The sequence below is a fragment of the Coloeus monedula genome, assembly GCF_965178545.1.
Source record: "Coloeus monedula genome assembly, chromosome: 17".
NCBI lineage: Eukaryota > Metazoa > Chordata > Aves > Passeriformes > Corvidae > Coloeus > Coloeus monedula.
The window spans coordinates 15,552,705-15,696,413 of record NC_138797.1 but is presented as its reverse complement, the minus strand read 5'-3'; the positions used below and the strand labels follow the sequence as shown (position 1 = coordinate 15,696,413).

General features: G+C 44.6%; 3 protein-coding genes across 6 annotated transcripts in view; 2 read left to right on the top strand and 1 right to left on the bottom strand.

Moving 5' to 3' along the window:
- Positions 1-57,863: 57,863 nt before the first annotated feature.
- On the top strand, positions 57,864-88,042 carry PTPN1 (protein tyrosine phosphatase non-receptor type 1). Its single transcript, XM_082293005.1, has 9 exons — positions 57,864-57,993; positions 79,900-79,990; positions 81,647-81,747; positions 82,991-83,089; positions 83,536-83,673; positions 84,123-84,332; positions 84,765-84,926; positions 85,543-85,778; positions 86,260-88,042. Exons 1-9 carry the CDS (start codon positions 57,931-57,933, stop codon positions 86,462-86,464), a joined length of 1,305 nt encoding a protein of 434 aa, XP_082149131.1. The 5' UTR covers positions 57,864-57,930; the 3' UTR covers positions 86,465-88,042.
- Positions 88,043-89,947: 1,905 nt separating this feature from the next.
- Positions 89,948-131,742, bottom strand: RIPOR3 (RIPOR family member 3). Of its 4 annotated transcripts, none has more exons than XM_082292702.1 (23): positions 131,690-131,731; positions 126,711-126,843; positions 113,882-114,000; positions 110,586-110,732; positions 108,243-108,321; positions 107,841-107,864; positions 107,652-107,705; positions 106,797-106,946; positions 106,258-106,321; positions 105,842-105,885; positions 105,042-105,167; positions 103,721-103,866; positions 98,577-98,706; positions 97,623-98,207; positions 96,452-96,588; positions 96,059-96,191; positions 95,500-95,608; positions 94,195-94,359; positions 93,881-94,039; positions 92,899-93,101; positions 92,615-92,698; positions 91,676-91,766; positions 89,948-90,896 (listed from the first exon to the last, which is right to left on the bottom strand). In XM_082292702.1, the coding sequence occupies exons 3-23, from the start codon at positions 113,980-113,982 to the stop codon at positions 90,799-90,801; spliced, it is 2,829 nt and encodes a 942-aa protein (XP_082148828.1). In that variant the 5' UTR covers positions 113,983-114,000; positions 126,711-126,843; positions 131,690-131,731; the 3' UTR covers positions 89,948-90,798. The 4 variants fall into 4 exon arrangements, with proteins under 4 accessions (XP_082148828.1, XP_082148829.1, XP_082148831.1 ...); XM_082292703.1 differs by lacking the exon at positions 131,690-131,731 and adding an exon at positions 131,502-131,634; XM_082292705.1 differs by lacking the exon at positions 131,690-131,731 and adding an exon at positions 131,502-131,634 and having other exon boundaries at positions 105,081-105,167.
- A 9,540-nt stretch (positions 131,743-141,282) lies between these two features.
- Positions 141,283-143,709, top strand: part of PARD6B (par-6 family cell polarity regulator beta) — a 12,531-nt gene continuing 10,104 nt past the window's right edge. The window contains exon 1 of the mRNA XM_082292946.1: positions 141,283-141,405. Coding sequence (XP_082149072.1) covers positions 141,340-141,405 — 66 coding nt within the window. The 5' untranslated portion in view covers positions 141,283-141,339. The remainder of the gene's footprint in view (positions 141,406-143,709) is intronic.

Sequence of the window (143,709 nt, the reverse complement as noted above, 5' to 3'; positions counted from 1 at the left end):
TGTGAAGGGAAAAGCTTCAGGAGCAGTGACCTTGTATTCACTAGCACAGAAAGCAGATGAGAGAGAACAGTAAATGCCCAGCTATGGGAAAATCCACTGGAGTTCATCCCCATCAGGACAGACACCACAGGGCATAAAGGCACAGAACAGCAAGACTCTCAATGCTGCTGCCTTTGGTACTTTATTTCCTGTGAGGCTGGAAATCCTCAGAACTTGTGAGACTGACTGACTGTAAATGTGCACCAGTTTAATTGGAAATAGTTCATATTTTGGGGCAAAGCAAAGTGATTTTGTTTAAGGTGATCTGCAGCTCTGCATCGCCCTTACTGGTAAGCAGAGAACCAGGAGAGTCACAGCCTCAGAAAGCTGAAGGCTCTGTCAGTGTGCTCCCGTTACCTCTGCTCCTCAAAGAAGTTCAGAGCTCCCTGGATGTGCCACAATTACACCTTCACAGTCACAGCTTTAGGCATTCCCTAAGATGTAAATTGTCTGGCATGAAAAAGCATCTTTTGCATATCTATGTGCAACTTCTACATGCAGTAAAGTTCCTGTAGTACCCCAGAACTTCAGCAGCCTCTGCAGATAAAGTGCATCAGACCAGGAATGACCGATATGGATGGCACAGAAGCACTGCAGAGGTGGGCCACTGCCCAGCAGCACCAACAGACTGGATATGACATGTACAAAAAGCTTTGCTAATGAGGAACCTTGGAACAGCTATGACAAGTGATGGCACATTTTAGGTGACGGCTTTGATGAACTCCAAGTGCTGTGGAAGCAGCTCCAGAGATTAGCAACAGTGATTTCTCTGAGTCAGCAATGAGCCAGCCCACCTCCCCATGGTAGGAGGTACCAGGATGTTTGGAATGCCATCCCTAGGACAAGAGGTCAGACTGAACTTCTGACCAGTGTGATCATTGAAAAATTTGAGGCTGCTTTTGCAAGAGTTAACACCAGTTAACTGAAGTCAGATCCCAGCTTGGGTAATTCCATTCTACCTCCCTAAAATTCCCCATTTATTTCAAACAGATGCAGTATTTTCCACTTCCTCCATTAAAGACTGCTGAGTAGTTCAGTATGTTGTGCTGAGCACTTGCTGTGTTTTACCCCAAGGGTAGCTACAGCACCCAGGGAATGACCCAGTGCAGAGCTTTGGTGTATTTGTTATATTTGAGGGGCAATGCTGGTCTGTCTGTTCAGTGTGAGAACTGCTAGACATTCTCCCACAGAGCCATGGTTTGCAGCAAACAGCCAACAAAAGCTAGCACTAAGGATTTTGTCCTGTGGACAGATCAGTAGAGTGTGAGCTACACACAGCCTCTGGTTTTAGCTCTTCTATTTATTTCAAGCAGCAACTCGGTCACTTTCTAGTAAGGCCAAAAAGCACCTTAATTTCACATCAGAGTAAGTTGGTCTGGACTTCTAATTTCTGTTCCTCAATACTCATTAGTAACAGTGAAATAGCAATGCTCATTAATATTTACTATAATGGATGCTTTATGATCACTTTGCAAGGGAGATGAATTCCTATTTCCCATTGCTTCTGATACATACAAAGTGAAGAATGAACAAATTGAGCCATTTGTATGCCACGCTGTGCTAGACACCTCGCAGTGCCTGATGGCAGTAGAAGCAAACACAGAAGTGCAGCCAGAAATGGTAACTGAAAGCATGTTCAGGGAGACAGAATTGCAGCTTATTCTTAACAAGTGTGTGGTAGAGATAATGTAAAAGCAATTACTTTAGCAAAGGCTATTTACTGAAAAATTCTTTTTTTACAGAGCACCAACTTACTCAGCTGGCAGGATTGCTGCCGGGAGACAGAGCCAATTAGTGCCACTTATGCTGGGGACACTGAGAGGTGGCCATCCGCCTGCTGAGACTGGTCCCCTGTCCTGTCCCCAGCCACACAATTCCTCGGTGTGGGTACACGTTCCCTGTCCAGGGCTCCTCAGCAATGTGTGTTCACATGGAATCTGTCATCCTGAATGGTAACCTGCACCCCAAGGAGGTAATGCACTCACCTGGAGTTTCTCTCTGCTTTACCAGGATGGGTGACCTGCCCACACGAGGTGCTACAGTCGTGTGAGACATTGGTGTAGTCTAGGATCTCTCTGCTTGTTTCTGAATTTCCGCCAGTATCACTGAGGCAAGAATATGACCCTTGAAATTCAGATAACCCTACAGTTTACCAAGAAGCTGGAAAGGCAACTGGAAAATGTAAATGGAGGGTGCACTCAGGTTTCCCTATTGAGGACAACTGTGATCTAGCAGTGACATGGAAATCAGCAGGAAGAAAAGATAACCCTGTGTGCTTCTGCTGCCATTCACAGGATTTCTAAATTCAAGTAACACTCACAAAGGTTTTTATAAAAAAGTCAATGTGTAGCCTTTTGGTTGCAATTCAAGTTCTAATAAAACTGTTTATTGAACTCCTTGACCCCTTCCTGGAATCTGCTCGAGCTTCCCAGAACTTTGTGTCATGTGGTTCTCGGTCATTAATAACGAAGTATGACACAGCAGTTTAGACGCACAGCAGCCTTTTCTCCGTGCGAGCAGGCGCCAGGACGGAGCTCAGAGCACACAAACAGCTCAGCCCAAGGCTGCAGGATCCAGTCCCAGAGCAGCAGTGCCGTGATGCAGCACAAGCAGAAAGGGCAGAGGCAGGAAGTGATTCATCCCAGTACAGTACAACGTGTGGGACATGATCAAAAAGATCCCAGCCTCCAGCCGGGAAAAGTACAGTACTGGGCAAGCGGCTCTGGGCTCCAGCCTGGATATTAGATCCATCTCCCAGTCTGTTTACACAGAAATACTCCTCCACCAGCCAGCTGTGCATTAAAAGCAGCATCTGGTGCTAAAGAGGGTCAGTGAATCGCAAGACCTCTGAATACATGGCTGATCTATTCTGTCCACCCACTCATTTACGTTTATACAGCCCTTCTGGCTTCTGCCTGGAAATCTTTGGCCTTCAAACCAGAGATCTCTCCAGCAGTTGTCCTCCAGCTCTTGGCCTGCTTTACTGTTCCTTGAATCTCTTTAGCCATTTCCCTGCCTGTTCCCAACCCTCAGCCCCCTGTCCCACTCCAGCTCATGGCTAATTAATCATCTCTTCTTATGACAACTGGACTGTAGCTAAGAAATTCTGAGTGTCACTTTCCAAGGAGCAGAGCTGTTGTGTCTGCTGCAGCAAGATACATTCCAGGTACGTTCTGCCTCACCAATTATATGCTTCAAAGAAAAAAAGGGCAGGGATGTTGCTATATGAAGAAGCTAATCACATTCTAGGGTGTGATGCTGTGCTTCAGCTACAGCGGAATGAATGAGACTCATTGTGAATTGATTCAAAAGTCTTATCTTTGCCAAATTTGGATTTAGTTACACATGTGCATTTCCTACAAATGAAAGAAAAAACCTGTGTGGGCCTACAGGTGAAATGGGTTTAATTTCAGTTCCTTGAGCTGACGATCATTGCAATTTCACTGGAGAGGCTCAAACTTGCTGTAGAAAGTTGGGTGGAGAGGGAGCTGGAAGAGAGAAAATTGAAATCTCCGTTTAGGTGGGAGCTACAATCAAATTATGTTTTTTTTTCCTTCCTATTTGTGTCCTAAGTTGCTTCTGCTTACTTCTCCCTGCCTCCCTCCATAGTATTTACAGTGCATATTGGCAAACGCTGGAGCCCTACGTGCTTGCTTCAGTTAAAGTTCATTTGTTAAGGAAACAGAGATTGTCCTACAGCCCTGGAATAGACTCACCAGCACCTGAGGTCCTACTCCAAGCATCAGATGTGCTTTGACCCACTTTGTCAAGTCAAGCACAGTGCAGGAATGTCATTTTCAACAAAAATGAGGCTGCAGAAAGGAAAACATTTGCCTGCAAACCCAGTTCTCCCTCTGGGCAGGGATCAAGAGGATGAACTGGACATGCCAGGCTGATCAGTGCTGCTTTGTGCAAGGCTGGCAGGAGTTCAGAAGGGATGATGGTGGGACTGGTATTGACACTGCTCTAGAAAGGACCAACATTCATTTCAGAGGAAAAAATGGCTCATCCAGACAAGACGTTTAATATTTTAGTGTATCTAAGTCCATTTGAAACAAGTCCGAGGCTCACTGTCTTATCTGCTCTACTGTTAGCTGGTGCTGGCCAAGACATCCCACACCGTGGTCTAGACAAAGCCTAGAAGCAAGGGAAACAAACAAATGACACAGAGAGTGAGGACTAAAGGAAGGGAGACACAGTGAGAAAAGAGTAGACAGAAAGGAAGACAATGGAATGGAAAAAACCAACATTATCCTTATACTGAACATGACAGCTGGGCTTTCGAGAGGTGCTCTTTTCCCTAATCCATAGCACATGCTGCTTCTTAACTCCGGTGATGTGTTTGTTTATTTGTTGTGTGTTTTGGTCAAATGAATCACCCGTAGGAAAAACCCATGGACTTAAAATTACCGAGGGCAAAATCTCATTGTACAACAGCTACTCTGGCACAGCTCGTAGGTAGCAAGAGGAAAAGGCACTTGGGAATTTTCTGGTGAAGAGTTTCTCTGTAGGTTTTCTTAAAGGACAATTACACTATGTTGAACCTGAACTGTTTAATGGGAGCGTGGCACTGGAACTGTCCTGTTTTGTATAAATATTAAATAGGCATTGAACTTGGTCTCCCACATCCCACAGAAGTACTCTGACCATTTGGGGCTCAAAACAATCCCTTTATTTAGGTCTAGCAATCTGCTGAATTTTTAATCAAAATAGAAGGTCACAACAGGAGAGCCCTAAAGCAGCCACTGCTCTGGTGAGAAATATCCTCACATCAGGCTTGGGGCATAACTTCTCCTGGGTTTGACTTCAGAAATCTCTCACATCCCTGCTAATTGTCCTACCTACTAGGCTGTTAATTATTTTGGGGTGATGCCTGCATGCTCTTCAAGGACAATTTGGGAAAGTGAACATTTGAACCCAGTGGAGAGAAGAAAATGTTGTGAGAACTTGAACTAACTTTAACTAGACCAAAAAACTGCTTCTCAGACTCAATGTGCAGAGGCTCCAACTCCGTGTGATGCACCCATCCTCCAGAGGCAGCGACTTGGTTTGGGGGGTTTGCGTGTGCCAGTTTGTTATGCGCAGGCTGCACCCAGGCATGTCCTGACCCAGGGTGTGCAGAGTGTGGAGTTTGGGGGCCATGGTGTGTGTAAGGTGTATTTCTCACAGCGTGGGTTATGTGTTCCCTGTTCCTTTGTACACAGACAGTTTCAGTGGATATGTATCACTTGTATAGTGATCATAGTAAATTAGTAAATACAAAGTACCTGTACATAAGGTCAACAAAACATCCCTCATATTTCTAGATCTCTGTTATAAACACATCTGGAGAAAATCATGCTTTATTTTGCCTCTTAAATGTCGCATGTAGAAATAAGTACAAACACATCATTCCATCCAGTGTCCTTGCCCAGCTGATGTGAAACGAGCACTAAAGCAACAAGTGTGAGGCATAACCACTATTTCTGTGTGCTGAAACCCTGCTGAACAGAAGAGCTGGTCTGCCACCTCTGCCTACCAAAGAAGAGTTCTGGCCAAATGCTCCAGCCCCTCTCCATCCAGAAGCAACAGCCTCCTTAAGAATACTTGGAGTCACAGAAATGTGTGTGGGAATTGAAAATAAAACTTGATCCAACAAATACTCACTGGTAGATACCAATGGTAATATTAAGGCTGAAATTCAAAGAATTAAAGATGTTTTTGCCCACATTCTTGGGGTAAAATGGGACATCTGCACTTTGGTCCTATGGCCATCATTTCATAGAGAAAAGGTAGAGAGCAGGCTGAAGACACTTGAGTCAGGCACTGGGCTCACGATGTTCTCCCTGGGCATGTGTCCCCTCGGGAGAAGTGGCAGCAGGAAGCAGGTAGGAGGGCACAGGAAGTGTTTGGGGAATTTCACTTAACAGTTAAAACCTCTACGTGAATGAAGCCTTGAGCCTGTTTTGCTTCAAACAATGTTCCATTCAAAGTATGACTCAACTTTTGGGGCCTGATCCAAAGCTCACTAAAGACAATGAGAGTTTTTCCATTGACTTGAGCAGCCTTTGGATGAGGGCCTTGATCCTGATCCTGGAAGCCTGATTCACATGAGAAAGGCTGCACAAAAAAGATCAGGTCTAGAAATCTGTGTTGAGATTGTACCCAATCCTTTCCTTGGTGAGTATTCCAAACTAAAGAAGTGACACCAATTTAGCCTGATGTTCTGCTCACTGTCCTGAACTTCACCTAACATTTGATGGTCACAGGGATTTATAAGGATAAATCCTTGGTCCTGTACTTCCACAGAAGTGTTCATAGCTGATAAAGAGTTTTTCTTCCCTCTTGACTTTGTTCTGTCTAACAGAATTCATGTCTCATGAATCATGGAGTGCAGACTTCAAGAGATGCCACATGGTTCACATTAAAGCCTAGGGTCCAGTTAAAATTAAAAGTGTCTTCAGTACTGAGACCTAAGGTGTTCAAACTATAATGAAGGGTAAATTAATCTGACGTACTTTTAGTAGTTAATGCTTTCACAAGCTGGTTTCCAGGGCACTGTTTTTTTGTAGAAAAGGTATAATCTTTTTCAGCCACTTTGGAAGATAAAACTCATTATGTTTGAATAAGATGTCGTCAAACGCCATTATTCAACCATAAAGGAAGAGAAAGACCAAACAATGCAACATTTGGACCTTGCAACTTCCTCCCTATTGGCTGTCTTTTCAAAGCAAGTGTCATCTGAAATTATTTTATACATTCCTATACCTTTCCCAAATTCCTATCCTCTCTACGAGCATCCTGTCCAAGGGCAGCTCTCTGACTGGGCTGTTATCTGCTGTGACACCTTGCTTACAAACACATCTGGAGAGCTCACTGTGTACCAAACCTCTCGGTCCCACTCTGCATGTTTGGCTCGTGCCTGACAAAGCTTTTCATACAAAACCTCTTCACCCTTCCCTTCAGTGCTCACCATACGGTGCATGAATAATATTTGGTTGTCCCGGTGGAGTTACAACTAAAAAAATGTTTTCACCCATCTGGTTTGCATTAACTTTACAAGGGAAATGCAGTATACAGGGGAATTTTTGTTTTTTTTTTTTTTTTGCTTGTATAACCATGTCTACACCCTGGCTGCTGCCAGGAGCATCCTGGGTCACCCAGGGAAAGCTACAGCCTTGACACAAACAGGGGCCCGTGTGACAGAGCACGAGGGACAGGGCCAGCAGTGCTGGTGAGGGCAGTGGAGACACAAGAGCTGCTTTACCTCCACACCCAACCTTGCAGAAGATCTACTTGGGCGATTTCTGTCAAAGCTTTTCCTTGCAAAGCTGTGCTGCTGCATTTTTAAGGCCAGCCAAAACCTCAGATTGCCTCACAGAACGGAGTGATCCAGGATCCATAAACGTCATTTCCCAGGATAATCCTTGACTTTTGTTTCAGTCTGTTATTTCCCACTTAATACCCACAGCTTTTTAATTGGTTATTATTATTTCTTATTATATTTGAAAATTTTAAGACTCTCTTAAGAAGCAAAAAAGGGACATAATTAAAGAAAAATGCAGAGAATAATTGAAATGTAGCATGACTTTACAGATGTGACAGACATTGATTCTTCTCGGGAGGGAGACAGGAAGCTGTGGTGGGCCAGAGCCCTCAGCCCTCATCTGACTGCAAAATATCCCCTCAGGACTAACTTTGTAAAGTCCAGTCACACAATAACCACCTGCAGCTCCTGCACCCAGCTCTCCAGCACTGCCCAGACTGTTGCCAGGCAGTCTTTTCCATTATTTTCATGTTGTAATACAACATTTATTTACCTGATTTAAAAGCAATCATTGTCCTACTACATGACTTCAGGCAGGTTACTTCAGTGTGCTGGTTTTTACCTTCTGATGGCCTTTCAGACCTTTAGTTCCTCTTCTAATCATAAATAAAGTATCAACAGTGATGACAAGAAAAGGGAAAGATGCGATATGAATTCTGACCATGAAGAATGAAGAAGGTGACACAGCATGTTCAATTTTCAAATGCCATCTGCACCCAGACTTGATCCAAAATCAGTCTCATTTTATACGTATGGCTTCTTTTGAACCTCGTTTTGAATGTTTAGCTCTTTTGATTGGTTTTCAATGTCAGTTCATTCATTGCCATTACAAGTAGTAAGTGCAAGACCAAACCTCAGCTTTCAGTTACATTATATTAAAAAATAAACAGAGATCAACGCAACACTGCTGCCATTGACTTTAGTGGGTACTGAGTTCATCTAAAAATGTCATCACGGCATCCAAATTGGTACAAAGCTTCCTATGCTGTACTACAAACTTAACTATAGTTTGTCATCATTAGACTTAAGGGTAGGCAGAGACACTTCCTTGAATGCCCGATGTCCCACTCAGGGGGCCGTGCACAAGGACAGCCAGACAGGCTGGACAGCAAGTGTAAGAAATCTTGACTAAAATTCAAGCTACCTTTCAAAATACAGCTTTGAGACTGAAATGTTGCTTATCACAAAAAGAGGATCTGTGAAAACAGAAATGGGAAGAGAAGGAGGATGAGACTGGTAAGCACAGAGTCTCCCAGTGACTCCCAGTGCTGGGATGACCCCATCTGGAACAATGCAAGATGGGTGACTTGATTATGAAAAAGGGTGGTAAACAAGGAAAGCTCCTGCATGGAAAAAATAAACATCAAGGGCTGAAATCAGGCTGTGCAGAAATGCTATGCACCAGCTGCTGCCAGCAGCGCGTGTGACACATTCACACCACGGCAGGGAGGGCGGGGTGGGTTTGATCTCTGCCTGATTTGCGCTAATGACATTCCCCCAGTGGCTGTGGCTTTCCTCACACCACACCCAGGAGGGTCAGAGGCACATTCCTCCTCAGTTTTAATGTGAAAAAACATATTTTGAGTCAAGTTAAATGATGCCAGGTGTTTGCTCTGATTGCCTTAACCAGAGGCATCGGCAGAGCTCAGCCTGCACTTCCCAGCAGTGTGAAACTCAGCTCTTCAGAATGTACCAGTTACCTGCTTGTAACTCCAGCCCAGCTCCACGGCCAGCTACTGATGGATGAGATCCACCCTGTGATAATGTGTCCTGTGCAACGGGAGACAGCGACATCTGTGAGTGTGGATGCCAGCCCAGCAGAGTATTGTGAACTGTTGTGTTTATTTGCGTTGCCTGGAAGCCCCATTTAGGGATCAGGAGTGACAGACACAAACCTAAAGCACTGCGCTCTGCATGGAGGGGTTATTTACCTCTGCTGCTTTTGTCCTGCCTGTCAGGAAAAGCCTTACTTCTGCCAGTGACAAAAATGCACCAGAAATGGAAACAGGAGTAGGTCCATTGCCTCAAATCCCACAGCACAAGATCTGAGGTGTCACCCAGTCCAGATCATCAAAGCATTCCGAAAAGCTGAAACCTTGCACCAAGCTAAACTCTGAACTTCTGAGCCCGATCCCCAAGGCCAGTGAACAAACACTTCTTAAGAAACAAGAGGTGCATAGTAAAGGCATATAAATTCACTGCTTATTTTGGCAGTGGAAGTTGAAGTTTTCAGATGCTCTGTATCTAAAGAGGTCACTGCAATAAACATTCAGCAGATCCCAGGAAAGCTGCTGGCGACTGTTAAAGCTCAGAATTCCTGAAAATCTGAATCTTTTTGTGTTAGGACCCTATTTCAGGAATTGCAGTTTATAAATAACTGCTTGATGGCACACCTAAATTTAAGAATGCCAAGGAATCTAGCAAAATCCATGTGCCGAGGACTTCCAGAGCCAGTTTCGTAAGAGCTCTGGAGGCTGGCTGTGAAACCTGTGTGCCATGGACTCACACTGGCTGTGTTCCTCAGCCTGGCAGGGCTGGTGCTTGCATGTTCTGTCCTGTTCTCCTTTCCACCCTTACAATCTCTCACTAGGATCAGTAACAACTCTCTGGAAGCAAAACACAGATTAGCCTGGATTGTTCCAATGCCTCCAAATGCGTGCTGCAGCAGTGGGATGCACGGCTGGAGGAGGAGGGGGAGGGGGAGGGGAAGGGATGCCTTTCTCCTCTCCCTCGTGCACACAGAGGTGATGGCTCAGCCCACACGGACCATGACAGGACAGGTTGCCACCTGAGCAGCATCTCACGCTGGCCAAGCCCATGTTCCTCACACCTGGAAAAGGAATGGGATGGGCATTCTCAGTTAGAGACATGGGAAGTCCCAAATTCCATCAGGCAGACCCTGCCCATGTGGCCTCGAGTCTGAATGACAGGTTCATCATCACATACACCCAACCAGGAATCTTTCAATAGAGACATTCCTTCGGGGTCTGAAAACCTGGCTGAGGGTGCGAGTGCACATCTATTTATAGGAAGGTAAATAATTGTGTAAACATGTAGAGGAAAAGAACAAAATCTTTACATTAATTAGAGCACACTCTGAGAAAGGGACATTAAATAGTGAAAAACTTCCACATAGATATTCTGAATTAATTTTCTAGATAATATTTTCTAGAACAGACATCTAGGTCACTCTTTTAACAGTCTATGTCCTTCCAAATTTTCCAAGAGCACTTTTTTGATTTTCTTCCATTTCCCTGGTGACCCAGTCTCACATATGCATTTTCTCAGGATTACCACAGCAATTCCTTTGTGATGATTGCTCTATTCTGCACTTTATATTAAGGCTGAACATTGAGGCTTAGGATGTTAATCATGAGAAGAAGAGTAACAGGATAATCAGTGGTTGCTTGCAGAGCAGCGAAATCGCAAACCAGCTGCTGAGGATAAATACCAAACACAAGAGGCTTCAGAAGCAGTCCTGAAATACTTAAACACAATATATTTCCCTTAACATAGCCCTTTGAGGTCACAGTCTTTTCTAAAACAAAGGGTCTTCCATGCAGAACACACTTGGCACCTCTGTCAGGCCTTTCCAGAGGAAAATGGGGATGGGGCACAGCTTCCCCTGGGCAGAGGCGTTCTTGCTGTGAGCAGCCAACTTCAGCAGGTGGCACACAACTTCTGTACACACCACTCCAAAAGGCAGCTGCAGGCATTTTCAGTTGCTTCATGGTAGTTGGTCATGTTTGATCAATTAAACTAAACTCAAAAAGTAGCAGCGCAATTTTGTGTTCATCCTGATATTAAAGAGGAAAAAATCAGGCTTTAACATTATGTCTATGGTAGCAGGTTCTGCAGACCATCAAAAGTCTGGGGACCCTAAAATGGTATTTCATGCACACAGGCAGTAGTAAAGAATTTCAGGCAGCTTTGCTTAGGGTGCAAAGGGACAGACATGGCAGCAGAAGCAAAATCACAAGAGCTGAGTGATGACTGCCCAGAGATTATAGCTCAGCAAAACAAAGCCCAGAGAGTTAAGTAGGTAGAAGCAGGACAGCCTGCCTTTAATGGCCTAAGATTTCTTATTTGTGCTCCAGGTGATCTGGGTCTCAGAACTTCTTACAGAGCATAACCAGAGCGTGCACTTGCGTCTTCAAGTGGATTTTGCTGTATGAGCAGGAAAGAGGCAGCACTGAGCAGGGAGCTCGGGGAGCTGGGAGCAGAGGGGGTTCCAGCTCTTGAACATACTCCTGCACCCCAGGAGCATTTCCTCTCTGGGCTCTGTTACAGCCATGTGCTGCACAGGACTGGGAACAGAAATGATTCCCATCCACCCCACGCTCCCTGAGCACGGCTTCTCTTGCACCCCAAAATCTGCATCTGACAGTTTGGGTGCAGCCACCTACCAGCTACATCAAGGGCAGCAGATTTGGGGGGTTTGTGATCTGCCTCTTCTCATTGCTCTGCAAATCTGAGTCAGCCACAGAAATAAGAGGGAGACAGGAAAAAATAGAAAGGGAGAAGTGGTTAAGGCATTCCTGTGTGACGCAAATGCAGTGATGTCAGAATTGGAGACCACAGACACCTCTGCCAAAATGAATGGGATTCCAGCAGGCTCCAGCTGGTCTCATGGTTTGTGCATTCTGCGTTGTTTCCTGGATACCAGCAATTCCCAGCTGTAAACTGAGCAACCATTAACCCTTCCCTGCTGTGGGTTTCCAGGCAGTCACTCACGGGGAAGTTTTTCCCTCTGGTGAAAGATTCCCATATTTCATAACCAGGCATCTTGTATGAATCAATGGCCAGCTTAAAAATAACCCCTTGACCCCAAGTGTCTGGGAGAGCCATTGGAATATGGAAAGGAGAACCTTTTATACAAAGCAGCATTTATTATCCGATCTTTCATCTGCATCTCTGTGCCCTTGAGCTTCATTCCCCAATCACCATGTGACTAACTATGTTTATCATTTTTCCTTTCCTACTTCTTTTTCTCTTCCTTTTTCCCCCCTCTTCCTTCAAGATAATTTTTCATTTTTTCCTTCCTAGTTCTGCAGTGAGAAGATGGCATAGCTTTAGTGCTGAACTTACTCTGGGAATAGACCTCAAATCCTGGATCTGACATACAACTCTCAGAAATTTTTGTGAGGGAAAGCATCCAAATTCTTAATCTAGTGGCTGATTCCTTCCTGGCACAAACTGAAAACCTAATTTTGGATCTCAAATGCCTGAACTTCCCGAAAGTAAAAATCTAGGCATGGATTTTTTTGGCTGAACTAGCCCTCCCACAGCTGGGAGGGAACAAGATCTTGAACTCAGGCCAGACCAAAATAATCAAATATCTGATTTATTAATCACTACTAATTAAATTGTATTTAAGCTGCATGGGCAGGTCCCCCCCGCTCTTCTCTCTGGGTACTGACAGACAATGAAAAACTTAACACAGACATGTCAGAACAAATCTCATGGACTGAGGTGACAGCAGAAAGTGTGAGTGGTTTTGGAAATTGGTAGTGAAAAGACAAATACATCCAAAATCAGAGCAAGTTAAAATGCAGTGATTACATTTTTCAACAGTATAGACCTGTCCAAAACATGAAACCGTGAGTAACTCCATTAAGGGCTAAACTGCATTTCCAGCCTGCTCAGCACAAAGTGCTGCTGTCACAGAGGACACTCTGATTAACTTATCTGACAAGAAAAGTGGGGCAGTGCTTCCCAGCCAAGGAGCACCAGAGGCTGGAGCCAGCGCTCCGCTCTTCCCCTCGCTCGTGGGACCTCCCAGAGGCTCTCCTGTGCCCTGCCTGACCTCCCTGCAAGGCTCACGCTGCCTCCACCAGCTGTGACTTTCACCATGGTGAAGCTTGGGCTGTTCTCAATTCCCTTCTAAGTTCTGAGCTTTTATGGTTCATCCATTCCAATTTTTCTCAACTAACATGAAAATTGATATTTCTCATCTGGCAGGAAAAGTTCAAGAAAAAGAATAAAACAACTACATCTAGAAACACTGATAGCACAGGCACCTCTTCCTTGGCCTGTGGTCAGTGCCCGTGGTCAGATCATCACTCACAAAATGGGCTCAGCCCCCAGCAGTGCATCACAGGACAACTTTTGTGGAAGCTCAGCACAAAGTGAGCCATTCTGGCCCCACTTCCCATCTTCCACAAACCTACCACACTCCAGCTCAGGGTACAGCTGCAGCACAGCCAGAGAGACTCTCAGCTTTCCATTCCAGCCTCTAAATCCCTGTGCATGGGCCTGTTTGCTGAGTCCAGGTCTTAGTCTGCAGAACATTTTATTTCTTCACACATTACAACACAGATGTATTATTTACCACAAGCTCAAGCAACGTCAAGGGAAGTATAATTCCAATCCCTCAAGTCTTCAGAAATAGTAAAGATCAATTTTCTTTGAGCAAGAGAGTGATACAAGAAAGAAGGTCAGTAAACTTAGCAAAATGAAGCGTGAAAAAAAAAAATGATTTATGGCTATTAATGCATCAAGGGAAATAAAGGAAGGAAAAGAACAGATTAAGCTAAATACTACTGTTGGAGTAAGAGTAAATAGGCATGAACTGATTACTAATATACTAAGGCTGAATGAAAATTAGAAGGCTCCCAGCTAGTTCAACAACTTGATTCCAGAGCTGTCAAACATGGGAGCAGCCCAGACCAAACTCTAGCTTAAGAATAAAACTGTTAAGGCAACAAAGGAAATTGTATAGCTTGGTATTTCTGAGAAGGGCCCTGAGTCAGCATCCCAAGCAGTCCTTTGTAGGCCCATCTTTCTGAAAGTTTCCCTTGTTTTTTTTAGCTGCTTTTGCATAGCAGACAAGCATTTCCCTTTCATTTCACTTGCAGGAACGTTTTGATTTTTCAGACCAAAGAGGAAGGGGAGAGGTTGTGTTGCAGTCCAGGCGCTAAGACATGAAACACTCGTCCAGTCGGGTTTCTATCCCCTCTTCCCCAGCCTCTCAGTCACTGATTTCTTGCCTGTTCCTTATCATTCTTCTTCCACACATTTTAACTCAGCTGAAAATAGATCCATCTTCCTTCTTTCTGCTGTAGTAGCGCTGCAGAACCAGCCCCACTTCTCATGTGGAATACAGTGCCCACCCTCCAAAGTATTTGTTACTAGGCATATATAATAAGCAAATGCTGTGAGGAAGCATAAGACACAAGCAGTTGATCCTCAACAGTGTGATAAGGCTCCCTTATGTGCTTTGAGAACATCTTGGGGACCTTAGAATCCCAAAAATGTGACACCATTGATACAGGTTGGATTATCTCTATGGCGCCTAAAGATGCACACATTGGGCACTAGTGGTAAATAACTAATATTAAACACAACCACGATATTGAAAACAGGATAAAAATCTGAGTAGAATTCTAGGACCATTTAGGCTGGGAAAGAGCTCAGGAGGCCATCTAGTCCAACTGCTTTGCTCACAGAGGCCCAGCTCAAATCACACTGGGTAGGAAGATCTCTGACAAGGCAGATGTGCCAGAATGGCCTTTCCCATTCCCCAATTGCCAAAGAACATGCAGTCCTGCATGGCCTCAGCAACTCCTCAGCCAAAGCCTTTGGAATGCTCACTGTGATGTTCACACAGATCTCTGGGTTTCCCAGCTTGGTAACAATGATTTTCATTTGAATCTTGCTCTTAGAATCGCTGGTGGTCCTGTGATAGTTATCAATGGAACCCCATCAGAAGACCATGGAATCACAGCATGGTTGGGGCTGGGAGGCACCTCTGAAGGTCATCTAGTCCCAGTCCCGTGCTGGAGCAGGAAGATGCTGCAAAAGGCCAGTCAGGTCAGTGCTATCAATGTGTTACAGAGCTGCCAGCCCAGCACACCAGGATTAGTCACAGCAGAGATGAAACAAACCTGCCCGGCCTCCTTCCCTTTGCTCTGTACTGATGTTCACAGATAAAGCCATGAGGGAGAAGCTGGAAAGAACTGAATGTCCTGTGGGAGCTCTTATCAAGAGGAGGAGTGAACAGCCAATAACCACTCAGCAAGTCACCTTCTAAGTTTAAAAGCAGCCAGTTGTTTTAAAGTATGTTAGCCATCAACAAATTGGCTGGGGTGTTCTTCACTCCCTCAGTTTCCCCTCTCCAGTCTCCCTTTGCTGGCATAAGCCAGCTGTTTGTCCTTATGATATTTTATAGAGAAGAGCAAAAGTCTTTTGCCATTTTTAGGATCTAAATTGTGTCACCTTGTTTGGAAGGCTGACATGTGTTTGTTCTACCGTTGTTTGCTCTGCCTGCTGTGAACTGTAACCTCTGGGGACAGGGACTTTTTGTGATGCAGTATTTGCCCAGCACCAGCACAACCCTGTTCCTCTGAGCCTCCCTGGCACAGCCACAGGAGCTCCAGACTACACAGGATTTGCTTCTGTGACTCTTCACCACTGGAAATAGACTCAACTCCTGGCAGCCAGAACCTGACTGGAAAAGCCCACCACGATGGTCGATGCGTGGAAATGTCAGGAAATGTCTCTGTGGGACCAGGTTCTGACCGTGCCCTTCTCTCACCATTCCCACCTGTGCACAGAGATGCAAAGATATATTTCCCAATACAGCACAGTCGCTTTTTTCTTTCCACATTTCATTATTTACAAAGAATAGTGCTCATGATCCACACAGGGTGGATTGATTAAGGCATCTCTTAAAATGTTTATTCTAAACTACAAATCTCAGTTTCTGGAATCCAGCCAAGCTGACCACAACCAGCAGGCCAGACCCTGCCCCACTGCCCTGCCCTTGCTTCCAGTATCAGCTCTGCTATTCCCAGGATAGGCTGTATTGTTAACAAGTACTATTATTATTCATTTGTAATTTCAGAAGTACAGATGGTTTGCTTAGCAAATGCAAAACATGGAATTGGTTGGGACAGTAGGAGGTAGATACTTAACAAACATCTCTACTCATAGTTTTTATCATGGTTGATTCTTCAGAGAAGCCTCTTATCAAGGCTGCAATCACTGATCAGGTTTTTAACATGTCAGTTTGTAGCGTTTGACTGCAACGTGATCGCAGGACCAACTCCTCCTAGGGAAAATGCCACCACTGCCCTCTCCTGTCCTTTCCTTGTCTCCTGTTTCCATTCCTTCTTTTCCCGTTTTTTTGTTAACGCTGGACCTACAATCTTCTTACGCCTGTGACACAGAAGAATGCCCAGGAGATCCTTTGTGCTCTCTTCTTTGTCCTATTTTGAAGCTCTGGAGACAAGAATTGTCTCTGCCCTGTGTTTGTTGTGTGGCACAGAGCACAAAGGTCTTGCCAGGGGCTGCGACCACCAAGGCAGTGACAGCACAGCCTGCCCGGCTCTCCAGCTCTGGAAGGGCAATGATACAGAATTGGCAGCATTAGGCTGTTGTTTTTTCTGGCATTTCATACCAATACCTACATCAGAAAACCTCTTCACTAGACGATGGAAGGACTTTGGGCAAGCCTGAGTACTTTAGGGAGCAAGAAGAGCATTATGAGAGTGACAAGGTTTGGGTAGTATCCCCTCTTCCCCTGATCCTTGAAGATTTGGGTCTGTGCTGAATACTGAATTTGGCTGAGAAATTAAAAAGTTATAAATCTGTGATAAATACAGCACAAAAATTTGAAAAATCACAGGCTAAATGTGCCACAAAAACAGAGGTCAGTGAGCATGAGTGAATACAGGCAGTGATCTAAACACAGCTAAGCACACAAACAGCTCATTCTGATTCCTTGCATGGACACAATGCCTTAGCTGCACAAAATCTGGGAATCACATATGAAACTGTGCCACAGGTACCACAGTGCATGTGCTGTGCCTGCCCAGGGGCTGCTCTGGGCAAGGGTGACCCTAAAAGTACGCAAGTCACAGACTCAAAACTCCACTGGAGAGCTGTTGCACAGACGACTGAGTAATTAGGAAAGTATTGCTCAGCCATAATACAACCAGAGTTCCATTTTGTCTTACATTAAAAGGAGACACTTAGCATTCAGCCTAGCCTTCACCAAAATAGTTGAGAAACAGCAGAATCCACATTCCATCTCTATGACACTGATGATAAACAAGATATAGGCATGCAGAAGGTGTGCAGAGATATGTCCCTTCTGCCTGTGGGAGGCTGGGCAAAACCATACAGATGTTATTTCGTGCTGGGACCAGCTGGAGGAGAGGACATACCCTGAATATCACACACTGCAGGGAGTCATTTCACCTGGAAGCAGAAATGTAACGAACAAGAAGCTATTTCTGGTTATTCTGAATTCCATAAGCTGGAGTTACTAAAGAGGAAAGAATGTCAAAAGATCATTTCTGACCACATGGACAGCAAAGCTCAGTAAACAGGCAGTCATGGGAAGGCAGCTAAATTCCCAGTTATGCTTCTTTTTCATAGAGCCCTATGAAACAATCCTGAAAAGTCACCTGCTCTTAGCACATTAGAAGCAAAGTGAAGGGAACAGAGACATCCTGAAACTCCCAGCCCTCCCAGCCCTTCAGCCTCCAGCCCAACAGAAGTTTTTCTGAAGTAGATTTATAGATCCAAATGCTGAAAGACATGAAAGGGAATATTATGGTCCTTTAATTTGACCTGAATACAGAGGCTGTAATTCTTTCTAAGGCCTAAACTAACACACATGTTCTTGAAATGGATCTAATTCCATTGAGATTGTTCAAAACCTGGTGAAGCCACTGCTGTCCCTGATAAAACAACTGCAGTGTTTAATTATCTTCACTGCTGGTAAGTTGTATATTATCTATTTTAAATATACCTGGTTTTTTACCTTTGCTTCTAGCATGAAATCTTTTCCTGTCTTTGCAAAACTGAAGTGCCCCAACTATCACATGACTTTGATTGCAAAGATCTACTCAGGGTGGTCAAGTAATTTTTAAAATCTTTCCTTTGAGATGAATTTAGCTTCCAAAATTTGTTTACCAGCTACTGGATTGTTTTTGTCTTCTCAATCCCCTTTGGAATTATTGCGTCCTGGTTTGAGTAAGCGGACATCAGACCAAGACATTGTCTTTAACTAAGAGCATTACTAACACGGAATCATTTTCATTTTTCTGGAGGTCTAATGGCTTTGTGGCCCATGAACAACTGTGTAACTTAAAGCGACAGCCGGGCTCTTCAGCCACTCCTGTTTCCTGATCCTGGGTGTTGAAATTATGTTGTTTTGGGGAGTTTCTTTGTTGATTTTTATCTTTCTTTTCTTCTCAGACTTTTTTTTTTTTTTGTGTGTGCTATGAAAAGAAGCTCTTCATGAAAAGTTAGAGGAGAACAATCTCCCCTGGCCTTCCTCCAGTTCCTGGAGGTAAAAGCATGACAAGAAGCTTTATTCCATAAAACTGACAAATAATCTTTGCCAGATTTTTCCCAATTAGGACCTATCAATCTTTACAATGAAACCCTTTATTTGCCATAAACAAAGTCCAATTATACCTCCCTAGGAAAAGGAGGAGCAGGTGCTTCCACAGGCAGAATGTGAGCACAGGTAAGGTGGAAGGGCTTTGGGTTGGACTGCCTTAACTCTTTGCATTCTGCAGTTGTGCTGCAGTAATGATAACTTGGCTTTGGATAACTGACCACTGAGTCACTGATGAACTTTGATGATCCCTTCACCCAGAACCAGAGAATAGCCAAACATTCCTAGTCAGAGATTCTCCAAGAGGTTCTGGCACCATTTACAGTCAATAAATACCCATGCAAAGCACAGCTGAAAACATAAACAGGGCAGTTACAAAGTTCTCTTTCTCCAGGCACCACCAAGCTCTTCATCACATATTTGACTCCCCACTGCCTTCAGGGTGGATGAACCCTCAGAGATGGACTCTCCACCCTCCAGGAATATAACAGTTCTGGATGCCACGGGAAAATCAGGGAAACAGACTTCAGAAAGTGGCCAGGCTCACGGCTTCTCCTAAAAAGCACCTTCTTTCTGTGTTATCAAAAGCACGCCACTGGACTGGCCCAGGAGGGAATTTCCTATGCTTGAACATTACATTCTGAGGTTATTTATTAAACACAGAGTATCCAGAGAGCTTTGCATCATAGCTGTCATTTTTATGTCCAATAGTTCCACTGTGAAGTTATTTTTTATCAAAATACATTGTCACAAAACTTTTAGGGACTCTCTTCTGTCACAGAATGTGATTCATGACTCTACCCATAGAGGCCATGATTCATTTGGGCTGGTTTTTATTATTATGAGTCTTATTTTAGCAATTTGGCTGTCCTTAATCCATTTGGATTAGATTTGCCTGCAAAACTCATGCATTGGATAACTATAACCTGTCACAAAACCCACTCATTCACCCTTATGGTGGTGGGGTTGGTTTTTATTTCAGCTTATTGAAAACTTACAGTGCATTTTTTCTCATTTTGTATTTTCTGTTTCACACATTATAGAAGTAAACATTATGTTCCATGTGCTTTTAAATAAAATTCTTCTTTTTCTCATTTATATTCAGAAAGAAAGTCACTTCACTGGAAGCGGAATGTGTTCAGTGCTCCTGAGGTGCAAGGCCACAGGCTGGCATTACGCACACCAACATTTCCTGAGTCCCTGTGGCACTGCAGATTTGCGTGCTAGCCCTCTACAGCTGGAACCACACATCTGGGAGCCACAATTAGAACCAGAAGTTAAGCAAGTTGTAGCTTCCCAGCTATGTAGCTAGAATTTCCAAAGTGACAGGATGTTGTGGTATCTCCCTGAAAGCTGTCCTCACCTTGCCGATGAATTACAGTTCCTGTAATTTTTGGCCACATGGCATCAGAGGATCCCATGATGTCCAATAGAGTCACCAAGAGAATCACAGTAGGATAACTCATCTTGGCTTGTGGGGACTCCAAAAAAGCTTGCTAATCACTGGTTTACAGCGTGCATGTCAAAACATCTACTGCAGATGGGATTTGTGTGACTGGGCTTCTCCTTTATAAGAAACTAAATATAGATTTAAATGCACTGGGTAATGCACTGAGCCAAAGTAAAAGTGTTCTGAATCAAAAATGGCAATGGAATTGGAAACATACAGTTGTTCCCACTGATACAGTTGGACTTCTGTTCTTACTGGCCTAGTGAAAGGAATAGTAAAAGAGAAGTGGTCAATGCAAGCAGCTCATGTATTGCTTATAGCCTCGTGGCAAGAGTTTGCACACATTCTAAAGACTTCAGGAACTGGCATTCCTTCCCTTCTTCTTTCTTTCTTTTTTGTTTTTTTTTTTAATGATAAACCCTAGAAGAGGAAAAGGAAATTATAAACTGTGTATTTAATTATTTACTTGCCTTAGCAAGGTTCTAATAGCCTGGTTTACCTGGTTCAGAACCTGACTGCTCAGGACAGTTTGTTATAAAAACTGGACTCTAGAACTGCTTCTCTAACCATCACACTGCTGTAACCAGCTGTGTGACACCTCATCAGGGCTCTGGGCACCATGAAAGAACTGCAGCAGCCCAGACAGCCTTTGTCCAGGCAATAGCAGGAGGGGATGCCTGAACTGGAACAGGAATGGAACACCTCAGTAGTTTCATAATTTTGACAGTCTCCTTAGGAGCTGGAGCACTTTTCCACCAGGACTTTGAAATCTGGGCCAGATGCCAGGTTAACTGCAGAATCCCAGCTCTTAAAATCTCAGGCTTGTTAGATTTCATATTTTTCCTGTAAGGAGTGCTGGTTCCGGGGGGAGTGATGAGATCTGGCAGCTCACCCGCCAGTGTGGGAGCTGGCACAGGGCAGTCTGTGCCCGCTTCCACCCCTGAGCACAGCTGCACAAGTCTCTGGCCTCTCCAGCCCTGCTTCCTCTCCCAGTTTTTGGTGCTCAGGCAGATGATCGTCTCTACTCAGTTTTGATCAATGCTGAACCTCCTGAGGACAGGTCCTGCCCGGGTCAGCTGGGACTCACTGTCATCAGAGCACAGAAAGTTTCAGACTCGGAGGTTTTGCTGCTCTTTGTTGCTGGTAGCCCAGCAGAAGCAGCTGCTCTCCCCACAGCCATAGGCAGTGAACAAGCCAGGAGAGTTTAGCCCAAACAAACCAAGGTTTGCAGTACAGCAACATAAGCTTCACTTTCATTTCCCTAAGAAACCAAGCTCAGACTTCATGAGGTTTCCCACTCTTGCCAAAGCAAGGTGTTTATACCATGGGTGTTCTCATTTTGTACAGAACAATGGCCAGACCATTAGGACTGAAGTGCTGGATGTCCTCTCTCGACATGACGTGGACATTGCAGAGTGTCACAGAACATAATGTGAATAATTCCTACAGACTTCCCAATGAAAACAGAATTTACAAAGAATCTTCTCGCTCTCAAGCACTCCAGGCAAGAGTATGGCATTATTCAGAGAGGAAACATACCCACAAACCAGACAAAGGATACTGGCTTTAATCCTGCTTATGCCATAAACACCCAGTGGGACTTCAGAGAGGTCATTTAAATCTAATTTTTATTCAGCTTGCTATGGATTTCTGGGACAGCCAGTATCTGTTTGATTTGTGGCTAGTTTGTGTGTTTTTTGCCTTTAAAAAACAAGTGACTGGGTCTGAAGAAATCCTGTGGAGGGAGTGAGAAATTGTTTCTTCCCTTGAGGAGCAATTGAGACTGCTTGGGACAGAAGCTTGCAGGGCAGAAGAAAGAACATGACAGAGAAACGGAGAGAGACAGGCACAGCGAGGAGCTGCGAGCCCACGGCTCCAGCAGCGGGACCCTGAGAGGGACGATTGAGCAAGCACCAGGCTCAGAGATGATGGGAAGAGAGAGGAGGAGCTGCTGCCCAGGCTTGGGCAGGGGAACTTGTTTATAAGTTCTTTTATTTCTATTCTGTCTTAGCTAATTTGGAGCTTTCCTTGTTGAAAAGGTTAAGCATTTTAATTTCTATTCTAACACGACTTGGCTTTTTTAGACTTGTTTTGTTCTGGCTAGTCTGGGTCACTTGGTAACAAGTTCAAAGAAGTTACCACACTTTGGAGAATAACTCGAAGGATTCATTGGTGCTTCAGTGATGTCTGAGTTCTGCAGATGCAAGAGCCTGACTTCTCTGGCTTCGGCCTCTTGCTGGCAGGAGTACAAACTCAGAATGCTGCTCCTTCTAAGAAGTATTAGTTTGTATCATGATAAGAGTCTTCAGTTTTAATTTCTTTTCTCTGAAACTGTTGATTTTTGGTGCTGGTTTCAATTACTGAGATGACATGAAAAAGCTGCAATAAATTTCTGACGGAGCTGAGTGGAAGCGAGGTCGAGGGTCTGGGCTTTTCAAAGCCTTCCCTCACTGCTCTGCTCTCCCTTGGTCTAGGAGCTGGCTGAGAGTCTTGCACTCAAATGGCCTGGAGCATCCAGCTATGGCTGTCTTTTTTCCCTCAGTGACAGAGGGCATCATGTTGAAAGACTCACCATAATTTTACAATCCAGACCAAAAAATGAAGCATTTGAAGGCCAGATCTCCAGCTGATGTTAACAAGTGGCTGCAGGCACTGAGGAGAAGCAGCGCCTGTTCAGGGGGATGGAACTAAATCCTGTGAGATGATTCATCTCTCCTTTTGCAACTGCTGTGTCAGATCACATGTTCAGGCTCCCTGGTGGCCCTATGGGTTATTCCCCACACAATTTCTGGAACACTTTTCCTTGGTTCTACATTATTATGTAGAAATCCACCACAGCTTTCTTACAGGACACAGACACAGTCTAGTTTATGCCACAGTTAAATAATGAAAGTAACTCAAAGTTCACATTATGCTTACAAGAAAAGTCCATTGTGCTATTCACTCATCTGATATAAGTCCTGTTACAATGTTTTTCAGGTTCTTGTTTAAAGACTGCCCACTGTGAACCAGTATACAATGAAGCACTATGAAATAGCAGCAGGTTAGAAACTGCACAGAGAGCTGCTTCACAAGCTGGCTCAGATGCCTGAAAATCGCTCAGTTTTCAAAAAACAAAGTCTCATTTTCCTGCAGAACACAGTGCAATGATTTCCTCCTCTAGCTTTCCATAGAATTCCTGTAAACTCTTAGCTTTATAAAGTTCTTTTTCCAGCATAGCAAGCATTAGGGTGAACTTGCAAGAACAATCAGGCTTGTCTTGCCAATCAGTATGAAGACAGCATCAAAAATTCTAGCTCCTCAAATCTGCAAATATTTTTACAACATGAGGAGCCAAATCAGAGTGTAACTTCTAAAGAAATGACCTGAGGAGAATTCAGCTGTATCCTTCCCTATCTTCACAAGAATCTTATCATGGCATTCACCACATTCCAGGTTTTTGCACCACAAATGACCTCAGCTGATATTTAGAATATCTGACTCTTTATTCAGCAGCAGCCCTATTAAATGTAGCAGTGTCAACAAATATGGCAGCCTGTGCACAGTAATAAGAAGGCCACTGTAATTTCAAATGCACAGACAAAGCAGCTGTTCATGGTCAATACCAATCTCTGCATAGAAATGCACTTCACCCCTTGCTTTCTGATCAGAGGTGTCGTGGATCCCTTATTCTTCTATTCAAGATGGAAGCAAAAAATCAAACCCACCTTGATAAACTGAAAAATGAGCATTGGATAAAATTAGAACAACTTCTGTTTATTCTTTTATTTTTCTCAAACACCTTCAAATGTGGGCTTGATCCCATTGCACAAAAGGGAATGTTGAGACTGTCTGACAGGTGCTTTTGCCTGTTACTCCTTCTTGCCTGTCTGTGTTCCCTGGGAGCCACCCACACACATCCTCCCCGCCAGCAGGTGCGTTAGAAAGGTGTGTCTGAGTCCCTGCCATCGCTGTAGTTCAGTACAAGCTCTGGAGATGGAAATCCCACCAGAGCAGGGAAACAGCCCTTGCTGTCAGCACAGCAATTAGGCTGTCAGGATTCTGATGTCTAACGCTTCTACACGATCATTAACTCTTTTGGTTCCTCCTTGCATAAAATGTCAATGTCACTGTGAACAGTAAAACACCAGAGGAAACTTTACTAGCCCAGACACAACCATTTTAATTTCAGGTGGCATTGCTTTCCCCTGACTACAGGCTGTTGTTACCTGGTTCACCTTTCACTTCTAATTCCATTTCCCCTGTAGTTTAACAGACAAGAAATCTTCAGGCTCCCCCAGAGTAAACTTTTCAGAAAAACTGTTTTGTAATTTAGATTAGGGAATAACAAACCGGGAGAAAACAAACAGACCTGTATAAGGGGACGGCACACATTGGATACACATTTAACATGTTACATCATAAATGGAAGTTACAGACCAGTCTTGGATCATAAGACATTTTATTAGGTACAAACAGGAAAAAAGTCTTCTGTCTCCAAAGAGTTCCTGACATAAAGCACAGCATCCATCATATGGTCTCTCTATGGCCCACACAGACAATTCATCTTTGGGTTGGGAATTTCCGTGGCAGTGGCAGACTCCTCCTGGCCACAAGATTTCCCAGGTGCTTTCAGAGCTCAGCTGGAGATGTGTGTGTTCCCTACAACCCACATGGGTAGTACAGCTGCTCTGTAAACAGATGCACAACAAATTGGGCACTTCATACATATCACCCACTTTGTAAGCCTCCTGACCACAGGGACTGTTGTATGATGGAAAAGCCATGGGACAGAGCCTGGCTCTGCCACCAGAATAAGGACACAGATCCTTAAGCAAACCCCTGAGCTTTAGCTCCCCAGTGAGCTAAGGAAGAGCTCTGCCTCACAGCACAGTGGCATCTGATGGAACACTGACCATAGTGAGGGCAACGAGGAAAAGGTGCCACCCTCTGTTCTGCAGTTGCTATGAAATCTGAAAAAGAAACATGCATTTTTGCCTTACATAAAAACACCCCTAAATCTCAGAGTTTGACTTTTTTGGTTCTTTTTTTTCCTAAATATCTGGACTAAAATGTCCATTTAGAGATGAAATCTCAGTTCTGCAATTTCAAGTGATGCATACATAGCCAACCTGTGGGAAAGGAGGCTGCGTGAGAGGAATAAAACATCAGGGAGAGTAGCAGGAGCATCCTATGCGGCTGCACAATTATCACCCATCAGGGAGTGGAAGGGACCAGCAGTGCACTCTTCCTGGAGAAGGGAAATGGAGCAGGTCCCATTCAAAGCCAGGTCTGGTACAGCACTCTGCTCTGTGTCAAGTGGAGCAGGAGGAACTTGTACTTGTGCTTTATCCATCCCAGCTGAGAAGTGGAATGAAAGGATTGTACAGGGAAGATAAACACCAAGAGCAAACATTCCCCCCTCAACTCTCTCCCTCTGTCAACTAACAGGTTCCATGAAACGCTTCAGTCAGCATGTCACCAAGATAAACAGGCATTTAAGCTAGAGCCTGATCCAACATGATTTATAACAGTAAGTATTCATTACTACCCTTCTGTAACAGATCAGGACAATACCTTTCATTCTGGAAATATTTTAGATCAAAAAGTCAAAGTGCCAAAGTTGATCCTCAGCCAGAGTGAGAAAACATTGCTGCAGTAAAGTCAAAGAGCTAAACCACTGGACTGGTGGAAAATCTGGCCACAGCAAAGCTACAGCTGAATAAGAAGATTGTTTTTCTACACAAGCTATGAGAAGACTAAGATCACTATCTTTTTCTAATAGAAAGAAACAATAGTTAAGGATCCACTTGCAAAATGAAACACACAGACTGATGAGCTATTCTGTGGAGGCGGAACTGACTTTCGTGTCTGACTTCTGACCTTCACTTTCACTGCCTTCACTTCATGAAGTGCTGCTTCTTCCTATATATATATATACACACATATAAAGAGTTTATAAGTGTAAGACAGTCATATGGGCACACATCTGCTTCAGCAGGCTGGGGAACAGATCTGGGTCCTGCCAACCAGCCTTTTTGTTCCTTTGAGCACTCTCCCAGTGCTCCTGAGTTGTGAGAGTGTGATTCCTTCGTGTCTGCTCTACTTTCATCATTAATCTCCTGGATATATTTACTGTTGACTCAGCCTTGTATTTATCTTATTAAACATAGAGACCCATTTCTAAATTTAGACTTTCCCTCAAGCTGTTTTTCTCCCTTAGAAACTCCATTCTTCTTTTCAAATCCTGGCAAGACCTCTCAATAACTCTTCTCTCTGACTTCATGCTGAGAATTTTCTACTGTTGCATTGCAACCAAATTTATTGTTTGCACAACGGCAATAGATGTGCATGTCAACAACCATAAACTCCAGGTGATAACATCTTTTCATTTCCACAGGTTCCCTATCAACACAAAGTGTTTGTCTACTGCCCTGAGCCCTGCTGGGTTGTAAGCCCAGCAGTGAGTCCATTCCTTGAGGCTGGTCAGCGTTTCTGTGCCACTGGGCTTGCCTTGCAGCTGCCACCTGAATTCAGCTCAAACCTGCTGGCCACAGATTACAGAGCCCAGCTGCAAACATAGGAATTGTACCACTGGCACCCTCTTTGGGACTGCCTGCTCACTGGCAAGACTTGGATTTGGTGTAACTATTTCGGAGATAGTGTTGCTTCATGGGAAACTCTGGGATTCTTGGTCCTTGGGCCTGATGCTGCTGTGGCACTGAGACATAACACAATATAATATGATTTTCCACACATTTTGCTGGTGGGACAAACAATATTTGCACTTTCTAACCTATTTCCTATGGCACACATGCCAGACCACCATGGATGCTCTAGGATGAAGCCTTTAAAAGGTCCTGTGCTTCAGAAAGTGTGGAGCATTACAGGACACCAAAGCACCAGTATGGTTACAGTGGGGCCAAATCCTGATTGCAGGAACTTTCACTGAGACCAAACCTTACCCATGAAGTTGAAATAGGTGTACCTCGGGATCTGGCTGCAATTATGCACTGAGAAAAACAACATTCCAGGAGTCTGAAGTTGAACATTTTGAACTTTGGGAGACAGAGAAGCTGAAATGTGGGTGTATAACTAAATTCAGTGTCACTATTGAGGGAGCTGCAGAAGGCTGGAAACTGGCACAGGGCTGCCCTCTCCATAATCATTCCCTGGTTCCTGGTTTATTCTTTGTCTTCGTTTGAAGGCAAGACCTTCCACCTCTGTGCCAGGACTGAACCAGTCCATGATGGATGCCATGCCTGAAATGAAGGAACCCCCCGTTCTCTCTGTCTCCAATGAGAAAGGGATCAACAACCCCAACCAGTAACACTGAAAAACTATGATCACAGTTAAATTAAAGAAAGATGTCTTATAGCACAATCTCAAGCATCAATTCATCCTTGTTTGAACCAACTGTAGGTAAACAATTGGAGTATTTGGTGGGGAGCTGCAAGGAGAAGGAAAAACAAAAACCAAAACTAAAAAGCAAAAACTGAAGAGGTTTTTTTAAACAGCAATTTATAAGCACAAATTCTAATTAATAAGAACCACAGAAAGCCTGAAGGAAAGGGCAAGGCAAATCCAACTGCTCCCAAAAGAATGAGAAAAAATCCGTAGAATGCAGAGTGTCAGGTCTGGCTTTTGATTACATTTGCTGTTCTTGTTGTTTGCATCAGCTTATTTTTAATTGCTGGTTGCTGTGTTACTGTGGCTTCAGTGTGATTTCCCACAAACCAGGATTTCACCTAAAAGGCTTTTTAGCCAGGTGAAGCAGAAGGAATTCTATTAGAGAAGGCAGGAAGGGAACTATACAGTTTTAAGGAAATAGGCTTTCAGTAATTAAAGACAAATTAAGTATAATTTGTGTGTATGTAAACGAGATGTTAAATAATATAAATCTAAACTGTCTGAACCCATGTGTATAATAAGAAAGCTAGAGATGAGGGCTTTAGAGAGTTGGGAACTGTAGATATACATCACACAGGTACACGTGTATATATGTGCCATATGTATTTAAGCACATATGTGATGACAGAAACCTGTGCTACTTTTAATTCTTTTTTATTGCCTTAAATGCAGCTTCAGGTTGTAACAATGCACAGAATGGATCATATTGAAATATAGATAAATGAGAACAGAATATTGTTGTGAATCCCTGTTGCTTGTGATGGCTTTTCATACCAGCCTACAGGCAGTAAAACAAAAAAATTATCCATTGCATCAGTTTGTCTGCTTATATTCTCTCCATTATTACAGGTGAATTTTCAGGAGTGACAATTACAGCAGCAATTGTCAAAAAGGTAAAAACAGCACTCAGATTCCAGGCAGTTACAAAAATGATGCAAAACCAGGAAATCACTTTTGTTCAGCTTCCAGTTTTGATCTACCTACCTTTTGATTATTAAAATCCGCCCCCTCACCCTTCCAAGTTTTGCATCGCATTTCATATTGTCACCCCCCCCAGGAGATTTTTTCATCCCTTTTCCTATTGTTGGCCCCCCAGGAAATGCAGAGGGAGGGCTGTATTATTCTGCAGGTGCTTATTCACACCTCTGTCTGCTTCTGATTCTCCGAATCAATCCTAGTTTTGCATTTTCCCAGCGAATCAGCTCTGCTGTATCCCATCACATGCTACTCTTCCCACAGCTTTTCTGTCCTTTGGTTCCATTAATCCTCTCCACATCAAGTGTTGCAATGAGGAGGAACATAAAAAGTGACCCCAGAAAATCTCAGAAGTAGGGAAGGGGAGAAGCGACCTTGCCCTAGATTCTGTTTTCCCTTTCTCTCTTCATAAGTCCCCTGATGGGATGTTCCTGAAGGAATGTCTGCCTTCTCATTAAGCTGAGAGTTTACCCCCAGGTAGGTCTGATCTATTCCAGAGGGATAGCTTCTAACGTGACAAGTCCTGACTAGGTCCAGCCACTCACAAAACAAGACAGTAAATCATCAGCGTTTACAGCAGTGCTGTCATTCCCTGGGCAAGGACGCTGTGGATCATAAACCACCCTGCTGGAATCACAAACCACCATTTATATTCCAAATACTGAACAAACAGAGCAACCTCAGAAATGTCAATATCACTGGCTCTATCAGCATAAATAAGTAATGTGTACGGGAACAAAAGTTAAATAAGCGATGTTAAAAAGTATTGAATTGACTAGAGAATGCAACCAGATGAGGAATGAAGACACAGCACACATGACTCAAAGCTGATGGAAACAAATTAGTCAAACGAATGCTTGCCAGTGGTATTCACCCAGCTCTTGGCCAGATACCTCATGATTTTTGTTCTGTTTGGCGATATTTTAGTGTTTCTCTAAACGTGATCCCTCACAAGTGTCCAGCTGGTTCTTGGACATGAACTACTCTTTCAGTTCAGACTCCATCCTGCACGAGATCTGTCCAACATGTGATGAACACAGCAGGGGCACATTTGCTTCCATCAAGCTGGTGCACATTTTGCCCATCTTCAGCCATTCTCACAAACCATATCAAACTCCTTGGTCACCCACATGGCCAGTGAGGGATAGATTGGCCTCTTCCACCATATAAATGTAGAAACCAACAGAAACCCTCATGTTTCCTGTAAGAAATCCAGTCTTCATGAAGGAAAGGTAATACTTAGAGGCAGTTTTAAAACTCCAGTTACAGAAGGTAAAAACCAAAACCCCATAATTACCACCACTGAAATACCTTAAGGCTTTGAACCCAATCAAAATATGATGAACCAGGCCCTTCCAATTGGAATGGGGGCTGGGTCTCCATATTTCATCCCTGCCTTGGCTACACCACTACGGGGCAACAGCAAGTCTTGACACACGTCTGATTCCCGCGGCTGTTTTGCTCTCCCTGCTGCCAGCAGGTCCAGGCATGGGCTGTTTCTTTGTGTACAAAGGGTGGTATTGATGGAAACAAACAGTTGAGGCTTGTGGGACAAGTTCTTCAGGTGGCTTATGGGAAGGTGCTTGGGATTTTCCCCGTTCCTCTTCCTCCTCATTGTTAGAACTGATTCCCAGTCTCCTCAGCAGAATTTACCTGACAGTCATTCCATCCCAGAAACACTCATACTGTGCCTGCTGGAACTCAGAGGTGGCTTGTGACACTTACTATCGTTTATCCAGGCACGGCTGAATTAGCAATTTAAACCAGATGCCCACTAAATAGGGTTTTCTCTTTCATCCTGTTAGGATGTCTCTCACTGTAATTCTTCTATCTGTAATTTCCACAGATTTAATTTCTGCTCTCCCAAATGAAACCTTTTGCATAATACATTATTTGTACCTTTAAATTGTTTTGCTGTAAATTCCAAACTCTAGTTTTATTGGTTTACATTGACATGACTCAAAGACAGAAAGGGCTGTCCATGTTCTGGTCTGATCCCTTATAAACCATGGGTCCTTTGATATTACCCCAGTAACATCCTAAAGTGACCAGTAATGTTGTTTGGCCACAACATGTCCTTCAGAAGGGTTCCAGTACTCCTCAGAGGACAAGTCATGGAGAATCTTCCCCTGTGTTTGACAGTTCCAGTGGTTTCAACAGTCACTGCTAAAACTGTATTTCTGTCTTAGACCTGAGTGTCTGCTTTAATCTTTTATTCAGATCTTGTTTTAGTTTACTTCACATCTTAAATATTCTACTACTGGCTCTTTTCCCTCCAAATTGCTCCTGTACCCTGTTTGGAAAGCAGGGGAGGAATATCCAAGACACCAGAGGTGTGCACCAGCCAGCCTGGACTGTCAGCCTTCTGCTGAGCATCTCGAGCAGCGTGGAGCAGTGGGGTAACCCCCAGGGCACCACATCTGTTCCAGCTGCTCACACACCTTGTGCAGTTGGCCCGGCTGCCCCCCTGTTGCAGCTGCAGCTCTGCTGTGAAACGCTGCCCCACTTCACAGAGCATCTCAGGAGGCAGTGGGAACAGCCATCCCACTGGTGTGACCAAGGAGAAGCCTGGACATGCTGCAGGTGTGTGCAGGGGTGTCCCAAGGACACACAGGGCTCACCTGTCACACTCCACAAGTTGGATGATGTTTGATATGCCAACAGAATACTTTTTTCAAACAGAGCCCTTAGAGAATACACAGGCTAAAACATTCCAAACCTTTTCTTTCAATGCTACATGACCCTATAAGATCTTCCATATCTCCTGAATTGAAGTAATTTTCACTTATTAAATGATGCTTAATCATACAGATACAGTTTTTTGGAGATAATGTTTATTCACTGGGAGTTACTTTGGAGTTTTAGTATGACATCATAAATTCCAGTGGTAAGAGACAATAGACCATGCCTTTTTCCTTTCTCTTTTTTAATGTGGACATGAGATGTCTAAGGTCAGGTCCTCTAAGGAGAATTTGGCCTTTAATGTTTTTGTTTCAGACTCTGATTCCAATTATTGTTGTAGTTCCACCCTACTTGAATATTTTTGTGTTTAAAAAAAGTGATAGGCTAAATTAATTTCTGGTTTAAATCAGTGTACATGCATTGGGACAAATTTGGTTCAGTGAAATAATGATGGCAAAGCAGCTGAGGCACATGATTTACTATGCTAAATACAAAGGCTGGATCTAACTGTTCCTCTAAATCCTTCTTTCTAGACATGTGAAAGTAAGGAAACAAACAAAAGACCTGCCTGGCAGAAGAAATAGAGCTCTAGCAGAGATGTCACATGCTGACTGCGAGGTGATTTTCATAGTCTTTGTATCTGTTTTTTCTATTTGAAATATATGTAGAGTATGGTCGTCTCTGCCTTGATCCCCAGCAGATTATGTTAAATTATCCGTATTTCTAATAGGCAATATAAATAATTAGGCAACAGTACATGACAAGAAAATTACATTTTGAGCTACTGCTGACAAGCCTTTGGTAGTGTTGGCAGAAACACATTATTGTGAAATGGAAATGAAGTTGAAAACCCCAGTGAGAAGCACTGGAGGGAGCACAGCACGTCCCGTGCCAGGTAGTGGTGCTGCGAGCATGGATTTCCTGGGAGCCAGTCCCAAAGTCCCTGCTGACCCCCGGCAGGAGCACAGAGCCCAGCAGAGCTGCCCTGCATGGCACGGGGTGGGCAGGTGGGGACAAACCCTGCCCGGGTTCAGCCCCTGCCACAGGGAGCAGGACACGACCATTCCTGTGCCTGTCACCGGGCTGCTGGCAGTGAGGTGGGCTTAAAACCCTGCAGGTAGCAGAGAACAGTGGATATGGGAGAGAAGAGAGAGATGTTTTCCTCTAAGCAAATACTGCTTCTGTTTCACCAGGGCGCTACAGCTGTGCTCTCTCCAGGGCTAGCTGCACATGCCGGCTGTGCTGTGGCTCCCTCGGAGGCCTGGAGTGGGGCATTACCACACAGACACAGGGCTTGCCCCAGAGAGCTCAGCACTCAGAAGAGTGCATGAAATCTGAGAGAGAAATGCAGAGCAAGCATTTGTTCCAGAAAGTTCTGTTCTGTTTTAAGCCACAAGGCCACATTGCAAATAAATAATGAGGACAAGCCAAGGTTGTCATTACATGAGTAAAAGTGTATAGAACTGGGTCTTTCTACTCATGACCTTACATAACACCACTACCCCCCCCCCCAAAAAAAAAAAAAACCAAAACTAACCAAACAAGCAAAAAGAAAAAATCAAAAACTAAAAGAAAAGTTGTAACAAATACAAGATCAAACACTGCAGCTACCAGTCAGCAGGGCAGTGGACAATTACCCACTGCATAGCAGTCCTGCTTTCAATCACCAGCAGTCTTATGAATGCTGGCTACAGTGTTATTCCACTCCCCAAACTGTCACGAATGTTGATCCTCCAAGTGTGGTCAGCAAATGGTACAATTCTTTCCCACCCCAGGACCAGAAGGGATGGTGCAGCACAGAGGGTGTCTGCAAGATGCGACATGGCATTTTGTGCTTTCCTCTGCTAGGAAAATATCCCTCTGAGGCTTTCAAAAGAGCAGGAAAGGCTGAAATAATCTTTTCTCTGTGCTGGTCTGAAGAGCAAGCCAGAGAGATTGGCCAGGGCCTGCCACAGATGGGCAGGGTGCTCCATTCTGGGCTCCCAGCAGCCTCATGGCGCCCTATCTACAGCAGAGCCCCAAAGCATGGTGAGCAGCAGCAGCAGCACAACTGGCCTAAGGCAGGACAGGGTTCATGTCACTGGTGCTGCCACAAGGCACATTTACATGGCTCAGTATCACATCATGCTAATGAACTGCTTCGGTAGTTTTTGGGGAAAAACAAAAGCCAACCCTCCCCCATGGAACTGCGGGGGGTGAACTAGCTGACACTTAAGGTCTCTTCCAACCCAACCTATTCTGTTTCTATGGCATTTCCTCATGTTAAGTGAAAGAACAGCTCAGGAACTGCAGTCCTGCCTGCAGCCTAGTATTTCACAAGCAAGCCCCTCTGAGACACCTTCAGGCATCCAGTACTTGCCAATTTGGTACTTTCATCTGTCCGAGTCATCTCTTCCACTGAATGTGCAGAAAGGTATTCATCCCACAGGGATAAAATAAGGCAGGGAAGACTTTAGAAGAACAAGTTTGTTTCTTTTTCATCATTATCAGTTTCAAGACAAGAATAAGATTAGCATGGAGGAAAGGAGTTCATAACACCCATTGTAAGCCCCTGGCTGCACTGGGAAATAGTTGTAGTGTTGTTGTTTTGGAAAGGCAGAGCCAGTCACTGCTGCCGTGCAAACTGCACAGGTAACCTCAGCCACTGATGGCAAGTTCTAGCTCCCGAGGCACTGGAAGCAAGGCTTAGAAGGCAGTTCATAAAATCATCTAGCAAAGTGTTAAAGTGGGACTGCTTTCCCATTTACCATCATAATGAGAGAGGGTGCAGAGCCAAGCTCCTTCCAGGTGCTTGCCATCGAGCCCAATCATTTACCATTACTGTGCCACTCTATTCTCTGGCAGATGTTTTACTTTGCTTTGCACCCACCTCTTCACACCTCCAACGAATTTCCTCTTTTTCACAGAGAACACAGTATCACAGGTTTCCAAGAATTAATGATTTATGTTAAACAAACAAGATCATGTCACTGGACATCTTATCAAAAGACCTGAAAAATGCCATGCACATGTCAGATTGTTGCAGAGATCTGCTTGAATGTGCTGGGCTTTTGGCATCAAGGGTGACCTTAGACAGAAGTCATATGTAGCTGTCAGACTACAGCAGTGGTGTGTGACACACAGGCTTCTGGAACACGCTGCAAGTCCTGACATTTGGCACACTGCTCACCTGAGGAGCCCTTGCCCAGTTTAAGGAGTGGCTGAGGGAGTGCACTTCATTCTGTTACAGCCAACTGATTACTAAATCTTATTTCCCAAACCAAATAAAAACAAATGTTTCATTTTCAAATCATTACCACAAGTGTCATGGCTCTCAAACAAACTTCACTGAACTTTTACTCTGATCATTGTGATTAATGCTAAGGACCTTTGCAACTGGCCTGAAACTAAGCATAAGGACAATCTAATCTAAGCCTAGGATCAAGATACTCACAGGCTTCAGTGGTGTTTCACTACACTCAGATGAATGTCAGGTTTAAATCTTCTGTGTTTATTAATGCTCCCTATGAAGAACACTCAGATTGACACTATGTTCCATAGTTTTCTACTTTCATTCCACTTTTGGAAGGTAAGACATTTGTCAAACACCTTCATAAAGTTACTGTCAATTTGAGGGTTCATTTTTTGTTTAATCTGAGTCTGTGGTGAGGTTCAGGCAGAACAGGTCTAATGAATCCAAGGCTTCCTCTGGTACTGTTGCCTGCTTGTCAGCACACAGCACTCACAAGCCAACAAATGGCATTTATTTACCTAAGAGGTGGCCTCCAGAGGGTAACATCGACACATGCTGTGCACACACACAGCTAGATTATGGTGAACCTACGTCTCTGTGGTTATCTCTGGTGGAAGCTGACTCCCGGTATCACAAGCTGACACTGCCCCTCTCTAGTATAAGGTTCCTATGTTGATACTGATGATTTCAGATTTTATCCCACATAAACATTTAGGTTCTGAACAGATGTGGCCTCAAGATTTACAATTTACATCAAAACAATACAAATTTGAAAGGTTTCTCTATTGGTTTTCCACAGCTTCACTCTTTTGTTTTATCCTTTCCCGGTTTTCATAATGAATACTTAAGACCAGTATATGAAAACACAGCCACATAAACAACTGGAAGTCAGCATTAGCTGTCACAAATTAAGTAAACAGAAATATTTGTAAACACATGTGAGCAGTCTTGAAAAGCCAGCTCAGACCATCTGCTTATCTCATGTATCAGTCTCTCTTGGATAATGAAATCAACACTTTACAAAGTCAGTTATCAAACCTACCAAGGACCTACCAAACGAAACCCCACAAGGGTGAAAGGCAGCTAAAAGGTTTTAATGTGACAAGAATAGCAATCATTTAAGCAGCTTGCCTTTGCTGGTGGAGCCAGTTTTACCTTGTTGCGCCTTGCTGTGAGATTTTGGGTTCCATCCCCACAGTGGTTCTAGAGCTTTTTCCTCAAAAACTTGTTATATATGTTTAACATATTACTGTTAAATGGGATTGGGAGCTTCTAGTTAGTCCTGAAGTACTTGCAAATGAGCTTTTGCCATTGAGTCTCCAAACCCAAAGATACTCATCTCTGAACCTTATTGAATCAATTTCTATTTTACTAATTTGTAACATCTGAAGCATTTGTATTTTCCCAGACCGGGCAATCTGGCTCTGTTCATGTGCTGCCCTGGGCTGACGGGGTGACTGCACACAGCATTCCCTGGAGCTGACCCGTTCCTAAAGAGAAAGCCCACATTCACCAAGCCACCTCAGATGGCTCTCATTTTTACCACCAACAGGATGGAGAATAACCTTGCAAACAGACTAATTAGTGGAAGCCTCTTTTCCTGTGGTATCTTATCCCAGAGCCTGTAAATGTGTTGTTCACTGCAGACACCACGCTGCTGCCCTGTCAGATTGAACAGCTGAGTGTCCCTCAGATCTGGAAGGCCACACACGGCAGGTGCAGACACAAACCATCAATCCAGCAGAGCTGCCAGCTGAGGGACTGACTAAAGCTTGACTCATTGTGCACTGACATGGATTAGCACACACAAACAGCAGGGCAGAGCCTGACTTCCCTGTCAGCTGCAACAGCCTTCATTCCCCAGTCCTGCTGCAGCACTGCAGAAAGGTGTGGGAGGACCTTCTACACATTCTGGGCACAGCACGAGGTGTGACACCTCCCATCACAGAGACGTGCAGTGAGAGGAACCTCTTCTAGATGTTTCTAAGCATATTGACAGTCACAGGGACATACTGCATAACCTGACCTGCTACAGAAAATCAGTTACTGGATTTCTTTGAGTTTGTTGAATACATCTATTTTAGAAAATATTTAGGAAAATATTTCTAGAACTGTGTAAGCAAAAAAATCTAATAAAATGCCGGGCAATTTTTTTGAACTGTTAAATATGTTTTTCATTGCTCACTGAATGTCTGACTTCAGATCCCAATATTGATTCCTATTGTGTATCATATCCAACAGTGAGGGGTCCTAAATCAGATCTGGTCTGGTTTGGGGTATAAAATAAAAATAAATACATCTCTGTGAATTTCTCCTTTCAAATACTTCAGTCCTCTTCTCAGTTCTTTCTGAATTCTCTAATTTTTTTCAATCTAGAGCTAGATTTAGAAAGCTGAATTTGTAATACAGACACCTTTAGCCTCTAGAAAGAGAAATGAGTCACACTGTCTCATTCTGCAGGCTCCAAAAGAGCTGTTCAATTAAGATTGCCATTTAGGCAGTAACTGCCTGTTGGATTGAAACTGATAAGCTACATACAAAACTGCTGTCCAGCCCCTTATCAGGACTACTGTGCCAGTTGTTCCACAGCAGAAATTTATGTTTATTCTGTGAAAATCTTTTTCTTCTTAAAGCTTTCATTGTAAAATACTTATTTGTGAACTGAAACAACTGAAATTGGAATAGATGAGGTTCCAAGCTGACCATAAAACTGTCTTTAATTAAGAAATTGGTTGAACTCCAGAGCCAGGGCATGTTCTTTTCATCTGAGACAAGCAAGAGAAACAGTTTTAAAGCCACATGCCTCTTGTGACAGATAAGCATTTCACTAGAAAGAGCAAAGTGCTTCCTTCCTTTGTTCTAATTTCAAACCAGAGCAACACTAAAAAAAACTACCTGATATGTAGCTCCTACACTGAGGTCATGATCAGAGCCTGTACCTAGATTCTGACCTGAAAAGATGTCACACATGTACTCTCTAGAGAGCAGGAAACTGCATGAGTGCTTCCTGTGGGTTTGAACCTCAGATCACACTCTTGGCAATGGAGCAAAGACAAGTTGCCTTTACATTATTTGGGTTTTTTCCAGCCAATGGCCTATTTTCTCTAGCAGGGCAACTGAGCAGCTTTATAGAACTTGTGCACTGCTGTCAGAGGCACCATTACAGCTGCGGTTAGTGACAGCAGTGGGACAGCAGGCACCTGAAATTCAATACAACCTGTCACTGGCATACCTGCCCCGAGCTCCCAGTGTGCTCAGACAATCTTTGGAAAGCTGATGCTGCCATTCCATCACTGCTGTTGTTTCAAAGCAGCTCACCCAAGCCTGTACATGTCACACTCCTGCTCTGATTTAGTGTAGACATACCCCCAGGGCTTGTTTGAATTAGGATCCCAGCTGTGATTACAGCTGAGTAAAGTCCAAGCACCTCGCACAGGCGTGACCTAAAATCGTGCTGTGCTGGCTCCAGGTGCTGCAGTTATCCTGACACAACTCTACCTGCTGATAAAATCTGGTCCAGGGACAGAGCACCCTGGACTGAAGGACCACTGAAGCCAACTGCAGTGTGGCCTGAGCAGAGACTAAGGCTAAGCTGGCTAAATATGACTGGTTACAGTGGGAGTCCATTCTGAATAACAACCACTGTCTCAGTGCTCACAAACTGTTTGGATGTTTTTACTGGAAATAACCAAGCAATATCTTTGGCAAGGATTACTACTCTGCATTTTCTCATGTTCAGAATAAAATTCCAGAAGAACATCCCCATCCCATCCTTCCCTCTTTGCTCCTAATTCAGTGAAAGAACACTCCCTTGCCCTTCCATGTACAGCTCGTTGACGTTGTCATTTCTGGTGCCTTCCCGAGCCCTGGCACGTGCTCAGGTCTCCTGCCACATGTAGAGCAGCTCTCCCTCTGGAGTGGCAGCCTCTGCTGGCCCGGGAAATGCAGAGCACGAGGCTTTGGCAAAGCTCCACAGGAAGGACAGCACACAAGGCAGAGAGCAGTAGACACTACTCACAACTTGCTCTGTAGGGAGCAAACTGAGAACACAGACCCTGCTTGGGTAGGGGTGGGAATTTTTGGCAGGTAACCAAGAATGAGCCAAACCAGTTTGCAACAAGAAAGTTGTTACAGCCAGAAAAGCACTGGTTAGGTGGAGAGATATTAACTTCCCAGCTTTTTAGTCACATCCTAAAATCTTCATGGGGCTGAAAACTGCACCCCTCTCTATGCTCAGAGCCCCTCATTTCTCTACACTAAGATCCCACTCCTCTATTACCCTGGATTGCTACCTCCCTAAGCCCCACATTCCTGCCCCTTCAATTCCTTGCGTCTGAAGACAATTCCTACCCACAAAGAAAGCAGGAATTCTCGGGCTGTGAATCACATATTCCATCTGTGGAGGACGATGTCAATTTAGTGCATAAGTCCCTGATTGGAGGTTAACTCTGCCCCACCTGCCAGGTGCAAACTCAGCACAGGAGAGGCCACGGCCCCTTGCCCCCTGTGCTGGATCCCAGAAGGGCCATTGCCACCCAATGACCCTGAGCTATGGGTTTAGGAGAAGAGCTGGAGCACCCTGTAGAAAATTCCTAGGAATCACATAACCCAAAAAGAATGTGATTTTACAATCTTTTTTACCAGTGAGGGAAGAATTTAATGGCATCAGGATTTGAACCCAGATGTTTTCATCAGGCACAATTTTGTTTTTCTTTGCATTCAATCATGACATTGAGTACAGCCTACAGTTGTGTTAAATTAATGCACTTACAAACGGGCAGCATTCCTTACACATTTTCATTTACTTTGCAATATGCATCTACTTAGTTCCAGCAACACAACAATTCATTCTGGCACCAGTTCAGCTTAACAGTTCAAAAAGACTCAAATTTAGCTGATGGTAGATTTACAGCACAGTAATTTCTCCTGCCTTTTCCCTTTATGTCAGCCCCACTGGTGACCACGTACAGAGGCATACAGATGTGCCTCCACACTCACAGATTTCTTAACTGATTAGGCATTTAAAACTCAATAAAAATGAATTCTTGTTCCAAAATCCAGCAGCTGGCCAGTGTAAAGTACATCTGATAAACCAGAAAAAGAGGCAGTCAGCGAGTGGCATTACCTGTACAAAGGTAAACACAAACTCTCTCAGTCCTGAGAGAATAAACTTCAAATTCAACTCCCAAATGCACCCAGACTAGTAAATTTCCATAGAAAATCTTCTCAGGAACCCTCACTGAATAAGCATAAACCAACCAACTGAGAGATATTTAATGACCAAACCAAATTAATTCACAAGTGTTGGGGAAAATATACGCAAATATTACATAGTTTTGGCAAATATGTCATAGTTTTGGTTCAGCTAATAAAAAGTCAGGAAAAAATCTAAATAATTAAATATATAAATAATTTTTTCTTTTTTTTTTTTTTTTTCCCTCACAGAACAGCAGAAAATTGTGTAGAATTCAATGTGCCTTTGAGAAACATAAAACCAATGAAGACAGCCAAGTGCAGGAAGCTGCTGCAGCTCCTGGAGAAAGCAAAGTTTACCCTCCCAAATCTGTGTCGTAAGCACAAGGTCGCAGTGGATGTTAGCTCTGCAGTAAGACCTGCTGTTGCAGTTTTCCTGTACTGTGTGAAACATTAAACAGGCCCCCAGAGAGGGATCAACAGAAAAATGATGTTTTATTGAGGGGCATGAAGATGAGTGGAGTTGAATGCATCACCCACTTCTCTGTCTCTCACTGTGTCTGTATGGTGAGTCACGTGGTGTAACAGAAGCAAGTCAATTAGTGGGGTAATTAACAAAACCGTCGGTGCAGAGCACCTGGAAGTCACCCTTTGAGTGTCAGGAGTGTCCTTGGAGGGATGAGATGGACAATAAAGTAAAAGCAATCCTCATTTTAGAAAGCTTGGAACTTGTCCACCTTTAGCCTGAATTTTCAAGCTGGACCTTGCACAGGGTATGGTCCCAATTTTAGATCAGTTCTGCAGAAGGATGTTCCAGAGCATGGAACTGCTGCACCAGGGCTCCCTGGCATTCTGTGGAAGCTCTGGAAGCAGCACTGTTTGTGCAGTGCTGCCAATCCACCTTCATTTCTCAAAGATCCCAAGAGTGTATAAACTGTTCTGATGGCTTCCTCAAACTAGTTGCAACTAGTCTTTCATGAGAGAAAAAAATAGGTGTTAATAAATCTAGTGTTTATGCAGAAAATAACTTCACTCTTATTCAAGTTGTACCCTGGCTGATTCCAGAACTGGTCCGTGCTTGTGCTAAATGCACTGAGAGCTAATAAAAACTGTCTTGGATTAGAAATAAGACTCTTTATTCAGCATTCCAAATGGAAACACTGAGATGACTGAACAGTTCATTTAACATTCTGATTTTATTCAGAAGCATTGTTTCCATTGCATGCATTTATGAACTGGCAAAACCATCCATACCAGAATCATACAACAGTGTTTTCATTGCTGTTTCATCCATACCAGCAAAAATGATCTCTTAAATGCAAATATCCACAATATATAGTGGAAATGGAAATGTCACCATTTGGGGTGTGCTCAGCTGGATCATGGTGTGCTCCTCCCATGCTGGGATACCAGATGTACTCCATGCCGTGGGTAGAGAGTCAAGGGAGTTTACTTGAACTTAGTCTAGAACTAGACTTTCATTTTGCATAAATGCAGGTTTTTAGATCTATTTTTTTCATCTTATTTTATGTTTATTGTAGCATCATTTCTGCCTGCAGAAACTGAGCACCCCTGTAGACAATCTTAATATTTCATGATAAATTTTCCAAGCAACCAATGTGGTCCATTTCTCCTCTCATTTATAGTGGTGTAAATAAGGGTGGCTTCAAAGTAGCAGCTGAAGCAATACATGTAGAAATGCAGCAGAAGTGACTGGAAAATAAGTCCTCACAATTTGTAACTGTTTGTAAACTAAGGAGTTTCGAATGTATATAGTTTAGAGCAGAAATCTTTGTCTCAGCTGACAGCTCTGTCTCAAGTGACAGAATCAGTGCTTATACTTCCCCCATGACAAAAAGCAACATAGAAATGGTGCTTTACCCCCAGGGAATTTTATCAGTCAGAATGAGTTTGCTATTCATGCAAATTAAAGCTCTGCTCCCACCCAGCACTGTCAAACAGCTCCGATTTTCAGCTGTACAGCGACTCCTAACTCTGACTTACACAGTGCAGTGACCCAGCTCACCCTGTTTCAAGCAAAAGTTTGAACAAGTTTTCAATAAAGGCCCCCTCCAACCAGTATGTCTATCAGTCTCTTAGATAAACACTACACTGACATCTTGAAGAAAACCCCAAATGTTCATGTGTCAATAGAAGGAAATGTTCACTATCGATATGTCAACCCCAAATCAGGTGGGCAGTGGGCGTGCAGCCTGATTGCAGTAAAACCTGGATAGTCTAAAACCACATGGTCATAGCTACTGACATCTCCCATCTGCTCTGAGAGGCAGCTGCATTTTTCCCTCTCTTAAGGCTAGCTATGTTGCAAGTCCTATTACTTGCATTTTGCATAGGCAAAACCCCCTATTACTACAGTATTCCACAATTACCATAATGATATATGTTGGTATTTGAACACTGTGAGTTCACTTTGCACCAAACCTCAAAGCACCCAGCTGCCCTTCTCTGCACTGCAAACCCTTGCCATGTTTTTTAAAACCATTTGGGGCTCAGTCAAATCTTCCCAACACAGCACTCTGTTCATTATCATCCTACTTCTTAAACATTCCCTCCCTCTCAGCCCCCGCCCTCCGTTATCTTCCCACACGGGACACACCTGTATAAGTCCTAAGATAGAAAAGCAAAGTAAACAATCATCCCATCGTGACTGCGCTCCCAGGGTACGGCATGTGCAGCACTCGCCAGAGCTGACAGCTGCCAGCGCTTATTTGGGACACATTTGCTGATAAGGATGAATGAGTTTGTACATTTCCTCAAAAACTCCAGGTCCCATTAATCAGCACCTGAGAGGAACGACTGGTCTGGCAATAATCTTGACACCCACTCCTCTCCTCAGCTTCTCCAAGAACATATTCCAGAGACCTGTGTAGTTATCCCATCAAGATCACAGGAATGCTCTACTTGGATACCTTTGGTGCTGTTTCTGGCTAAGCACAGAGTTCAGCTTTTCGTTCTGAAGCAGCATCTGCCATCAGAAGGGGTTGGGAAGTTGTAACACATTTCAGGCATGTGGTCTAATCTATAAAGGTCTCGTGTATATATAAAATCACTTCACATTTTTTACCACTTCAGAGCTCCAAAGCCAGAAGATTGTTTTTTTTCCATTAATAATTAAAATAATCAGTACAGTCCTTGATAAAGCCAATTCATGTAATATACAAGTATTTATCTTTCAGTGCTCATTTTTCTCAGGACAAACGTCAATATGCAGGGTTTGCTTTTGAGCTCTACAGCAGCAGCAGCAGGAGGTATAAGACAGGAATTTTTCCTTATCTCATTTATCATCTCATTATCAATGACATTTACATTTTTCGGTAGAGGTTGTTAAAGCAGGACACGTTAAATGCTTTGGCCTTTTGCAGGACCTGCCCAGCTAATTTTTGCACAGCTGGTTTGAGCACACACGTATGTGAGGTTCATGTGGTGATAAGAACTGAATGTCACGCTGGATGATCAAGGAAGGAAAGAATTCTACTTTGGGCGAGAAGAGGTGAAACCAGGATGCAGTGTCAGAATCCAGGCTGGAGAAACTAAATTGCTTCTGCTGGGTCTCCCTGGGCTCTGACTGGGTCCCTGCAGGACATGGGCACACTGGGATCAAGCTCATTTGGCTGTACTGCTGGAGAATTCCATGTCACGCTGAGGCCCCCTCACAGCATTTCATTTCTGCAGCACCTTCCCTTGGAATCGTACAAACTGATTGCTCCTCTTCACACTGCAGTGACACAAGAAAGGGGATGCTCCTGGACAATGTTGTTTTAGGTAATTCAGCCCTCTGTGAAGTGAGTGGCAAGGGAAGTTTTATATCTGCCCCTGCAGGAGTCTTCTCTAGTGCTGATTACCTGACCTGTTGCACTACTTAGGATTCAGCTTCCTTGGAGCCAAACCACAGAGCATTCACCGAGCAGCCAGCAGTGCAGACTGACACAAGACACTCAATCTGAACATGGCAGCCTCAACTTCATTGCCAAGTTTATGAGAGGCATTTGAAAAACAGAAATAATGGTACATGCACTTGTAAGGACTCTGTCCCACAGAAAGCAAGCAGCAAAAGGATAAATAATACCATGAGTATCTTTTACAAATACAAAATGATGAGACAATGTAGAGTTAATGAAATCTCAATCAGCTATCTCTCTTAAAACATGTTGCAAACACTTGAATTTCTTCTTTTCCCAGCTCTGCATTCTCTGAAGAATATTATAATTTATTGTCTCAAGCCATATTTGGTATTTAGTGCCTCAAGAAGCTTGTGAAAAAGGATCTGTTTGTTACATGAAAATGAAAACATGTTGTGGTTTCACCTCAATTTCTTTCCTTCTCCCCCACTTTTAAAGAGAAGAGACAATTTTAAGAAGCAGGAAAAGTAAACAACTAAGATACAAAAAATATACAAACACAAATACAAACAAAAACAACTCATAAGTTAGGAAAAAACTGGAACTTGTGCCTGGGGTAAAGCACATAAAAAGTGGTGATTTATTCAAGGGCAGAATTTTGGCATTTTCTTTAGCTTCAAGTAAATAAATAGGACAAAGAAAAGTCTTTTCATCTGATTGTTTTACAGTGCCTGGGGCTATGTACGTTGGACACTGTTTGTAACTGTTTTCATTTAGGGATGAGTGAAGTGGTTCAATTAAAACATGAGCAGCTCTGAACCTTTGCTATGAATAAATCAGGATATTTCTGGGAAGGTTCAAGGAAGTCCAGTTAATTGTCATTATTTACCTCTTTGTAGTCATGTGTTTTGACACTGTCTGATTCAAAAGTGCCACCATATAGTCCAGCCCTATTTATGCTTAATTCTGCTGATCAAAACAGTTTGAATTGGTTGGGCCAGCAGCATGGAAATTTTGGGGAGCTAACCCAAATAAAATACGAAGTTTTGAGGTCCACGCATTACAAAATTCCCACACCCATTACTGTGCTCTTCACTTCTGTGGGAAAAAAAGAGCTGTTGCAATCTCTAAGGAGAGGAGGCCTGGAGCATTAAAGCCAGAGGCTGTTGCATGGAAGAGAATGGTCTCAGACTGCACCGTACTGCATGTGAAGAGATCCTCCACCTCTGGGAGGGCTCCTGGCCTCAGCTGTTTGTGGTGCAGCACTCTTTGTACACACACTCACATCCACGAGAGCTGGAGGGGAGCTCTGATGGCAAAGGTACACGCTAGACTCACATCAGAGAATCGTGCTGGGCCAAGAAAGTAAAAGTATTCGTGGCAGTCCTACTTAAAAATTTGCAAAACAAGATGCCAAAGCAAATGGTATCACTCCTTGCTTCAGGGACTATTGTTCTCTTCATTATTATCCTTTTATCATCCGAGTTAGAGGAAAAAAGATCACAAAATAGCTTTTTCCTCCATGGTCCTGACTCATCAGGTGGATACTGCAGAGCACCACTGTGCTTTGTAGAGGCTCGTGTTTAAACCCAGACTTTTCCAGCTCACTGCCACAGATGCTTACGCCTGTCCTTAACTCTGTTGTGAACAATCCCTGCTTTCAAGAGCGCAGCCCAGGTGAGGGAGGCAAGCACACACGTAAATGTGCATTACGCCTCAATTAGAGAATTCAGTCACTTACGTGGAACAATGAGTTTTATGTATCTCTGGATTTATCTGCCATGAAAAACATTTTTGTCACTTTACACAATACCCAGGAAGTCACACTGTCTCTGAGATGCATGAATCCTTTCAAAGAAACATGTAAATACGTCCAAGAATACAGGTATTTTTCTACAACAGGGTATTGTGCATCTCTTCGGTGCCAAAATAATTAAAATCGTTTTACTGCTTCCTACCAAGCAGAAGATTTAGAAGCACGCCTTTATATTCATGGAAGAGTAGCAGCAACTGGCAAAATTAATTTAAAAGTGTGAATTCTTTTTCAGTCTGGATTACAGTGTCTTTTAACTATGAAACAGTAAAACCTCTATTTTTACAACAAATATTGAACATATTCAATAAATGTTCAACAAATATTGAACATTTGTTCAATACTGTTCTTTACTGTGTGTCATGAAGAACTCTGACTACTACTAGACAGCCCTAAATTCATCAGTTCCTGGTTTTGCACATCAGAAGGACCCAGCTGGCATGTTATGCCACATCATCCATCCGTGTAGCTTCCATATGTGGATTCCCTTATTCCTTATAAATTCAAGAGTGTGCTCTGTTCTCCTGCCAAACCTATGCAGTGGCTAACTTCTGAGGATGCTCTAAACATTCCATTTACTCTTTCTGTGCAAGCAGCTGTTGAAGAACTCCAGATAATGAAATTGAAGGCCAGCAGGTACAGCATTGTCATAGAAAGATTATTTCTTCCATGCAAGGCTGGGCATTAGAAAGGACATGGAAACTGACTGCAATAACTAGAATTTCATGTAGACAATGCTGGCGAATTCTGATTTGAAGTTTGACCGTTTTGATCCCTCAGTTTTGCAAATGTACAGGTAACAGAAGTGTATTGTCATGCAGAGAGAAGGATATTATTTTTAAAAGAAATGCAAGCTACATGAGCTCGCAGGAATGTTTACAATTTGGAATGTGTGGTCTGTTTCAGTTTCTGAGCACTAGATAGTAACTGTTCCAGGCTCAGGGTTCTTCCATTTACTATATTTAGAATTTAGCAGCCACTTTGTGCTGAAACATCTTTCTTCCTTCATGCTTCTCCTGAGTATAACCAGTTCTGAAGTTGAAGTTTATCACAACATTTTTCCTGAATTGCTGCACTATTGTGAATCCTCACTGAAGTTCCTTGCAGTTCTATTAAGGAACACTGATAAATGTACATTAGCCAGCTGACTGAACATTACATGAGGATTCCTGGCTCCAAAAGAGGCAACTACAATGTGAGTTGAAAATCCATTCATTCATTCACTCCTTCCCAGCAGCATTCCCTGGCCTGGAGCCAGATGCCATTTGACGTCATGGCTCTAACCAGGAACATAATGTGCTGGCACTGGGACAAAAGTTTTACTATGGAAAAAATCAGCAACAAGTAGAAACTTATCACAGTGGCTGGGAAGAGGGAGTTAAGAGAACGAGGTTGAGGGCAAATCAGCAGAAAATTAAATTAACTACATCAGGTCCAACACTTTGCTTTTGCTTTTCTGCACAGCACCTTCTCAGGTTACTACTCCAAAGTGCCAATCTTGTTAACACAGACAGCACACAGCAAAAAGATGTCCTAAAATACTTACTACTTTCCATTCTACTCTTTGCAGCATTTGCTGAAGTATTACAAAAGGTCTGTTCTTTCTTGCTTCTTTACTTTAAATTATTTGAAGCACAATAATCAAAAGATTTTTTTTTTTTGGTCTGCAATAGATAGTTTTGTATTAAAAAAAAATATGTTCTGTTTATTTGAGTTAAATATTAAACAGGTCTTTAAGTAGAGACTTTGCAGTGTTAGTACACAAAACCCAGAAGGTGGTTTAAGGACAGAAAAACAGTCTTGTAAGTCTCTTCATAACCATAATTAAGGTGCTGGGTAAAAAACAAAGACCAACAAGCTTCCAAACTAACTACTAAGCACAAAAATAAAATAATGATAAACAAATATAAAAGAGACTAGGAAATATTTGAATAGCAGCAACTGCAATGGGCATTGCTGATACAAATTTAGAATGCCAGATTGACAACCACCAAACTGTAAGGGTTTCCATGCATGGCACTCTGGGATTGTGAGGGCCTGCTGAGAACTTTCAGGATCTTCCACAGAATTGCACAGAATGGATAATGAGCTGAGCAGTCACAAAGACTGCTGAGCTGGTAAAGTGGAACTGGGCCCTGCATGGGAATTTTAACAGCACCAAGGTCTTAACTCCAAGGTTCTTTTGAAAGAGTTCTACCACTGATACCAACAGCTGTAGCATTCCAGCCATTGACTTGAAGAAGTTCATAGGAGAAATTTCCTGTCTATGAATCTTACGGTAGTCCATCATGGAATTAATTTTGGAAACAAATGTATATGCCAGTTATTTAAAATGTAATCCTCAAGAAAATCTTCTGAAGATGTCCATCACCTTCCTGATTGTTGGAGTTCTTGGGCTCTTCACAGAAAATGCTGAGATTCAGTTAGACTGGAATTTGAGGCTGCTCAGCAAATGCCACCAGAACTCTCTGAATTTCAGTGCCTCTTCAAGGACTCTGTTCCTGCTCACTTCAAGCAGGAAGGACATCTTGGGAAATGAGCTATGCACTTCCTTCCACAGTTTGAGGCTAAACTAGAATCATGAATATCTCATGTACACTCCAGAAGCCAATTTCACCAATTCCTTTTGGCCCAGGTCATGACCATGAGACTCACAGGATTAGTAAGTGCAGTGTTCAAATCCCTTTTCAGCTGAATATACCCGGTCATCAGGGACATATGAAGTGGAAAAAGTTCACAAACATTGTGTTTCATTGAAATCTGGAACTACTTAAGCTGAAATGAGACAAATCTGGACAATGGCATACCCACACTGCACGGAAAAAATGCCCTGTCTCAAACCCACGTAGCTGTTCCATGGGGAATTTTAGCTGGGGTGCTAATGTCTAATAAACCTCTCATATCTTAATTATCTTACTATCCAAGTAACTTGCTAATCAGCAGGAGCAATATAGGCATATTTCATAATGACAACAGATAAAACCAAGCACTGCTGAAGTACCATGAGACAGCATCTATGGTGAACTACAGGCTGCACCTACCCACATTGACACATGGATTATTGAAAGTGAATTTTTGTCAAGTCACGTTATCACTGAAAAATTGTCCTGACTTCAGAAATATCAGTTTTAGTTAAAACCCTGACATGGAGAAAATATTTTCTATCAATTTGACATTATTTCATAATGACTAAATTAGATGTCATTTTAGTTTTCTAATCTCATAACATTTAAACCATAATTGCAACATTATTTTTTCCATCCCCTTTATAAGTTGTTCTTATTGACTGCTCTTAGTTTGAGCAATAAAGAATATTTTCAAAGTAGCCACAGATTTATCTCTTAACTTGTAATGGATACTCTACCAGCTTCACATCTCACTGAGCCACTTCTCTTTGACCAAAGCTTCACTACTGAGCATTTACCACTCTTTGGTCAACAGCAAGTGCCCTCAGGCTGATATATCCATACTTCGCCCATGCCTGGCTTCACATTGATAAAAGCTGCTTTGCAAGAGAAAAAAAAAAATTGACAATTATTCAGTTCAACACTTCCCACACTTCTAAGCTCTAATGCAAAATTTTGATCTCACCTCAGATGGATTTTGCCTGCCAAGAGTTTGGATTTTCTCTAATCCCTAAAAACTGCTGTATTGCAAAAACAATTGGTTGGATGCTGCTTGTGAAATCATTCATTTGACAAGTTCTATGATATTTTGAATAACTTATTTAATGGATTTCCTCTTGTTCATTATTTACTTGGGATCAATGGCTTATGTGCAGAATGTGCAAACCTAAACACAAACAAGCCCCAACTGTTTTATTGTCTAAAGACACAATTTTGGTTTTGGGTGTACATAGCCCCACCTATTCCAAGCAAGGACACAGTGCCAGAATTCCAGGCCATGAGGTGGATCACGCATCCCATGGCATTGCTCATCTGGGCAACACATGCAGGACAAGCAGGGTGGGAGCACATCCCAAAGAGGAAGAGTGAAACCGAGATGCACAGTAAGACTGCACAAAGCCATTGTATGCAACCACTGTTTAAACCACTTGAGGCTGGTCAGGAATAAATATTTGAGAAAAATCCTGAAGTATCAAAATCTGGCTGCATTCCAAACTGGAACAAACTAAAGATCTTCCAAATCTTATCTGAGAGGAGAACATGAGCACATAACCCCTGTAACAGGCACAGAAACCTCAAACAGCCAATTCTTTAAGACACTTCTCCGAGACACAGGAGGCACAGGGCAAAGCTGGGACTGCCAGCACTGACCACCAGACCTCTCCATTTTCCAGAATGGGAGAGTCCCTCCTATTCTCTTCCTTTGGCTAAAAATTCCATCTGAGGCTCAGATGTTTTTTGTAAAAACTACACATCCACAAGTGTTCTCTCTTCTAACAAAACAGCATTTTTAGACAAAGAATGCTTTGCTAAAACATTCCCAACCAGTGCTCAATCCCCGCTCTTCCAAGCTCAGCTATATATTTCTATTTCAGATAAAGAAACCAAACACTGAACCCCAGACTTTTGTGATTCACTGAAGTGTTGCATGGTGGAATGAATTTCAGAGATCCTTCTTCACTGAAAGACTGCAATTTGCTGTGAAGACACCGCCTTTTCCTGCACTTCAAACTATTCTCTGGCAGGAGAGATTTTTCACCTCATAAAACAAGATGTTCTAATTGAAAGCACTGAAAATGCTTTGCTGTAGCAGAAATGAAGTCCCTTGTTCCATCTTAAAAATTCCTTGTGGAAAGAAAAAAAAAAGCCACCAAAAAGTGCTAAAATGACCCTGAAACCAACTGTAAAATAGTATAGAAATCATCCTGTTGGGAACAGATCCTCTGTGGATAAAGGTGGTTTCTGTTTTTCTAAGGACCTTAGTCCCTAAAATACATATTAGTTTTGGTTGCCATGCAGACCTGCTCCCTGAGAGGTCACTGTGACCCATTCATATTGATCTACATGCAGACAGGAACAAAATGTTGCTATTTTGTACGTGTTCCATGTTTTCACAGACAGTATTTTTCATAGGAACCAGAATAAATTGGTTTGGTTAAATTTTCTCCTATTTTATCAGCTACAAAAGAGGGATTCATTCCTGCTGGAAAGGCTTTCTTTATAAAGAAAAGCTTGTGATTTAATTCTTTATCAAGAGCACTCAGAGGATTCATATGTGGTATACCTGATGCCACAGACTGAGAAAGTGACTGATTTTTAAAGACACTAAGCAGGCACAATCATTCTTGGAGCTTCCTTTGGAACAGAGCAGGTCTGAAAGTCAGTGGTGACAGGTCCCTAAAGAATGCAAGCCCTTACATTCAATAAATAAGGTGTTAATAGGCTGAAAGAGAAAATACAGGTGAAATACAACCATTTCCATTTCCATTTGGCATTAAGGTAGCTCGATGTCTGGGCTGAGAACACCCGATTCAGGTGGGAGGGTGGAGGCACAGAGCAGATAACTCACCTCTATCATCAGTCAGATCTGGATGACAGCAACATCAAGGTACCCCTTCCCAGATGACAAGACAGGGGGAAAGATCACAAAATGTTCCTGAAATTCCAAGGATTTTGTTGTGTCTGGACCGGCATAACAATGCACACTGTGAAGGGGTTTGGTTTCGGGGTTTTTTAGTAGCTTCTTTTTAGTGTTTTAAAATACTAACAAAGACCTGAATGGCCTGTTTCTGTTTTACACATTTCAGAAGACATTTTCCAGGCTTCGTACAATCAGATCACTGGCACTGAGCAATGACACAGCTGTTCTTTAATTTATACTGACAATTGTTTCACCTACCTGGCAGGTCAGAGAGAGCACCAGCAGCTCTCCACCACCACAATTATGATTGTGCAATTTCATTGTCATTTGAGAAAACAAGGGATACTTCCAAGAGGATTTCAGAAGAGCCAACGTAGTTTAAACCATTCCCTCCCCAATCCCACCACCCCGTCCATTCTCCACCCCAAGGCCTCCTCCTGCACACACACAACTTCTCCCTTCTGTTTACTTTTTGTTTTAAACACTCTAAGCAAAAATTGACTTTGGCTGCTTTTCCTGAACTCTGAAGTGTTTGAGCAGATAAGATTCAGATAATACACTAGAAGAAAGCTTCATAGGTCCCTCTTCTCCTGGCAGGTGGTCACCAAGGCCAGCCATGCACTGAGGTTTCTTTGCCCTGCAGAAGGATTTTTCTGTCTCATTTACTTTTCAAACTGGGCCAGATTTGAAATTTTTACTGTATCTCACTTGGAAAAAATGTTTCAGCTGAAAGATACTTGTTTATATACAGTGCTGGGGAAATACAACATGTAAATCTCCCCACTGTCATCCCACATGTGGCGGTAGTTTCCCAAGCAGTTGAGCCCCTCGGACTGAGCAAACAGGAGTTGATTTGAGCTTCTCTTGCTTTATGGGAAATAAATAAAGAGTGATAAAACTCACACTATAAAAGTACTAAGATGTGCCTCCAGAAATAACTACTCTTTAGAGGACAATATGAAAATAGTCCCACTTGTTTCAAGGAAATACTGGTTAGAATGGATAAGCTTTTATTTTCCTATCACTATTTTTTCCACTTAAAGGCTTACCTGAAACAAGAATGCTTTTGCTCTCCTCCTAGATAAAAAAGAATTCAGACCGTTCTTTCAACATAAGGTATTTGTTGTAACTACGGTCTTACTTACGGCTGGCATGAATTTTGTCACAAATATAATAATGATAATAATAATAATTATTATTACTGCTACTACTACTATTACGACTATAAATAATAACATTTTAGAACGAAGTTTACTGTGGATCACTGAAATTGTAGATTTAGCTGGGGTGTCTCAGGATGGAGTCTTGAGTGGTAATACTGGTTTATGGTACTGATATTCATCTTTTGTTCTCTTCCTGCCCCCATATCAATGTGTTCTGTTGTTCTAGAAAAATTGTTTATGTGCCATGTGGTTCACTGTACTGGAGACCTAATCTTGCTTAAAACTAATCCAGAAGAAAACACTTTTTTTTTTGTGGGGTGTGGTTTTTTGGTGGTGATGGTGGTGGGGGGGGTTTGGGGGCTTTTGTTGTTGTTTTTTCAAATTAGCTATGTTCCCAACTCTATTTCCAAGTGAAGCTGCATAAACACTTGGGCTGGCACAACTGCAGGGGTGGGATACCACAGAAACCAGCAGCAGGTGGCAGAGGAGGTGAGGCTCGGTCGATATTGCTGCCACACGCTTTGCCTTGGATACCCAGCCTCAAGCGTATTTAGCAGTTCATACACAGAACTCACTTAGCTCCAAGCTAAGGCTGCTGGCAGCAAGGAACTCAGGACAGACTGCAAAAACCTGTGGGAATCCCAGGTAAACTTCATCTGGCTTGCCTGCCCTGACTGCGGTGCTGTGCTCATAGTGACACCAAAACTGTCTCAGTGGGAAACTAATGCCGTATCAAGAACTCACATTTGAGCTTATGCTTCCTTGCATTTGTAAAACCATCAGTCACAACTTTGAATGAAATGCAGACATTCCCTTGAACATTTGTATCTTGTGTGAGGGGAAAAATATTTATGCTTGCCAGACTACAGATGTGCAGGCTGGAGCACTCACCATTCTGCAGCCCTGGGAAGCAGAGGTGAAGGTGATTCCACACTCAGGTACGCTGTATCTGCTGCAAGTAAAAAGGATTGTTTAAGGAAAGGGTTGCTGAAAACATTGTCTCATTAATCTAAAACACTGCATAAAGCATAAAACAGTGAGTGAAAGCCTGGGGATAAAATACCTCCAACTCATGAACACATGCACCATCTCTTCTGACACTAGAGAGTACATCACACCTGAGTCCCTTGTGACAGAACCAACTGCATTTGGAAATCTTTATTTAGAGAAGTAAGTAATCTGACAAGATTTCAACACAGACCTCCTAAAATCTAATGCTGTGAAACTAAAGCCAGCTCTGCAAGTGTAATTTTACTTTATTATTACATTAGCCATAAAAAAAGTCTTCCTATTTGTTGCTACTTGACTTAAAAATGCTATGCACAAGTAAAATCCAGGCTGTGATTACCACGAGCAGTAAGGACTGGAGTGCCACCCAATGGTGAGATAGTCATTAACAGCTTTGATTAAAGATTCCTGCCTCTACCTGCTCCTGCCACAGCAGAATGAGACACAACCTGCAAACCCATGGGGGCTCTAAAAGATCCAGACCAGCAGAAGTTGCCCAGGCACGAACATACACAAGTTATTTTCCTTTGACAGAGGCAGTAAGCAGTTTTTGGTATCCTAGTCCTGTTCACAGCATTCAGGTTCTCCCATCCCATTCCAGGACTTCTGTTTCCCAAAAGCTAAAGGACAAGCCTGACAGCTGACAGAGCCATGAGTCCTGAGGAGCCACATCTTGCCACTCCACTGAGTGTAGTTTGTTTACTTGTGTATTTGGAACTTTCTCCATCAAGTTGCTTTGAATTATGGAAGATGAAGAGAGGATATGAAATATAGGATTGAGTTTGGACAAGCACCTGCCTTTTTTATGAAATAGAAATAAGTAACAAGATCCAATGCTTTCCCTTGGCTTCTCATTGTCATTTCAAGTTCCAGGTTCTAATGGACAATTTGAAAACTAAAACCTCTGAACCAGACTATCCTGGAAAGAAAAAGCAATGTGCCTTAAGTTGTGCAGGACTGCCTTCGTCTGTGCAAAGTGCAAGAAGGGTTGTGTCCTAAAACCACAGAACATTTTCATTTACTTAATCCTCCATTATTATAAGGATTTAAGTCACCAGTAATACTTTTAATCTCTTCTGTGTTTTTTTTTCCTGCATTGCTTTGCAGATTTTGCAACTTTCAGTATTTTGTAAGGTAAATCATAAATTTCATAAAGTCTGTTAGGAAATTTTTTGCTGCTCTGCATTTGTGTGGAGGCACAATTTGAGGACTAAGTATCTATTAAAGGGTTGAACACATTTGTAGGGCACAGATGTCTGATCCAGGAGGCCCTTTTCAGCCCATATTCTTGGTTGGAATATATTTCAGACCTTCAACTCTACTGGGACAGGCATCCAAAAGCGTGGAGCCAGTTGAATCCAATTCAGCAGTGGGGTAAACAGGTATTGCCCCCTCTGGATTCAGCTGAAGTTATAAATCCAGAGATTAATTTGCCCTTTTTCCATTGCAAGCCAGGACTGGAAACATCATGAAAACAGACCTTCCTGTAACAATTCCAATCCAGACCTTCCTATTCTATCCTGTTCATCACTAAATTGTATTGTAAGATTTTTTTATTATTATTATTATTATTTTACTGCTTCCTACTAAGAAGGAAATAGTTCAGAAACCACTGAAAAAAAAAAAAAATCTTACAAAACAAACCAAACTATGCCAGGGCAAATTTTCCTTGCAGAAGCATTTTAGACTGAAATATTCTGCCAGTGGAAAAGTACATCTTCACAATGGGGAATGGATGGAAATAGCGTAAAAACTCGTCTCATTGCACGAAGAGCTTTGCCCTTGCTCACGTGCCTCCGGCCCCGCGGCCGCAGGAGGCGCGGACCGCGGGCAGGGCTCGGTGCCGGCGCTGCCTTCGCTTCACGCGGCACTCGCGATGGAGGAGTGACACCCAGCGGCTCCTGCCTGCGCACTCGCGATGGAGGAGTGACACCCAGCGGCTCCTGCCTGCGCACTCGCGATGGAGGAGTGACACCCAGCGGCTCCTGCCTCCGCTGCGGCTCCTGCCTGCCTCCGCTGCGGGCCCTGCCTGCCTCCGCTGCGGGCCCTGCCTGCTGCCGCGGGGGATGCTCTGCCGGGACCTCTCGCCCCGCCGGAGCTCCTCTGGGGACAGCAAACCGGCCTCGGTGTGCGGAGAGGGACCCTGGTACACCTGGGGGAACCCAGCCCTGGCACACCTGGGGGAACCCAGCCCTGGCACACCTGGGGGACCCCAACCTTCACACACCTGAGGGACCCCCTCAGCCCTCACACACCTGAGGAACTCCCAACGCTCACACACCTGAGGTACCCCAGCCCTCACACACCTGAGGGACCCCCTCAGCCCTCACACACCTGAGGAACTCCCAACGCTCACACACCTGAGGTACCCCAGCCCTCACACACCTGAGGGACCCCAACCTTCACACACCTGAGGAACCCCAACCTTCACACACCTGAGGGACCCCCAACCCTCACACACCTGGGGGACCTCAGCCCTCTCACACACCTGAGGGACCCCCAACCCTCACACACCTGAGGGACCCCAGCCCTCACACACCTGAGGGACCCCCTCACCCCTCACACACCTGAGGGACCTCAGCCCTGGCACACCTGAGGGACCCCCTCACCCCTCACACACCTGAGGGACCCCCTCAGCCCTCACACACCTGAGGAACCCCCTCACCCCTCACACACCTGAGGGACCCCCTCAGCCCTCACACACCTGAGGGACCCCCTCAGCCCTCACACACCTGAGGAACCCCCTACCCTCACGCACCTGAGGGACCTCAGCCCTGGCACACCCAAGGTACCACTGGTGTTATGTGGCTCCCTGACCTGCGGAGCCCCAGCCTGGCGGGGAGCCCCAGTCCGATCTCTAATGTTGCATCTCCTTGTCCTCACTCTCATCCCCACTCATGTCCCCCCCGGCAGGTCTGACCAGGTGAGTCCCACTGCAGGCCAGGCCGTCCCCTCTGCCGTGTGCCGCTGCCCAGCTCCTGTGCCGCTCCCCATGCAGACAGCGAACCCGGCCCCTCACAGCTGCTGCTGCTCCCTCGCTGATCAGGTAACAAACCAGGCCACCCCAGGAACCCCGTGAACATCCCAGTTTCCTCTCCAGGATTGGGCGTCCGGAGATTATGGGTGCCAAAACAAAAAGCTTTTATGCGGGAGCATATACACAAAGCTGGGGAAGGGTCTGGAGTGTATGAGGGGCAGCTGATGGAGCTGGAAAGGGGCTGGAGAATTCCTGAAGGGGCTGGGAAAGGGGCTCAGCCTGGAGCAAAGGAGGCTCCGGGGGGACCTTGTGGCTCTGCACAAGTCCCTGACAGGAGGGGGCAGCCGGGGGGGTCGGGCTCTGCTGCCAGGGAACAGGGACAGGAGGAGAGGGAACGGCCTCAGGCTGGGCCAGGGGAGGCTCAGGGTGGACGTCAGCAGGAATTTCCCCATGGAAAGGGTGTTCAGGCCTTGGAACTGCCCAGGGAGGTTTGGAGTGCCCATCCCTGCAGGTGTCCAAGGAAGGCCTGGACGTGGCACTCAGTGCTCTGGGCTGGCGACAAGGTGGGGATCAGGCACAGCTTGGACTTGATGGTCTTGGACACTTTTTCAACCAAAATGATTCTGTGATTCTATGATTTGGCATAAATTGGTATCTGCATATTGTGAGGGTCTCTGTTTTCTAGCCCTGGATATCATCGCACGTAAAAGGAAAGCCAGAATTCCGTAGCGCATACATCAATTTGCTGTCCTTCAGCAAAACGAGAGTCACGATGTATGTCACTGCTGCACATTGCTTCTTACTTCTTTTATATAGGCATATACAGGTAAAAGCAAATACGTATTATGTAGTCTACCTGCTCAAAAACTTCGAGTTATTTAGGAAAATCATTTATTGAACTGACTGACACATTTAAAATGTTACTTGTCACACATATTGCCACGGTGATGGACAGATTTACAAAGAAATGTAAGATACACTGATTTTCTAGGTTACTCTGTGAAATCTTCATCTGAGTATCAACTTGTTTGGGAGATGTGACTTGGGATATCTATGTCTGTATGGTAGGAATATCTGGATTTCACATCCAGGAATAAGGATGGGGGGTCTCTGAGATGTGTAGGCTACAACTCCATTTGGAAATGAATGGCCTTATGAAAAAGGTGAGGTAGACTGACAGGTTTACCTCCTGGGATAGGACTATAGCACCTGGATAGTAACGGCCGCTCCGGAGCAGGAATCCAGCCGCCGAGGACAGATGATCAAACACCGTCCAGAGCTTGTTGATTTCCCTAGATCAAAAGGAATGGGACAACTGACACAAGTACATTTCATTCTGCAGACTGCGTAAGGGGAGAAACTCTCTCCATCTTCTGACTGCAGCAAGAGAGAATATGCCTTGCCCATCGCTAAGCGAGCACATCCAAGCACTCGCACTCCCAGATCAGGCACTGCCACCACTCCGCCGGTTTCCTTAGTACCCTTCCCTCGCAACCAAATGGCCGCAGGAGAATGCAAAGATTGCTGACCCTCCTGCCGCAGATGGAGAGCCCGAGCACATGACTCGAGCGCTTCCTCACGGCTCAGCCGCCCGGACAGGCCAGTCCGGGGGCAGGATGGCTCCGCTCGGCCGTGTCCTCGCTGCCGCCCCCGCCCTGCGGCCCCTCCGCCGGCCCGGGGCCGCCGTGCCCGTGCCCGGGGCTCGGGCAGGGACGGAGGCGGCCCGGGGCGAGGGCGCTGCCCCCGGCGCGGCCCCCGCAGCCCCCCGGCCCGCGGGGCGGGCGCTGCCCCGCTCCCCTCCCGCCGCCCCGGACGTCGCGTCGCCGGGGCGGGTGCGCAGTTCCGGCGGCAGCGGGAGGGCGGGGGTCGGGCAGAGCCGCCGCGGCCTCGGCAGCAGCTGCAGCCGGAGCTGCCGGAGCGGCGCGGGCGGCCAGGCCCCCGCCATGGAGATCGAGAAGGAGTTCCAGCGGCTCGACCAGGCCGCCAGCTGGGCCGCCATCTACCAGGTGAGCGGCAGCGCCCGGCCGGCTCTGCCCCGGCGCCGGGCGGGGAGCGCTCCCTCCCGCTCTCCGCGGTGCCGCCGGTGATGCCCCAGCCCCGAGGGCTGGCCCTGCCCTGCCCGGGCACCGCTGCCCGCCGCCCCCGCGCCCTCGGTCCGGCGCTCGGTCCCCGCTCGTTCCCCGGCGCTGCCGCGCCTGCAGCGAGGCACAGGGAGCTGCCCCCGCTGCCCGGCCGAGCCGGCACCCCCGGGCAGAGCGGGCGCTGAGCGCGGCGGGGGCCGCGGCCCGGCCCGGCCCGGCGCGGGGCTGCCCCGCTCGGCGCTGCCCGCCTGCAGGGAGCTGCCGCGGTCACATCCTCGGCCGCGCTGCCGGGCTCTCCCCGCGGCCGCCGGAACCCAGCGGGGACACCGGTTCTCAGGAGCTGTTAGAGCTGCCCCTCCCGAGCCGCGGGGCAGCCAGTCCGTCGGATTTGTCTTTGGGTTAGAACAGAAAAGCAGCGAAGGCGGCATCAAATGCATTTAGCTTTTCAGTCACCTTAACCACAGGACAGAGCCTGGAACAGCGTGCTGGTAATACTTGTGCAGCTAGCTGGTACTGGGCTTTTATTGTGTCATAAACTGCATTTAGATTTTCTTTTTGTGATATTTAAAACAACTGTGTGACAAACGTGACTTCTTGCAATAGTATTTGCCTTCTCGATCCAGCTTCACATGCAAGCCACAGAAATTAGTGCTATTCTCTTTAAAAGTTTTTCACATCTTTATCTAAAATGAAGTTTAAGAGAAGCTGAAATACATGAATGGCTGGGTGGATGTGTTCAGTCAGATCAGTCAGCATTGCTGTAACATCCATTTGAATGTTTGCACTGGTATATTGCATAAATGAATGACTTGAAATTCATGTTTGCAACATAGACGTTGAGCTTTGCTTCCTTTCAGTGTGAATTTCTCTGGCAATAGACCATTGAGAGAAGGAGTGAAGTTGTATAAAAGTGAAATAAATGGACTCCAGTTTCAGAATCGCAGCAGGCAAGTTTTAACAGCAATAGCTTGCAGGGTGAACATGTTCAGTTGCCTGGCATTTAGAGAATAAGCATGAAATGTTGAGCATGCTTCTCAGAAGGTCCATTTCCTACATTTCCCTTCCCTGCAGAGTGTCAGTGCTTGCTGACTGGATCAGTTGAAAGTCATGTGGATATATGACGTTATGTTTTTGCTGAACTGTTCTGGATGATTTGGTATGTTGCAGGCTTAGTGCTCAGGAAATGATTTTGAGTAATAGAGCTTTGTAATTGAAGTGGTACATTTCTACAGGTACAATTTAATTACAGAACTGAAATATCTAAGTAGAATGAGGGAATGGCCCATTTTCAATGAGGGATCAGCATTCAGTGATATTTTTGTCCTGCTCTCTTTGAATGATATGACTCAGTAGCCTGCTCAAACTGTGGCACAGCGTGAGCTTTGATTGAGGACTAAAATTCAATTAAAAAGAGGACTAAAGCGATTCTTTGATTTGCATCCAGCTATTGACAAGCACAGGGGGTGGGTTTTTACTTGTTTTTTTTTCCTGGTTGATTAGTAAATATGTGCATCTATGTCATGAAATTCAGTTCCTCAACTGGATCCTGCTTTTAAATAAGCTATTGAAAATGGCATCTTGGCAGGTCATGTGCCTCTGGAAGAAAATGTACTTCTCTATAATCTGTGCTTTTGATGTCTGAGCTGTGACATTAACAAAACAGTTTTCCTACGATGCTGGTTTTTGCTTGAAGAATGCAGTAAGTAGAATAATGTATATATGATTGGTGCAGAAAAACATCTTCCTTCAAGGTAGTTGTACCACAGGCTTCTGGTACCTAAGTGCTATGATTGTAACTACTGAAATCCAGAAATGTTCACCAGTATTCCAGGTGAGGCATACTGCAGCTTGCTAGCAGTCACTTCCTCTTGTTCCTTGTCTCAGTCTGTTATCTGGAGATACAGCACTGCACAGCATCTCCAGGAGGAATTAGCAACAGGCAAGGAGGTGTGGCAACAGGCAGACTTGTCTGGGTGCCACATGACTTGGAAGGGTTAAAATTGTCCATGCTTCTTTTTTTTTGGATGAGCGGAAGCTGTTCAGCTATGATAGTACAGTTGTGAAAGAACAGAATTTAGATTACCTTCTTTTTTTCAGCATAAATAATCACAGGATGGGGACACAAACATTTCGAAATGAAGACCTTGTAAGGTGATTTTATGACAATCATGTCTTGGGCACTGCACAAGTGGTGGACCCATTCTCCGTACAGCTGGTCAGAACAGTGTGAACAGTGATGAAGTTCTTCGTGTTTTGTTAGGTTGGGGTTTTTTTTGAATATTTGTTTGGTTTTTAATACCTATTTCTATCCCTTACCTTCCTCTAGATTTATTTGCTACAAGAACTATGAGCCATGAGATCCTGTGGAGGTTGTTCAGGGACCCAAGTGAGAAAAAGAACTGCTCAGGTTCTGGCTGTTGCTTGTATTTTAGAGACACATAAGCATAAGAAAGGCACATTCAAATTAAAATCCTCTTCAATAAAACAATAACTTAAAGGAACGTAAGCTTTGCCATGTGCTAGCTGTGGTAAAGGTGTGCCACAGAAAACAAATGCTTAAGGGTAAGTGAATGATAGCCACCCTGCATAAATATCATTAGCAGTCTCTATTGGAATGACAAGCATTCACTCTGGAGATGTCACAACAAAAAACCCATACCCCAAAGCTAAGGAAAGCACAGTTTAGGCTTCTAGAGCAGGGAAGAAAAGTAGATATTTGTCCAGAATATCAAAGCAATGCTGGATTATCGTTTGCTCACAGTGAGTGCAGTATCAGATTTTCATAGTAATTTTACATGCAGAAGTCTTCCTGAACTTTAGGCGATATTTTAGTTTCTAACTTCTTACACGGGGTGATAGAACAAGATACTATCTTAAAAACACAACCCTCAAATACAGGTAGAGTTGCTTCTTGTGTTGATATAAACTAGATATGTTGACTTTAGTATGTTGGCCAATGATATTAACTTTGATGTGCTTATCAGAAGCAGTAAAAATACCTCTGAATTATTTACTGGCATACCACTCAACTGGAGATTCCATTCACTATGGATGGAGGCAGAGCTGACATTGGGGACAGCTCATCCAGAGTTTTCCATGTGAAGGTAGCGAAATGAAACTAAAATGTGCATCTTTCCTAGTTTTTATAGCTAGTGGAATATGTAATAAGAAAGAACTGAATATAGTTTAGATTTTCAAGCGTGTTTGGAAGTGAGTATCCTGAAAACAGAACTAACTATGCTCTGGAAAGCTGAAGTGTAGTTGGAGTTGGGTTTGAGGCCTGTAAGAGACACGTAACTGTTCTCAGTTTCTTTATTAATTTTTGAGGGTCTTTTAACCAAGTATTAATGTAAATGTTAGTTTTTCCAAACCTCTCTAAGCTAAACTAAAATACTGTAAATTACGGAGGTTAATGAACTTCATTCGATTATGGGAGGAAGATAGAAAGGTGTAATTTTGGATATCCCTTTGTCAAGAGGGAAAAGGCATGGGGAGTTTTTTAGGTATTTGCTGTCTCTGGAAAAATATTTGTAGAATATATAGATGGATTTTGATGTTGAAAGTAAACTGTGAAATGGTTCACCCTGAAGACTTGTATAGTGTGGTTGTGTTGTGTATTTAAAGTCAATGGACAGGAAGCTCTACAAGTGTTTTTGGTTTATAAGCTGCAGCAAGAGTGCAGGCTGCAGTCTGAAAGCATTTGGGTGCTTTCCTCTGGTGCTAAGCAGCAGATAAATTGTGGCATGAACATGACTTATTATAAATGCATCTTTGTGCTTTATTCTGCCAGTTCTAGCTGCAGGTCTCTGCATGCAGTGCCTTGCCACTGCTTAATTCGTGCTCTGTTGATTCATTCGAGGCTTAGTGTAATTGGCTCTGGTTGTGGAAAGCTGGTTTAGAACTCAGAGTTGCAGGGAGTCTCTCTGTTCCTTCCATAAGGTAAAGATATTCCATGTTTTCCAGTGCTGTACAGTCACTGAGTCTTGCTACACGTGTTCACGGTTAGTGATGGAGAAGCAAAGTGTCTGTGGCTCACAAGGTCAGGGTCCTCCCTGAAAATCAGAGCTGCTGTTCAACTGCAGGTGATGGTACCTTTTGTGTACTGTGTCTGGCTCAGGGCACGCTGCTGCATGGGTTAGGTTTTACTGCTGGCTTTTTCACACCAGCACCAGTTGTGTCTACTGATCTGAGATTGGGCAAGTACCATTGTATAAAGCTACTGAGCCACTTACTCTTGCTTGTTCTACAGAGTTTAAAATCTTAATACTTGAATCCAGAGCTTCTGTGATAGCCTTGCTGGAAGGAGAGCATGGAAAAATGGAGCCTGTTATGGTTATCATTTGCTGAAAATTTAGAAATCATACAGTGTGCACACAGTACTCACCTGCTTCTGAGCATTTTTGGAAGGGTTTCATGGTGTCAGTGTGTTCTTCCACATGGTACTGATGGCTCCTCTGTGTGCTAGAAGCACAGATGTATGGAAGGAAACTGTGAAGGAGAGAGCAGTTTTGGCAACATGCCAAATGATGGTAAATTCAAATAGAAATAGCCCTTGCAAGCAGAGAATAAAATGTAGTAGTGGTAGACCAAATATTTTTCAAACTAAAATAACTTTCTAAATATGCTGGGTAGGTTTGAAATAACAGTTCATCCTGTAGTTACTAAACATTAAAATTAAATGTTTTCCTGTAATACTTGCTTTGCAAATGGACTTTCTCCAAGGGCTCTCTTTAGCCGTGACTTTCTAAGATGTGGCTTACACTGAAATATCACTGCTACTTTCTTGTAAACATGAGAACTGCCAGGTTTTAGATCAGTGCCACTTGCATTACTGAAGTATCTGTTTGGATTGTGAATTTAGCCTCATTAAACACCTGAGGATACTCAGTGATTCCTTACTAAGCGATTGCTTCTCGGCAGTGTTCATAATGTACATAGACTTGATCTGATCTCTGAGCTTGGATGTTTGCAGCGCTTACCATTGAGGTTTTCTGGGATTTTTTTTAGTCATTGGTCAACTTGTTTCATGTTGATTTGCAGAAGAGGTGGTTTTTTTTCTTTCTGGTGCCAGGAGACATGCCCTTGCTGGTTTGACTGGGAGAGGCACTTTGATAGAGCATCCAAATGCCTTTGTGTGTTCACTTTGTAGATCATGTAGTACAAATGCCAATTCATTTTCTACCAAAGCCTGTGAATTCAGATGTGCTTTTTCTCTCACCCACGCAGAATACAGCTAAGATTCAACAGCTTGCCTGTCATATTATACCAAGAAAAACCGGTAAAAGTGATTCTTGGAAATTCATGTGATTCTGCTAATAGTGATAGCTGATCTACTTTCAAACTGGGTTGTATTTTCTGCATTTAAGAAAGCAGGTTCATGGAACAACAGTGAAAAAATTATATCCTTGTTGGGAAGGAAAATGAGCTGGCATAATATGAAACTTTTAGAAATGTTTTTAATTCTATTTTTTCTTGTTTTTAATTCTGTACACTTTCCATGTGCTTTCATCTTGGACGATACTTTATCCTAGAATATGGACTGATAAACACATTGTTTCAATAAATGACTGGGGTTTGCATTTGTATATAGTGGAGTAACAAATTGGTAAAGGGCAGCTGCTTGTGAAAGTAACATCAATCCAGCTTACTTCAGAGATCTGTGGTTTAACTGTTGCAGTTAGAATCTTTACATTTTTCAGTTCAAAACATTTATCATCAACACCAAGTCAGATGTGATTCCTCCCAAATTGTATGTATTCTGTGTATTTTTTTCCAGTGATTTTTGGTTTTGGAGGATACCCTCCTCCTGTGTCTTACCTGTCCTTGCTTGTGTGATAAGTTACATTATTGTTTTAGGCAGAATTCTTTTGGTGCCACTGATGCTGAACATGTACCTTATTTAGCTGCTGATTTGTTAACCTCTGGAATGAAAAAATATTTGGGCAGTCCCACCTCCTAGTTGGGCATATCTTTGACGGAAGAAATGAAGAGACCCTTTCTGCTGTGTCCAACATTAATGGCATGTGTGATCTGCCTAAATAGGGTACTGGTACCTATGTTAAAGACCTGTTTCCATTGTTAGGAACTAAAGCTTGACTGGTATATGGAATATCTTGTTTCCTCCTGTGAGGATCCAGGCCTTTAAGGAGCTCCACAGTTGTCTCAGCTCTTGGTTGTTGTGGGTGCTTTGGGAACATGTTGTTTAAGGGGTCAAAAGTCACCTTCAGCACTGAGGTTGAAGAGATCAGTGATGAAGATTTACCTGTTTCACTAATGATGATGATGATCATTTAATCAGATTTGCATTGTTCGGTGCAGTCTTTTTCTTCTCCTTAGAAGGTTAAAACAGTTTCTACATCAGTAGAAATAGAAAAGAAAGCAACAATACAGCAGGTTTTACGTTCTGCCAGTCTATGCAATTACAGAAAAACCTCTGTGGAGTACAGGGGTGAGTGTGGAGCTGGGCAGACCTCGCTGCAGGCAGAGGAAACCCTCCCCTCTGGGCTGAAAGCTCTCTGTACTTCATGTGCTAAAATAATTGCCAGTTCAAAATGCTACTACATAGTACTATTCTGAACTTAAAGTAGCTATTATATTTGTGATCTGTCAGGTGCTTTTTCTCGTATCTGAACTTCCCAGAATTTTATGCTGCTTCTGTCAAGTACTTGATTCATCAAGTACTCGATGCTGAGAGCCATCCTACAAAAGACACTCTGTTTCTCAGATTCTTTATATGGAACAAGAGTTCTGCACATAAAAGAGGAATGTTCTCATAACCTTCTTCCCTTGTGCACAGTTCAATGAGAATTGCTTGTTTATACCATTCCTGATCCCACAGTAACAGGTTACAGTAACATAAACAGCGTGACCTTTTAATGTGATGGCAGGAAGTAAAATGTGAAATCTATTTTAAAAATGCATCTTTGACTAAGGAAGAGTATACTTCCTTTTTCTAACAGGAAAAATAACCCATGCTAGTTCAGAAGATCTCGATTCCATTTTACTGTGTGGGACCTGTTTTTTCCACTGTCTTCTGTACAGTCATTGCAGCTGCTTGAAGTAGGACTAAACTTCTGCCATACTTGTGTGGAATTGTATCTCCTTCCTTAACATTTGCACAGCCATCAGTGACTAAAGTTGGGGGCTACAGGAAAAACACAACTCTTGACACAAGCAAGAGGTTTTAGTAAGAGGAACTTCTTTTGGAAAGGAGGAAAGGGTGGGTCACTGGAGCAAGAACTGGAAAAATACTACATAGCTTATTAAACAGCTAAAATACATATTGACACATTTGACAAAATTTCTGAATATTTCCAGAAGTGGAAGAGAAATGGGGAATTTTACCCAGTAAAGGAGGGGGGATGGACAGCTGCCCAACTCTGGAATATGTTTTTGTTTTCTTCCTTAAGAGTTTAATTAAATTGAAAATCAACATTGTCACTTCTTTCTTAAACTTCTGGCAATGGAGAATTTTCACAGTAAATTGCAGTTGCTATCTAGAACTTCACGGTGTCTGTGAGATGTCATGAACAAGAATTGTGTTTCAGTCTGGACTTTGTTTTCATTCCCAATATTGAAACCTTCTCAGAATTGGCCTCAAGTGTTTCATGACCAGAGCAGATCTGCCCTCATGCTGTCTCTCAAAGCTCCTGTAGGACATGTGTGAAGGACAGTGTGTGTCTGGAACCAGCAAACCCCTTCCTTTGATCCCTGCACATCCTCGTGTGAGCTGGGGTGGAATTGGTAGGGCAGTAAAGACGCGGGGCTGGGGGTTGGTGTGGGCACTGGGACGGTGGTGTTTGCCTTGAGCACCATTACCTGCTGCTGGCTCATTAATGATTTCCCCATGCATAACAGTTGCCTTCTGTTCTCCAGCAATCCCTGATAACTGGCACACCTCCTAAGAGATAAACCAGGAGAGCATGTGGCAGCTTGGCTCTGTTTGGAGCAGCAGGGCAGAGCAGGTGGTGACTTTGGGCAGCTGCAGGTACAAAGCCCACAGTGCTCAGCCCTTCTCTGGAGAAGGGCTCAGGAACAGGGCTGTTTTCAAGGGGGCCCCCACTTCTGGAGCTTCTTTGTCCTGTGTCCATCAGACTTGTCTGATGTTCAGTAGAGGCAAAAGATCGGAACAGGAGGTTGAAAATATGTAAAATCTTTACAGCTGCTAGGTTCCTGGATTTATTAGCCCACATGAGAGCATTAGTGGAGAGGTCTAATCTTACCAGTCTTTTTAGAGCCTGTCATGGAGCAGAAAGGTTTCATGGAAACTACTGACTTATGTCTTATTTGTCATTGATTTCATGTTTATAATTTGTGTAAAGCTGACCATCAGGAGCCTCCACTGGGAGCCAAGCCTGACAGACAAGACTTTACTTGGTCACCCACACAATCCAGTGTACAGGATACTCTCTGTGACTGGCTGACAGCAGGAAATTCCTTGTGTGCTGCTCTGCCTGCTGAGTTCTCTACCACATGAAATTTGGGGTGGTAAAACTGTTACATGCTTATTATCTTTTAAGAGTAGTTAATTGCTACCCAGTTAGGAGCAGGCACTCAAACATTTATTGCTTTCATGTAGTAACATCTACATCTTTGGGTTTTCTTGTACCAAAGTCTTTGCTAACAATGTGTTCTGCATATAAAACTGTCTCTCTACAGGCAAAATTGTGTCTTGAAATACTTACAGAAGAATAATCTAAAAATGCTTTGCCCTCAGCAGCATTGGTGTTAGAGGAGGCACTTGTGTATGATTCTGATAGTTGGTAACCTTTATTTGTGGATCGGTGCTCAGAAGCCTTTGCTGTAGCTGTCTTTTGGGGGGTGGGGAATGGAAAGGGATGTGATAGGTGTGAAGGGTTTATTTAAAGATATTTACTGCATTTTTTAGTATTCTTTTTTCTGTAGGTGTTCCAGATCTGTTCTACAGCTGCAAATGAGGATTTGAGGTAGACATTGAGTGATAAAGCATGTTTAGTCACAACTGATAACTGGCAGGAAGTGGAACATGATGAGCAAGAGTCTGGTGGAGCCTGGGGTGTGGTGGGTTCAGTGCAGCACTGTCTGGGCTGGCAAGGAGTTCTGGAAGTAATAGGAGTCATGTGTTTCCAGAGAGGATACTGCCACTACAAGAGGTAGAAGTTGTTAGGGTTGCTTGGCTTTGCTAAATCAGTTGGTTTAGTTCTCAGAATTAATTATTTTAAGCCAGCAGGATGAGTAGATTTTTGAAGTGGCAATACTGTTTATCTCATCTGCTCCACGCAACTGACTCTCGCTCAGCAGTCTGTTCCATTAGCATGGGGAGCATTCACCAGTCCTTTGAAGGCCTGGCTTGTCAAGTTTTGCAGTCTTTTTTATGTGCTGGAGTGCAGAGTGCTAATCTGTCCTGCATTAGGATGTCTGTGAGCACTTCCCTTGATTATGTGATGTCCCTGCTTAACGCTGACATTTGTTTTTATAAACTCTCAGTTGCTTTCAGATGAGAAGATGTCCTGTACAGCTGGACGTGAAAGCTCTCTGTCCTTGTAGTGACAGTTAAAACATCCTCTAATAACACAGGATTGGTTCTGTCAATGTCTTGAAGCATTGCTTTTTAACTTGGAGAACTTAAAATGTATTCGTATTTTAGCATGTAAGGTCTGTCTGGTTTGGGGTTAAGGGAGGGGCTGTCTCTACACCAGTTCCCAGGCTTGTTGGCCATCGGTGGATTTTCTTACACATCTACATCTCTGCTCTAAGTATTTCAGGGTTAAGTTTCTCTTTCCAAAAGCATATTGGCTTTTTCTCTCTTACCCTTAGAGCAGTTTACTACTCTGGAAGTAGTTGCATAAACATTTTGCTTTTATGTGCAACTTCTTCTTTAAACTTTGGTGCAGAACAGAGGTGTCCAGGCATCCTGCCCCAGAGCCATGTGGAGGCTGGACAGTCTGTCCTGTCCCCATCACTGCCAACGTGCCTGTGCAGCCCTTGCAGGACACGCCAGTCACACAGGCAGGGAACACGTGTGGGTTGGGGAAATGGCAGCAGGGTTTGATTTACCCCAAAACTTGTGTTTGGGCCGTGAACTGGGAGCTGAGCAGCTCAGGTTCAGAATGCTGTAAGGTTTAATATTAACCTAGCTTAGTTAGATTGCTTTCCTAAACACCAGTTAGACAGTCATGTGAAAAACCAGGAGTATCCTAATTCTGCTTTATCTAACATCTGTTTTCAGCAGCACTGTTTGTTCTCAGCAGGTTTTTGTGTGCATTGCAGTAGCTTGGCAACCTGTAGGTTGCACCATTCAGTGAATTCAGTATGCTTTTAATCACCACTACAATTTTCCTTTCCAAATTTGAATATTCTAAGTACACTGAAGTGGGCATCTGTGATTATAACAGCAACCGCCACGTTAAACAGATCCCAACTGAAACAAGCTGTTCATGCAAATTTGTAATCCAGCAAGTTTCTTCAATTTCAGTCCAAAAGTCCTTCTTAAGAAAAGATACTTAAAACTTCTTTGTGGGAATGGTAGTTAAGCTGTTACAGCTACTTCAAGTTCCCAAAGAGGGATTTGGGCAGTAAGCTTAGAAACAAAACTACTGAAAGCAGGACTGGTTGCTGGTTCTGCTGTAGGAGCAAAGCTCAAGTTTGACCTTTCCCTGCATGCAGAGACATGAACTTGCATTGTGCAATCCTGTTAATTGTACATTCTCTTTAAACTCTTGGAATCTTGTTAGGTTAGAAATGATAAAAAGCTTTTAGCAATAGTGTAATGAGCATGCTTTGGCAGAATGAACCTGTAGTTCCATTGCCTGTCTACTTACTAATGGCCAACATGGCGAAACATTCTTCTGCCATAGATTAGAACTTGCTGGAATTTGGTCTTATACCCTTAATTGTAGGAAACAAACAGAACGCAGGAGGGAGACCCACTGACATTATGGAGCTGGTACCTGTGTAACATATGGGTCATCATTTTGAATGCATGGGGTTCCTTGGTACTAAATAAATTCAGTTTTCCTCTTCATACATCTGACTAAAAAGCTGCATCTCAAGAAAGCCAGTAAAGCAACACACAGTACAAACATCTTCAAGGAAATTAAGTTTGCCACTAAATAAGATGTAGATGATGGTGTATTTTTAATAGGTAAAGCGGAGTTCACAATTTCCTATATAACAATTCCTCCACTTCCTTTCTCGTGTGTTTTAGTACTTCCTCTACATACAACCTTATAACTTGGAGAATTTTGATGGAATTAGTAGGAAGTTGGAAATATGGCTGTTGCTTGTCCCATTGTATTCTAAATGGAAACATAACACTGACACGGTCTGAACATGTGCCCCACTGTAGTCATGGTGTGACTGTTTCATTAACATGTGCATATACATTAGAAAGTTCAAGTTAGCTTTTAGATTCACATTGGAGTACCCAGTGTGAATGAAATAATTTCTGCAGAAGGACACCCCTTAGCCATGAGGGAAGAGAAATTTGCTTTAATTTCTGACTGTGGTTGCTCAATGTTTCAAAGTAATGAACAATTTACTTGTGTTAGAACTGAGACCTTTCTTATCTTAAACAGCTGGGAACTGGACCTTGTCTTTACCTTTCAAGGCAGACTCTTCTGAATCTTCAGATAGAAGGGAGATGGCCTTTACCTTATCAGATGAGAATATTTGCCTTTATAAATGAAACATTTCAGAAAGAATAGTGGGAAGTCTCTAAAGTCTGGATATTCTGTTGCATTTGGTGCAGTAACAGCATTGTGCTGTGAAGGCTAATTCAGTAGGTTTTGTAGAGGGAAAAAATCTTCGGGGCTCTTATAATATGCAAACTAATTAGAGGTAACAGTGAACACAGCTGTTTCTGGCCAAGCTGACTAAGCCAGGAATTCAAATTACTATTTTTAGTCAGCTTACAAGGTCTCTAGTTTTCAATGGTACCCATGTTATTACTTCTAAAAATTACATTGTTGTGTCTTTATCACCCTGACAATAAGCATTTTTAGTGCAAGCAGTCCATTACTTTTTAAATGGAACAGTGTTCACAGTTCTGTGAGATACTGTGAAGATAGCTTCCAAATCACATTCTGAACTAGCTTCTTTTTTCTACTAAGCTTTGTTTGGAACTTTCTGCAGAGATTACTGGATGAGAAAAAGGATTCCTCAAAAATCCCTGTGTACTGAATAGACCTACTTCATACATAAATGTGTTGCTCTTTTAAAAAAAATCAGTCTAATTTTAACACAGCATATGGCAAGCTGGTGTCTAAAACTGCTTTAACTGGCTGTACTTTCTAAATGCATATATAACTCATTTAGCTCCAGATAAGTATTAAAGAAAAACCATTGTAATTCGTATTTGCTTCTGTGAACACCAATAGCTTGCTTACTCTAGCCTATAAATTGTATTAGATAAGATCTGAGTTTAGTTTTAGTCAGTGTTGGGGGTAGAAAATGAGGTTTGCAAATTTATTCTGTTTTCACAAAATCCTGTTTTCATGATGGTAAGAGACTTTCAAACCAACTCAAATCAAGAAAACAAAAATGAGGCAAACTCCAGAAGTTCTGATTCCTAGGTAAGAATCTTTTTGTTCCTGGCTTTGTGTCATTATGGAAAATACACCATTGAGAATTAATCTAGAAGTGCTTTTTTATTTAGGAGTTTCTCACCGAAAGTGCAAGAGGAATGCAGGGTTCCCAGGCCTGGCTCCCCTTGCTCCCCTGGCTCTGAACTGCTCCCTTCTGGGGCCACTTCTTTTTTCCACAGTGCTCATGATGGGGTAGAGGAGCTCATCTAAAGCTTTCTTCCCTTGCCTCCAGGAACCAGGGAAGACAAAAGTATTCCTACAAGAGCCTAAAAAACTTGCCCAGAGGAGCGGCCTCCCTTCTGAAAGGAGAACAGCTGTTGGTTACAGTGAAGGGCTGGATTCCTGAAATGGCAGTGAGAAACATTGACTCCTAAGTTAGAAACTAAGGAGTTGGAGCATCCCAGCTGGGAACTAATCCACGTGGAGGACACAAGTAGCATCCCTTACAGCAACCAAGAGGTGTCTTCTGCCTGTCCTTACTGGGGACTTCTTGGGGCGTTGGCACCACTGCTCAGGGAGGACACAAGTGGCTATTCGGAAGAGAGAGTAGATCAAAATCCCTGCTCTAGAATAAGGTCTCGTTCTCATTGAAACCCTTTAATGTTTTTGCAGTCCAAGAAGACAGAGATGTTTATTTTGGAATGTAAGGACAACAACAAACTTGACATCAGGGTATTCAAAGGACAATAGCAGTGATGTGAAAAAATGTATGGTATTTTGCTTTGTAAACCCTAGAAGTATGTTTTTGTAGCTCTAAGTCTCTGATGAGCAAAGGATTATGTGTGTGCATGTTTTCACAACCAGCCCATCTTTTACCCGTTGCAGCAAATGCTGATGTCGTGTTAACAGCATAACAAAAAGGAATTGATGATAAGTCTTGGAGTGTACAAAGTCTCCTGCTTCTCCTATTACTCACTGCATTGCCTGTGGTTCTGGGAGGTGTTGTGAGGTGCCAAGTCAAGTTGTTGAATTTGTAAGGAGCTTGATAAGTAAATATGGGAAGTGTGGAGCTCTTTGACAACTCAGATTTTGTGTTTTCAGGCACATGTGGTTCTGTAAGGCCTCTCTGACATTGATGAAGTTTTTTGCTCTCACACTGTCTATGTGTAGACATCTCTCATTCCATCTAGCTTGTAATTTTGTTTTGAGCACCCACCAGAATTTCTGAGGTCAGATTATTTCCTGTTTTCAAGGAAATAAACTTCTTTGGTCTCTTTCAAACTTCTTTGGTCTTCATTACTGGTAACCCCTGTAATGTAGTCAATGGCACCTTGAGGAGAGGTGTCTGTTTTCTTCTGTTGGAACCTCCTCAACTCTCTGTGACAGAAGCAGTGCTGCAGATCAGGCTGAGAAGCATCCTCCTGTTTGCTAAATCCAGGGTTAAAAATCCTTGTGATCTTATTCACGGAATCACATGCCTTCCAGGGAATTGTCCTGGTGCTAAATGTATGGGTATAAAACCAAACTGAAAAAAACCCCAACCTCACCACTAGGACACCATTTAAAAAACCTTTTCTTTTTTGACTTCTTAGGATTGCCTTGAGGATTAGAACTATAAAATGTCCCAAAGCTTGACAAATAATTTATCTCTACTGGATAAGCAAGATGATGGATTTAGGAGAGATTATGACTTTGTAGTAGCTGGAAGTTTTAGCCGCACTGCAGGTGCTGCTCAGGTCTTGTGTATTTTGTCCTGTACCTGTCCCTGGAGGAGTCATGGCCTTACTCCTGACTAAACTCCCTGGTGCTTCATGGCTGCTCCCTAATTAGTTTCAATTAGGGACAGAAGGGAAAGCTAATGAGTTGGTGAGGTGATGTTCCCAGGTATGTGTGGCTGGTGTTTGGGAGTGCTTTAGAAACACTTGTCATTTTCCTTCAGCTCCTTTCCCAGAAGAGGCCTCCGGTTCAGCACTGGGCTCGAACTCTGTGCTGGCAGCCCCTGCCCTCCAGCTGTCCCTGGGGAGGGAACATGATAGTGTATCATACCAGCTGGAATGTCTGGGGAATCACCCTTTGGTTGGGAGCTCTGCTTCGTGTTATGCTTTCATGGATCGTTTCATAACAGGAAAGTGGCTGGAGCTTGTATGGACCGTGTTGTGGGAATGCACCTCGTGGTGGAGCTGCCTCTGGCCACCCTGGAGCAGGGCTTCACTGAAATGCTGTTCTCAGGCTGGATTCGGTTTTCTCTGTGCCATCTAGTCATGGTGTGTGCCAGGCAGTTAGCTCTCTCACATACGGTACCTTATGTTGAAAATGATCTTGACAAAATTAAGATCCCTTGAGAATTGCATTTTTTCTTTGACATTTCTGGTATTTTAGCAAATTCTGCACATCACAGATCAGCAGATATCACTGTAGATGGGGAATACTGGACTTGTCTAGTTGTCTGTTATTGTGACCAGTATTTTTAAGATACCAGTTTGTAACCTAGATGTGTTTAACTCATGTAATCTCCAAAAGGATTAAAAATAATGCTGTGGTAGTTCTGCAACTGTGTGAGTTTAAACTGCTGATGTGACGACTGCATGAATGTTGGCATTTCTTTTGTGAAAAATATATCGAACATTTGCAATCTTACTTTGTTTCTTTAAAATATTTGTCCTGAGTGAAATGACTGCAGTGTTTGTCTGTTTAGCAGCTAAAGTGCTGTGCTGTTTGTTTGGCTTTTAGTCAACACACTTTCCAGGAAAAGGTGAAAGGACACAAACACCACAGACAAGTTTCGGTTGTTGCTCAGCACATGTGAAATGCCCCTCTTAATTTAAAGTGAAGGCTCTTTTAAAAAACTTCGAGGCTTAGTAGGAAGAGTCAAACTCAAATACTCAGGGCTGGTTGCTCTCAAACTCACTTGTGATATTACTCATGGAGCCCCAAGAGCTTGTTCTGCGTTTGCGTGCTCCTGCTCATTGCAGCGGTGCTGGCACAGTTCATTAGATGAGTGTCTTCCCAACTGATTTAGGGGGCCTTAAACTGTGACAGTAGATCCAGCACTAAACAACTGCCTGGAATCTCTTCAGGCAGCAGAATATGATGTCCTTCTCTGCTGGTACAATACCTAGTTCTGCAGTGGCCTTTCAGATTCCTCCTTACCTGCAGGTAATGCCAGATATTCTGTAAATTTGTGTTCTATCACTGGGCAGTGTGCCAGCATGCCCAAGTGAATAGAAGAGCAGGATGTGTTTGAGCTAAGAGTCTTGGAGCAGATGCATACACTGGCATCAAAAATGGGACAAAAGGAAAAAGAATCTGTAAAGATCTGTTCAACTTTTAGCTGGTAAAATTTTGAATGTGTTGTCTGGTGAGGAAGCAAGATTTACATTTTATTATCTTATTTACTTATTAATCAAATTAGTTCATTTATCTTAAGATTAAATGGTGGTAATGGATTATGGAAGATTTGGGGGAATGGTGATAATGGATTATGCAAGATTTGGGAGAGATAGTACAGTCTTGCTTCTTTGTTAAGATTAGCTGAGGTTATCAGCACAGTGTCTCTGAAAGAGAGTAGAGCACTCTGAGTGAGTATAGGTAAAAATTCCAGGGTAAATTATTCCATGGTTCCTATTTCAGGAAGCCAGGGATCCCCTTGAGAAACTGTAAACTATCTGCAGTGGGGGGCATCTCTTGTCCTTTTGTTTCCAATTTGAAACATACTATTTGCAGCTTGTCTAAATTCTAGAAAATACCTCAGTTATGCAGCACATGGAAAGGTGTGAGAAGTGTTTCTCATCCCTGCCTTACATTCTAGCATTTGCAGGGTTCATGTCTTTTTCTCCTCTCTGAAGCCTGCAAGGCCTTGGATTTTGTTTGTGGTTTTTTGGTGGTGGTAGCTCTGTAAAAGCTATAATGCTCTTAGATGGCTTGTGAGATGTCAGAATGAAAATATTAGGTAACTAAGAAAGCAGGACTGTTTATAACCACAGTTGTCAGTCTGTGAAGCCTGGAATATCCTACAGGCCAGCAATGATACATTTTTAAACTCACACAAAACCCATACTGCAAACAAATTAAGGTCTGGATTTGCTACACAGACTTAATTCCTTTAGGAGTTATGTGGGTATCTGGTCTGTGGGATGCACCAGTCTATTTGAGATGAGGTTAAGCCAAAAGTCTTTGTGTAGAGACCCCTAATGTTTGGGCAAATCAAGATCTGGATCTCATCTCAGTGGTTATTTTTCTTAGAGAAGAGCAACTGAGTTAGAACCTCTTGACACTTTAATGAGAGTGTGGTTTATTTCCTGGCGCTGACTTTATTTGATGATACAGATAGCAAAGCTTTGCTTTTGCACAGCAGCTGTCAAGAAAAAGCCATTTCACATTCTCAAACGTCTCTATCCTTCCAATAATGTCCAAGGTGCACTTCTGGAGCAGATTGAGTATCTGGGAGGAAAAATAGAGATGGATGTGAAGAAGGGAACTTGAGTTGTTTTCTTACACTGACGCTCCATTCAGTTGTTTCCTGTTTTGGCAGTGAGTACATGGCTACAAAACAGCAGAAGTAGAGTGCTCCTGCCAGCAGCTCTGAACTTCTTCTGTTATGGGTCATAAATTTCAAGGACAAACTGTATTTTGAACTTACTGAAATTTGAGAAGTCTCATGTAATTCTTTAACCTGGTACTAAAGTTTGGCTCTTTGATTTCCCTGGCTCTGCTGCAACATTCAAAAGAACCAGAACTGAAAAATCAGTTTTTACCCATTGCAGATGACACTGAAGCAATATGGGAATCTGAGCAGCTGAACTGTGCAGTAGTGCTGTGGTTCAGTGACAGCAGTGCCCTCCTTCTGGGAAGATGCAAAATAAATACCCTGGTAAAGTTTGGAAGTGATACAAGTCTGTGTCTTTCTCCCTTCTGGAAGTATACAGCCAAGCCCTGACAGCCATTCAGGTGCAGGTGTTAAACTGAGCATTTGCAGTGTTCGGTTATCTCCCTGATGAAGTGGGTGCAATAAAGGCCTGCGGGGTTTGCTTTCAGAAGTCTCTGCAGTGAGGCATGTTGGAACTAGGCAGTGGTGAGAGACAAACTATAATACCTGCTAGCTGTGATAAACATGGGCCTGGGAAAAATGAGCCCACTTTGCCACGTGTTTCTATGATTTAATATGGCAATCATGCCCAGTTTACATTCTCCTGGGGGGTTATTTCTGTGCTCCCAGCAGCTGACTGGTGTCACAAACCCTCTTACGCCGCTGTGCCACAGCCTGTTCAGAGTGCCCGGGCGGTGCTGAATTAGCAGGGGGCTTTCTAGGAAAACCATGTTGCAAGTGTGTCATTTCTTATTTACTTATTTATATTGACCTCATGTAATAGTGGTGTTGAACTTTAAACAAGCCTGTCTGTTCCTCTCTGTGCTGCTTGACCTCAGGAAGAAGCTTGACATAGCAGGCAACTGGTTTCTTTTTTTTTGAGGGAGATTAATAAACAAATCAATAGTGCCATCTCTTAGTTGAAAGCAGAACTGGGAGACTAGATAAAATGTTCTCAAAGGATATTAAAATCTACATTTATTTCACTTAGCTGGCTAAAATTCTGCAGCTGCTTGTTAAGATTTATATTGTGTGATGCAACCATCTGTTCATTTGTATGATTTTTAATGACCTTCCTCTTACCTACAAGTTACATCCTCATTTCTTGTTCTTGCCCAAATATCCTGATGTAAAGCTTAATGTAGGATAAGAAATGAAATCTTCCTTGTCAAAGTGGGTTACATGAGCAGTTGTGTGCTTTATATCTTTATGAGGTTCTTTTGTCGGGGAGTTCAGGCCCTCAGTTTGTTCCTCCCATGCTGAATCCGAAGACCTTTTCCCATTTGTGTAAAGTAGGTGTTTATTGTGGATCCCTTGGTACTTGCTGGTTTTCTTGTGCTCTTCTCTACAGGTCTTTGCAACCTCATTGAATTGCAGGAGTATTTCCATTCTGAAATCAGCCCGTAGTGACATCTTGGGAAAAGAGCACCTTCCACTTGACTTTATTGTAACTTTTTTACTCTTCCATCTTTTCCAGCAGTGTCATGTGTTATCATTTTTTTCAGTGCCAGCTTTAAGAGGAAACCTGGTTTTTAAGCTAAGATTACTTTTTTGTATAAGTCTTTATATAATTTTTGTGAATTGCTCTCCTTAGTGTGAGTGCCTCAGTAGATGGATTAGGAGCAATTCTGTAGCCCCTGATACGATCCTGGCATTTGCTGCTTCCCGTAGGAGCAGAACTGTTAAAATGACAGTAAATCGTTATCTCTGAGTCTGAGCTGCTCCAGAGTTTATGGTGCAATTAAACAGCGTGATCAAATTGAGCCCTGCTGCAAGGCTTCCCGGGAGTCTGTCTGGCGAAGCTGAAGACACTGAGACTGCACCTTCAGTTTCTGTTCTAAATACTGATACACAAATCTACACAGTGTGCTTGAATGGCTGATGGCATGGCAGCCTCTTCCTATGGTCTTACCTAGTATTTACTTGAACATTTTGGGATGCATCTTCTCTTTCTGAATCTCCTGCTGGTGTCTGAACAAGATGGGGAAAGTGTAGCCCGGTGTGCTGTTGTGCTCAGAGCTACAGGAACTTCCCATTTGAAGAACAGGGCTTCAGCAGACTTCCTCTTTCCACCCTCGAAGTATTTGGGGGACAGGGCTTAAAACCAGGAGATGAGTGGCATGAAGTGACTCATGCTCCAAACCCAAAGCATTTGCTTTGGAAAACTGACTTCAGTTCTAGCCCTTCCTCTTTCAAAGTTTTATATTGCACGACCTTTTAAATGAAATGTCGAGCTTCCTTTTTCACAGGCAGGATCTCTGCAGTGTGACTGAGTGTGATTCAAGAAGGTGTTTTGTAACTTCATAAATCCCTGCCTTCATCCACTGCCTTCAGTTCTCGTGACATCACTGGCTTCAAGTGCCTCAGAGCACAGTATCCCGTGCTGTGAATGAGTCTGATTTCCCCAGCATGGAGACCTTGTGGTACTGTTATGGGGATGTTGTGAACCTACCCTAACAGCAGTTGAGTCAGTAATTATGTGACTCCAGCAGTAACGGGAACCAGAAGTGTTTGACAAGGCCCAGGACGTGGCCACACAGCTGCTGTGGGTAACCTGGCACTGGGTTGTTTCTCTCCAGTCATTTTCTCTGTTGAAGGCAATTGCGTTTCCACTGAGGTCAACTTCACATCCTGGAAGAGACCTTGGATAATACAGTTTCTTCAGTCACTTTGGATGTTATAGCAACTTCTATATATAAAAAAAAAAAAAAAAAAAACCAACCAAAACTCCAAACCACTTTTCTCCCACGTTGCTGAGGACAGAATGCCCCATCTGATGTCCAGGCATGCCTGCTCTCCAGGATTTTCTCTTTCACCATGTTCATCACACTCAGCAGTGAAGTGCTGGGTGCTGGCTGGGTTTTCATACAAGGCAGCAGCTTGCCTGTTGCGGTATCTCCATCCCTCTTTTGTTACCATCCCACCCCCACGCCGTGTTTTTTCCTGTTTGTTGAAAAATGCTCCAGAAATACATTGCTGTTTTTAAATAGTCTGCTGAAGGCACACAAGTGGCTTCTTTCTTTCCATTTTCTCTGTGCCTGTGGGAGTTCAGCATCTCTTAGAACTCCATTATTCTCCAAGTACCTTTAGGCACCATGGCAGCTTGAAAAAAACCTGGTCTTTGCTGGTGAGGTAATAGCCAGCTCTCTATTCCCTGCAAAATAAATTGCCACTTTCAATTCCTGAAGTACTGATGTTGGTGTTTGAATCTGTGGAACTCCTGGAGACTGGCAGTAGTTTGTGTGTGCACATACATGTGGATGCTTAAGTGTAATATTTTTGTATTAGAATGCCTTTGTATAATTCCTTTTCTGTAAAGAAGCACTTGATCAATTTCTTTTTAAAAGAGGGGACAGTTTTTTTCAAATTTGTTAATGCTGTGAAACAAAACTGTGTATTAGTGCTGCTACTAAGTTAGCCTGGTATTTACAGAAAAATTCCTTAGGGATCTTGGTTTGGTTTGCATTTTGATGTTTTTATGATATGAATCTTTGGGGGGGGAGTTGGTTTTGGGTGTTAGGGACTTTAACACACATTTGGGAAATGTGGTTAGTGATCTAGAAAACCATTTTTCATAATGCCCTGGTTTTTTTCTTTTGTTAATCCTGTACAGTCAGTACAGAAGAATAAATCCCTGTAAAGTACAAAGTCACCAACCTAGTGTCAGAGACAAATTTCTGAAAACACCCATTTTAGCTGCCTCATGTTTGAGATATTAGACTGTGGCAGTCCAGATCATATTCTCCAGACTGCATTCTTCATAAGCAGAAATACTGGCAGCCATGTGTTCACTTATAAAAAGCTGGCAGCTGATGTCAGGCCTTATTTCAGTGAGGAGCTGGTTTGGAATACTGTGCTAATTTTGGGCAGGTTTATGTAAATCTGAACTCTTCTCGTGATGTGTTACATTCAGTGTAAATTGGTACATACCTGAATAATGCAGCAGAAGAGATAAACAGGTAATGTGCTGCAGTCCATGGCCCACTTGAAAAAATCTTAAGCACTGTACATGATTCTTTATATGCAGAATTGTGCTTACACAGTTTCTATTTACAATGTGAAGTTCTGTTTCAACAAATGGGGACAATGTCCAAGGACAGCAGGATTCTTTTTATTTTAACTTCTGAAATTATCTCACATAGCTGAGCTATTAGATGCATCTGAAAAGAACCCAGCTGAGAGAACCCTAGTGATACGTTTGAGATGCTGCATGTATTTTAGCTGAGCATGTGAATTGGGTACAGCTGACTTCTACCATTGCAGCTTTGTGACACCTTGCTGATAACTCAAGATAATGATGAAAATGATCTTAGACAAATCACCTCTGTGTGTGTGTGATGCCAAGCAGGGTAGACAAGTTTTTTCTATCACAATGAATGTTTTCACTGCTGCTGAGTCAGAAGCAGGGTTGATATTTTCACTGATGCTGCAAACAAAGGCTTAAAGCAGTTTATATGGAAGTGCTTTGGGGCAGAGACCCTGCTCCTTCACGAGCTGAAAGGCATAATGGCTGATGAATGTTCTGCTACTTTATTATGCAAACTAATGATATTTTAATAAGTAATGTTAGTGTTGTATTCTGATAAATTTAAACTCAATTCTTAATTTGACGCCCAAAGTGCTTTCTATCCAGAATTCTCTCACATGAAGATGTGAAGTCAAATGGGTATTTGTCTTAAAATAGCTAATGGGATGAAATTAGATGTATTCATACCTAACAGTTTTGGGTTTTTTTTGTTTCAGGACATCAGGCATGAAGCCAGTGATTTTCCGTGTAAAGTGGCCAAACATCCCAGAAACAAAAATAGAAATAGGTACAGAGATGTCAGCCCCTGTAAGTACACTTTCTTTTCCATTGTTTGTAGGACTGTTGACCTCTAATGACTTCTAACAGCTAAATGTTCTTTGTAAGGACAAGATTCTGTCAGGTGGATAAGCATCCAAGACAATTCTCTTTGTTAATATATTTATTTATTTGTGAGATTGATGTCACAGGATGCTTTTATATCCATAGGATTATACTAGAGCAGCATACAGTAGAGTCTGTATTAGTGGGCAGAAATCTGAAGAAACTAACTTGCCTTACCTTTGAGTTCTGCTAGGGAAGAAAGGTGGCTGAAGTAGCATTTCTAAAATCGCAGGGGTGGTTTCTGTGCAGTGTTCTCAGCTAGCAGAGCATCCTGCCAGGCAGCACAGGTGGCAGCAGTGCCCCTTCTGGGAGCTGGGGAGCAGTCTGGCACAGAGCTCTGGCTGCCAGAGATAAAGCTAAGCTCATAAGCTCATTGGAACAGAGAAAGAGCAAAGGTGATGCTCCTAGGCCAGAGCTGGGATTTTGAAATGGCTGTGTCCCCTGGGCTGGGGGAATGCATGTCTGAGCACGGGTCCTGTACGAGCCCAGCTCACTGTGCTGGTGCAGCCTGGCTCTCCTCCTGTGATCCCAGGGCCACGGACAGTCGCTGCCCACGCCTGGCATCCAGGGCTTTGGGCTGCAGCAGGGACAGGGCTGCAGTCACACGGTCAGAAATGATATTTAATGTGTCTGGCACTGCAGGGAGCTGCCAGGGGGTCTCTGAGCAGCCCTCTCTGCACAGGATGGTGCCAGTCCTGGGCCATGTGTCCCCTGGGGGTGCAGCACTCCTGCACTCAGCGGGCGCTGGCCCAGGCCAGAGTGCTGCTCTGTGGCAGAGAACTTCTGCCTTGGTGCTTAAAAGTTACTGAAGCCTTTGGGGCAGTTGAGCAGAGCAGTAATGTTGCACACAGTTTGCTTTAGTAAGCAGTTCTAATATTTGAGATTGTGAATAACAAATTCCTTCTTGCCTGTAGATAATCCTGCTTCCAGTCTGTTTGCTTTCTTGAAAAATGTGGGAACCCTTCTATGTATGGAGTTTTTTTAGTTGGTGGTTTGGTTTTAGTCCCAAGTCGAGCAAGTGACTAACAAAAGAGCAAAGAATTTGCATTTGTTGTATTTATTGAATTTTGATCATTTTTTTCTGTACATTAAAGGGCGGTTGGGTTGGGAACAGTAGCTAAATGTCTATAAAAATGAAAGGTGTCTGTCCTATTTGCCCAATATATGTTTAGACAAACCTTTAACAACCTTGAACAAGCTGGATTTGAATGTTTAAGCTGCAAAAGATAAGCAGTTGTGTAATTAGATTTATTTAAAACCACCAACTTGATAACTGTATAAATAGGTCAGTGTGATCTGGTTTGCAAATTGCAGTGGGGATTATTTCAGATGCAAATGCTTCACTCTTGCAATGTGTTCTTGGAAGGTGAAGTGTGAGCTGTGCTCACTGCTCTGCTGTTCTTGCAGTACCTGTGCTGTACTCCAGAGTCCCCAGCCCCAGTGAGCCCTGCCCTGTCTGGGATTGAGCTCTTTTTATTCGTCAGGACAGCTCAGCTTTCTGACCCTCACATCTGATGAGGATGTGCCTGGATTGTGCTGTGTTGCATATACATTAACCAGTGTTTTCTAATTATGCTGCAGTTGATCACAGTCGAATTAAGCTAAACCAAGGTGACAATGACTATATCAATGCTAGTTTGATAAAAATGGAAGAGGCCCAAAGGAGCTACATCCTTACCCAGGTAATTGCTGGCAGTGGATAATAAAAATCTTATGGTGGCTGGAGTTGTTTTTCATGGGTTTTCTGTTTGGGTTTTTTTTATTGTAAAGTTACTTAAGTGCATATAAATGTCTGTGTGTGTATGAAAGTCACTGCTTTTCCCTGAATCTGTCAATTCCGCTCCTATCTGTATAACAAATTTAAAAGTACCCAGATACCCTGTTGTCTTATTCTGAGAGCCAGCAACTGTGCCAGGGTTCTTGTTTGTCCTGAAGCCCTGGAGACTAATCTTGGCCTTGTTTTTACCCCTTCCTCCCACACTTTAGATAAAGGTAGACTGGGATTAATATTTTCAAGTGACAGCTCTTCCTTCCCGTTTCTAAAGAATAAAGATAAATCTTCTCAGGAAGAAATGGGCAGTGCAGTGTGCAATGTGAAAGTGGTCCTTTGAACACAGCTCTTACTCCCCTTACTCAGGGCAGGAGGGTTGATCACAGCAGGGTTGTGGAATAGTCACGTGTGCAGCTGACTGGTACTGGTTACCTGTCCTGAGCCAGAGTTTACTGGGTTTGAATGGCTTTATTTAAATCTAGTTGTTCTTTCTGAAGACCTGCTGCTCTGTTTGAGCACAGGAGTGGATGGACGGCAAACCCAAACTTCAGAGCAATAGCTTTGAGTAGAGAATAGCAGAGGAACATAGCAGAAATAGGAAGTTACAAGGAAATGTACTTTGGGAATAGACAGAGGTCTTTAAAAGGAGTTACCATTTCATTCAGTCCCAGAGCACATCCTTGAAGATTCTGGAAAACCATGTAATTTGTTACTGATTGGGCATCATTTCAGTCTTTTGGATGTTTATCATTTAGTCAAGTAATTTTCAAGTATCATAAATAAGGATGAGGTATTGCAGGGTAGCTGGACACAGATGTTATTTCTGCTTTTATTGAGGGGGGTTTATTTCCCCATGACCTTTGTATACCTTTCCTGAGAAAATGCAGCATTTTTCACTCCCAGGTCCGTTCTCACAAACGAGACTGTGTCTCTCTTCCTCTTATGTATGGGTGGAGAAGATTAACCATGCTTTCATGGGTAAATTCATAACATGAAACTTAACAGCTGTCTCACTGCATTTTTTTACAGTTTTAAATGAGAAGTTGCTTGTTAGTTGTTTAAATCTATTGCCTTGTGCAGAGACTGTTAGTGGGGAAGAGTGCACTGACATTTACAAAAAATAATGCTTATTTCTGGGGATTCTGTCTCTGCAGGGACCTTTGCCAAATACTTGTGGTCACTTTTGGGAGATGGTTTGGGAACAGAAAAGCCGTGGTGTTGTCATGTTGAACAGAGTGATGGAAAAGGGATCTGTAAGTACTCACCCAGTTCTTGCTATGTGTTCATCACATTTATGGTTTTCTGTAATGAAAAACCCAAGTAAAACCAACCCAAAGAATGGGATGGGATGACTGTAAGTTTTGTCTAAGAAATTATGCCTGGAATTGAATACCTGGTAAACTGAATTGAATACCTGGTGCAGGCAGAAAATCACTCGGTTTGTAATTGTGGGTCTTAATTTTGCATTAATTTGGCTAAAACAGGGCACAAACACAACATGACTCCACATAAATGGAAGTCTCTGCTGCTAACCAGGGGGTCTGGAGTTGTTCTCAGTGTACACAGATAGATTGGCTCATTAAGGTCCTGGCATGCAGCAGTCTTTGCAGAACTCATCTCTCTGGAAGACCTTAATAAGAAAATGGCAATTCAGTCAGAAGGAGGTAATGATATTTATGTGTCTCCTGCTTGGTTTTAGATAAAGTGTGCACAGTACTGGCCACGGAAGGAGGAGAAAGAAATGTTTTTTGAAGATACAAACTTGAAATTAACATTGATATCTGAAGATATAAAATCCTACTACACAGTACGACAGCTGGAATTGGAAAACCTGACCGTGAGTACAGGATCTCATCCAGTCCCAGCCCTTGTTCTCCTTGGGGTGAAGTTCATCTCCACACCAACAAGGGCTTGAAATTGGTGGTCATGAATTGGTCTAGATTTGATGATTCTGCATGAGATGTCATGGAAATGAAACTTGGATATTTCTGAGACGTACCTGGGGACACTCCAGGCGGTTTCATGTCTCAGCCACACCCAGAGTGACACAGGCTTCTGAACTGCACTGAAATAACTAAATTGTAGATAAGTAAATTTACGTACCCAATTCCCTTTGGTCCCAATGGAGACCTTCACAACAAGAGACAATTACTTGTAATTAGTTTCTTGGCCGTGCAGCTATAAAAACTCCCTGAGACTCCCTGAAACTTTGTCCTTTGGAATTCAAGTCAGTCCTTCTGACTGGTGTATCCAAACTAAAACTGTTCCCAAACGCTGTTTTTGCAGACCCAGGAAACTCGGGAGATTCTGCACTTTCACTACACCACCTGGCCCGACTTTGGGGTCCCAGAGTCGCCGGCCTCGTTCCTGAATTTCCTGTTCAAGGTGCGGGAGTCGGGCTCGCTGAGCCCCGGGCACGGCCCGGTCGTGGTGCACTGCAGCGCTGGCATCGGGAGGTCGGGCACCTTCTGCCTGGTGGACACCTGTCTGCTGCTGGTAAGGGCCACCTGCAGGGCCACCTCTCCTGCACAGGCACCTTCAGGGGAGCTTTGGTGCAGCCTTAAAGGAGCTGGAGCAGGGGCTGGAGGGGTTCCCTGTGATTTCCTGTTGTTTTACTCTGCTGTTTTGGGCATGTATTGAAGGCAGGTCTCGTTCCTAAGTGGCCATTTTGAGTTTGGGGAAGAAAAGTCTCCAGTTTTCAGAGTGATTCACAAAGACAGGCTTTGCCTTCAGGGAAAGCAGCATTTTTGAGGCCCAGTGTTTTCCCCTGTGTGTTTTTGGAGACCCAGTAAAGAGCTGCTGATACCAATTGTATGTGAGTTCATTCGTTCTGTAATGTGGAGGGTGGTGTAAAGGCCTTACCACAAAGTGAGTCATTGTAGTGAACCTCATCAGAGCAGAAAACGTGTTTCACATTTTTATCTGCAGATGGACAAACGGAAAGATCCTTCTTCTGTGGACGTTAAGCAGGTTCTCCTGGAAATGAGGAAGTACAGGATGGGGCTCATCCAGACTGCAGATCAGCTCCGGTTCTCCTACTTAGCTGTTATTGAAGGGGCAAAATTCATCATGGGAGATGCTTCAGTGCAAGTGAGTGCTCCTGGCAGCTCCCAGGGAACTGCAGCAAGTGGGTGGAAAGAACAGGATGGAAAGAAGCTTCAAATGTGGTGCTTGCTTCAGCTTCAGTACATGTTTATGTTATGTGGCTTTTAGGTACAGTGCTTTACAATCTGTCACAACCTAAAGTGTTGTATTTTATTTATTTCCAAAAGTACCTGTGATGTAGCAGGTGCCTCCTGTGCTTTCCAGCACAGTGACTGGGGTGGAGCTGCTGCATCAGCCTCCCCTGGCATTTCAGACAGTACAAGTTTTCTAAGATGCCTGAAGTTTAAGTGTCATGATTAAATTAATCAGGGGGTTTTTTTATGGTAAGCAGAACTCTAGCAAAATAGATCTTATTTTGTGCTGCTTAGGTTTTTTAGAAGCAGATGGGAATTTCTTGCTTTTATGGCCAATATGTTTTGTGTAGTGGATGTAGCTTGGGCTTGGAGTTCTTGTGTTTTTCTTGCCTTTTTTTCAATTAAAATGAAGAGCCACTTTAAGAATTAATTAAAATGTGGAGTATAAAGATTCTGCCATGGTAAAGTTTAAAGTTAGAGCAGCTTACATAAGAGAAAAGCTTAACAGGGCTTGTTCTTCCCTGAAGGAGCAGTGGAAAGAGCTCTCCAATGAAGACCTGGAGCCACCCCCTGAACACACCCCCCCACCTCCCAGGCCCCCAAAGAGAACCTCAGAGATGCACAACGGGAGGATGCACGAGCACCCGGAGCTCTTCCCCAAGCACCAGGCAGTGGAGGAGGAGATCAGGCGCTCAGTGAGCAGCGTGGAGGAGGCGGTTCCGGATGGCAGAGCCCGATCAGCTGCGCCCCTGAGCACAGACAGGTAAAGCACTCGCTGCCCCCTGAGACCTGGGCTCTGGAGGGAGTGGGAAAGGGGAGGCGATGCTCAGTTTCACCTTGAGATGTTCTTTGGGAGCTAGGGCTGAACGAGCAGCCACATTCCATCCCTCTCTGGCTTTCTGGGCCGGTGCTCAATTTTAGAGCTTTGGTGTTCCCCTGACTGCATGTAGATGTGAGTTGGGTTTGTTCACTGCCTGTCTTGGTGCAGATTTGTGATGACCAATAAAAGCAGGTGGTGGTTATTCTTCAAAGGGCACGGAATCCTCCCAAGCTCTTCCTAAACCCCTGTTGAACAGCTAACTGGAGACAGGCTGTGTTTGGTGGCTGCTGCAGCTCCAAGAGATTTCCAGCTCTGTAGTGTTCCCTGCCCTTGGAGCACCTGCATGGCTCCTCTTCTCCCTGGCCAATCCAGCATGGAATATTTGTTCCTACCCAGCCCTGAGTGTCCCTTCCTCTGTCCTCAGCACTAGTCACGACACTGAACCCCGGAGGAGAACTGTTGGTGAGAACCCGCGGCTCTCACCCCACCAGGAAGAGTCCGTGAAGGAAAACTCAGAGGAGGAGGATGAGAACGTGGTGGCAACTTGGAAGCCCTTCCTAGTGAATATCTGCATGTTCACTTTCCTCACAGCAGGAGCTTATCTCTGCTACAGGGTGTGTTTCCATTGACCAGTGCCCAGGAGCCGCCGCGGGAGCCGCTCCCGGCTTGTGCTCAGCTCCTCGGAGCCACTCGAGGCAGGGCAGCCTTGGCTCAGAGCAGGTAGATTTAGGGGGAAAGGCCAGAACTTTGGGTAGGGCTTAACGAGAGAATTGATGCACTAGGGTTTTATCCAGCCCTGTGGTCCCAAGAACATAATATTGTAATCTCAGGGCCTTGAAATATTCAGGAGTGAGCAGAGAAAATGCCAAATAGTCTGTTTTCCTTTTTTTTTTTTTTTTTTAAACTAACTAATAGAATTACAACACATTGTTGTTTTTAGCCTTTTTTAAAAAGCCAGTTCAGTTTCTTTTGTTTCAGAAAAACTGGGCACAAGTGAAACTTGCTTGTACTCTCCAAGTGTTGTAACCAAATACATGACTTACATTGACAAATTCCCAAAAAAAGAAAAAGAAACCCACATACCTGAAGAATGTAAACTTTTGGAAGGGGAGGTGTGTTTGTGGTTGGTTTTTGGTTTGTTTTTTGTTTTTTTTTTTTTTTAAACTTGCTTCATCTTTAAAGACTGAGTTGTGGGCAGTGCCTGTGGTATTGATATATTTAATCTTGGCATAACTGTTCCTAAAGAGCTGATTGTTTTACTTGTGTTGATAGAACCAGGCTTCTGCATTTGCTCAGGGTATCCCAACATGTCCAGCTCTTTGATTTTTTTTTTTTCTTTACTAAGTGTATCTCCTCATTGACTTTTGTTGCACTCTACTTGCACATATGCCTCTTTACATTGCACCATCCTTTCTAAAGCTGTTTTTACTTTTATATTCTGGGTTGGGAGAGGTCGAGGGGAGGGAGAGAAACAGGAAGGGAAATTCAACCAAACCATGTCCACCAGCAGTGGGGCCATGCCCATGGCCCGTGGCAGGACCAGTCCTTAAACCTCAGCATTTGGAATGTAAAATGCAGTTTCACTCTGCAGCTGCTCCCTCAGGCCCAGCGTGGCCCTGGCGAGGGGCTCTGAGCAGGGAAGTGTTGGGGAAATCCAGAGCAATCCCTGCTGGGACAGCTTCCCTGAGCCAGAACAGCCCAGCAGGAGCCGTGCTGGGCTCTGAACAAATCCCTTGGCTTGTGATGCCAGCGTTGCTCAAAGCAAAGATTCCAGTCCTGGCTGCAGTTGGGGGGCAGACACGGCTCAGCCCTGTGGGATCCCACAGCAGCCAGGGCTCCGGGGGGAAAGTGCTGGTAAGGGAGGACTGGGGTGTGGGGGGAGGACTGGGACTGGAAGGCAGCATTGCACCAAGCAGCCAGTGCTGTTCCTCTGGGCAGTACCAAATTATTAATAGTTGAAACAATAATAGCAAAGATTTCTTTGCTTGTGTCATGGTGCAGACAGGAGCAAACTCACTCCTGGGAGCTGTAGTGACTGAACTGCCCCGTGACAGCTGATCTGCAGCAGTGTTACTGATTTTTTTTATTTCTAAAGTCTTTCTAGATTTATAGCACTTAACCAGCCCTCAGTGCAGCCCTCGCTGTGGAGGAGTCCAGGGGAGTCCCTCCACTCCATATTTATTTTTGCCAAGCTGGCTGTAGGTGTAGCTCTTCCTTCAGTGGGTGAGTAGGTGAAGGGGTGGGTGGGGGTGGGAGTTACTTCTATTTTGTGTTTTGTTAAGCTTGCATCAAGGGCTTTTCAAGAGTACAATAATAAATCCTCAGGTAGTACTGGGAATCAATCCTTTACCTGTGAGACTGTTGGTCAGACCAGTACTTGAAAGGAGGAATGTTGTAATCAGTCAATATTTAGTTATATTATTGGAAACAGGAAAAATGAGTATAGAAAAATGGTAATATATAATGGCTCATCTGTGTATTTAAGATACATTCTGTGATTGCTTTGTCCCCACTGTTCTCTGCAGCGTGGGCAGGACCCTGCCCTGAGGCACCATTTGTACCCCTTTGTATTAAAGTGCATGTGAAGTCTGCGGTGTCCCGATGAAACACCACGTGCTTGAAAGGTGACAGAACTTATATTCCTGCTTCCTGATGTGCCCAAATGATATTTGCATGACCTGATCCTTAGTGGCTGTGGTTCAGAGGGTGTTGCTGAGTCTCTCTGTTCAGCACTGGACTGATTGGTGTTTATCAGAGCCCATGTACTCACCTAATCCTTGGCATGACTTCCCGTGGGATCCCGTGTGCTCCGTGTGCCCGGTGGTAGCATGTTCCTTTCAGCTGAGTGAGTGTAATACAGACATTCCAGAGAGTTCAGGCAGCCCTTCCACACCTCCCCTGGCACTGGGACACCTTGGGAAAGAAACAAACCCAACCCACCTCTGGCCATGTTCCCAAGAGGGAATATTTTAAATCTTAGGTATGGCAGGAAAACAAAGGATCCTTCCTTTGAATACAGAGTTATTCAATTGCAAAGGATTCTACCCAGACAAAGTTCCTGCAGCTGACAGAAGAACTTTGAGCATCCTCTTCCTGCCTGTTTCTTTCCTGTGTTCCAGGCCCAGCTCTGACCCTGCCCCAGGACACAGTGACTGTGCCCCGAGCCCAGGGAGGTGTGGGCAGGGCTGGGAATCCTGAGCTGTGCCCATTTTGTTTGCTGTCCTGTACTGTCTGTGGTAGTTGGGGGGTGTATATACCGTAGCACAGTGGGGTGTTGGGTAACCTGTTCTTGGAAATGGACAAACATCCATGTTAGACTCGTTAGAAAGTTAGTGAGCTGCTCTGCTATCTGCCTTAAGCAAATATTTACTCATCAGGTCTTTCTTTTTTACAGATTGCCATAGAATAAACTTTTATAAAAAAATGTAAAAACTCAACAAAAAAGCTGAATGTTTTGGTATAATACAGTTTCAGGTATCTTGTCTTTTGTGTAAGCCGCTGCTGGGCCTCCCAGGTTAGAGTACAACTGTACAGTTTTTCAATCTCCCATACAAGTTTTCAGTTCTCATTTTAGTTGTAACAATAAAACTCTTTTTTTAAAGAACTCACAAGTGTGGTATTGCTTCTGGCTGGCTCCATGGGCTCCTGCTTAACCCACATGCCCATGGGGGCCAGTGGGGGGGGAGGTCATAAAGGGTTTTAAATGTTACTGTAAGAACTTCCTTGGAGGCAGAGGACCAGTAAAAGAGTGAGACAAGGACCCCAGCTCTCCCTGCCACTTCCATTTCCCTCTTCTGGTCTTTCACATTAACCAGCTAAATTTTAAGGGTGAGAAGTGCAGGAACTCAAGCACCCTGGTGGGTTTCTGCAGGAGCTGAGGGTGGGCAGGAGCTGGTGCTGACCCTGTTTGCTGCAGCAGCAGCCAGCACATCCTGGTGTTTGAATTCCAGTACTTACCTTTGGTTTATGGTTCTAAGGAAAGCTACACTGGAGGGGAGAGTGCACCTGAGGAGAACAGGACAGGGCCCTGTCCTTTGGGGGTTTAGTGCCTCTTATCTGTCCCTAGGGCTGCAAGCACAGCAGTAGGAAACACTGCCAAGAACTTGTCTCAGATGGTTTATTAGAACTTTAGAAAACAGTATGAAATCCAACAAATAAATACCAAATAGAAAAGTTTTATGTATATATATATATATAAAAATATGTACACACAAGCCCAACCCTTTCAAGTATTGCACCTGAAGCCAGGCTGCTCCCTGTGGGCACCCTGCCAGCCAGGGCTGGGGGATGAGCCTGACCATGGTGGATGAGGAGGAGAAGTCTTGGTCTATGACTGAATTCAGAATTTTAAAAAAGCAAACCTGCCCCCTTCCCTTAGACCTTCACGGGCAAATCCCCTGCAGCCCCTGCTGCTGAGCACTGACACCTCTTACAGAGCCTTGTCAGGCCCTGCTGGACCTGGCCTGAGCAGCAGCACTTCTAAAGAAAGTGACTCAGGGAGTACCAGATTTTCCTTCTGCAACTAAATTGTCCAAGCAAAGGAAACCACAGAGCAATGCTGCAGGATTTGTTCTGGTGGCAGGGCAGTTGATGGACTGTTGGAGAGTGATCATTTCTCTCCTTGGGGAATGCCAGATTAATAAAACTCTTCCTGGGAAAATAGATCATATTGGACAGAGTTGGAGTGGGGGCAGCTAATTCCAGCAAGATGGAGATTTTAACACCAGTTAAAACCTGGATCCACAGTTTTCGTCTGTCCAGCACTTGGTATTTCATCATATGCTGAGAGACAGTGAGAAAATACATTCAGGCTGCATCATGGAGACCACAAACTGTCCCCTCTGGAAATAAACCTGTCCTGGGGCAGGAGGCAGCAGGGACAGAAGGAAACTGGACAAAACCAAACCCTCAGGTACCCGTGTGGCTGTGAGGACAATGGGATCCAGCTCCTCATATTCCACTACTAAAACACTGTGATTTCAATCTCAGCCTCCTGAGCTGTTTCTCTGAGTTCACAGCAGATCCTGTCCATCTTCTCAAAGGCTTGTCGGCCTCTTTCCCCTGTGAAGAGAGAAAACAGCCCCTGCTGAGGGAGAGGCAGGAACCCCCTGAGGAACACGGCCCTCTGGGGACACTCCTGTCGTGGCCTTGCTTGGAAAGAAGGACTCAATAGTGACACACACATCCCTCAGGGAATAGTTTTCCAAAACCTGCTAGAAGCCACCATGGAAAATCAGGCCTCCTGCAACTATTTCCATGAGTAACAGTTTGGAGCAGCACAGCTGGAAAACTTGTCATGCTCATGAGCCTGAGTGCTTCTGTGGGGCAAGGCTGGAGATCCCCAGAACTAAGCATGGATCCAGGTAGGGTTTGGGACAACAGAACAGGGAAATGATTGTCTCCTGCATGACCTGGTCATCCTCTGGCAGCATTCCTCCTGTTGAGCCCTCAGGAGAAGCACAAATACTGGGCAGTAGGAGATGGGGAGCACTGACATTTTATCAGGTCACCTCCACTGTCAATCTACTTGGATTCCAGTGAAATAACAAGTAATGAACCAGCATAAAACCTTCAGTCCTTATCTACGACCTTTTCAAAAGGTTCAGTGGTTCCTAAAGCACTTAATCCTTCAGGATCTCCTTGGTCTGGTTCTATAAACTTCAACGGGGGCCCTTGGCTGTTATATGTGATGTAAAGTTTATCTCCATGGTATGAAACAGCTGTTCATGACATATTTCCGTTGTCCTGGATGTGTTCAGGCTGAACTTGAGGCCCCTCCTGGTCCTGCACTATTTCACATGACTCTTTCGGACCATTTTAAAGCTGTACAAAAGCCTTACCAAAGGACAGTGTGGCTTCCCTGGCTGCATTCCTGACTTCCTCTGTTTCAGACTGGCACAAGTGGGCAACCTGCTCAATGCTCTCCACAGCCTGTTGGAGAAGAGAAAAATTTGCCTTAGCAGCTTTTTAGCAGTGTGATGGACATTTTTACAAAGCAACACAGCCACACCAGCTCTCATCTCCTCTGACATCCAGATTCCACCAGGACCCCTCTCTTCCCCAACATACTGGGTTGCAGTTACATTTCCTGACATGATCTCCCCTCTGTTACCTTCTCTCCTGGTTTAGGGCATGCAAAAGTTCCAGGGTACAGGTCACTGTAGTGGGACCATTATATCAGTACCACCCACCCAGGACTGTCACTGAAAGGCTTAATCCCAGTAGGTGCTTTGCAAATCGACTTTAAGGCCCTGATTTGCTGTTGTGTGGGTCCCTGTTTGTAGACATCAGTTCACGCTGTGTGCACACCTGTTACAGCTTAGGGCTGTTGGGAAGGTTTAAATCTGTGCTGTTTCTTGTAATAGCAATGCAAAAAGTACTTTTGTTTTCTGACTCTAAACAGCTATTGTTAAAAATACCCCCTGATTTAACTTCAGATTCCTACAGGTAAATGTTTAGAACTGACTGATACATAAATCTTGCTCATTTTTCCACGTGCTGGATGTCCCCAGTCAGACACTGCCTCTTGTCCTTCACCGCTGGCAACACCACAGGAGTTCACACATTGCTTGTGCTGTGCCTGGCAGACCAAACCCTCCCAGGTGCCCACAGCTCCCTCTCCTGCTACTGTGGGAATAATGGCATTAATAGTTTGGAACCTTGGCAGCCAAAGAATTCGGTGATGCCCGGTCGCAGTAACCCCTCCCAGCTCCAAACCCAGCTGGACACACTTTGCATCCCTGCCTTGGCCCAGCAGCGGCAGAGCTGGGAGCGCTCACCCTGAGGTTCTTCAGAGCCAGACATGCAGCCTGCTGGAGTCTTGCGTCACAGTCAGATAAAACATCGGTGTAAAACAAGACAGCCTGAATGAGCAAAGAGGACAGTAAAATAGAAGGTCGGAAGTGTAATCGAGCAGCCAAATCCGAGCGACAGGAGCGGTTTTACCCCCGTGAAACGGAGCAGAGGCAGAGACAAATCACTGGGGCACCGCCGTGTTTAGGGCTCGTTCCCAGCTAGGGCGAGGGGAGGGAGGCAGTGCCGCTCCCGGGGTCCCCGCGCTCACCCGGGCCCGGAGGCTCCCGCTGCCGGCGGCCCGGGCCAGGCACGCCGTGGCCGCTTTGCTCACTCGGTGGTTCTCGTCCAGCTGCAGCAGCCCGAGCAGCCGCAGCGTCCGCGGCAGCGGCTGCAGCCTGCTCAGCCTCTTCCCCTTCAGCTTCTTCAGCGTCTTCAGCCTCCCGGGGCACTGCAGCTCCTCGATCAGCATCACTGCAGGGAAAGGACGAAGCCTCACCCAAAGGAAACGCCGCAGCGAGGAACACGAACCCTCCCAGCCCGGTGCCCTTGGCCACACGCTGTTCTCCCGGCCGGTGACGACCCGAGCGTGGCAGGAAGCAGAGCGGGACAGCCGCCCTTTGCCGGCCCTGCCTTCTGCCCCTGCCACTGTCACCGTGCCCAGGCTGGGACAGCAGAGCAATGCTCAGGCTCTTAGTGCCCCTCCAGGAGTCCTCTGCATCCAACACAAGCTTGAAGATGCAGCCAATACCAGGACTATTTTAAAATAATTCTTTTCTAATACAGAGAAAGTTTTGAAGTACTTTCACATGTTGGACAAGACTCCAGTGAGGCACTGGCTGCCTCAGGCTACAAAACGCACATTAGTAACCTCTGCAGTTTTACTGCTCTTTTCTGTGTCTGAGTCCAGCTGCAACAGTGAACCAAAGCCACAGGCTGCACTCAGCCCTTGGATCCAGCTGAAGGCTGCTCCTGACTTTGCGTCTGCTTTAGCTTCAGAATATCCCAGAACCCACTTTTCAGAGCACTTAAGATAAGCCCAACCTTCACACGAGGTTTATTTGCACATGGTCAGATATGGGAGTCTAGCATGTTTTTCCTGTTCTGATGAAAACTACATGGTCATAAGAGGAAATAAAATGGAAACAAATTGTCAGTGCAAGGGCTGGGCTGTTTCCTGCTCTGGAGTTGTATCTTGAGCAGGAAGCTGGAGGGCACCAGCCCTGCCAGGAGGAGCCAAGCGCTGCCGTTACCTTCTTTAGCGAGCTTTGCCAGGTGCTTCTCCAGGCTGGCAATGTGGTGTCTCTCCAGGTAACGATAGAACTGGAACAAAGTAACCGGTTCCGTTTGGAAACAGGGAGAGGGGAGCAACCCATCACAGGTGAGGATCTGCTCCAGCAGCCTCTGCAGCACTGCAGGGAACAGGGAGTAGGACAAAGAGAAGACAGGTTGGTTACATGGAAGCTGCTGAAAACAAGTGAGAGGTTTGGGGTTTTTTAAATGCACAAGGACAATTTTCAGCACTGCACTGAAATGAGGTCAGCGTGGTCTTGTGCTCATGTGGTACCTGTCTCCAGGTGGCTGGGGTACTTCTCCTTCACTTTGAGCATCATTGTGTATTTCAGTGCATGGCGGAACCTTTCTGCTGAGGTCACCAAGATGCTGCTGCCAGGCTCTGCAAGATCACTCCAGATTTTCAGATACTGCTTCTTCTTTTTAGTCTTCTGAATAACTGAAACCCAACATTTTAAAAAAATCAGTGAGCTCTAGCAGATTTGGGATTTTACATGAGAAATTAGGCAGCAGATGGCCTATCTGGACATGGGACAGTATTAACTTGCATTTGCATTAGAGATGGTTTTGTTCAAAATGGGACATTTACTGCCCAAATGTTCACACCTGCAAGCACTGATGTCACCATGCTTGGGCTGAGCTCCTGAACTGCCATCAGCAGCTCTTCTGCCTCTTATTTTTCATTTTATCCCAGCATCTGAGTCAGTTCCAGAAAAACTTTCTGGGAGTTTAAGTGGTTGCCCTTCTGTCAGCCAAGGAGGTGCCACTGCCAAGGGTTTTCGGGATCCTGCCTCGTGTTCCTTGCCCAGGGCAGAGCTCTGACCTCAGGGTGCTCTCAAACCCTTCACAAGAGCACATGAAGCAACAGCCTGTGGTTCCCCATTTGGACCCTTGACTCCTCACTTTTACCTCCAGACATGAGCTCCTGCATTTCAGACTCCCACACTTCCCCTGTCACACGGTACCAGACCCTTTGCAGCTCTGCTCCAGGGAACAGTTTATTCTCACATCCTCCAGGATAAAATCTGGCAGCAAATGCTTCCAACTAAAATTTGCATTCTTGCTGCTGTATTCACCAAGATGAGAACAAAAGCCTTCCAAGCATCTCATTGTGCTTTATCATTTTCTCATGTCCAACAGCCAAGGGAAGAATTTAGCAGTGGGAAGACCTGAGATAGAATTCTGTGCCCACCAATCTGTTCCTGCAAGTGGGCACAGAATTGGGGCTGCTTGCTTGCTAAGGAAAAGCACAGATATAAAAGAGGATTTTATTAAGGCTGCTCTGCTGCTCTTTGACTGCAAACTCCACCATCTACAACATCCCTGTTTAAGACCAGTTCAGCTACTCTTTCTTTGAGACAAACTTCTCCAAATATTTTCCTTCTGTGCAGAAGAAAAAACAAACCAAAGAACGAGCCCTGTTTTTTCTAAGAATCAAGATTTAAAGAGCTGCTTGAATGATGTAAATGTTTGCAAGGAATTTAGAATGAAACTCTCTGGGTCTGGGGAGGCTCAAGCAGACACATCAGGGGTGCACCTCTCCCATCTCTGCATGCCTTGGAGTAAGGCAGGTACTCACTTTTCTCGACAGACAGATCCAGGACATCCCCCAGGACTCGCGTCTGCTCTGACACTTCCTCCAAAATGCTCTCCTGGACAACCTGGGCTACATTTGGTACCCTCAGTTTCTGAAATGCAACAGACATAACTCAGGAGCTGAAACAAGGGCAGGAGCAAGCTCCAGATAAATGGGGATTTGTTTCTTAGAATCCAACTTTTAAGACCAGCAAGAAAACCCCAGCTGCTCTCAGAAGGCCCCTTGCCCGTCAAACACCTGCTCCCTGTAGCAGCAGTTTTTCATTCATTAAACATTACCCAAGCCAAGCCTGTGCATTTGCAGCCTGCTTTGGGCACAAAGGTATTGCTTAGAGCTTCAGCAAAACCCAGAGGCTGAAAAGAGGCAGCAGAGTTTGGATGACAAATTCTGTGTGGACACACATGTACAATGCATTTTTTGTACCCAATTTCCATTCTGAGTCTCTGTGCCATTATAAAACAAACAAAACATATTAACTTCTCCTGTAATCAGAATCAGCATTGACAGCCAGTGCCCTGGAAACCCCCAGGCTGCTCTGTACCTGCAGCAGACCTTTGCACAGCCTCAGGTGTGTTATCAACAGCATGTCTAGGTTGTCATCACCAGTAGTTACATCTCGTGCTTCTGGTCTCGTGTCACAGCTCAGGGACTGGAGCACATTGTCATTGTATGTGCTGGTGAGATGAGGGGAAAAAGGAGTTAGAAGTCTTATCACTAAATAGAATTGAAGATGTACTGTCTCAACAGGAAGATGCGAAAGAAACCAGGTGGTTTTGAACAGAAAGCAGCATTTCCTTTAATTGCATTTTATAACCCTTTTTAAAAACATGGGGACACCTTTCTGTGCTGGATTTGATACCACAGCTGTTTCCCAGCCAAGTGTGGCTGTTCTGGGACCCCCTTTGCCTGTCCCACGAGGTGCTGCAGCACATACCTGACACTGCCTGTCCTTATGCTCCCAAACAAGGACAGCTCGTCAGCACTGCAGTCAGCGTTCAAGAAGTCAAAACTCTCCAGCACTGTCTCCACCATTAAACTCTCCATTGAGGAATGTTTATGAAGTGTCTTTAGCTGTTAATGAAATATAAGCAGAAATGCTGTTATTTATAGTTAGCAAGCCATTTTGCAGTTGTTCTTTGCTGGTTTTGAAATCATTCCTAATAAAAAAAAAATCACTTTGTTTTTCTGATTTCATTCTTAACACATCAGGGAAGTCTGCTCTCGGTGCAGCACTCTGACCCCAAAATAATGCTGGCAGTTAAATTCAAAATATGTGTTAATATTTCAGTCTCTGTGGATTCCATTTTATCTCCATGCCTGGTAAGGCTGGTGAGAGCTGGTGTTCTCTGCATCCTCTGTCACTAACACAGTTTTCACTCATTCCCTGTTTCAGAGCTCAAAGCACCAATCTCAGGGGGCTGTTGCATTCCAGCACAGCATCCAAGAGCTTCATATCAATAGTGGATTTCATGGGGCCTATACCTTTCTCCCCCCTGGAAAGGCTGCTTTGAGACTACTTGGTTTAGGTTTTAAGTTCTGTTTTTCCAGGGGTTTCACTGGAGCAGGAGGCCAGGGCAGTCGTGTTATCATCAGTTCTTACTCCAGCCTGGATTCCCTCCCCAGCCCTCGTGTTCCTGCTCCCAAACCTGCAGCACAGCCCCTGCCTGCTCTTCTCCAGGACCTTTCCTCTAAGGAAAGAAGTGCTTCTTGTCAGACAGCCTGGCCCGCCTGCAGGAGCCGGGGGAGCCCGGACACACGGGCTTTGATGAGCTCCTGCAGCCACCTCGAGCTACAGCAGGCTTGAAAAACAGCCACAGATTCGAAGCAAACCTAAATGCTGAGGCCCTGACACGCAGCCCAGGTTCTGCTCAGCCCGGATTTCCAGCAGGACTGCAGTTCTCTGCCGATGCCGTCCCCCTCGCCCGGCCCCGGCGGCTCCTGCGCTCCGCCGCCTTTCCCGAGCCCCGCCTGACCTCTGGTGGCCAAACTCCCCGGCTGGGGGCCACCGCTGCAGCCCCGAATCAACCCGACCGCAGCGGCACGGAGCTCCTTCGGGGCTAACAGGGAGAGCTGCACCGCCTCCCGAGAGTAAAACACAACCCTACCTTCAATTTATCCCTCACAGACGAAACCTGGCATTCCAGTTTCTGCAGCTGGGCTTGCCCCTCGCCACGCGATTTCAGCAAATTCAACACTTCCTGGAGAGTCTTGTCGATTGACTTTGCACGTCCATCTGGTTTGAGGTCATTTGCAGCATTCCAGCTTTTCTGGCTCGTGTTTTCCTGCTCTGCCAGACAGCGATTCCGGGCCTGGCTGAAAGAGTCTCTCCTGCCTTTGTGACGGCTTGGAAAAGTGGAGGGGCTACTTGGGAATCCATCCACACACGGAGTCTTCTTCAGGATGTCCAGAGTGGTGTGATCTGGGAGAGGATGCTGCAGCTCTTCTGCTCCAGTCTCTTGAATTATCACCAGTGGCAACATCCTGTGATCCAGGGCTGGAGTTGTACTTCTGGATTCTGCCCCTTTCTGATCCTCCGAGCTGAACGAATCTCCCTCGCTCATCTCCGCAGGGTTGTGTGGCTTGTTCCTCCCAGGGACATCAAACTCACAGGCAGCCAAGTAGCTCAGAATGCTGGGAGGCTGGCCTTCCTCACCTCCATCCCCTGGGCTCTGCCTCTGCTGCAAAACAGACTGAAAAGAGATCCCCAAGTGAGCCTGGAGACAGCTGGAAAGACCAAGATCCCACCTAGGAGAGGGGACTCTTTTCCTGGTTCCCAGTTTGATGCTCACCACAGATTACTGGAGCAGACACCCACATCCCCACCATTGCAGCTGCTGAGCAGAGTTTTGTTGAGGGTTTTTAAAATGTTTTACAAAATCTTAACTAGAACACAGAAGAAGAGGGGTTAAAAGAAAAAGTTAACAAAGCTCCAAAATAAACTGCAAAGGCCCCAGAGTGCTGCTTTCACATTGCTGGGTGTGCTCCTAAACAGTCTAATCTAACCCAAAAACCAAGCCCTGGGTCTGTGCTTTACCCTTTGCTCTCCCCCATGAACTCACCAGGTAATATCTCTCTCTGAAGCTGGGGGTGTTTGGGGGGGTCCAGTTGTACAACGAGCTCTTCCTGCTACCCACAGAAAACTTGGCAGTACTTCCAGGTGACAGAAACAGGTTCTCTGTGTCGAAGGGGCTGCAGCAGAAAACAAAGGCCCAAGTGTCAGTGAGGGCAGAGAGCATAGAGGGGTTTATCTGCTGGTAGGATTTGAACTGGGACATTTAGTCAGCAACACACAGAATAAAAGGAAACAGAAACTGCCTCTCTGACCAGTATCTTTGATTTCTCCAGCAGAGAAAGACACAGGCAAGAAGGCTGTGGTTTGTACACAGAATTCTCAGCACCCTTTAGACAGAAACCTGTGCCAGAGTCTTTGGAAGAGGAGTCCAATGGTCCCAAAGGTTGAGGTGCTCTGTCCTCTGACACTGAGCAGTGACAGGCACAAAACCATAGAGGAAGGAAATACAACACAAGTAATAAAACAGAACTGCCATTTTCCCTCTTGCAGAGCACACACCACCTGGAAAAACCAATAAAAAAACCTCATTATCCTTCACCTATTAATAAACAACTCCTTTGGCTGGCAGAGGAAGCCTGTGCAGTGCCACTTGGCAAGTTCTGTGGTTCATACAGGTAGGGATGAGCCAGTTACAGCCCCAGAGGACACTGGCTTAGGTCTGCAAGAGTTTGTCAAGTGCTGCTCCAAAGACTTGCTAATTACCTACTTCAGCACAGCCATTAGTTTCTCAGCTTCTTTGCAAAGCAGCCAAGGAAACTCGGATGAATGATCCCCTGGGATACAACTCAGCTAACCAGGAGAGGGAGAACACATTTCAAGTTAAGTAAAGCAAGTTTAGTTTTTATATGTGTCACTTTTTGTTCCTTGCTGAGTTTCCTTGTGGCACCAAAAGAAAGTTTGTTTTTCCACTTGAGTATTGGCATTTTGAAAAAAAGTGAATTGTTTGCAACAAATCTGCAGCCTCAGCAATATGAATACAACCAAAAAGCAGGATAAAGTCAGCTGCATTCAGCTGTACATTGCAGGAGATCTAAGTGATAACAAGGACTAATCAATTGCAGGGAAATGAATTTCTGCTCTCTAGCAAAAGTTGAAGAGCAGAGTCCCAACTCTCTCTGGCTTCTCGTGTTGCACAGGGACAGTTCTGCAGAGCATCCTGCAGTGCAGCACTCTGTGTTCTTCCTGAGCAGAGAGAATGCTCTGGAGCTCCCCAAACCAGGTTAATTGGCTGAATTAGCCAGTGTCACCCAGCTGGGCTCCATCACAGCCCCATTCCTCAGAGCCACACGAACAACCATCTGCACTGACTCATGGGCAGAAATAAATTGGGTTTCTGACAGCAAGAGCCTTTTAGCCAAAGCCTGCTGTGTTTACTGATGAAAGCAAATTACTCCTACCCGTGGCATTCTTAACAAAAGGCACAGGGATCCATTCCTCAGATTTTTTCATTTTTAGCTTTTAATACAATGATGCAGTAATGCAAAATGACACTTCTAGGAAAGGAACAAGAACAAACAACATCTGCTTTGCCCCTTTGGCAATTCCTAAGAGCCTCCAGCAAAATGCAGCTCTTCAGCTGGCTGCAGACAAGCACATGCTCCTGGTCCTGCAAGGAATGACTGGGAGAGCAGAGCAGAGGGGCAAAGCAAGAATGGGGTCTGCTCTGGAGCTTCTATTTTCTCTTGGCTCTGAGCTCCTTGGGCACAATCCATCATCTCCCTCCACATTTCTCCAGCAAACAAACCATCACACTGGGACAGCTCCATGAATCCATCTCTCCCAGCATTCTGGCACAGACAGAACCCAGTAGCGGATATTCCAGGGAAAAACAGAGGAATTCAGTCAAATGGAGTGGGCTCTCCCCAGACACAGGCTGGAGTTTGAGGCAACCCATAGCTGGGATCTGTCATGCACCAGACTTTGCAAGCAGACTATTGCCTTTAATTGTCACTGGCTTTTCCTCAGTTTGTCTAGTCACTTCCTGAAATCATTGACATAAAACCTCTGCATAGGTAAAAACTATGCAGGAATGTCATTGTTTAACCTTAAATTCTGGAGCAATTACTTTAATGGGGGGTGGCTGTACTGAGAGAAATGGTGGCTCCACATTCCTGTCCATGTTCCCCAGCCAACATCCACATGCCTGCACAGGATTATCCAGCCACAGCTTTTCAGGAGAGAAGAACTCCATTTAAAAAAAAATCCAAAGTGACCCACATCTGATCATCTTTGCTGTCCCCATTCTGTGCCCTAATCACTCCCCTCCTGTCCAGCCACTCCATGGATTCAATTCCCCCAGACCAGGTGGGCAGATAGAATTCCCTGCCTGAATTCCACCGCTCAGCCTGTGAATCCAGGCTTACATTAATACAAGAAAAATCCAATTCTAGTCAAGTGGACTGGACTCACTGTTAATGATGAGATTTTTCTTTCACCCACTCAGCCCAGGGGAAAATGCCCATGCAATTCAGCAGAGAGGTCTCACCCACCCTTTCCAGCCCAGCAAGCACCAGGCTCCAGGTTATCCAGCTTGGCTCAGCACCAGCTGTGAGAGCACAGAGATGCACCAGTGGATCATCGAAGATCCTGCAGGAGGAACTGCCTCTTCACCTAAGCTTGCATCTCTAAGAGCAAGACTGGCAGTAGGTATGCATCCCAAAATAAAAGCCAGACTTTCTTTTTTACTCTGCCTTAAGGTTTTGTGCTCCTGCTCCAGGAACCCTTGTGAGCCAGGCCAGCACTGCTCAAAGCAGTCACCAGAGTGGTTCTGACTGGATGGTGCCCCCTGGATCCCAGTGCAGGGCACTACTGGAGTTCTGAAAAGAGAATACAGCCCTCTCTTTATCCTGCATGTGAGACAGAATTCAGACTGTTGTTTAGGTTGGCAAAAACCCCAAAGCCTTTTGCCAAACTGGCCAACAAAGCCGTTCTGCAACGGCCCCAAGCTCCTTCACACTCCTCATGGCACAATCTATAAAGGAGCTGAAGGCACTTTTGTTTGAGCCCAGAAGACCAGAGGCCTATTTAAAGAAAATATACATTTAGAAGCAGAAGAGAGAGCTACATTTGGATTTCTCACAAAGCAGGTCTAGACTGAAAGCTTGCCCCTCATGAAACTTTGGGTAAATCAGATGAATTTGTTTAGTTATTCTTAAATCAGAGAAAAAAGCAGCTGTTATTTTGAGTGCTCTATCTTTGAAAACAGAAACACCCTAAGTTATCACCACAAAGCTCCTCCTTTCTGTAAACAACCTCAGCAGACTGTCAGAGAGGAGAGGCCAGCTCTGCACAGCAATGCTCTGGAGAATCCACTTGGTGGGATCCCAACGCATCTCAGGAAACTTAAACACAGCAGAGACACAGAGCTGGAGCTCTCATGCACTGAGAAATTCCAAGGGGGGATTAATTCCCAAAGAAAATGAGTCACCACTGCCCCGCTCCCAGCTCAGCTGCTGCCAGCTCCAAGGGCTGTGTGATGCTGTCCCAAATCCCATGGACGTGCTCCTCTTGCCAGCCCAAAGCTGCACTCTGAGCTGGAGACTGCAGCCAGAGAGTGTCAGCAGAACTGGGATGGGACTTTTCTAGAAAGTTTTGCCCCAAATACAATTTGCTTTGGGGATTTAGGTTATGAGGAACTGTGCAATATCCCAGAATTGGAGGGCGTTTTCCTCATCCAGTTCTTTTGTAAGAACAGCTTATGTGCGTGATTAATTCTGAAGTTCCTGACAGTGAGGACAGGAAGGGAGCAGATCCAGCAGCAGGGAATGAAGGACTGTCAGTGCCACTGCTGGGGGTTCACAAGAAGGGAGCAGAAGTGGTTTCTTCCAGACTCTATATTCTCCATATACTGTGGCCACAGTCAGCTCTCACGAGGAAAATGCATCATTAACAGGGGCAGGCAAAACTCTGCCAAGGTGAGTTCATTTCTTGCTGACCTCAAGAGATTTGTGTTTGAAAATAATTTTCAGGTGCTGTGGCAGGGACACATTTTTCAGCCCAGTTGCAGGTACAAGTGTCAAGGAGCACTGCACACGCAAGGGACACTCAGAAAATGGTACTGGATCAATAAGGCTTTACTTTCACCAGCCCCAGAAATGGAACCAGAGCTGTTTCTGATTTTCCTGCTGAGAGCCTGGGGCCTTTCAGGGAGGGCCTGACAGCAGAGGAGTGTTCAAAAGCCTCTGGGCCATGCAGGGCTGGGAAGAGCCAAGGCTGCAGAGAGCCACGTGCAGAGGGACATGTGGAGAGTGTCCCCATTTCACTGGGCACCTCACTAAGGGGCTGATGTAATCCTGGACAACAGCAAATGCAAACAGGTTAAAAAGTCTTGATTTGTTGTAGATGGCTCTCTCAATGTGGAACAACAGTGCCATAAAGCAGAAATAACAGAACTACCTCAAAACCCTGTGCTGGTGAGTCTGGAGGGAGGAGTAAGTGCCAGTGCACTGTCCACAACAGTGAGAATTTACTTTTAATAACAGCATTAATCCACTACAAAAACCAAATTACAAATTTAAAATATAAAACAATTTAACAAACCACAGGCACCGTGACAATGCTCAGCTATTTAAAAGGACATCTGTAAGCAGCTTCCCTGGAGTGCACAAACAGCCTTGTGTCCATAACTACTCACAGCACACAGACGAAGGTGCCAAGTCTTTGGGAAAGCTGCTTTTTTAACAGATCATGTCTTGGTAATAATGACTGTCCTAAAACTTCAGCTGTGTATTTTTTTCATTGTGTCCAGAAACTGCTACTTCCAGTTTCATTTCATCACCTTTAAGATTATTTTTCATGGTTTGTAGACACACATACATTGCTTGGAGTTAGATCAAATGCTCATTGTGAGGAGCAGAGAGCTTAGTAAGGCCACTGGCGAGGTCCCACGGCTGTGGTGACACCAAAGGAAGAGCTGAAAGGTCATAGGAACAGCTTCTGTCCCTTCCCCTGCCTGCTCCCACCATCAGATCAGGCTCAGGGGTTGCTGTGAGGGAGCATGGGGCTGTTCTCTACCCTGCACCTGCTCTCAGATAGAAAGAGGTGAATGTTGAATGCAACTCAGGGACACACCTGGGAGCCTTTCATTATTTCAAATGTTTTCTAGCTGTTGCTGTTTGAGGCTGTACTTACTTCCAGAGGACCTCCAGCCGCAGCTTGATGGTGCCCAGCTCAGTTATATCCACAATGATCGCCTGGGGCTTGGTGGTGAAGAAGTTGACACTGTCACATGTCACCACCCCAACCAGGATAGTGGCCAGGCCTCGCAGCTCTGTCACCTGCAGGGACAGACAAACACATCCAATTCCATCTTACCAGACAATCCTAAGTCCCCTGCATGGAGAGGAGAACAGCCCAGGTCAGATCTGCTCTGAGGCCCACAGCAAACCAAACCCTGATACTCAGTTCTGCTTTCCCAAACTGCTGTGAGCCACTGTCCCCACAAGGAATATCTCACAGGAGGCTGCCAAAGAGGGGAGGGCTTCCAGGAGCTGGGCACACACAGAGCTGTACAGCATTCCCATTTTTAAACCTGCTATGTATTTGTACTGGGCAAAGATTACTGAAGACAAAGTGGAAAGAGCAGGAGGTGTGGAGGACATTCATCAGCAGACTTTCATAAGCTGACAAAAAGAGTAAATCTATCCTTGTGACACAAAGTAATACAAGTTTTTACAACAATTACGGTAAAACAGGGATCTGAATTAACTTCTCACCTGATCCTCATTGTGCAGTTAAAGTAAAAAACCACTTCATAAACCCATTTCCAAAGGCAGTGCTGGCAAGGTGCCAGAGTGTCTCCTGCGTAACCCAGCTCCTGCTGCCAGGGGAGGGAACTCTGCAGGAGCTGCTTTAACAGGCTGCCAGAGCCCAAAGGCCTGCACTGGCACAGTTTCCCAGTAGGACAGGATCCAGCACAGCCTTCAGTCTCAGCTCTTTTCAGGCTGACAGGAGTCATGCTGCAGAGCAGCCCACAAGTGCTGCTCAAGGATTAACCCCACCTGCCAGGGCAGTGCCAGAACCAAGCGTGGGTTTTCTGTACAGGAATTTCTCTCCTCCAATAGAGAGCAGTACTACAGGTACTTAACATCCACATGAGGGATGGGAATAATATCTACATCCACATCTGTGTCTCCACATCCAGCTGCATCCTAGAAATTCCCAAATATTGATCTAGGACCTTTTCAGAAAACCAACCAAACAAAAAACCTGAAACACAACCACAGATCCCAGAACATGGGAAAGCAGGTGCACTAATACAGTCACCAGTGCCAGGAGCAAAGGAAAATCAGAAGTCATGTCCCTTCACTAGGCAGAACATGGATTAGCTGCCATTTTTTACATAGCTAGAGAAAGAAAACCAAGAATTTTGAGAAACCCTTGGTGGTCTAAGGGGGAAGTAGCAGAAGACCTGTTAACCCACTGATTCCAATCCAACCATTATACACCACACCTTGATTTCAAACTTCTCGTGCAGATTGGGTATAAAAACCTTTTCTTCCTCATCCCATGTTTGGCTGTCATCAGTCTCAATTTTGCCTTTCAGCCTCCATTTTTGGCGCCCCAGTCGCACAAACACCTGGAAACCACAAAGAAAAGAGCCTGTTGGGCCAGCGTGTCCGAGACTATCCCCTTCAGTCCACAGGTCCCACACTGTTCCAGTTCTGTGGAAGCAAAGCTGCTCCCTTGATCACTGTACACTGGGAGCTTGGATACAGCCAGAAAACTGGAGACAGGAATTGGGGGTACAAGCTTCAACCCCTCAAGTCAGCACCCAGTGCCACATCCCACCCACTGGAGAAGAGCTCAAACCACACTGCACTGCAGGTGGGGTGGTGCTGAAGTACCAGGACACTGGAATTCACTGGGAAAGGTTAGGAGCAGGAGAGCACCCAGGGAGACACTGAGTGCCTTCACATCACACCAAGGGCAAACTTCCAAGAAACAGGCAGCCACTGCTATTTGATTCCAGGGCAACTCTGAAGGCAAAGCCCTGGCAGCTGGGTTTGATAGGCAATCACTGGCATCATTTAAACGCTCCTGTAACACCCAAATCACATCTGATCCCCTCTGTCCCTCCCCAGCCTCCAGGGGCACAGTGAGTGTGCCAATGTTCTGTTCTCCTCACAGCAGAGTGTGGATTTATCACAGTCTGGCTCCTGCTCTCCATGTTCCACCCCTGCCCTCCTGTGCTGCTCATGCACTCTCACTCCAGGAAAAGAAAGGACAAAATATACACGTTGTATACTGCACCTCATACTGGTCCCCGGGGCAGAGACGTGCAAAGCCCACCAGCCCTGAAAAGAGAAGGAAAACTCCCAATGTTTGTAAGCTTTACAAAGCCCCCCAACACCTCAGCCTGCAATGAATCAAGTGACTCTCTGGGTAGCGCTCCCTCTTGTCCTCAGCTCTGAGCAGAAGCTACCCCACCAGCCCAGCACACTCTTAAAAGGAGAGCATTTAATTGAGCTGAAGAAAGAAAGCTTGTCAGCCTTGTATTCAAGTATAGATCACCATGGCAGGTCTGTTTTACAGCACTGGAGCAAAATAACTTTCCCAAAATTCTATCCAAGATCTCACTGAATAACTGGACTCTCAGTGGATCAGATTGCTACCCAGAAACCCCAAATCAACAGATGAGTCTTGAAGGAAAGGAAAAAGGAACCTACCTTTCATCTTCACATGAAACTCTCCCAAGTGGACCTCCAATGCCCCCTCTATAAAGCACATGTCCTGAAAGAAAGACTGCACAGTCACCAGCACTGCCCAGCAGTGCAGAGGAGCTGCTTCCCCACACATGCCACTTCTTTTAAAGGACTGCATTCCTTTTATTTTTTTTAAAAGGGCATACAAACATTTTCACCAGTAAAGACAGATAAAAGTAATGTTAATGGATTCTGTAAGACATAAAATCTTCCACAGAAGACTGGAACTCCTTGAGCTCCTCACTGTCAGTTACCTTCCATCACTGGTTTTGTAAAAATAGCATAGCTCATTCCTTCAATTCTCATCCCACACTTCCAGTGGAAGACATAAGAGACCCCAGTATTAAGGATTTTTCATACAATGTACCTGCATTTTATTCACACATGCTTTTAACCCACACCATTAAAAAAAAAAAAAAAAAAAAAAAGCCAGCAGCAACTCCCAGTGCACTCTTTGTGAGGGAGCAGTCAGGTCCTGCTTACAAGCGTGAAGGATTTCCTACCTCTGTGCACTCCTGGACGTTCTTGTAGAGCTCCACCAGGCTCTCCCTGGAGGCTTTGGTGGAAGGGGACAGGGAGAAGGCCTGTTTCATGTTGGTGGCCCCATCCCGCAGTCTGCACTGGATGCAGTAAGCTTCATAGAGTTCTTCCACCTTTGAAACATGGGAAAGAAGGAGCTGGAATTACCCTGGCATAGTTAAGGCGTTTTGGAAAGGAACATCAACAGTGTTTCCTGGCCAAAACAAAAAGCAACAACCAAACCAAATCCCCTGTCAGAGCACTGCAGGATGCTGCAACTCCTGCATTTTACGGAGTGCAACAGTTTGCTCCTCAATATCCCATGCTTTTTTTTCAGGAGTACCATCAGCTCTGCTTTTACCAGAGTAGAAGACAAGTAGTAGAGTAACACTTTGCTCACAAAAATTGCAGAGCAGGAAACCAATTCCCTCAACACAGGCTCAACCCCCTGCTGTGTTAGCTGTGCCAGAGGAGAGATTCCAGCCCTCTGGAAGCACTGGCAGACGGCAGACACAGAACTGCCCCTGTGGCCCCTCATGGGAAGGGGGGAGAACACATCAGGCTTCAGAGCAGCATTTTCTGAATAAACTGGCAGAGAATGCAAACTGGTTTCACAGGAAAACTCAGGTTGGGTCGTGCCCAACATTCAGCCTGAATAGAACCATTCAGGAAATTAAATAAATAAAAATCCCCTCCTCCTGTAAAAAGAGTGGCTACAGCTTTCAGCAAGTCCCCAGCATTCTCCCCTTCAGATGAATTATAATCAGAGTGTTTTCCATGTGGATAGATCACTTACAAAGCAGTGTGAGCCTTACAGGTACAAGGTATAAACCCCTTACCTTGCTAATGTGAAACTCCAACTTTCTGATGTATCTCTCCACAGAGCGGATTTGCTTTTGAAGAGGGCAGAGAGAGAAAAAGGGATGTGAGAAATTATTTCCTAAATGCGCCATCAGGTAACACAGCAGACAGCAAATCACCCATTTTCCTCTTTTGGCAACATTCCTTCCCATCCCCAACAGCCTTACCTTATCCAGGTCATAGTAGAAAGCCTGAAAGAGAAACAGCACAGGCTGAGGAGGAGAGCACCTGTATTTGTACACAGTAATGATACCTTCATACATACTGCAAGGCTCACTAGAACATCCTCATTTACACTAAATTAATATTGCAAACACTGATCACTGAGCAGACACAAGGAGGTACAGCCCAGTAAAGAAACATGATCTGAGGAACACTGCTGGATATTGACAATGAGAAATCCCAAGCTCTCACAACGAGGGCTACCTTGCTTGGGAAAATTCTGATTGTGATGCTTTGCTGGATCCCACCTCAGTGTTTTAACTGGACAACCCCTGGGAGTCCCAGGAGGGAGAAAGCACCTACTTTTGTGACTGTATTTAAGTACTTAAACATTAAAAACGCCTTACCAATCTAGAGTTCCTTTTTGTATCTTTGTGTCGACCAGAGAGATAATCCAGCTCAGCCTGATGTGCTTCCAGGTATTCACTGCAGAGAAAGCAAGCCCACTGTTAGATTGTTCCAATGTGGTCATTAGAGATTCTCTGGGGAGGTGTTTTCAGCAGAATGTTACAAGGGATATAGGAGGAGAATATCAAGTTCTAACACACACATAAATCACAGATCTCCCTCTCAGATTCCTCTAACTATTCCTGCATGACCCCTTCCTGTAAGGCAGCAGAATGGCTCAGTTGTTGAGGAAGCCTCTGCTTACAGTTACTGAGGAGGAAGGACTCACCAACCAACTCCATCTTAGAGAGCCAAAGACTTGCAACATGAAACACTTGCACTACAAACCCAAGCTCACAGGAGCACTGCCCAGGTAAGGTGGGGCCGATGCCACTCAGTGTTTTAGCAAACTGAGCTGAAGACCCTCTTAAGGCAATTTCTTAATGCAACTATTACTTTTCCCAGAATGAGAACTCTTTTTGCAAGGTGTGAAGCACTTGGTGCCAGCTGGCTTCTCGAGAGTTGCTTGCATGCATGGGTTGTTGCTTGCATGCTTTACGAGTTTCCACAGGGCCTTAAACTTTTTCAGCTGAGACCATCTTCATCCAACTTTCCTTTTAATACAGAGCAGACTTAGGTAACTTTTTCCTCTAATGCTTAAAAGGGAACCAGAATCACCTGGTAAATGCTACATTATTAGACAGTCTCCGAGCAGTCAAAATAACTTCATTTTAGACAGCTACACTTCTTCACATTTGCTTTGATGCATTTCATTTTCTTACTGTTCCAAAACCAGGTCCCCCAAGACATCCCACGTCTCCAGCATTCAGCTGTCTGCTCTTAACACCTGCCCAGTAAGAGCTCAGTGCAGAAGCAGCCAAGGCTGAAGGCAGAAGAACATTCATTTACCTTTTAGAAAGGCTTCATCACTTTTAGATTTAGGTATGTTAGAATGACCAGCTTGATGGAATGGCACCCAGATGGTTAACAGAATAAAGAGTTATTTTCTACAACTATAAAGAAACAGGCACATAAAATATGTTCTGTACTAAAAATTCGAGTCACTCCAGCACCGAGTGGACTTAAGTCTGCATTTACTTAAAATTTGGCCTTTGCATTGCTATTTGATACAGCTGTTTTCTGTAGGTTACTTCAGTCAATTAGTCAGCCACTCACTTTTGGCAGGAGGCTGATCATGTGGCACTCACTGCAAAACTGGGAACAAATTCTGATCCACTTTATAGTTTCTCCTCCCTAAGCTCAGATAAATTCTCAACTCTGCAAAAACATTTGGTTTCCTTGTTTCTTTTAAATCTAAATCCTCTAATAAGACATTGGTGGATATTTTTAGGGCTAAGACTTCATAGTCTTTTATAGGACTAAAAACGTGACACATCTGACTTTATAAAGTGTTACTACAGTGCATTTTATGTTCTTTGCTTAAGAAAACAAACTATGACCAAAATGCATACAGGAGCAAAATGTGGAGGACAGCAGTAACACACTGCAGGAACTGTTAGAAGGGTGCCAGCAGAAAGAACTGTGGGGTTTACACATCCAAGGGAAGGTATTTTATCTTCTGATAGCAGCTGCAGGGTGTAAATGAAGTTCCTGTAATAATAGAACATTCTGGGAAATCAAAAAGCTGACATTTTCAGGTGAATCTGCTTAGGCCTTTGTGTTACAAGACACCTGAAGATCACAGAGTACTTTTGAAATCCAGAATTTAATTCTACTAAGAGGGAGAAAAAAAATAAAGAAAAACCCAAAAACCCCCCACTGAACAACCCTCCAAGAGCAGCTCATTCTGTCAGTGTTCATTAATCAGCAGAAGGAGAACAGAAGTGGTTGATGAACCAGCCTCCCCACTCTGCCTTTGCAGGGCACACCCTCATCTTCGGGCTCGATTTTAAGTCAGCTTTTTGAGTCAAAGCAAACTCCACACAGTTCCATCTCCAGAAGCTTTTTGCCAATCACTCCCCAGGTCTGGCTGTCCCATCCCTATGCTGCCACCCTGCCCTGAAATCTCCCTTCTTCATGGAAGTTCAGCTGCTCCCCAGGAGATGGGCAGAGTTCACTGTCACTTTTTACAGTGTAATTAACTAGGAACAAACAAAAACATCAGAGCACTTTGCTTGCAAGCAGACTGTCTGAGAGTGAATGAAACTTGTTTTACAAGGTCCCAGGCCTGGGGAAGTCACCACATGTGTTTGGAGATGCCAGATGGAGACAGAGCACAGTGACACACAGACTTAAGCAGCATGACTAGGTAAGGCAAATTACAATATTGGAAAAGTCCTTACTTAAGTCCTTTCTTCAAAGCTTCAAAAATTTTCTTCACCTGCAGTGGCTTTGGATCCCAGATGAGTGCCCCCTTCTGCAGGGAATTATAGGCCTTGGGGGGTTTCAGTGACATCCTTGATCTCACTGAACTTCTGCTGAGGGACTTGCTGTAGAAAGAGAAAAGAAATACAGGAAAGATGCAAACCCCATCACCTGGGAGACAAGAGATGCCTGAGCCACAGAACTTCCAGGGTACAAGCTCCATCCATTCCCATGTGCATTTACTCAAAATCACCAAGTTCTTGGACACCTGAGCACACTCTGGCAGAAACCCCACAGTGCTGGCTCTGTGTGCCCAGCAGGCAGGGCAGCTGCCAGAGCCCGGGCACAGCCAGGGTCACCCACAGAAGGGAGCTCTGCTGCAGGGCCAGGGCAGTCCCTATCTGACTGCCACCTGCAATCCAGGCAAAGCTGGCAAGGAACTTCTGCCTGCTCAAGGTCTAAGTGGCAAAGCTCACCCAAAGAGCCTTTAGAAATTGCTATTTCTTCGCTTGCACTCAGCATCCATGTAAACCATGGCTCAGAGCACTCCCCAGGTTTGAAAAGCCAACTGCCAGGCCCGGATTGCATACAAGACAAAATTACCAAGGGTTTTTTCAGCCTCTAACCCCTCAGCTAATTGCTCTTAAAAGCAACTGCAAAATCAAAATTAAGTACTGTTTCTACAAGAAGTGTCCCACACAGAATTTTTTGTGCCAGCCTAAGGAGTTAGAACACTCTAAACCATCAGTTATAGCCAACTGTAAAGCAGAAAATGAGCTCTCTGCAAATAATTCCTACCTGGCTTACCTCTATCTATGTGCTCCCCTAAGTCTTGGCTATTTTTATACAGGTTTGTTAATAATCCCTATAAGTAAAGCCTCTAAAATAACATTACCTAAAGAAGTTTCCCATCTACCAAAGCAAGCCAAACCAGGCAGCTGCTCTCTGAAAAGCTTTCTACCTTTTCTACAATTTTCATCCTAAATTCAACTCACCTGGAGAAATTATGAACTTCATCAGGCTCAATAGTTAACAACTGGCTGGTTTCAGTTCCAGGCACGTAATTGGAGGCCTAAGGAGATTATTGTGCTGGGCGATTAAAGCCCAGACCCAGCACACCTGAGAGCTGTCCCCAGTCCTATTAGAGAAGCCCTTGAGTAACTACTTTAATTATCCTTGTCCTAAATTTCCACTTAACTCCAGTTTTTAACATCTGTTCTGCAAAAAGTCTGATAAATGAGGTGTTGCCAAACGTTACTGGGTACTTAATTTCTTCACACCACTGATTATCTTGGTTTTTTATGATGCCTTAATGTAAAGTATTAATTAACCAAACCATTTGGAGCTCAGGTTACCTATAACAAGGAACATAAGTGTTAAATTAGAACCTTACATTAATATTACTTTTCTTTATTATGATAATGTATCTTTGAGTATTCCAGGCAAAGTGAGAGAGTTTCAACAGGAATAACACTGGAAGGGACAGTCTGGACAATAAGCAGTTGAAAGAGTCTCCTAGAAGGCTCATTACTTAAAATTCTTTCATGCTAAGAAGAAATAGCATCTAATTCCATTAGAGTACTCTAATTAGCAGGATACCAAATAGAAGATACAAGATAATGCTGTTTTGAAATTAAAAAGCCCAAATTACTCCTGGGTTTTGTTTCATTTTGGAATCTACCTTCATATTTTTGGAGTGCAGATCCTAGATTCTGGAAATAAGTTCCCTTCATGTGGAAGTGCAGCATCTCAGTACTGCACACAGACAGGCTGGGATTTCCCACTCCCCCTTTTCCTCAGCATCTCCCACTGGCTGCTGCAGCCCATATGAGCACTGATGTGAAGAATCCCATTTTCATATATTTCATACAAAAGTTAAGTAGCTGACATGGCCTGTAGGGCCAGTAGCTAAAAGCTGAATGTTCTGTTGCTGCTTTCCCTTGTGAACCTCATAATTTAAGTATCAGATTTCCCACTTTATAGATAAAGTAATAACATTGACTTCCTGTGGAGACCATGGTGGGCAAACACAAAATCGTGTGTCTGACTGAGAGACTCGAGGGGAGGTTGCTAAAGAAAAGCAAAAGTATATTTAGCATCTGCTCAAGAGTGTCCATGTGGGCCTGATTTGTGTGTCATCCTTTGGACAGACCTTGCACAGGGCCCCTGCAAGCTCCTGCTGAGTTTTGCAACAGTGCCTGAGGGAGAGATAAGTTAGGAAGGGGTGATTTAAAAATTTCTTGTCCATGCCAGGGCAGGCTCTCATGTTCACTGGGCTGTGACTGAATGTCTAGTACAGAAATCTTCCTTACTGCAGTGGTTCCTGCACAAAACTGTCTGTCTAAACACTTTAATGAAAAACAACGTCATAAAAGTGCATAAAGAGAGGCACTTGGTCAGGAAAGCTTTGCAGTTAGAAGTAAGAGGATAACCCTAAGGGACACATGAACTTTCTGTCTGGAGCACTGGGACCCTGCTGGACGGTGCCTGGTGGACAAACAGCTGCTCCCCACAGCTCCTGGTGGATCCTTTCCCTGCTAGAACTCCCACTCTGGACTGGAGCTCAAGCCTGTTTACGTCATCTGACAGAGTTTTTCTCCAGACCTTAGTAGTTGGTGGGATTTTAGAGATCTGATCTTTGCTAGGGGTAATATTAATTTTCACTTTCACCAACTAATTAATTTATTCAAATTGAAGAGTTCTCAGTTGCATCACAATCATACTGGGATTTCATTTTTTGCTCATACTTTACCATGCTGTGTTTAACCTAAAGTTTAATTCAGTCATCTGGTTCTTTGAGAAGGTATTTAGTTACATGAGTGAGGTATTTTGCTGATACAGAAGTGGATTTTTTTGAGTACAATACTCCTGGAGGCACACTTCCCAATACTTCTACGTGGTGCTGCTAAATGATTCACTCTGATATTGCTCTAGCATGCACTGGCAGTCAGAGGCCATATTAATTTTCCATTTATAGGTCATATCTTCTAAAAGCACTCAAGATTTACAGGCATTTACAGGGATTGCTAAATTCACAAAAAGCACAGGAGCATTTTTAGTGGAAAAGCTGCATCCCGTGTGTGGCGCAGCTGTCCCTGCAGTGTCCAGCAGTGGGGCAGTCTGCAGGGCAGCACGGCTGCTGATCAGTGCAGGAGCAGCCCTGGGTAGTTTTAGGTGGGAGTGAAGGAACAGCATCTCCACAAAGCTGCCTCAGGTCGATGCAGTGCCAGCCTGCTGCCCAGGCACCAGGGGCTTTGGTTTTGGTGTTACTTACGCCAGTTTCCTGCTTTGCACAGTGCTGAACCCAGTGAAGGAGCAGCTCCTGCTGATCCCACCCCCATCCCCAGGGGACACAAACGTGAGCTTGACCGACATGGCTCCCAGTCAGTGAGTCTGGAACAAAACACAAAACACAAAAACAGATGAGGCCAAACATTCTTGGCAGTTCTTGTGCTGCTGCAAGTGGTGAGCTGCATGGAAGTGGAAAGTCAAAACAACACACAGCAGAATAAATTGAAAAAAAAGACTTGTCTGCAATTCACGTTTCCTGTGTTGCCATCCACAGTACAATTAATAAGGGGTTGAATAGTCTAAAATGAAATCTCTCATGCTCTCTTCAATTTCTGATTGATTTTACAAACTCACTATGCAAAAGCCAGAATAGCCTCCATTCAGAGCCTCTCTACCATTTCTGACTTTTTAAAAACCCTGTAATTGTCCCAGTGCTTCAGGAGTCCAGGCCAACCTGTGTATTTCCAAATAGGTGTGGATGCCAGAACAATACTTAAGCTCCAGACTTAGTCAGGTCGAAAAAGCAGCTCCTTGCATCTGTGCAGAGCCACACTGCAGTCAATGGTAGAATTGGCTGTGTGGTGCTTAAGACCAAGGCAGAAGTCTGGTTTCAACAGTAAATTTCAGGTTCATGCTCCTCCTCTGGCAGGGTTTCTCTTGGATTGCTCTCTTGTTTTCCATCAGTCAAACTCTCTTGCTTTTTGGAGAATTGTGTTCTCTGCCATATGTCTATAGAATCCAAGTCCCAATATAAGTAACAGACATATCCTTCAAAGCAGCTGTAGAAAATCACCCAGACAGTTCATATACAGAAAAATTCCCTTCCTTTCCCCCTCAAGCTGGTGTAATGTAAACACCACAAGTGAGTAAATCTGGGTATAACAAAAAGCTGGAGGATGCGTCTGGAGAGAGAAGTACAAGCTCCAACAAGGAGCTCTGAATGCTCCATGCAGAACTTTGTCCCACATTACAGAATGTGCTCTGAAGAGCACTCTTAATCCATCAGAGGGGATGCTGGAAAGGAACTCTGCACTCAGCCCTTGTTCCTGACATTATCCCTTTAGCATGGCTACCATTAGTCAGACTACAAGCCCAGAATGTCAATGTAAGACTCTTTCCCTGGCTCTGCCACTAACTTGGAGAGCAACCTCCTCCCTGCCTGTGAAGGCTGCCTGTAGAGAACTGAATGGTTTAATACACTTCCCAAGAGGAAGGGGATTGGAGAGTATTTTGCTAATTCTGGGCTAGTCCACAAGTACAGGGAATTACTGCCAGTGACCACGCTTCAGGTACCATCACCTACAGAGCAGGAACAAAAGCTGTCCTGCATTTCCAGGAGCAGAGATCCTGCCTGTTCAAGAGAAGCCACTCAGTCAATTCCCCGGGCTGAGGTTTAAACTCCCATCTCCTTGCCTGTTCTATGGGCTGTGCCAAGCTGAGGAATACACCTGGGGAAAACAGGCAGAACACTGTAGAGCAAGATGTGACAATGGTAAATCCAGCTGAGAGACACCTGCTTTGGAAGCTCTCCAGTGTGCAAAGAGGTGCTGAGCATGGCCAGGTATTTCACTGCTCAGAGGAGCGAAGTTCAGTGACTCCACAGCCTCAGGAGTATCCACAGAAATCTGTTACACGGAAAACTCAGGTGCCTCTCCACCACCTCTTAATCAAACCATACAGTGCTTTTATTCTCTTGCTTTGAAAAGATCCTCCTTAACACCCTTAATCAGTCCTTGGACTTGCATCATATCACAGCTGAAGTTTCAAAATATTTTCCATTCTTCCCTCTAGTTTTCAGATGTTTGTAAGTCTGTGAACTGTCACCCCATCAAAAGGATCATTAGCCTGAAAAGAGCATGTAACTTACTGAAAAATGTAATTGCATAACAAGCTGTTAAAGGAGGAAATAAAAGGAATAGCCTTGTGGTTATTGACCACATCCCTCATCAAGGCTAAGCCAGATTCCCAGGATCTATTTTTCAGCTCTTTAACCTGGGAAACTCAGTTCATGGGTATAAGGGAGCAAGAAAGTGCAAGAGCAGCTGCTCTAGAGCCTGCCTAACATGAGACTGAAAGCCTTTGGAGCACACAGATATGGAACAAACAAAACCAAGCAGACCCTTGGCAGGGAACAGGAAGTGGAAAACGATGAGAAGACTCCTTAAGTAAAACCTGTGGGACTGACGTGAAGGAGTATGTGGGAAATGTACAGACCCCCAAAACTAAAATTAGCAAAAGAACTACACTGCCCAAATTTCCTAGACCTGACCATGTGTGTTTATAAATCCAGTATAATTCTGGATTTCCAGGAGATGCACTGTTGCAATTCAGTAGGAGCCAGAGAAGCCTTGGCCCTCACATGGGCATGGCCAAAAGCATTTCAGCTCCTCCAGGGTCATCTGCTTTCTGTAGCTGCCCAAAGCTCCATCCCCAAGGCCACTGAGTCTGTCATGTTCTGCTCCAATGTACTGCTCCTCTCAAAAGCAACTCACAAATACCTCTTTCCAATTCCCTAAGAATGAAGAGAATTTAAATAAACCACAAATAAAGGGGTTATCTTTCTTGCTTCAAAATAATGCCAACAAAGTCAATACCTCTTGGTACACACTTGCACATGTATTTTTTTGTAGTGACCAAGAAATCTTATGGCTCATTTCACATTTCTGAGCAGAAGACCATAAGTTGGATGTCAAGAAAACATTTTATTTGTAAGACTTATAATGCAGTTGTTTAAACAGAGGGTTTTCTAGATGGAGTGTCTGTATAAAAGTGCTGAGCTACATTACAAGTGCCCCTGAGAAAAAGCATCTGGATCCATCTCAAATTCTACCGTCCCTTTAGGGTAGAAATAAACCAGATAAGGACCCCAACAAAGCTCAGTTCAAATCTGCCTTCCAACCTGTAACCTCTGCTGTGCCAGTGTATCCAAATCTCATAAAAACAGGGATTATGCCCTGGGGAGCAGAGGAACTTCCTCTCCTTTACTCTTCCCCCAGAGCACGGAACAGCAGTTAGCCAGGGGCTGCATATGCAGAGCACAAGAACAGCAGGCCAAAATAAAGGAGTCTATTGCCAGGGGCAACTGGAACACCAAACTACTGCAAAAACCATGGAGTCCTGACAAAGTCTTCTAAAGCTTGTGAGTCTTGGGCACACCTCCCAGCTGCCAGGGACTCACTGGCTGTAATGTTTTAATACGTGCCATTCCTATGGTTGAGACTTCAGGTCTCCGAAATGTACCTTTGAATCAAAAAAGAATTTTTTTTCCAGATCAAAGGAGTAGGTTTGTTTGGCCCTGTTTCAGTGGTCCATTTGCCATAACAGACTGTTGGTGTGTCAGCTTTGGTGTGACCAAGCATCCAGGCACGCTGGGGCTCCTCTGAGCAGTGAGGACACACAAACTGCATCTTGTGCTCCCTCCCTCTGAGGCTGAGGATGCTCCTCAAGCCAAATGACCTTCACCTTCTACAAACAAAATAATGGTGTCTGTTTGTGTTTATGGCTAAACTTTTCCAGCCCTACTCACGTCTTTAATTGTTTCTGGGCACAATGGTTTCAACAATTTTATGAGGAAAATATGACTCAACGACTTCTTGCAAAATGTTTCTGCTCATGTTTTGTGCTTTAAATTAGTAGCCATGTTTTTGTGTTAGCATCTCCAAGAGGTCCACTTGGTGAACCCTTGCTAGAGGAAAGTATTCATGTTTCCCCAAAGTTTGTAATGTTCCAACTGGGAATGGGCAGTGGGTGGGAGACACTTTCTCCTGGTTGTGTTTCTGCAAGAACTGCACCAGCTTCTGCTTCCCTCAGCTGTTCGTGGGCCCTGGCAGCCTGCACAGGGCTCCAGACCTCACCTGTGGGGCACTACCTGCTCTTCACTGGCCTGACACAACAAAAGCCAGGCTGAAATCAAGCAAGTTATTGTCACTATAGCAAATAAACACAATTACTGACAGACATCCATTGTTAATAACTGCAGTGTCTGAGGGTCATGTTTGTGGTTGAGGATACATTATGTGATCATGACAGTTTGCCTTCCACTGCCAGGTGCAATCCTTCTCCTTACACTTTTAGACCCTTGTTATTTTTATACATAATTTTATTCATAAATATTACACTCACTTTACTTGGAAAGACAAGAGAGCCATTTTAACTTCTAGTTGTGGGAACCAAACAGAGTTGATTTCATTTTGTATTATCACAACATAATACTTAATTCAGTATCTGGTAAGCCCAACAGTTTATTGGAGAGACTGGGGCCTTCGTGCTAAAATCTGGGGCTTAGATTTGTGCCTATCAGGACACTCCCCTGGTGGTTTTGTGCACAGCAGAGCACGAGTTTGTTGCAGAGTTGCCACCTGGAATTTATGTCTTTTATAGCACGGTTTTATAAAATTCACTTCATGACAGCCAAACAAACGTGCCATTGGTCTGTAGTGGCTCTGCACCATCTCTACTGAAACTCAGCTTTCACAGTCAAGAACCAAAATCAGCAGTGAATCAGTACATGAACATTTAGGGCCTTCAGAGACCTTCTCTGGACCTTAGGAATGAGCTGTGGTTCCAGCTAATCATTGGCTGTTTCAAAAAAAAGTCAGTCAATACTGCTAGGTTTGCATTCTGCTTCCCTGAATTTATTATAAATTCCACCAGAACTGTTTTGCTGCTACAATTGCATCAGGATCAGGATTTTAGCTGAAAGAAATACATTCTGCAAACACTTCATGGGTGAAAAGACAACCCTAACACAATTACACCAAAAATCTTCAGCATAAGTTAAATTTAAGACTGATTTTGCAAACTGGGCTGCGTTTGTCTGCCATCACATTGATGTAATCACAATTATTTTTCTTCTTGCTTATTTCAGAACATAGGGACAATGGATTTAACTGACCCTTCTGAATGCTGCTGATGGGCTGTATCCAGAAACACTTGCAGCAGACAGTGGCATTTGTCTTTCATGACACTGATAAAGAAAAATATCAGATCCCCACTCTGTATTACAATCCTGTCAAAGATTTTGAACAAAGTCTCAGGGCTGGTCTAGGCCTGGACCACTGAAGTTTTTGTGATGTCAATGCACTGTGGAATAGGTGGAAATGTCTGGGCTTTGGCACTTATTTGCAGTGTTGGACATGTAAAGAATCCAGACCATGACATGAATGAGAGGTGATAAGGGCCTGACTCAGCCCTCATTCCCCTGAAGGTGGCTGTGATGAAGGCTGAGTGAAGCAGGAGTGAAGTGACCGTCTGGGCACGGCCCCAGGCTGAATCCCCTGGGAAAATACACACTGTGTTTAATCTTTGCTCTCCAGCATTCCTCAGGAAAACCATTGACCTCAGTAGCAATGTCTACTGTGCTACATAAACATTCCAAATTTATCATTCAAACCCCTCACATTTTAAGCGGTTTTGTTCAGCTGTTTGACAAACATTCTATTTATACAGTTATGGGCAGAACTAAGAAAAAATTATCTGGTTATTTTCAAGAGAGGAAAAATAATTTGCATTAGGGAGACACACAGTGCCCTTGATCTCAGAATACTCTCGAAATAGGTATTTTAACACAGCATCACACACAAATAGGGATCCTTTCTTCAGACAAATCCTGTTTGTGGCAAGAACTCCCAGCAAAAGGATTCCCAGCAGAACCTGAACAGGTCTGATGTAATTCACTCCAACACAGGGACTCTGACCCGTGGCTATCATTGCTGTCTCACACCAGCACATGGGAGCTCCAGCTGCCCACCACAGACAGGGGAGAGCCACTGCACATACAGACATGGGAAATGTGTGCTTGATATTGAGTTTTTATCTGGTCAAACAGATTTGTGAAAAGGGAGAGATGGGACACAAATAGCTTCCACCCATTCATCAGGCATTTCTGCTGGGTTAAGATTGAGCAATATGAGCAATTACATCACAGTTTTGCTGCAGATGGAAGCTTTTGCTCCCCTGTGTAGCTGCACATGTTCCACAGAACTTCTTGACCCAAGCCTGTTTAACTCAGATTATGAGATGGGCCCTTTACTTTGCACTAAATTTACATCTGTCATGTCATATTTTGAAAATGTCAAGTGATTCAGGAATATAATCCTGCTCTCATAGGTACTTTAGGCTCTTAGGAGCGACTTCAATTGATTTTTAATAAGAATTATATTCAGAGCTTGCGTTATTTAGAAAGGCAGGAATTCAGTGTGTAACTAGTTTTGGTACTTTTGCAAATTTTATCTATGCAGATTTAACTCTTGAATATATATTTAAATACTGCATACTTTCCTCCTAGCCATACTCAAGCCATTAAAAGAAAATCAGATAAACAGCTTTGATCCAAGTTATTGCTTTACTCATTAGGCCCTCCCATAGCTTCATGCCAGCCTCTGGAAATGGCATTCTGGGGTCCAGGCTTCCTAGGCAGCAATAAATTTAAATATCACAGGCAGTGCTCTCAGGCAGCTTGTCCTGTGCTGGAGGTCAGGTCTGATGGCCCCATTTCTAGGGGGTTCTTTGAAAACAGGACTCAGATTTCAAGTCCAGGATGAGCTGCTTTTCAAGCCTGCACCCCAAATGTTCCTGTATTTCCAATCACTTTCCATCTCAGCATGCAGCTCCAAGTTCTGTTCTCAGTGACAGTGTGCACATCCAGAGGAAATTAATCAGCCATTTATTCCAGATTCCCAGCAGAATCCGGCAGCAGAAGTTGGCCTGACCTAGTTAATGGCCTGGAAATTATTTTCCAAGACATGATGTCGTGGCCACTTTGTGCCTCCCAGCAGCAGCAGCAGCTGCCAGCGAGCCCTGGGGAGCTCAGCATGGATCACCCCATGGACTGTGCCCCTGCCCGCGTGGAAATGTGTTACTGGGAATCACAGCTGGCTGTCAATCCCACTGGGGTGTTTTGGCAATGCTGGACTAAGAAAAGCCGCAGTGATTGCCCATAACCAAGCCCTGGTTTCCATCCTCTGGCAGCCCGTGGCACAGCCCTTGGTTCCCGTGCCAGCTCTCCGGGGTGCTGGGGGCTCCTCCACGGACTCTGCCTTTCCTCCTGGGGGAGGCACAGGACGATTCACCCATTACCAGCTGATTTACGAGCACAGGCCTTGCTGTGCTCCTCTGGTTTCAATTTCCAGCTTGCTGACAGACTTGCAAGGCTGGGTCGGGGGTTCAGGAGTGTGCCAGGCTGCACAGGCTGGCCCGGCTCGCAGCTTTTCCAGCGCTGGCAGAGCGGGTGCGCAGCCACCCCGCTGGAAGGGCACCGCAGCCCAGCCTCCTGCCCAGGAGGAGCAGGCAGGGACAGCAGCTTGCAGGCGAGGAGCAGGCTCCTCCATTTGGGACAAGAGAAAATTCGCCTGGCAGCAAGGCACTGAATCACACCAGTTCTGGCCTTGAGAGATTCCTGCTTATTAATTATGAACCCCAAGGATCCTTCCTCTGTAATACAGACCTCATTCTCCTTGTTTTCCCCAGCCTACGCCTGAATGTGTGTTACAAACAGACTTATCAGGTGTGATCATGTCTCCAGCCAGCCTTGTCATGCAGGAGCCCATCTCCAGGTTAATTATGACATAAGAAAGGTCCTTTATCTCAGCCTTAGGGTTGTGGAAAGTCCCAAGGCTAAGTTTCAATAGCAGCCACCATGATGGACAGACAAATGCTTTGATTATTACACTGAGAAGGGTCTATTAACCAAATCAGATGACAAAATTCCAGCAAGAGGGAAATCTGATGTCCAACAGCATATGGGATGTAATTTGTTATCTTCAAAAACTGAGTTCTGTGAATCACAATATCCTGGTGCTTCTGAAGTGGGACAAACTGTGCCACTTACCTGTCTGACCAGGAAAATTGTCCCTTACTAAGAACTGATCTATCCAGCCCGCTTCCTATGGCGACCATGGCTTATTCCCATAAATGTTACCAAGATAACCTTGTGCCACAGAAATAATGAAGTTGCTAAGTTAGGATCAGTATCCCAACGAACACTGGAAAAAGAGGAAAAGTATATAGAATTTCATAGAAGAGAGAAATAGAAGCGAAAAAAGGTTTATGCTTTAAAGCCAAATATTTACTCGTGGAAAAAAACAAGACCTTTGAATCTACGTGGGTATATCTGTACTTTTCCCTTCACTTCTTACCAGTTCCTAATACACATGCTCTGACATTCATGGCCCACATTTTTTATGCTGTTATTCTCTGCTTTTATTTGGTTTGGGCTTGTTTTTAATGAGGTGAACTTTGCACAGCCCAGCTCTAGCTCCTATAAAATCTCTGTCTTAAATGGCCAGATTTAGTGATTTTTCTGTGGAGAGAAAAAGCCCTCCATCCTAACCACACACCTGTACTTGGAACCAGATGTCTCACCCCCTTTAAACTGAACTAATGAGGACAAGAATATGGTCAGGAAAACTCCTGTCTAGATCTTGCCTCTGGAATTATGGAAAGAGTGCTGCAAAGCTTCCACAGAAAGGAAAGGGAGGAGGATGGTAATTCCTCCAGCAGGAAAATTTGCTGTGCTGCACTTGTTTGAAGGCACTTGAACCCCACAGCCCTGCTCATCCCAACGTCACTGCTACCCCTTAACTCACACAGGGATCCCACAGAGAGCAGGATCCCTCAGCTGATGGGAGCTGCTCTAACTCTGTTCAACCCATTTACAGAAAGCCAGGGGCTGGCTCTGTGTCACCTTTGAATTTGGCAAGGGACTCTAAATTACTTCTCTCAAGACTTCTGTAAAACAAAAAGCAGACCAATTACTGAGGACCAGACGCTGTGAAAACCATAACTTCTGATAGAAATCTGACCAAACAAGAACGTTTTTTAAACCAGCTTTGCCCATCAGTGTGGTTTTAAAATATAAAGTGTCCTCTGCTGCTAGTTCAGAAAGAGATAAGATTTTTAGGACCATCACTTCTCTGCCCAGTCTTGCTTCCATCAGAGTCACTGGGAGCATTACCATCATTTCAGAGATGATGAACAAGACCTTCAAGGTCATGATTTGGCACTCAAACTGGAAAAATACATAAGCATGGCCTTTTTTTTCTTTTTTAGAAAAGATGCCTCAGATTCTCCCTCTGGTGCCTAGCTTAAGCTTCTCTAAAATAATGATTCTTGATTTGTCTTTATGTGCTCTTCATCAGTCCTTTCCCTGCAGCAGGTCCCCCACACTGTGCCACAGCAGCCAAAAGGAATCTTCTACTGAATAAAGTCTTGTGAGACACAGTCATTACATGCAGGGGAAACTGGGTTTAGTGGGGCCCTGGTTCCCCCAGGGACTCCCATAATATAAATTATTAATAATAAAAATAAACATTGGCTGGCTTGAACTTCTCTTCATTCCCTTGGAGCTTATTTTTGTGATGGAATTAGCTAAATAAAGCCCACTTGAAAGAATGTTTAATTGCAAACTATCCAAAGAAAACAAAATGGAACTAATTGGTTCTTAGATATTAAACATTCAAAAGGAGATAGCTTGGAAACAGCTGAAAGACTAATGTGCAATAGGATACAAATGGTGCAGTGAGCAGTTGAGGAAAATGCAGTCTAAACTGGACTACATTTACTTTTAAACCAGATATTCAAGTTTTGTCAGTCTGGCCCTGCCTAGAAGACAGCTTTGGATTGTTTCAAGCCTAAACAGAATTACAGCAGTACTCTCTGTATTATAAAATTATAAAATCTGAGGAGGCAAACTTGTGTACTGACTTCTGGGCATCATTTGCCCCGGAAACACTACAAAACCTACAGTGATTGCTACTTCCTGGAGTGCCCCTTAAATCTCTTCTGGCCTAAAGAAGACATCCTAGCAAGGACTGTTTCAAGTGGTTTCTCTAAAGCAGTTGTTTTCCTGCAAGTCTGGTAGGGAGGGCTCACAAAACCAGTTCTGACAGCACATCTCCAAAGGAGAGTGGTTGTGCCATCCATCAGAATAACTGACTGAGATCTGCCTTGGCCTCTACCAACTCCCTTTCTGCAGCCCTTTGTTTTTGTTATTGCTATTTAATTCAAGTCTTTCACAGTCAGCAAATAGAAAGAATCTGTTTGGTCATGTGAAAACTCCCTTTTCGTATTCATTAAAAGTTAAATAGTTGCCACACATTTCAGAAGGGTTTCTAGCAAGACTAGAAAGTGATGGCTCCAATGTGACTTTGTAAACAAGAAAAAACTCTACATTAGAAGGGAGCAAGAAGTAGGTAAGTTATAGCCAAAATCATACAGTCAAGAAAATTTTTTAAATTAATGAGTGGTAGAAGACTTTTTCTCTGGAGGACCACTGTGTGCAATGAAGTCAGACTAGTGCTCAGCCATTGAAGGTGCACTGTCTCATCAGCAACATGTTTACTTTCCCACTTATCAATGACTGACAGTAACGAGGCCTCTGCCAGAGATAACAAATTCCTGGAAATGTCAGGCACCCAGGAACACCCAGCCCAAGCACACAAGAGCTACTCACTGGAAAAAAAAGGCAGACACAACTGGAAGTGCTAAGCAGAAGTTGTTCAGCAGGAGCAGTCGAGATCAAACCACTTCAACATTTAGGCCAAAAGCTAATGGAATTTAAGGTCCCTTGAAATGTTATGAATACCATCAATAAACATGGCAAGAGTCACTCATGAAAATGCATTTCAGCTTTGTGCACAAAAAAAGTCAATCAGCTCTCTGTCTCAGACTTCTTCAAAGTCTGTGAACCCAACTGTTTGTTCCCTGAGGACCCAAAGCTTTTACTGCAGCTAACACATCTGCTTAGTGTTTCCTATTTTTCAGCATCACAAGGAATTTTTCTTAGACTTTGGACTGGTTTACTCAGCATCTATGGACCAGAGATCTTCTGAACTCCCACTGGTGATCCTCTGCAGAGCTGCCATGGAGAATGCACAGACCGGAGACCTTCCTGGCAGAAAGTCACCCTTGGGTGATCTTCAAAATTCAGAAATGGCCATTCAGATACAAAACATATTGACAAGTGATTCCAGCAGTACACTAATACAGATCCAGGATGAAAGCCAGACTCTGACACAATTACAGCAGCAAGGGCAGGCAGTGCTTCGATGTTCTAACAGAAAAGTGGAGTTTTGCTCCATATAACTTGGCTTACTCATGAGAGATATTTTACAAGAAGATGCAGTTTTACTGCACTGTAAACATAATTTGACAATTACAGGTCAAAGGATCCTCACTTATTGCTTTAAATGAAACTAAACATAGTCAAATTCATACATACACACATGGGGAAAAGATTCATCATGTGTTACTACAGCTCTGGAGAAAACAGCACAGAAATTATGTCTGAACTGGAGACCTTACCAGAAGATGCAGTGTATGTTCTCATCCAAAGCCTTCTCCTGCAGAGCATGTTCTCCTTACAGTTGTGGTTTTGTTCTTGAAGAACCCAAGCTCAAGCAATTTTGAGATACTTTGCATTGCTACTTAAATGTTTTGCACTTCTGCTGCTTGTTTGCAGGCAGCTGGGATGCCCACACTGATTTTCTAAGGTTATTTAAATTCTTCTTTATTTGTTAACAAATTATGTTGTTGCACAACACATTGGCATGTGAACCCTTCAGAAAAAGGGAGAGGCACAAGTCGGCCTCAGTGGAATTAGGGACGAGCTGCAGTGCCCTCAGCAGAGTTACACAAAGGACAGCTCTATTGTCTCTGGCTCTTGTGCCTAACTGAAGGAGTATTTCTGTATGCCAGGGCTCTTCAGAGGGGGCATCACCTTCCAGATCAGCGTCTGGGGCTCCATTTCAGACAATGCACAGTGACAGATTTCCACACAGTCCGGGCATTGGGGCTGTGCTGACAGCACAAAGACATGTGCAGTTACAGGGATCCATGCAACCAGCTTACACCACACTGTGTTACTGATGGACTCAGGGCGAGCCATTTTCACACGTGATCCATCCAATGCAACTGCTCTTCTTTTGCCTTCCATTGTAAAAACCCAGGTCACTAATTTCCTACAAACCAGTTATCTTCCAAACTTTAGAAAAGCCAATGAACTTTCTGTATAGATCAGTTCTCAGCCATGTCCATGCACTGGATTGCAGTGACTGCTCAAACAGCTGCATTTGGAATATCCACAGGTGCCAGTTCTTTTAGAAAGCCCCAGCCTACTATTTTAACTTTACAGATCTCATCAAACAAAATCCTTCCTTATAATCTGGAGGAATTTTCTAAACTCTTTTTGTAAAATTTCAATTACATAATGGAAACATTTCAGAAATTCAGTGCACAGGGAAACTGAAGGTTATTGAGGTGGTGTTTCTTCTGCACTAGTAGAAGTACAAACCCATTCATGCCAACATCAAAGCAGCAAACATTCAGATTTTAAAGCCCACTGAGGCCTTGGAATTGCCTCCCTGTTTATCTGTTCAGGCCCAGTATTGGGAAATGATATTTCCCTCTTCAAGTCTGTAGCAATTTCAATAACAAAACAGAGGTTATGTAAGTGCAGAGAATTATGGAAAAATATAAGTGGAAAGTACATAGTTTTAAAATTCATTTGATTCACTCAAATACAGCTGAACTGACATTATTCACACTTTCCAGTCTCAGTCAATACTGGATTGAAACCAAGCACAAGACATTTCAGGCCCAAAGGAGGTTTTTAAGAAAATTACAAGTACCTATATTTCTAGTTTACAATGTCTGTCTGGGAAAGCTCTACTGCCTAAGGAAACACCAAGCTACCTTCTCATGGGATCAAACAGGGGAGATGTGAACTAATTAAGGGCACCTTTGGATCAGCTTGTAAACATAAGGGCTGATTCCACCCCAGAGAGCTCCCAAACCAGAAACCTGGATGCAAATACCTGTGGTCTCCCAGCGAGGCAGGGATGCAGATTCAGAGCCACATTTCACACTGGAAGTTCATTTCTAACCTGAGGAGACACAAGCTCTAGGCTCAGCTCTGCATTCCTTCCACACCCAGGGCTGGAGTTGTGCCTGAAGAAGGAATGCAAGAGAGAAATGAGTTTCTTATCGGCCTGGCAGATCTTGTTGGGTGATGTAGATGCCTGTGAGGCTGCCAGAACTGCGATGTGGGACATGGCATGCAGCCTAGCTCCAGAGCTCAGAGATTTCAAACCAGAATTCCAGCAGGACACTTGAAATAAGGGAAAACTGTTTTCAAAAGCATAAGCAACTGCTCCTAACTCGGGGATACCTGAATATATTTCTGTTATAAACAGTTCTTGTAAAAGGAAAAGATCCCAGGTTTGTACAAAAATGAGTTAAAAAGGGAATAAATTGTGTATTTCCAAACTCAGGGGCATTTGAAACTCTGGCTATAAGAAAAAAGATTTAATAATCGTAAATCTCACAGAGGGAAATACTGAACACACAAATAAGGACAGGAGGTTCCTCAGATAACTCTGTGTCCATTCCCTCCCAAACCATGGCAGCAGCGTGCATGCAAGTGCAGATGGCAAGATCTTTCCATCACTCCAAAGACCCCCAAAGGTCACCTTAGCTTTTGCTAAGATAAACCAGCTATGGCTCTTTCAGTTCCACAGGCAGCAGTGTTTCAAAATGTGCAGGGACAAAGACCTCCCAAATGCATGAAGGACAAAGAACTGTGGAAACAAAGCTCTTTATGTGTGGATTGTGGCCTTTTTAAAATTTTGCCAGAGCTGGGACCTTCCTGGATGTTTCTCTCATTACTCTCCCCAAACAGAATGCAAAACTGTAGGATAAAGATGCTGTGCTGTGGTCAAAAATGCAAGAAGGACATATTTAGGTAATTCACAATGCATTTTGTTCAGACAAATATTTTCATAATAGTTGACAAAAAAGTATGTTGAATAAAGTATCCACTGTTTTGAGAAAAAGAAATGCTAGCTAAAATCAAGGGCTTTGGCTACTTTAAGGCTTCCTAGGCAAGATTAAATCAAAATGTTTCCTGTAAACATTCCCTCTTTTCATCAGCATGTCAACTGTAGTAAGGAGAATGTGATCCTAATTCTCAGCATCAAAATCTGGGATAACTTTATAAAGTCAAATGTTTTCTTACTTTTACAGAAACAACTGTGACTGGAAATATTTTGCAAAGCATATTGCAAGTGGAGGTAAGTAAATCAGCTAGCACACTGCACATTTTCAAAGGAAAAAGGTTTCTAAAAATGAATCAGGATTTAATAAAAACTGTCTCTGAGGTACGTAAGTCATGCCCATAATAGAATATTTTTCAATTTTCAACCCTGAACAGAGAATTTTAAACCACTAGCAGATGTATGAAACAAAAGCAAAGTTGTCCCCTTATTCTCTGCTGTGCACACACATAGATAGAAACAGGGAAACCAAGGAGAAGCTCTCAAACATTTTCCACAAGAAAGCCAATTTGCTCACAATTCCTTCTCCCTTTAAATTGTTTCTGTGGCAACACATCTGGTGCTGTAATTCCGGGCCAGAACATTAACTATCCTGAAAGAAGAAAGTTATGTTGTTGTTCTGTCTGCAAGAATGTGAAGCAGACAGAGATCTGTGAACACACGTAATCAGGTCACCCTTTCTGCCTTCCCAGGCACATAGAACATCAGCTATGCATATTTATGCATAGCTTAAAATGGCAAGTTTTAAAACATTTCAGCAATGGCTAGAGAAAACTCTCATGGTAAACACAGTCTAGAAGCCAGGGGTTTTTGAAAATAAAATGATGAGTGCTTTGCTACTGCTGTTCCTACTGCGTGAAATAAATAAATTATTCAGCTAAGAGGAACAAGGTTCATTCCCTAATCATAAACATAACTCTCCCTATGTAATGGAGCAAGATTGATGCTGATTTCTTACCTCCCAGCACTGCACAGGCATTGCTGGCTTCTCACCATTTTACACGTGAGATATGTCAGGAGGCCAAAGCGCCTCACGTGTCTGTAAAACTCAGCTGCCCCAGCATGAGTTACCTCTCCCAGAATCCAAGAATGCTTAAAGTTGGAAAAGCCCTCCCAGTCCAGGGAGTCCCAGCTGTGCCCAATGCCCACCTTGTCCCCAGCCCAGAGCCCTGAGTGCCACCTCCAGCCCTTCCTTGGGCACCTCCAGGGATGGGCACTCCAAACCTCCTTGGACAGCCCCTGCCAAGGCCTGAGCACCCTTTCCATGGGGAAGTTCTTCCCAAAACATTCATCCCTGGGCTCTTCAAGCTCTTGAGTACCAACAGATTCTATGTTATGGAAATAATGGAAGTAGATTTTTGCTACTTCATCAAGCAGATCAGGGATGGATTCATGGAAAGAACGTATCTGATGAGCAATAAAATATCACTGACAGAGTTATTGTCCCAATAATAATTGCATATGTTCTCCATAAAGTAGTTTTTATAATTTAATTTGAAACAGCTAAATTCACATCTAGAGCAGTTACATATGAATATGTTTGCTAACTACACTTAGGGCATTTCTGTATTAATGGCAAGATCATCTTAGTGTTCTGATCTTCTAAATTACTGATGATTAAATTCCTTGTCTGTCTGAAAACCAAGTTTTTGCCCAAAAAAGTTGAATTGGAAAAAAAAGATAGTTTTCAGGCATTCTATCTTTGAAGACATACTGGTTTAAAGCAGTCTGTCCTCAGGGAGAATAAACTGGCAGCAGAAATGGAAAAGTTGAAAAAAAGAGGATAAAACCTGGTATTTCATAAATATGTATGTCCCTTTTGTGCTTCCGGAGGCAGCATCTGAGGATGGGAATTAAAGCCAGGGCCCTGAGCACCTGTAGCCATGAAAGGCTGGCTGATGTCCTTTGCATGACTTGATGTCCATAATTTTGGATTGTCACCAGCCAATCACCTTCCAAAATCCAGTTCTGGCCAACACAGTCTGGATAACTCAACTCTGTCTGCTCCCTCTTTCTCAGCCTTTTGGCTAAGATCAAGTGTGCACATTGAAATAATATTAAACCTACTATTTTACACAAATTATCTCCTTCACTTCCAGTCTTTCTATTTATTTCATCCAAATGGAACATATTAATAACCCTTCTGAAAAAGTTCCCCCTCCCTTGCTTTATCCTGGATAACTTTCTACACCCAGGACCTCGGTTTTGTCCTGGTGCTTTGTAACCCCACATTGTCACTCCGCAGACCCCTGAGAAAGAGACACATGAGGATGACAACTTTCCCCTCCCCACAGATGGAGTCTGGTTTCCCTTTCTAGCCAGAGTGGCTCTATTCCACTTCTCAGACTCTTTATGAGGATATGCCAAAGGAGTATTTGTGAAGGAATTAGCTGTGGAAGGGAATAAAGTGACATTGGTGGATGTGCTGTTACAGGATCCCAACTCCCTGCCTATATTGCTCCTAAGGAACCCAGGGCTAGGGAGAACATTGTAGAGCAACTGTACAGCTGCTCTTTGTCTTGACAGAAGGAAACCATCCCATCCTTACAGTGTCCCTTAGGGAATCCATTACATAACTCCCTCTTTGGCCTCTGTCTCCACGCTCTTGGCTCCGTGCTGTGAACAGAACGCCACTGCTCCCCTGCAGCTCCTGACTGACTCCAGAATGGAGCACGGGGTCAGCATGCAGGACCTGCCATCTCCGGGAAGAGCTTTCATTCCTCCAGAGGGTATCCAGACTCTAACTGGAGGAGAACGTTGCCAAGTTAATTGTTCACTACCAGCTCACACGTGTTCTATCTCACACGTTTCTCTCCAGACCTGGGGCATAAAGAGGCTGGGCCTGCCACTTCACAACAGCTCCAGCCCATTTTGGCAGGTTTTGTGCAGCTTTTCCTGCACTGCTACGCGTGGTGCTTTTGTCATTCACTGCGCAGAATTCAGAGCAGCAGCAGGGAAGGGATGAACTGCACGACACAGGAACACAACAGAGGAGTTTCTCACTGCCCACTCCTTTAGCCACTGCATGTCTCTCACATGTGCCTCTCCATTCAACACGCAATATTCCCTCAGACACATTTTGCTCTGTTTACTACCCTTGCAAATGATCTTCCTCTGCTTTTCTTGTTTTTAATTAAGGGCTTTCAAAAAAAAGATATGTAAAGCACCTCATCAATAGGTGTAGCTCCCATTTTGCAGCTGTGAAAACACAGGTATGGATGGATTAAGTCTTGATCCCCACAAAGGAAATGACTGAATCAGGAGTTTGAGTACTGGTGCTGGTTCTATACTCGAGAAATGGCTCCAGAAATATGTAACCTTATTTTTCCAATTCCTTCGAGTTTCTTTGGTTGATGAACAACTCTACTTCCATATGGCCCAACTTATTTAAAGCACTTTTTAAAAGGGGAAATTAAACTCTCAATCAAAATGTAACTGGGCTGTGACCCAAAACCTCAACTTGTATTTATACGAATAAGCAATAAAAAAAAAAAAGCAAATAAAATGTAATCTTTGCACAGACAAAAAGAGTTAACTAAAATATAACCAGCCCATACAGCGACACCTCCAAAAGGCAAACCCTAGGGGATGGCATAGACCTCGTCTTGCTCCTCTTACTGTCCCACCTGCTGCAGCCAGGTGCTCCCCTGCCGGGGGGTTCCGGGGTGTTCCCTGCCGGGAATGCCCTTACCCCGGCCCAAAAGCTACCGAGCCTCTCTGCGCGGCTGCAGCCTCTGCAGGAATGCTGGCATCCTCTGAAGCTTGCCCACTTACAGATGCCCGCCTGCCCCAGGGGTGACCGAGTCCCGCCGTCGGTGTCCGTATGGATCCCCGACAGGTGACGGTGCCCTGTCGGTGCCGCAGCCCTCACCTGCCGGTGCGGTGCCGGTGCCGGTGCCGGTGCGGTGCCCCGCGCCCCCCGAGCCCCGCTGGGCGCTGCTCCGTGCCCAGGTGTGCCCTACCTGCGCTCCCCGGCGCGGCTCGGCTCCGCTGCCGTGGCGGCGGTGGCGGCGGGTCCGGGCGGCCGGGAGGGCCCCGATAGCCGCCGCTTATCGCCGCTGCCTGCCGCCCAGCTGGGCTCCGCTTCCAGGAAGCCGCGGCTCCGGAGCGCTTGTTTGCCGCTGGATGCCGAGGGCTCCGTCCCGCTCGCTGCTTCCCTTCCTCTCGCCCTCCCTCCTTCCCTCCCTCCCCCTCTCCGGCGCTCCCTCCCCCGACCCCCCTGGTCCTGGCAGGGGGGCTGGGAACGCTCCGCGCGGCTCCAGCACATGCCGAGCCGGCGGTCACGGCCCGGACCCTCTGCTATTAATCAGGAGCATCCCAGGCGCCCTCTCGCTCACTCCAGCTGCTCCACTGCGGGTCCCACAGCGCCGCAGGGCAACGACAGACCGGCAGCGCTCGCAGGACACCCGTCCCTGCACCCCCGGTTATTCCCCCGTTCCCCTGCTCCCCAACTCTTACCCCTTCTGCTCAGACCTTTTCTGCTGTGCCCAGACCCCTCCTTTCCCACCTTCCTCATCCATTGCTCCCTCCTCCTCTGCCCTTACCCCACACCGTGTCTTCACCATCCCTTTAAAGATTCCCTCCTCTTACAGCCCTCAGTCATACAACGCTAATCATCATTACCTTTCTTTTTCTTATTGCCTCCTGCCTTTCCCCATCCCACCCTTCCATAGGTGTGCTGGTACTGAGGAGAGGTAATTCGCTCTCTTTGATTCTCTGTTGACCAACAGCCTGCTCCGAGTCCTTCCTGCTGCACCCACTACTGACCTCCTTCTGCGGGCAGCTACTGCTCCTTGGGAATGAGCTCCCTTCTGCCTGCTTTCTAGACACCTTCCAGGTAATCCTGGCAAAAAGAGCTGAAGCTGACATGTAGAAAGCAGGCTGGAATCTCCCTGTTCCTTGTCTCACCCTATGCACCCCCACACTCACACCTCTTTCCTGAACAATGCCTGGCCAGGCCTTTTGTAACCACCCCACACAAGCAGGTTCCTGCCCTGGGCACAGCACCTTGGGTTCTGCTGTGGCTCAGCCGTCTTCCATTTTCCCCTGGTTTTTAGCAGCACTTCCCCATGCTGACTGACTGACAGTACAGGAAGCCAGACACTCCCCATGGGGAAAATGAGCTGACTGCACGGAATTTGGCCGTGCCCTTATGGTAACTTTATTGGTAATAGTGTTTGCTTCCCTTTTGACCATGCTCTGCAGCATCCAGCACACACATCCTTAAACCCATCCCACAGCACACAAACTGAAGTTCTCAAAGCTCCAGCTGACCAGAGATCCCATACAAGAACCTCTTAGGGCAGGGTTGCCGTTTGCTTTTGCAGTTCTTTATGAAGTTGATCAGGATTTGTATTTTCCTGTGCACATGTTTAAAGGAAAGTCTTGAAAGAGGCAGAGGAAGATCTCTTGCACAGCTAAACACGCTTTTAAGGAGAGGCATGAGGGAACTGACACACATGAAAGTGAGAGCAATAAGACACAAAACCAGATGGGCAGACGGAGTTGCCTGAGCCAACACTTCAAGCACTCTGGGTTTTATATGTATTAGAAAGAAGTGTGCTGAGATGCAAGCAAAAGTGGGTTTCATACCAGGTCTTCAAAATGGTTGGGGCTTGGAGCACTGCAACTGGCAATGATGGTACACCATGGATGTCACAGCTGGGGTACCTAGAAAACAAAGCAAGGAGATGCAAATACATGGATTTGTACAGGTAAGTACATGACATTCCAATAATCATAACTCTACTAACTCTTAGCTTGATTTTCCTGGTTTTGGGGGGTTTATGATCACTTCCACTGAATGCTTGAAGAATCCCCCCCAGCAAATGTAACTGCAGCTGTCCTGCTGCTGCGCTGGGGTTTTCCAGGCTGACAAGGCAGTCAGCAGTGGCTGTGTGCCCCAGCCTCAGACAGAGAGCGGTGCCACAGCAGCCCCAGCAGCTCGGGACGGTGCTGGAACACTGCCGTCAATGCAGCAGGCCCCTGTCTCCAGTGCTGGCCCCACAGCAGGGTGGAGCACACTGGGACAAGCTGAAATCAGCTGGACTTGCAGGACACTTGCACTACACCAAATCTCTGCAGGAGCCCAGTGCAACCAGTTGCCCAAAAAGCCATTACTGTTAATGTCATTTCCTCCACGAGCCTTAGAACAAAATTCACAGAGCAGCCCCTCCGCTAACACCAGTGACCACGGTTCCCTCACTCCTGGCACAGATGTCCCCATTTACTTCAGCTGAGGAATGGCTTTATGTGTTTTTATTCCAGTTTGCTTTTTATGATCTTCATTTGCTGTGTCTTCATCTGGTGTGTTTATGTGGCTGGTGCTTGGTTTTCATTATTTTTAACTGCATTTCAGATCATTTGCTCTATGGTTTTGTTCACATTCTCCTTTTCCACGAAATTCTAATAAAACACTTGGCTACAGATTTTCCAAATTGAATACTGATGTTTAGTGCAGCTAATTATGCAGCAGGGTTCAAAGTGAGTTCTATAATGTAACAATTTACATATTCCTGAAAACAATGGACACAAACCTACAAATTATTGCTACAAGCTAGTTTCACATTCTTCTGGAATTTCCTTTAGAAATACATATGTTTAGTATTCTCACGCATATGAAAAGCAGTAAATACTGCATTGCTGGCACCATTATAATATTTACAGTGAAAAAAATAAAACACACTCTGATGTGCCTCAGACTTAAAGAGACGTGAAAAAAATGCCAGTATGTTTCCTCCAAGATCTCAGAGCACTTCACAAAAACCCTTCCCAAATTCAGCCACTCGACATCCATCAATATAAGCCAATGATACACAAAGATCATTTTATAACAAAGCACCCACCATGGTTGCAACAACATTACACATTTAGTGTATCAGCATCACCAGTGTTTGGGCATAACCAGATTAATCATAACTTTATTGTTTAAGTCCTGAATAAAGTAGTTTTTGTTTGTTTTCTAAATGGACTGAATTACAGGCAGCCAACCCTGTGAGCAGACCAGCCCAGCCTTCTCAGGAAGATCCAGACTAAACTGACTTTTAGAAAAGCTGCTGTAAACCATAACTCTGGTTATAAAAGCAAGAGCTAGTAACTCAGTAGCTGGGCCTATTACTGTGATCCTTTGCACCAGGCTGACTTGGAGAGACAATAGTTCTTGCTGCTCTTAATGCAAGCAATATGTATGCCAACATTTGCCTGTGGCTCCACCCCACCCTTTTCTAGTTTGCATTTTTTTAATTTTAGGATGCTACTTAAGTCTTCATAATGTGAAGTGATCTGCATAGAAGTGGATTATCTCTCAGCATATCGATGTATTGACCAGGCACTTTCATTGCTGTGACATGACAAACTACAGAGCATGTTCCAGCAAACCATCCCTGCTCTGAGCCTCTGAGCGGGGTTATAATGAGATTAAATTGTAAATACACATCCCCAGTTCCAAGTACATGATTATTTACCCCTCTTTGTGCATCTATCTGTGCTGGAGTTTTTAGTTCATGGTATTATAACTCAGGAGGGACACTAAGAGGCCTGCCAACAGGAGCAAAGAATGTCTTCTAAAACCTCAACGCAACTGGGACAGTGGCTGAACTCACAGGATTCAGTATTTCCAAATGTGACATGCATTTTCAAGTCTCCTTGGCTTGTACTTTTCTAGTTTTACTTACGACCACTGCACCAGCACTCTGTGCTTAATAAACAGGGGCAGTTCTACTGCAGTAATGTGTACACACCCGCCTGTTTACATCCTGTAGTCTCACAAGGGGTTGGTGTTTTTTGTGTATGGACACATAAAACACTGAGATGAAAAAGCCTAAATTAATCTGATGGTCTAATTACAATAAAAGTTTCATCTTTTCCTAAGAAAATTGTTCCTTATAACTGTTTTACATTTTCCTTAAATGTTGGTAACTTCATCTTATGATTACAACAAGAAGTCTATGACAAACCAAAGAAATCAAATGAGCGTGCACCATCCCTGGGAGTGCTGTCCCATTTCTGGAAGTGTTGTTGCATCCCTGCAAGTGTCCAAGGCCAGGTTGGATGGGGCTTGGAGCAACCTGGGATAGTGGAAGTTGTCCACGGCAGGGGGTGGAATGGGATGAGCTTTACGGTCCCTTGCAACCCAAACCATTCTGTGGTTTTATGAATGACATTTTAAAGCCCAGTAAGAGTAATGTGATACAGCCATTCCAAATAAAGGTAAGGCTATAGGAGCAGTTAATGTCCCGGGCAGTCTGATGCGGCCAAGGCCGCGGTTGTAATTAATTAACGGTGTAATTAATGGTGTAATTAATGGTGTAATTAATGGTGTAATTAATGGTGTAATTAATGGTGTAATTAACGGCCGCCGCTCCGGTCACAGCAGCCCCGGGTGACCCGCACAGCGCGGGCACAGCGCCCTCTGGCGGCGGCGGCTCCCGCAGCGCCCCCGGCAGCGGCGACAGCGGCGACAGCGGCGACAGCGGCGACAGCGGCGACAGCGGCGACAGCGGCGACAGCGGCGACAGCGGCGACCCAGCTCCCACGTGCCATGGGAAAGGCCGATCCCCAGGGGATTCCCTTCCCAAGGGCCCGGTCCCCCTCTGCGTGCAGCCTGCAGTGCCTCACAAGCGCTGCGGTGCTGCCAGCTCCTGCTCTGTGGGAGCACCCCTGCGTGACTCGTGTGTTAGCCAATAATAACTCAATCTCAACACGCAACAGTTCATTATTTTTTAAAAGCTATCATTATTTTTGCAACCGAGTGCAGAAATCATTTGCGAAATGAATTCATTGTCTCACGGTCAGACACGGGAACAGTCCCCGCCACGAGCTCCTCTCTTGACGCGTTTCTGTCACAGCAGTTTGACTCGCAGGGCACAAAGCGCTTGTAGCAGCTCTGAAAGAAGGCAAACATAAAAAACTTGTAAGCTCAGGAAAAGGTTTCTGGAACAGCACCTATGAAAGCATGGGGCAGGAGGGACCTGGCCATGAGAGCGCTACACAAACTCACACAGGGAGGGCAAAGTAACACCCAGTGTTCACCCATCACACCTGGGGGACAGGGGACACCACACAGCACGGGCCACTCCAGCTGGGAAGCAGTACACTGTGTAACAGGAGCTGGTGTTTATAAAAGATTGAACTGGTGGAGTCCATAGAGGCTTGTTCACTTTAATTTTGAGGTCTATCAACCACCGTTCGTGTAAAGATGTCCCTTTGTGGCAAAGGCCACAAGTACTCCTTATTCAGTGATGGCTCTCAAAAGTCTCACTTATGTCACCTTTACTAGGTTACAGTCACTAGCAGAGGGCAGAGTTTTCTTCACAAATAGCCATAACATGTTTTCCATAAAAGCTTAACAGCAAAGGGTTTATTCCAAAAGGCTTATTAGGCAGAGATTTTTATCTAAGAACATGACAACATTAAAATCCCAATCTGTACCAAACAAAGCTTAAAATAAAATTTGCAACAATTATTCCTTTGATTTTTCTCCCCAAAATTCTGGACCAAGAATACTCAGTGAGTAGTGGAAAACCAAACAAGAAATGTTCAGGAATTCCTTTGTGGAAAGAAACCCTGAAGTGTTACCTATTGACCGGTACAGCTCAGCACCAGCGTGGCTTCCTCTGAGCACTTCAGGCAGGAGAGTTCAATCATTAAACCCCACACACAAGTGCCAGTGTGAGGTGTCAGCTGGGCTCAGAACTGCCCTGTTTATACAAGGGGGAATTTCAAAGTAATTCAGAGTCATTGGACACAAATGGATTACTAGATGAAGGGGAAGAAAAAGCTTTAAAAGCTTTTCATTATTTTACTTAGAAACCTCAGCACGTATAAATGAATGTATCAGTATCAGCTTTTGACTTGCTAAGAAAGTATTTTCAAAAAACTTCACGAATTTGTCACTGGACCTAGTTTATATCTGGATTTATAACACATCTGAAACAAATGGTTTTTTGACAGGCAGCAGAGTATGAAGACAACCTTTCCCATAAAGCCAGACAAAATGAAAGTACAAAATGAAAGAAAAGCCCCCAACCCCAGGAAACTATAAATATTATATTGGAAAAGATCTCACATATGAACTTTAAAAACAATCAATTCATTTTGTCACAGACAGGTAAGTAAATAAGTAAATATTGCATCAAAGTAACAACTAAAGGTTCCTGGAGGAGGAGTGGGGGGAGGAGGGAGGGAAACAGCTGATAGTTTTGTTGACAGCAAAGAAAAAAGCAAAGGCAGAAATAGAACACAAAAACTCATTACTAACCCAACTGTTGGTTTCCCCCTCAATAAAATAAAATTTTAAAAACTCAAACAAACAAATAAACAAAAATCTCACCCCAAAATTAAAATACTGTAACTGTCACAATTTCAGGGTAAGAACTAATTTTTTATTACACAAGTGCTCTTTAAATACTACTATTATTAATAAAGCAACTAAGTTGCCATGTGCTGGGGTTTACTTGCTGAGCTTTGCTCCTGAGTTTGTGTAGAGCTGTTGGTATGGATTGTGTTCCATGGAGATAAAACATAACAAGTTCCCCTCCTCAAACTCTCTCTAATACAGCATTTGTGAATTCGCACATTCTGCCTCAGGATCAGCAGTATCAACAGAAAGTTATGGAATGTATTTCCCTGGACTCATGGGGACCTATAAGTAGTGCTCTACAATATTATTTGCATTTGTGAACATCAGATGCCTGTATGACAGCACTGGTTTGTCTGTACCACTCATTAAGGGGAAGGCAAAAGCAATTGAGGTCACACTGGTCCCTAATATTCTGAAAATGCAGTATCCAAATGTACACTGCTGCTGAAAACTCCTCTCTGTAGGGAAATGTAACTGGCACACAATATTTACTGTATCAAAATTGCAGAAGGCATGAAAAAGAAAGCCTGTAAGTACAGAATTTATTTTTTAAAGGAAGCAGGACCTTTTTATTATCATTTTGAAAATAAAGCTTCTCTTTTTCCCTTTTATTTTTCTCTTCCCATCAGAAAAACTCTCCAGTCTCTCATCAACTCCAAGACAAGATCAGATTACAATCTAGTGCATCTAACAGTCACTCCTCTGAGCTGGCACTGAGAGTGTAAATAAAGACTACTTTATGTTAAATATAAAATCAGCATAAGCCCTGAACTATGCAATAAAAGATTAGGTGGGTCATCAATAACAGTCAACCTATGCTGACAGAAATTTTCCGTGCTTCACTCTTAGAAGTATTCTGTGAACTCCCAGGAGGGCTGTATGGAATACCATTCCACTTAAAATGTGGGAAATCTGGGATAGAAAAGAAACATCACAGCAGAATCTCACTGTACTCCATGGTGGACTTAGCTGATGGAATTTCTACAGCAAAACAAACAAAGAAAAAAAATAAAAGGCCTCCCAAAAAACTTCCCCAGCTGCTCAGAGATCAGGAAACCCAACCTGTCTTTCAACTTCAGAGAAACTGAACGTGCCATGAATAGCTTGATCAGGTCTGAATCACAGGTTGTACAGAACTTGTGACTAAAATAGCTCTATAAGCTTGCCTTACAACTGGCACGAAAAGCCTGCCTCACTCCCCACCTTTATCTGAGATCAAATTGTTTATCACATTCCTTCCTCATACGTCAGCTCCTTGTGATGAAAGCCAGCCAGTGATTAATACATTTTATTAGGTTGGTTCCAGTGACTTGAAATGAATTTGCCCTGACTCCTCAGGCTCGCTCCCACACCCACTGCCTGGCACTCCAGCCATGCTAGGAATGCACAATAGAAAACAAATTATCTTAGGCGATACCTCATAAATCTGTACCAATAAAATTAACTGCACAACGGCTCCAAGCAGAAATCAGCTTCAGGAGGTTTCTCCTCCAAAGAAAGAGCCAACCCAACAGCTTTAAAGCCCCAGAGAAGCCGCTGTTCCCTTGTCTCTTGCACTCTTCTCTGTGCTCAGCTCATTAAGCAGAGCTGTAGAAGACAGATATGGAAAGCAGTCCAAACTCTTTTCAATGTTATAATTACAAAGTGACAGAATAAGAGGTTTTATCCTGGTCTTGCTCACATAGCTGTAATCTGTCTTCTACTGCACCAGGATCACAGATTCTATTGAAATTTACAGGCTGGATTCTCTATGTATCCTTCTGCAGCGTAAAACCAAAACATGCAGGACAAAGGACGAGAAGACTTGAATCAGCCTAGACACCGTCTGGCAGCAAACTATACTTAACTATTAACAATATCCTCTGTGCTAATTACAGCTTGTCTTGGCTCGAGTGAGAGCTGCAATTCCTTTGCCTTTGGCGTGATGGGAGGAAGATCAACTCTACAAAAATCAGCACCGACTTAAAAGGGATTCAGCACTGGATGCTTTTTATTTAATTACCGATTACCAGCTGAGACTTGAGAACTGACTAGACACCCATGGCTTGCCTCAGTTGCAAGGCATTGTTCGAGCTCCCGTCACAGCCATCCACACAACATCTACACGAGGAAACCTCACACTGTGTTCTCGTCTGTCAGGTTTATAGATTAGGGAGAGATCTGTAATTCAGAGGTCTGTTGACATAACGAGATTAATGTACAGGCTTTCTTCTTGCCCATACACAAGCGAAAAGTCTTTTTTTTTCAGACAGTTTACAGTCTCTCCACTCACGGATTTTATACTTTTGTCAAGGCAGCTTAACTGGCCTTTAAATGAAAATAATTGATCTGTCTCAGAATTAAAACAATAAAGAAGGTTACCTCTGACGTTACCAACTCCTGCAATCTTATTTGTGACTAAAACGAAAACAAGCTCCATGAACACCTTTACATTCAGGACGGACACAGAGCCACATCCTGAGAGGGAAAGTTCAAAATTTTGGCCTGATCAAGACTTATTTTATGTAACGTGTGAACATCAACTAGCACTGGTGCAGTTTGCGTGTTACATCCGCAGGATCCCAAGATCCCTGAATCACAGAATCGTTAGGGTGGGAAGGGATCTTTCTCTGGAGATCGTTCAGTCGCCCCCAAGCCCGGATGTCTGGGGGGTTTGAGCCTTCAGGGCAGCCCGACCCGGGGGCTCCCGGCCCTGGGACGCCGAGGCTGCGGAGCCCCCGGGGCCGCGAAGGGCGCAGGGCTGCGGGATGGCGGCTCCTCCAGGCTGTGGAGGAGCGGGAGCGCGGCATGGAGGCTCCTGAGGGCTGTGGGAGGACGCGGAGGTGCGGGATGGCGGCTCCCCGGGGCGGGAGGTGCCTGAGCGGGCAGCGGGAGCCGAGCCGCGCTCCAGCCCCGTGCGCGCACAGCCCCGGCCGGTGCGGGGCAGCGGCTGCCGGGCTCAGCCCGCACCTGCTCCGGGGACGGGAGCAGAGACCCCGCGCCGCCGCCTCCATCTTGCGCTGCCCTGCAGGTGCGCGGCCCCGCCCGTGCGCGGCCCCGCGGAGGCGGCGCAGGCGCGGCGGCGGCCCCGCCCCGGTCCCCGGCAGGTGCCGGAGCCGCCGCGGCCCCGCCCCGGCCCGGCCGCGCTGAGGGCGGAGGCGGCGGAGCGGCCGCGGGTGCCGGGGGCTCTTGGCTGGGCCGCGCCGCTGCCCGTCCCGCAGCGCTCCGGCGGAGAGAGGAGCGAGAGCAGCGGACACGGCGACCGTGCGCGGCATGAACCGGGCTCAGCGCGGGGCCGCGGGCAGCCGCGGCCTGGGCACCATGGAGGTGAAGAGCAAGGTGGGAGCTGCCGCCGCCGGGGGGCCGCGGGCAAGGACCGGGCCGGCCCTGCGGGGCCGTCGGGCCGCGGTGTCGCTGCGGGCCGGCTGCTGACTCACCTGTCCGGGGGCCGCCGGGGCACGGCCCCGCCGGGGCCTGAGCGCTCCGCAGGCCACCGCGCTCGGGCGGGCGGGCCCCGGCGCTCCCTCGCCACCTGTCCCCGCGCCAGCCCGAGCCCTCTGCCCGCCGGGGCCGCGGCTGCGGAAGGTGGTGGGGTCGTTTCCTGGGTGCGCTGTCTGCGGGGGGGGTGGGGGAAATATAAGTGGTTTTGGAGTGGTTTAAAAAAAAATAGGTAAGTGGAGTTGGCCCCTAAGTTTTTGCACAGACTAAAAGGCGTACAGAAAAATATGTGTTATGGGGAAAATGTGGGCTCACTGGGCTAGAAGAGGTGTTTCGAGACATAATTGGAGAGTGGACTACCTGCTCTCCAGAGCTCTCTTCCAGCCCTAACAATTCTGTGACAATTCGCGAGCGTCAAAACCCACTCTTTGTCCGAATTGCAATGAGTGCGTTTGTTAGTGACTGTTTCTGTAGTTACCTTTTTTTCCTTAATGAGTATGTCTTTCTGGAGCTTTTTGTGGGGTACAGCGTAGGCTTACAGTAGGGGTAGATGTAAGCCCTGGCTGGCTTATCTGAAAGTGGAATTTGCCTTCTCTTAAGAGGCCCCGAGAGACTTTTACCCTGACAGTGGAATTTCAGGAGTGTGTACCTGTGTGTTCCCGCATAGATCACCAGTGTCTTGTGCTCAGAGTGTTGCACAGCTCTGTAAATTCTCCCATGCATGTATCTTCTATTTTTAATTTTAATTTGCTGGTTAGGCAAAGTTTTGCTGACAAAGCTTTAATATTCTGAGAGAAAATATTTTTTTTTTGTTCTGCTTTATATTTGTAATAACTTCCATTTGTAAAACTGCTGGATGTACAGTATTAAGTGGAGCATCAAGCTATTAATTAAATAAATGTTGAGTTAAAACTCCTTTTTCATTGCCTAGGCAGATTGTAAGTGCATCCACATGGTAATGTGTTTTCCACTGGTGGACACATGGATCTCTTGGGTTGTTTTTTTAAAGTGGGAGTAGCCTGTGTTCTGTCCCCTCCTTTCCTGCTAGTGAAGTGTTACAGCAGCAGTGCAGGTGAAGCAGTCAGGACTCTGTGGACTTTTACGGATAACACACCATAGTGCTGGAACTTTTGGAAAGTGTGTGGTTGGTCTCTACAGATTACATGAGGATGATTACTTTAAAATGTTAATTTTTCATGTGGCCAAAACCAGAGAGCACAGGAATATCTGGTAGCTGTTATTTCAAATAGCAGTTAAGCACAGTTGGTACTGTGATGGTGAAGTCTTTTATTTATGCTCTTATAAGGTTGAAAATGAGCAGTATGATGTGCTTATAAACCCAAATCACTTGTTTCCTCAGCCCAAAACTCTAGGTTTACTGTTTCCCCACAGTATGTTTTCCTTGATTTAAAAATATATCTAGGGATTCAGGCATGTGATGTGTTCCTGGTGTTTGTACAGAGAAGTGTAGCCCTAATGAATAGGGATTGTCCCTTAAGTGCATATTATGAAGCAGGATTCAAGGCATTCCTAGAACTACTTGTTGCTAATGCATTATTTAACAGCACCTCAATTTAATATCGCAGAGGAGTCATCTTCCTTCTATGAAAATGAGCAATTCTGAAGAGAAGGAAGAAAGGCCTGTGTGGGAGGTGGAGGGAGCCGTTCCTGTGGAGTGGCCTGGGCTTTGAAGGCTGCTCAGTGATGTACAGCTCTTTATTTAGATATTCCAAATCAATAATTGTGCCTCAGCTGACAAGGCTGGGCCAGCACAGCCCAACTGTGATTGCAGTTATATGAGCACAATGCCTTTGTTAGTTTAGTTTATTCAGTTTGGGTAGCTGCTCTGAACTTGCCCTGGCGATTCCCCATAGTACTTGAATTCCAGTCAGCCCATTTTCTTGTTATGGAAAATAAAATTTTACACCCTAGACTAGCGTTCCTAGTGATGATATGGAAAGCCCAAGTTAAGCTTCTAGTTCTCTATATATTAAAATTCAGGTTCTCCCCCTTTTTCATAACTTGGAATAATATTTTTTTTCCGAGTAAACTCTAGTAACTGGTAAGCTAGAGGTGGTCATTGCAGCTCATGTTCTGTCAGTGCTGGAGACTTGCATAGAGCAGCTTTATGCTGTGTTTCAGAGGACTTCAAAATGTGTCCCATAAGTGAGTGTTAAGTGAGCATCCCGGGTGCCTTCCCGGTGT

What these genes read in the sequence shown, in the direction of transcription:
- PTPN1 (XM_082293005.1), top strand. Translation starts at nt 57,931, where the DNA reads ATGGAGATCGAGAAGGAGTTCCAGCGGCTCGACCAGGCCGCCAGCTGG. An exon ending in GGAGCTACATCCTTACCCAG is followed by an intron (nt 81,748 to 82,990) that starts GTAATTGCTGGC and finishes CTGTCTCTGCAG; the next exon opens with GGACCTTTGCCAAATACTTG. An exon ending in GAGTGATGGAAAAGGGATCT is followed by an intron (nt 83,090 to 83,535) that starts GTAAGTACTCAC and finishes GCTTGGTTTTAG; the next exon opens with ATAAAGTGTGCACAGTACTG.
- RIPOR3 (XM_082292704.1), bottom strand. Translation starts at nt 113,982, where the DNA reads ATGTCGGTCAAGCTCACGTTTGTGTCCCCTGGGGATGGGGGTGGGATC. An exon ending in TCAGAGAGAGATATTACCTG is followed by an intron (nt 98,208 to 98,576) that starts GTGAGTTCATGG and finishes ATCTCTTTTCAG; the next exon opens with TCTGTTTTGCAGCAGAGGCA. An exon ending in CCCCAGCCACCTGGAGACAG is followed by an intron (nt 94,040 to 94,194) that starts GTACCACATGAG and finishes TGTTCCCTGCAG; the next exon opens with TGCTGCAGAGGCTGCTGGAG.